The sequence below is a fragment of the Bacillus rossius genome, chromosome 12 (assembly GCF_032445375.1).
Source record: "Bacillus rossius redtenbacheri isolate Brsri chromosome 12, Brsri_v3, whole genome shotgun sequence".
Classification (NCBI taxonomy): Eukaryota; Metazoa; Arthropoda; class Insecta; order Phasmatodea; family Bacillidae; genus Bacillus; species Bacillus rossius.
Genome location: NC_086339.1, coordinates 38,487,156 through 38,597,756, shown reverse-complemented (window position 1 = coordinate 38,597,756; position 110,601 = coordinate 38,487,156). Strand labels below are relative to the sequence as shown.

The 110,601-nt window shown below is 37.6% G+C and overlaps 1 protein-coding gene across 2 annotated transcripts; it reads left to right on the top strand.

The window, feature by feature from the left end:
- Window positions 1-38,052: 38,052 nt before the first annotated feature.
- Window positions 38,053-97,364, top strand: LOC134537851 (diacylglycerol O-acyltransferase 1). 2 transcript variants are annotated; one of them, XM_063378729.1, is made up of 12 exons: window positions 38,053-38,421; window positions 59,429-59,557; window positions 61,875-61,969; window positions 71,489-71,541; window positions 74,859-74,967; window positions 76,337-76,486; window positions 78,353-78,509; window positions 84,479-84,587; window positions 84,673-84,717; window positions 87,175-87,353; window positions 88,376-88,526; window positions 96,306-97,364. In XM_063378729.1, exons 1-12 carry the CDS (start codon window positions 38,303-38,305, stop codon window positions 96,480-96,482), a joined length of 1,473 nt encoding a protein of 490 aa, XP_063234799.1. In that variant the 5' UTR covers window positions 38,053-38,302; the 3' UTR covers window positions 96,483-97,364. The 2 variants fall into 2 exon arrangements, with proteins under 2 accessions (XP_063234799.1, XP_063234798.1); XM_063378728.1 differs by having other exon boundaries at window positions 78,308-78,509.
- The last annotated feature ends 13,237 nt before the right edge of the window (window positions 97,365-110,601 follow it).

The window sequence follows — 110,601 nt, the reverse complement described above, 5'->3', positions numbered from 1 at the left end:
TTATTCTTCTTGTGACAGGTTCCATCCATATAACAGTGCTTAGCCGTTCATGCAACATGTATTCACCATCTCTCCCATTAAACCTTCGTCCATTCGTCAATAAGACTGGATGGGCCTTTTTACAATGTAAGTAATCTGCAAGCCAAGATGTATGCTGTACCGGGTAGTGCACTACCTAGGTTAAAGGGCATGCGAAAGGAAATATTTGAAATGTGTGGACATTGATCGCATTCCTACAACTAGCAAATAAGTATTACGGTATTTATTATGAGACTTGTTGATCCCCAAAGTGCACATTGTGAACATATCCTGTCTCACCTCCCACACTGTTGACAGTATACTATTTTTTTTTTCTTCCTTTATCTTTATAATTACGTGTGCTATGTCTGCGATAGATCGACCCTCGGGCTTTGAAAGGCAATCATCAATCAGAGGGTAGGCTGGATTATCCAGTTGTATGCTGTAAAGGTTGTCGAGATGATGTAAATCCTACACTTCCTGTAAGCAGTTACAGTATTGATTTAAACAACTCGTGCTAACAGACTCAAAAATTTCAAACTGTATGTAATGGTTATTCTTTAGCTACAAACTTAAAAACCAAGCTGGATGTTAAATATGATGTCATTTAATATTAAAATCCAATTGAGTTTCTACAGACTTCCAGCCATAAAAGATAATTACATTTATTTGAAACAATTATAATTCATTATCATCCAAAAAAAATTGTTTGATTGTGACCTATACAATACATGCCAAGATCAGTGTTAAAATATTGTCATAAAATTGGTACTACTGAATTACAGGCACAATTTCATTTCATAAAAGACCTTGTTACTTTTTTGCTTTTGCGAGGAGTAGAATTGTTTTGGCAGTTTATAATAATTACTGTACCGTATCATTTTAATTACTATATTGTGACAAATGTTTTATTGTTGTACAATGTCTTAAAGTGCTTGGCTTCTTGCATTTGTGTTCACGCTGCTTAAAGGTTTTAGGCTTTCACACATTCCTGATATGACTGTCAACTTAAGTAAATAATTTCTGTGAAATTTAAGGTCCTGAAACCAACTCTAAATACATTTCAGGGTAAAATTTATTTCCTGGGTGGACGAGTCCTATTATTATATTATATATACCTTTTCGGTTATTCTCTTGATATGTATCAACTGCTTTTGCTTAATTACATCACTTAATCTAGAAAAATTGCTGGTACTATGATGACAATGGATTCCTTTTTTTTTTTTTTTTTTTTTTTTTAATAATATTATATTTTATATGTGAGACATGACTTGCACAAGAAAAATGTAAGTCAAATAGTAGTACAATAAATTTATGACATCATTAAACCAACTGAATGAACATCTCAAAACTATAACAAAAGATTTCAATTTATATGAATTAAAACTCCTATTTATATCAATTATAAGTTGCTCTGTGTAATTTTAAATTGTTCTTTTATGTTCTATTGCACAATTATTTTTTTCTAATGTGGACTCTTTGACTATTACATTAAATTGTCTGTAACCGCCATTTCTTTACAAAAGATTGCATAATATAAATTATATCATAATTTAGTGTTCCTTATTGCTCAATATTTTTTTTTGTTTTGATTACATATTATCATGTGTTATAAGTATAACTGTTGATAGTTATGTTTCTTGTTTACGTTAACAAGATAGAAATTAATGTCATAAACATTTTTCTTTTATAAAACTTTTTAAACGTTATAACCTTTATATGTTAGTTTTCGTTGCCGCTGTGTAACACTTACAAAAGTGTAGCCAGCGCTAGTTGGCACCATTCATGTTTTTTTATGTTGCTTCCTGTATAGAGTGCGCACACGTAGTCGAATATCGATATCTCACCGATTGCATGCAACGCGCGCTCTCTGTCGAGTGCCGAGTTAACTACATTTGATCGCCCGCACTCGTTCGTGGTGTGTAACACAACTATAGTTATGCGTTCGTTCAGGTTCGTATTCGGATCACAGATTTTTTTTTTCTATTTAAAGTTGAAGAAAGATTTTTTGTTGCATGACTTATTAATTTTAATTGTTTGGCATACTCTTTTATACTTCAATTTTTAATTAAACGTACTTTCTATGAATGGGTTTTGTTTTTATGAATACGCGTAACTTTACCTAACAAAAAAAAAATTGCATAAATGTTGCACCCCTACTTTTCAAACTTGATTTTAGTATAAAATGTGCGATGATTATGCGTTAAAACACTGTATATGTTGTGTTACTAATATCTATCCTTTATTGATTATCCCAGCTTTTGCCATTACATGATTATTCACTGATTAACATGGCCTATAACCCCTACACTACAAGTGTCTCTTACAGAACATTTTTCTTTCCCTAATAATTTAATTCTAATTTATGAGGGGAGACCCAAAAAAAACCTATTTTTGTCATAAAAAAAAATATTTATTACCTTTTTTACAAAATTCCTTCAGTCACCTTCAAAGTAGTCTCCATTAGATTTGATGCACTTGTCAAGTCTTTTTTCCCATTGTTCGAAGATCTTTTTACTGCTTCCACATCATCGAAATGCTTCCCTTTTGGATTTTTATTCATTCTAAGGAACAGGAAAAAGTCGCATGGGGCTAGGTCTGGCGAATACGAAAGGTGGGAAACTACAAACCACCCCTGAGAGGCCAAATAGCTGTTCACTTGTAAGGCCGTGTGTGTCTTGATGAAGTTAACCAGTCACCTAATTGCCAAAGTTCCGGTGGTTTCCTGCGCACATCCTTTTGCAAACGTCTTAAAACTTCCAAATAAAAGTGCTGGTTAACATTCTGGCCAGGGGGACCAAATTCCCGGTGCACAATTCCACGAACATCAAAACAGACAATGATCATCGTCTTAACATTCGACCTCACTTGTCTCGCTTTATTTTTGGTCTGGGGGAGTTGGTTTCTTCCACTGGCTTTATGCTTGCTTGGTTTCTGGGTCATACCTATAACACCAACTCTCATCACCTGTAATGACTTTGGTCAAAAAGTTTGGATCATTTCAATCTCTTTCTTCAAGTCCTGGCTCAAATTCAATTGAATGGTTTTCGATCATGTTTGAGAAGGAGAGGAACAAATTTAACTGCAACACGTCTCATTTGCAAATTCTTAGTCAAAATCTGCTGACACAATCTCGAACTCACTCCTGTCTGTTCTGAAATGTCGTCGATTGTGAAACGACGATCCTCGTTGATTTTTTAATGTTTTAATTGTTTCAAGATGTTGAAGGGCGTCCAGAACGAGCGTGATTTTCAACACTCATCTCACTGCGTTTAAAGCACTGAAAACCACTCGAAAACTTGTGGCTTATAGCATCCTCCTTGAAAGCCTGTTGAAGCATTGATTAATCTTCCGTTGCCAATTTTTCGAGCAGGAAACAAAATTTCAAACACATTCTTTATTTTAAATCTTCCATAAACACTTTGTAGGCGGAACACGAGAACAGAAAGAGAAAAACAATACTTCATCAAACATTAACCTACTAACTGATGCAGTCTAGGCAGCTGTTTAGTGAAGGTATCTACTAACCTCATCTAGTGGAAGAACTCTCTACTACGTATATAAATGGCAGCACAGTCTCGGTCTTGGTTTTTTTTTTTTTTTTTTTTTTTTTTTTTTGGGTTCCCCATGTATAATAGAACCTCATTTTTATGTATCCGGGATTTAAGAATTCCTGTGATTTACATATTGTTTTTTCTTGCAGTCATTTACCCTATTGTATTAATGAATTACTATTCCACTTTATGCAAAAGAATTCCCCGCAGTTTACGTTGCAACAGCGCTGCATTTAATAGCAAACCATCAGATAAGTTACTATGGAACAAAGAAATTGAAAATGAATAGTGTGAATTTTTTTTTTATAAGTGTGTGTGTGTGGTTAAGGCAACTTTGTTTGCCATTGTAAACAACTACTTGTATTTTTATTGTGCCACGTCACACGATAAACCATACAGCCATAAACCAAAACTTTGGTGACAAGCGTGAAAATTAAGTTCATTTTGATAGCTGTTTCCCTTTAAACTTTAATGTATTATGCATGAAAATAAAGTTGTAAAAGCTGTTTTTACATAAACCAATAGTAGAGTACTGTGCCCTTAGTAAAATATGTTTTAAAACATTTAAAGTGCCTGTAAATATGGCATTTTCATGCATGTTTTTTGACATTCTTACTACCACATTAGAAATATTTTGGAAAGGCAGTTGGTAGCACTGAATTTTCAAACATTGAACTGAAATTTTTTTTAACTTTTTGTGTTTCCAAACTAAACAATCTTTCTGAAAAGTATTCTGTTTAATAGAATTATTTCCAGTAAAAATCGTAAATTAATTCAATGTTAACATGTGAATATACACAAAGTTAAAAAATTTATTGTGTAAGAAAATCTCTTCATAAAAAGTGGGCATTTTGAGATGCTACAACGTTCACATCTCGATGCTATAACTCCTTAGATCTGTGTGTGAAACAAGGTTGTACCACCTCCTCCAGCGCTGCTGGAAGAACCGGAATTGTAGATTGTGGTCTATGATTCATCAGCATCCCCGCTGGGCTGAAACCAGAATCCAAGGGTGTTGTCCGATATGACAAAGGGCCCACAGAGTTATCCTCATTCTTCTTCAGTAAACTCATAGCAATCTTCACAGCTGCCTCAGCATAGCTATTGGACTGAGGGTAATGTGGAGATGTAATCACTTGGAACTTGTAGGTCTTCGCAAAGCTTTGAAAAGTACTTGAAACAAATCGCATACCATTATCACACATTACTATTTCCGGTATGACAAAATGTACGAAAATTTCCTTTCATCCAAGTAGGACTGCTACATCTGTCAAACAAGACAAAGGGTATACATATTTCTAACTATTTAGAGTATTAGTCAGCTACCATATATCAAGTTTAAACAGATCTACTATTACAACTTGCCGTGGTTGACATGGTCTTTCTGCTTGGACAAATGGATGTCGGAGATTTTGTCTTTCATGCACAGAAATTGGGCAGTTGCTAATCAAGTTTTGCAGTTTCAACAATAATTGTAACCCCATATCGAGATTTTTTGCTCTTTTTCTACATCTCACTATGCCCAGGTGACCTGCATAAATAACATTCCAGGCAGTGGTGTTTAATGATGCTGCAATAACCAATCTAGTACTGTTATCTTTAAAAGATTTGTGCAATGGGAGTGCATGACTTGATGTAAGTTTTTGGACATACGCCATTGCTAAGAACTTTTTCTGTTGAAGAAAAACTAATAAATAAAATAAATAAATAAAAATACCCAAAAAAAGACAAAAAAAACACAAAATTAAGCAAACAATTGCTGTTGTCAACAAGGATATGAACACCACAAAATATTCCGAAACAGGAATATGGTCAACAAACAAAGAAAAACAAAGAAAAATGTACTAAGAGAATGAAGAAAAAAAACCCACAAATGATGACGCAACCTGTGTTTCCGTACCATGTGCGTCTCTGCCTGAGGACGGGAGCAGATAGCAGTTCCCGAAACGTCGCTTGTTTCTGTTTTGGTAAAACTATTGCGTTTGTTTGTCTTTTCGTTTTGTCGTGTTTTGTCTTTTCGTTTTGTCGTGTTTTTGTCTCGTTTCAACTGTTGTGCTGAATTATTTTGGGTTCAATATTTTTGTGTTGTCATCATTTGTGGTTTTTTTTTTTTTTTTTTTTCGTTCTCTTAGTACATTTTTCTTTGTTTTTCTTTGTTTGTTGACCATATTCCTGTTTCGGAATATTTTGTGATGTTCATATCCTTGTTGACAACAGCAATTGTTTGCTTAATTTTGTGTGTTTTTTGTCTTTTTTGGGTATTTTTATTTATTTATTAGTTTTTCTTCAACAGAAAAAGTTCTTAGCAATGGCATATGTCCAAAAACTTACATCAAGTCAATCTAGTACTTTTGAGCATAGGTTGTCATTTTTATATTGCCAATAACCAATAAGGGATCACGTACTCTGAGGAAATTTTTTTTTTTTTTTTTTTTTTTTTTTTTTAAACCGTGCATGTAACAGAACTACAGTTGTTAGTAAACTTTACCTTTCTCTTGCTCTGCCTAAATAGTAAACAAGAACTGATCACTGATGATTTGGTGTAAAAATGTGCCTACTTCTCTCTCCAGATCCATCTCTGTTCAGTCTTGGTTGTTGACTCCCAGACAGTGGCGGATCCAGAGGTTCACCTTGGAGGGGGGGCACTCTAGGATTTCAGAGTAGCCAGAGAAAAAATGTCTTAAAATTACTACATTTGTACTTAATCTACTCACACTACACATAACATCCAACCACCAGATTTTATGATTCTACAAGAAATTCATTAATTATATTAAAATATTTTATTGGTTTCAGAAACAATTTTTGTCGGCAATATTAATGTAGCAGACAACTGGTTTTTCGGGGGGGGAGGGGGGGGCACTTGCCCCTGGTGCCCCCCCCCCCCCCCTTGGATCCGCCACTGCTCCCAGAGGACCACTTGACAAACAATCTGCCACTGCAAGCTGTTTTCCTGGAACGTACCAAACTGTGCAAGAATATCTCATCAGCCTTAGATGGAATCTCTGCAAACAAGGTGTTACCATCTGTGTGTTTTGACTGCATGATTTGAAGGAGCGGTTCGTGGTCAGTTTTGAGCGTTACTGGTAGTTCCAAAATTTACTTCTTAAACCACATGAGAGCTACTACCTCTTTCTCCACGTGGGAATACCGCTGCTGTGTTTCAGAAAGTGTACATATCCAGCAACTTCTGGTTTCCCCTCTTGCCCTGCAGGAGGCACGCTCCTAAGCCTTTAGAGCCAGCATCTGCACTGACTATGATTGATGCTGTGGCATCCCCCATGCAAGTGCCGCGTCCTCCAGAAGAGCAAAAAAAGGCATAAGCAATCCCAACTGCGTGGAATTTGGAGGAATTATGTAAAAAAAAAATTATTTGTCATTTTGTTGGATTTTTCATGTCAATTTTATGAAAATTTTAATTAAACCATCTGTATTTATATTGATACAATTACAGATAACGTAATAATATTAATTCAGAATACAACTTCTCATTGTTTTTTATAACACAGGTGTTTAAGAAATGCCCGTTTATTAAAATAAAGTTTAATTACAATAAATTTTTACTCATATTTTAATATTGTGTAGCTTGCATTAAAAGAAGGACTATACTATGTCCTTTTCCGCATGTAATGTGTTCTCAAGCAGTTGCGTTCCCATAACGCTATCAAAAGTGATACTGTTATCATTTCTATCTCAAGCTTCTCTTGAATTGTTTTTTTTACTGACCTTGATTACATAACATCACTGAATACATTTAGGTTATTGCACTCACAGACTTCAAGGATAACCCAACAACAATCAAATAACAATAAATCGTTTACCATCATCATCCCAGGAGCTTGGGCTGTTTGCTTTTCTGACAGTATGTTATTCAGCACAGCAATGATATATGCTTATTCTTAGTTGGACCGCTTAGGTACCTTAAAATGGAACATCCCGTAAGAGTGTTTCAAATGACATACTTGTTTTAACATGAAACTACTTAATGAAGTACCCAGGTAAAAATAAAAGTGTCTGATTCTGCTGAATGGCTTTATGTTCAAGATATATTGCATTTGGTTAATGCTAATTGTGTAATTGAACGTCGTTAGTCATAGCTAAAATGAGCATTTTTAATCTGCTGTAACTTAAAACATTTCAATGGAATAACTAATGAACTGCCTGAATGATGTATATTAACAATAATTATAGTCATAATAACAATAAAAACAAAAACCTAGGTCAGTGAACAGTTCTTTATAGAACAAATAAAAGAAATAAGGAGTGGAGTTTTCTTCTATTCTGTCAATGAATATTTGTACGTATTGTAACCAGTAAATATGTGAATGTATTTTTTTTTAAATTTAGTATTCAGTGCATTTTTTTTTGCATGTGGCTACTACACTCACTATTATTTAGCATCTGTAGTTGTGAGAAAAATAGAAGAAATGTGTGGTTTTAAAAACATTTATTGCCATTTTATTGTTGTATTTTCATATAGCATGACTTTAATTATATTTGTGCAGACTTGTACAAACAAACAAAAAATTAATATCTAAATGAAACTAACAAAACTTAATTTCAGTTTAAGATTCTGCTAGTTTTAATTAAAATTAGTACTACAATCTGGCATACTTTATTTATCAACAAATATATTAATTTTTCACCTAATTTTATTAAATATATAGCAAATATTAATTACATCTGCTGTATAGGAAAAATGGTTGGGGAAGAGGGGAATCAGCAAAAGTGTTTATAATTTCTTAAATTCATGCCTGTTTGAGTTTGAAGTTTTCGAGGCTAACACTATAGATATTTATTTTTATGTAACAAGTGCCCAAAATGACAACACATTGTCTATGGTTTCTGCTCCGAAGCGTGTAAGTTTGTGATATCAAATACACACATTGATTTAGGCATTTATTTTATGAATAGCTCTAAACTTAGGAAGGGATAAATCATTTTTGCATGATGTTAGATATTTACCCCACATACCAAAACTATTTTCTACACATATATGACATGTGGATCAACAGATAAAGATTTTTTTTTTATGTGGAAGGTAAAATAATTTTGGTAAACAGAAACACTTTACAAAAAGTTACTAGAATCTATCGGAAAAAAAATTAAATTAAATTTTAAGTGTCTGGATGAGGGCACTCATTTATTTTTCATTTTAGTGCATGCTAGCAACTTCCCAACTTAAGGGGGGAGTTGGAGGTGAACTTCCCCTTCCTTCTTCCCCTCAAACATAGTTGCTGTGCCATTGTACACTCCAGATCGGCATTGCACATAGGAAGAAATTACTATGATTATGGCAGGTAGGTGTTGTTAAGAACTTGTCCTTGACATGACGAACAATTCGTGGAAACCTGCCAGTCCTCACTTCCACTTCCTGAAAATTTTTAGTTAAGCTCAACAATTCATAACACGCACGTGATATAAACGTACATACATGTTAGTACCTATATAAAAGAAAATATTATTGACGTGATAACGTCTAATAAATCGATGAATGCCGACTGCACGCACGAAAAAGTGTCCCGTTACGCACATTGTCCCGTTACACTGTGTCCCGTTAAGCTCATTGTACGCTTGCGCCGCATCTATCTCTCTTCCACTCGATTGGAACAACCATCGATTTGACTTTTTCGAGGCACATTAAACTTGAAACACTCCCATTCGTTTCCTACTTTTCCTATCATCGTCCTATCCTTAACAGAATAACACAGATTGGAAGAAGTTAAATAGCAAACATGTATAAAAGTTATAGTTAAAATAATCTCTTCGTTAAAGTAATAAACATATTTGAATTAATGAGAGCAAATAAAAGTAAATTTATCAATTAAATTGTAGATTTCATTTCACTTCTTTGTATCCATACAAAATAGTGATAATTCAATAAAAATGATTCAATTTTATTCATAAAAGTATGCAATCATTACACCAATGTTTTGTTATGACGTCACGTTAAGGGGCCCGCCTACCTGGGCACACATACGGTGTGCAGAGCTTCAGGAAAAACAACGCGATTTCAAAACTACTCAAGATATCCGAGTGGGGCCTATTTACGAATAGCATTTAAGAGTTCGCTGAGGACCGAAAAGTACTTTTAATTTCGGATTAAGTTTTTAAACTGTATTTTTAGAAGCGTTAAAATGCTTAAAACGCGTGTTTTCAGAGTAATTTTTAGGCATAAAACAATCAGTACAGATTCTTGAAAGCACTTAAGGGGCTTGCATAACACCTTTATCTTCATTTCCCCGCCATATAATGTTACGGTCACCGCTCAAATTTCACAGTTATCCTGTGACGACGAGACGAATGTGCGCCAGTTCAGAGACTTGCGCTTAGAGGCTATACCGCGCTGGAAGCATCGGCGAGCGTCGCGCTTATCATCCCGCCTCACTAACACACATACACCCCTGACGAGGCGGGCCCCTTAAGCTATCGTCCTTAAACCGACTTTACAGACAGCCAAATTTTTTTAAGTGTAGCCTGGTATTTCAGTTTTTTGCTAGAAATGTGTAACATTTAACCTCGTAAACGAGCAAATTCATGTGTTCTCATGTTGCAAATACACTTATAATATGAAACTTGGACTCGAGATTTAACTTAAAAAGAGTTCTAAAAAAAATGCTGAGTGTAATAAATATACTTAATTTGTGTTTTCAGCTAATTTTCTGGATGTGAATTACATGTAGTATCAGAACCCGCCATTAGTATTCCCGTTGGAGCAGTTACGTCGTCTATCGAATCATTCCATTTGCAGACCAAAATTTTAAATGGCTCTGATAAAAACAAAAAAAGACTTGAAAAAAATACTAAACCCTGGCTTTGGACTTGATTTTCAACAAGGAGTTTTGTTAAAATCAATAAACGGTCAATACTATAAAATTTTCCTGTGACTTTGTGAACTTTGGTTTGCACCATCCGCCACAGATGGCAGCACTGTGGTTACACATTTCCGTTGCATTCACGAAAAACTGTATACCAAGAGCTAAAATGTAACACTTAAAAAAAAAAAAAAAATAGAAAATATAACTTGAAGTTTACAGCATTTGCACCATCAGTAGATATATCAAGACATTATTTCATAATCAAAAATTAGAGTGTGTGGTCTGGGTTGGTTTTTGTGTGGAATTCCATCAGAGTTGTAAGGCATGTTACTTTGGTACACGATACATTTCAAACAAAGGAACTCGGTTCACACTTCATACAATACACACAGAGTAGTCAACTTTATTAACTACATTAGTGTATTTGCAGATATCATGGGGCTTGCTAACCCTTCATTTTGCCCCTCAAGGTTTGGTGTCTCCCAACTCGTCAAAACTGAGCACTTGCATCCAGGGCCATTGGTGGAAACTAAGGTCCCAGGGGTAGATAACTTTGTTGGGTCTCCTTACTATTATTTTAATGTAAAATTTTTCAAACACAGACACAAAAAAAAAAGACTAAATACTGAGTGATGCACATCTCTTAGGGTTTTCTACGGATTCTATTAGCACAGGACTTGTAATTTTCGAATTTCTATCAGGTTAAAAAAAAAAATATTTAAAAAATACTCAGTTGGGCCTACCTGGAATTTGCCACCCTTGCCATCTCCCCCCCCCCCCCCCTTCTCCCCAATAAATCTCATCTTCTCAGCCCTTTCTTGTCCTTTTTTTTTTAATGAAATACAACTCTCTCTTAATGTATAGTTATTAATAAGTAAAGGCTTATACTTACTGAACCTGAAAGGTTTCCTGGAGTAAAAAGGTACTCAAATAATTTTGTTTAGCCTATGTACTAGGTATTTATTATTAATGATATAATAATTATCTTTATGAAAGCTATTTGCGATAATTGGTCATATTTTCACCATAACACTAAACATTATTAAATTAATATTGTGACTGTACCTATTAAACTTAGGTAGGCATGTCATTTTATATTATTTTTTTGTTTATTGAAATTTGTTTGCCATAGTATTTAAGAACAAAAACCTCGGTTCACGTTTCCAAATGTTGGTACTGTATTAAAGTTGGCAAAACAAAGAACAGTTAGGCTCGTTCTACAACGGATCTCACGGGATGGAGAATCTTCTATGGCAGGAAGCGGACACGGTCCCGTGTGTCGGCTCGAAATAGCCCAGCTTTTGCTCAGAACAGCTGCTTAGCGCAGTCCCGCTGCTAGCTGCAGTTAGGCTATCCTCTCACATTAAAAAAAAGAAAAAAAAAACAGCAATGTTTGATTTTAGTCGTCTAGCTTTTTTGGGGCGAGGTGAACTGGAAATCCTCCACTGGCTTGGTTGTTGTTTCGTTTCAGGGTCGTAACCGCAGCACCATGATTCGTCACCTGCAGGGGTGTAGCCAGGGGGGGGGGGGGGTTAGGGGTTCAAACCCTCCCTCCCCCCCTTAGCACCAAATCTTTAATTAATTTCTTATTCATCACTCAAACAAATTTCATATTAAAATTAATAAAAAAATTTTACCATTACAATATTTAAATTTAAGTACCGAAAACTGCTAAAATAGCACTATTTTACACCTTAAAATCCAAATTTTCCCGGGGGAGGACCAATACGGGGGGGGGGGGGGGGGGGGGGACATGCTTCTTAACACCCCCCATACACAAATCCTGGCTACGCCACTGGTCACCTGTAATGACCTTGAAAAAAGTTAGGATCGTTTCTAAATTCTTCCAAAGCACAGCACGCTTCCACGCGACATTGTTTTTGCTGTGCAGTCAGCAGTCGAGGCACAAATTCGGCAGCCACCTCTCTCATCCCCAGATCTTCCGTTAAAATTCTCTGAACTCAAATTTTTTTTTTCAACATATTTGTCGGTTCGTTCCCCTTGGAAGGACGCCAATGGCTAGGTTTGTCATCAATTGGCATCTCACATCTTTTGAAACGTGGGAAACCACTCAAATCACTTAAGTTTCCCCAATGGCACCATCCTTGCAGGCCATTTTTAAAATTTCAAGAATTTCCGTGCCAGTCTTTCCGAGCAAGAAGCAAAACTTCACGGCCGCGCGTTGTTGAGCGACAATCAGCCATTGCAAAAACGACGAGCACACAAAACTACTGTCGCTAAAAAAAATTCACTTAAGTCAAACGGAACCTCTTTAGCGATGACATTTGGCTTATAGACTCGGGAATGGTAGCTGTAAACGCCCCTAGCGGTACGACACGGTACTACTAAAACTCCGCTTCGCACCACATAAGTTCGTTTTCTTTTTGGTTCCTCCTCGCGTGTTTGTGTGTGTATGTCGCTATACTTCGCAATATCTTTCTAGGTCTCTCTTTCTCTTCCCCCCTCCGCCAAAAACCCGGAAACACAATTCTGAGTACGCTTCTGCGCTGTATCTTTATTAAGCCCCGTCTACAATAGCAATGTCCTAAGCTGTGTCCGAAGGACACTCGTTGCTGATTGGTCCACGTGACCCTCTGACGTCATGCGTCAAGTGGGCGAAGGTCCGAACCTACCTGGTCCGAAGACATTCGTCAATTTGAACTTTTTGTCCCAACCTGTGTTCTTCGGACACAGAAAAAGAACAGAGCACTCACGATATTTGAATTTCCGGTTCCCGTTTGAAAACGTGGTGTTTGTTTTTGTTATTGAAGGAAATGGAAGGTGTAATTCAAGAAGAGCAAGACGACATTTAAATTAGTGCTGTTCGATTGCTGTCTTATGAGTTCATTTTTTAGCATTTACATTTGCCACTTTGCCTTACTGAATAAATATATAAAATTGAACTCCCACAACTTTCAAAAGTTCAATCTCAAACTACAAAGCATCAAAACAATAAACAAAAACATTTCGTTTGGCACATTTACTGCGCTCTGGTAGCGACTTTAGAAATCAATACATTCGGACATCGGACATCGAAATTGTGAACAGGGCAGTTTTCGGTGAGACAATGTGACGTCACTCACTTTCGGATAAGGACACGGACCACGCACAGGTTCGGACTATTGTAGACGGGCCTTTAAAGTGCCAATGGTCTGCACTGGAAATTTATGCACAAAGTGATTCGTGACAAAGTGTGTCTGTAATGGAAAAAAAAGGAGCTGATTGAAATTATTTTAATGATTTACCAGCCTTCACAGTTGGTTTTCGAACTCGCCACACGCCACCTTCTGGCGACGATGCGTTCCGCCGCACGCATGTGAGCTGCGCTCGTTGCAGGACAACCTGCAGGGGTGCCCACAACGGGGGGGTAACGACGCAGACTGCGTCATTAAAATTTCAGGCGGGGGGGGGGGGGGGTGTTTAAAAGACGAGAAAAATGTATATATTATTTACATAATTATAGCTTCTAATGTGAAAATACGATTCTGGTGCTTTGATAATTGAAAGGGATCTTGTAAATCAAATTGGCAACCCCGCACTTTCCTCAACAAAAGCAGTTTGGTATCTGTCGGTTCAGGATGGAAATATTACCTGATATGACCACAATTATTATTAGAAAATCAGTTTTAATTAATGCAAAATGTGATAAAATATAATACTAAAAAAGTATAATATTATAAAATAATTGAGTAAATCATTTAGAAAATGGCATAAAAAAATTGGGGGGGGGGGGCCGCCGCATCATTTGTTTAGGGGGGGGGCACCTCTGCAACCTGTGTGATGTCACTTCCGCGGACAAGTAAGTTACGTGTAAGCTGTTACTTCTGGTCGACTCGGAAACTACCTAACCAGTTGTTATCCCCCCCCCCCCCCCCCTTTTTAACCGTGCTACAATTTCCGTCACAGGTCCCGCGGTCTGTGAACTGGGAACAAAGCATTGCCTGTGTCGTATAACTTGTTTCAAATGTTACTATTCTCCAAAGTAGCACCATAATTGTCTACGTATCCTTCTGCCTCTGTTTTTCTGTCAACAGTTCGTGAGCACAATCACGTGGCTGTCGGTGTCCGTAAAATAATAATAATAATAATAATAATAATAATGAAAACATCGTTTAAAGTCAGGGACGGGTGAAGGAATTTTTTTCGCGGGGTAGAGTGGTAGTTTAAAAATATATATATTTAAAATTGAACACGTGTAGTGAAAAAAACTTACATGACTATTGACGCTGACACACTGACGTATGGGCCCCACAGAAGTAGCTGTAGGAGACATGGCTTCTCCCGCAGTTGGAACGCCCAAAATAACATTCTGTCTTAACAAGTATTTTGGGATGGATCCCCTTATCCCCCCCCCCCCCTTCCGAATCTTTCACTATGTAGCCGACCACTGGCCATGCCCCCCCCCCTTCCCCGGCCCAAGAGGCCCAAGAGGGGCCCATTTGCGCTTGCAAAATCGGAACTGTGAAATGGGCATGATACACATTATCCACTAGGAATCCTAAAGATTTTCGCCCATGCCACTGGCACTACTTTTGAAAACTGTCCAATTTGATGAAGTTACGTGACACATATACGGGCAACTCGAAGTATTTTCATGCCGAACTGAAACAGAATAGAAGGGAAGCCTTATTTTCACAGACGAGAGAGCCAAACGTCCGATCGTGCATCTTCTGTTTTTTTTTTGTTCATTGTAAAAGGTTAGGTTAGCTACACCAGGCGCAATATAACTCCGAGCTTGAGCTACGTCACACATGAGGAGTAGGGATTGCAACACGTGTGGGGGGTCGGGTGGATGAGGAGGGGGTACAAGCAGGTACGGCGACCTTTCACAGCAAGTAGAGAAAAGCAGAAAACATTGACCACTTACCACTGACGTTCCAAGCACTACCTCAGTTCTTCAACGCCACTGACTGTTCCATCCGAAGAGTCTGATGTGTAAACGTCACTGCTGTCACTGTTTGCATCACCTAACTGAACAATCACTTTATCAATTTCAATGTCAAAACACACATCCTTATCTCAGTATTTGTTCTCGAGTGTCTTGACGTGATTGCAAATCGGTATCCAATCTTCTGGACCCATTCGGTTAAATATCTCCTCCCAAAGTTTTTTTTACATTTGCCAAATTGCAAGTAACATTTCTTGAAGCGACTTCTCCTTTAACTTTAGCCCATATGCTTTCTATCGGATTGAAATCCGGATGATAAGGGGGCAGACGAAGTAATGTGTGGCCACTATTTACCAATAGTCTGTCTGCCGAGTACTGCACTTGCGAAGGTTTGTGCTTCTTTATGAGGTTATACAAGTTTGGTTTGAGCATGTCGCTAGTAAAGGAAATATTCTCCTTACTTAACCACTGCTGCATTTCCAATTTTGTCGAGCTGGAGGTAGGCGTTTTATTTATTTTTACATTGTGATATCACAACAACACTGTTTGGTGGAAGATTTTGTATTAATTGTTCGGTGAGCCATTTTTAATATTGTTTGTTCAGTCGTGTGAGACACACCCGTCGCATTAGCTGTTCTCAGCTGTGCTTTCTCTAGTGAAATGGAGGGTTCCTGCAATCGCGCTTCATTTTCCATAAACTGCAGAACGTTATAGACGATTTCCCGCGCCTGCGAGTGCAGTTTTTTACTCTTAACTTTTGACAACACTGGAGGCATTTTATGTATAAAGTTGTACTTTACTGAAGTACTGCAGTACATATGTAACACTGGCTCTGAACAAAAGTGATACACTACATGCATACAAACCTCAGATCCAAACTGTAAACGAAAACGTTTAGTAAGTACCAACGTATTCGTCGGATTTCACCGAAGGACTAAGTTTTCACTCTGTGTAGTAGCGTGTAGCCCCTGTTATCAAGTTACGCATTATCTCTCACTGCCGCGCCACGTCTGCCTTCTCCAATGTCGTGACTCACATACACACAACGACTTTATAACCGTCACCCAGGCTCGGAGTTATGTTGCGTCTAGTGTACATTATAAATACTTTTAAACATTGTGGACGGTTGATTTGGTTAGGATAGCTACATTAAGGGGCCCGCCTCGTCAGGGGTGTATGTGTGTTGGTGAGGCGGGATGATAAGCGCGACGCTCGCTGGTGCTTCCAGCGCAGTATAGCCTCTAAGCGCAAGTCTCTGAACTGGCGCGCATTCGTCTCGTCGTCACAGGATAACTGTGAAATTTGAGCGGTGACCGTAACATTATATGGCGGAGAAATGAAGATAAAGGTGTTATGCAAGCCCCTTAAGTGCTTTCAAGAATCTGTACTGATTGTTTTATGCCTAAAAATTGCTCTGAAAACAAGCGTTTTAGGCATTTTAACGCTTCTAAAAATACAGTTTAAAAACTTAATCCGAAATTGAAAGTACTTTTCGGTCCTCAGCGAACTCTTAAATGCTATTCGTAAATAGGCCCCACTCGGATATCTTGAGTAGTTATGAAATCGCGTTGTTTTTCCTGAAGCTCTGCACACCGTGTGTGTGCCCAGGTAGGCGGGCCCCTTAAAGATACTGTGAAATCATGTAAACGGTTTCCTAGCCCTGGATAGCTACATATTAAAAGGTTATTTGCTAAGCAACTATATAATGATTTTACAGTATTTTTAATTTAGCTATACTTAACTAATAAAACCAACCATCCACAATGTTTTAAAGTATTTATAATGTAGCTAACCTATCCTAATCGACCGCAAAATTTAAGGCCACACCGGTTAATACAATGAGATAGAACCTTGGGGGGGGGGGGGGGGAAGCGAGCATGAACTTCGGGGAACATCGGGTGTGGCTCTCTCGTCTGTGAAATGAAGGCTTCCCAGAGTAAAAACTGAAACGCTTGACGGGAGACTTCCCAAACACACATGAAGGTAGAAACGTCTGCTGTGCTTCACATCGGCTTACTTCCTTATCAGTTATAAAAAAAACATGACTGTGCTATCTATAGCGTGTTATCTATAACACTGACCGGATTATGTGAGACGTTTATTTATTATTCAGAAAGGAGGATGGGAAACCTTATCGTCTGCTTGTCTTGCTATTGATAAGACACTTTATTTTTTGTTTTGTCATTTTAGGAGTTGGTCACGCTGATGATAGACTCAATAGCTCTGGGGTCATCTTTGATGACGATAAAGTTGTAGCTGAATTCTTATCAGCAATATTTTAGTGTTCAAAAAATACATGGAGTAGCTTTTACAATAAACAACTTGAAAAAATAATAAACCGACTTCAAAAACACTGAAGTAATATAAGTTCACTAAAAAGCAAAAAAAAAAAAAAAGTACACCAAATTAATATTTAATTTTTTCATTTATTGTAATTAGGAAATTATTGATTGTTATGTAATTATTAATTGTTTAGAATAATAATTATATATCCAAATTTTATTAAGGGAAATAAATGATATTGGCATTCGCTAGTTCGAGGTTGGTCCTACTGTGCCCCAAATACTCATCTGGGTCTTTTCCTCTTTTCACAATTTATCTAGTGACAGTTGACCTCGACGAATGTTTTTGTGATAACTAAATAGTTTTGGTGGTGTAACACACAACCATTAAGTGTCCACAAACTTTCGTTACCTCTAACGAAAATGTTGTGTGTTAGCCATGAAATAAGTTTGATGACTGAGCAAGAAGGTTTGCTGCCAAACCTCAATTTTATTTTCAACTTAATTTTATTGCTGCAATTGCAATTTCAAGACGGCGTGACGCGAACACGGCGATGCGACAGCAAGATATCGCGTTGTTGTGAACATACTGTTTTACCAGCGCGACAACCAAGATTACACGATTGTGCATACAATTTCCATTGCTGTTACATACGTTACAATCATACGACAGCCATGTGTGCTTGCAGTTTTTTTTTTTTTTTTAATCGGTTCGTGTGAGAGAAAAATTTGTTTAATTTAAATTTAACTTTCAATTGTAAATATCACTATGCGTAAACCATTTCAGAGAGGTCTCAGGTAGATTTATTAAACAAATCACTTAAAAATCCAAGAATAATCCTAGAACTATCGATGCACCAGTTTAACCATCTTTCGAAAACAAAATAATTGTGACACGCATTTAAGTAACTCCCATAGGACCACCACTGACCCATAGTAAATCCCAATGACAGTTAAGGTATCCTAAGAAATAAAATTAAAATTAATCATAATGATATTAAGGAGATGTGTTTGATATTAAGTACGAAACCTGCGCACGGATGTACATTGTTAATAAATTTCACCTTCAATTTTCGAAAAATGCTGGTTACAAATTATCCAGAGATGTTAGAAAAATTTGCGGCTAGCTTCGTAAATTTACGAACGCTGAGTTCACTTGCTTGGAACATGAATCCAAAAGAATAATCTTGGTATATTAACAAAAAATAATATATATAAAAAGGTTAATTCTACAGCAAAAACACTCTTCTTTTGTCCACGTGTGTGTTCTAACTTTATTAAGAATGAAACACACACAACTCAGCGTAGTTTCCATGAAGATTCAGTTATTTGAAATTACGAAGAGATCTTCAGTCATTTCAGTTCAATTCTTCGTTGCAAAGTCCGACAGTTGTCGATGTGCGAAGAGGGTGGCGTGGAAGACGATATGCGGTGGTCTAATTTTGCCACAAGGAACTAAGTTTTTGACGTGACAACGTCTAATAAATCGACGAACGCCGGCTGCACGCACGAAAAAGTGTTCCGTTACGCTCATTGTACGCTTGCGCCGCTTATTACAACAATTCCGGCAGTAATTGTTAATTATTCTTGCATTTTAAAAATCTAAGTACTAGTTTAATTTCAAGTATTTATTATTTTATTATTAAAATAAAAATAATTCAATTTTATTCATAAAAGTATGCAATCATTTCATCAATGTTTTGTTATGACGTCACGTTTAAACTATCGTCCGTAAACCGACTTTAAAGACAAGCAATTTTTTTATGGTTCATGGCAGTTCGCGCTACACGTTTCTTGCTGTATTACGCATGCATTGTAAAATCGTATAGTTGTTCAACAATGTGGTTTCCAACAATGTACTGTACTAGCTGGAAGCTGGTTGGCGCCTGGGCGCAGCTCGCTGAACGCATACTTTGGACCACGCACGATTGCAACAACAGTGAAACACGCATTTCCTCGGTTGGCTGGATGAGTAGGCAGCGCGTCTCGTACACAGAAGGCCACTGACTCACGGTATCCAGCTGGGACCATGGTATTAGGAAAGAGAGACGACCAGCTCCAACAAAGCAAATACCAGTCACGCTGCTCGCTGTGGTGACACAGCCAAACACTATCTGGGAAACAACTTTCTTCCACTTACAGGAAAAGAAAATGATATAAAACTGCAACCAGACTAATGTTTTGAACATAGGCAATGTTTCATGTCGATTACAAATTGATGGTACATTTGTCAGGTAGTATTTTAAATCTGTATATGCTTGCTTTCGTGTGTTCCTATAAAAAAAACTGGATTCAATGACACAAAAACTTAGGTTTTTATTATTTGCAGTAACAACATGTTTATACATCAGTCTATTTAACAGCACATTTTTTTGTGAGACCTTTTGTACAGCTAGTAGAGTTAACATAATAGGGCAACGGAAGTGAGTGAGTAACGGAGTTAAACGCGTGTAACGTTTGTACCGAATATTGCTCAATGGCGCGGGGTTATAAAAAATATATATAATAATAAGTTTTGAATTAAAACATGTTTGCAGCCGGTTACAGACGGCAGCAGCAGCGTGCGATGTCTTATACTTCCAAATACTTTTGTGAACGTTTATATACTTCCTCATACTTTTGCATTCTTTCGCATCTCTAAACTCTCCACTCTGAGGTTGGATTCGGCGTTAGCGTTAGAATTGTGACAGTTTGTGTAGACATTTCCCATAGTTTTATGTATATTATTTTTAGCTATCATAAACCCATTAATTTACAGGCGTTACTTGGTTTCTGGATTGTAGCCGCGTCGAAGGCGAAGATTCCTTGATATCTTGGCCTTGAGCACGGCTTCAACTCAGAAGCCAGCCAACTCCAGACAATGGCCGCGAAAAGCCTGCGATCTTCACCATTAATTTATTCTTGGATTCCATTGAAGACATAGACGTACATGAGTAAATAAAGGTCTATTTTCAACGTTCGATTACGCGTGTTTCAAATATCTTGATTTCAACAGTTTTAAGGCCATACCAATTTTTTATAGTTACATTTTAATTATTTGTTTACGTTAAAGCATAGTATATAATTTAACGGTATGCCTGAAAATAGTGGTTTTTGATGCTACAAATAGCTTCTATTGTCAGTAATTGCCTTATTTCCTTATTTAACCGTTCATCAACACTTTGTCAGCTCCTAAGATATACTTCATTTTTTTGTGTGGTAATTATGTTGCGCTATAATAATTATAATATTACCATTGAATATATATATTCCATTATATTACTGTATAATTATTTTATAATAATTAATAACATTAAAATAAAATGTATTTATTTCACAGCCATAAAGTATGATATCCATTAGAATATAGGTACGGTACTCTTTAACCAACGCATTCAAGGTTTAATAAACGTCATGATCATTGAGGTATGAATTGTTCACTTTAGTGGACAAATAGACTGGAACGTCGCAAATGTTTTTTTCATCGGAAACCTGCTGTGTTCGTCTGTGTTGTCGTCGTTGTGTTATCCATGATATATGTTCATCTTCATCGTTGTGTTCGTGTTTGTTGCGTTGTCCACGTTTTGTTGTCTGTGCTGCATCTACTGTTATTGTTGAAACTGTCTCGTCGTTGTAAGTCCACCGTGTTTCGTCTGCGCTGTTATTATTTTTTCCACGACTAAACTCCTTCCACGGAATTCTTGTGCTGTCTGATATTTAAGTTTGAATGTGTTCGTCCGTGCTTGTCCATAATAGGTACCTGTTTAGGTTCATCGTTGGGTTTATTTGTTTGACATCAGCTTATTTAAGCGTGTTTTCTGAGGGTTTATGTTTTCATTTTTAATTCTTAACTTGCATTGTGAATTTTTCCCCAAGACAAAATAGTGCAAAACTGCAGTGGCGTTTGTCCAAGAAATCGTATTAAATCAAAATACATACCCCATTGCACGAATCATTTAAACAACATAGACTGGAAGGGATTACTCATTTTTGTGGATACTATAACTGTAATTCGTTGTGTGTAATATCTGCCTTAACGAAAGCAAATTTTCAATATTAAACAATAAACAAAATTTTACGTTGTGAAAACCGTTGAAACCAATATGGCGTTTTTCCGGTTCCCGTGGGCGAGTTTAATAGCTAAAAATCGGCACAGAATAAATTCACTCGCAATCACTAACTAATACAGTACTTAATTCAAATGACTAAACTGCTATCCCAGCATTGGCTAAACACGCCCCGAAAAGATGGCGACCGAAAAGTAAACAAACAATGAGCGAGTTCGGGTGTAAACCCACTTTGTCGCTTCTGTTACCAATTGTTTATTCTGTGACATCGGAAAGAAATGATTTGCGTGGTAGTGTGATTCAAATAGTCCAGCGAGTGTGAATGTACAGATGGCACGGAGCTTGTAAAAAAACCCACCTACTCGCACAAGTAGAGATATCGATTAGATATAACTAAAATGATATCAGTTTCGCCCTTAAAATGTTTTCGAGTCTCCAGCGACCGACAAACAGCGAAGGCATACGCTTCAACTGCAGTTCGTCTGTCAGTTTAGAATGCGCGCATGCCCTGATTTACAAGAGGGTCGGCAGGACATTTGCCCAGAGCGCCAATTGTTGAGGAGCAAAAGAATTTTAGGTGCGAAAAAAAAAAAAATAGGAAAAAAATTGAAGGATGGGAGAAAAAATTTTTGTTTTTTTTTAAATAAGATACGGTAATGCATTGATTTTCAAAAATACATGTCAATAGGAAATGTTGGTTTTTTTACTAGCTATTATTGTGCACTTAAAAATATTAGGCCTTAAAACCAAATACTAAGAATTAAATTTAAAACACTGATATTTATTACGCTAGTTATAACAGCCGTATAAAACTGTCAACAACCATTTATTAAATTTAAATAACAGAAAAAGACAAACCGCCTATGTCTTGGGGAAAAAAAAATCTTAATTACATAATGTGTTGTTTTAAAACTTATAACAAATTAGCTGGAATTTGTTAACATTCATGATGTTTGGGGGGTAACTGGAACAGGAAGGCTTAAGATGTTCTGCCCAGCGCGCTAGCTTGCTGGTATCGGTGTGCCTGCAGGCGTGACGTCATGTGGAATCTGTTAAGGCTTTCACAGTTTAAAAAAAAAAAACATAAGCGAGTGCATAGTAGGCCGAACACACGACTGTGCACGCGACCTGTGCGAAATCGGTTCACAGTTGAAGTATTACTGTTCGTTTCAGCCAATGAAATTTCGCTCTATATCCCACATCTGTTGGCAGTGTTAGTAAGTGACTATATATAACAACCACATGATTATCCTGTGACATCTGGCCATCTGGCCATCATTTGGTGAGCACCAATTTTCAACATATAAGTAAATAAGGGTTATATATAATTTTTAGTTAACCTTTCTAACCACGACACATTTTTTTTTTTAATTTACAATTTTTCTGATGTTCTAATATATTTTTCTCATTTTATATTTATTCTTTTTTAATTTTAAACCGTACTTTGATTTCCATGTACATTAACTACCAATTGTAAGGTTTAACATTTTATTTTTTTTTAAATCTGTAATCTGCAAGTTTTAAATTAATTTTTCTCACAATGTTTATTTTATCACTACAGCTATTTAATTTCCAAACTTCAATTTAATATATTAATACATTCGTACAATAACATGTATAAATACGTCTTGGAATACGTATGAAAAACACATTAAACCTCATTTAAGAAACAGCATTAAACAATTTTTTAAAGCAGGAATTACACCTGGTAATCTCTTTCCACAAAATGATTACTAAATATAAACAAGTTCTAACGTCCCGCCAAAATGTCTTCCTACTATGTTCTCATTGGTTGTTGCGCCATGCGTCAGCAACAGAAATAAAAAAAAAATATTCATTTCCCTCCCACGCATACGACAGGGGTGCCCACAAGGGGGGGGGGGGGGTAACGACGCAGCCTGCGTCATTAAAATTTCAGGGGAGGGGGAGGGGCGTTAAAAGACGAGAAAAATGTATATATTATTTACATAATTATAGCTTCTAATGTGAAAATACGTTTCTGGTGCTTTAATAATTGAAAGGGATCTTGTAAATCAAATTGGCAACCCCGCACTTTCCTCAACAAAAGCAGTTTGGCATCTGTCGGTTCAGGATGGAAATATTACCTGATATGACCAAAATTATTATTAGAAAATCAGTTTAAATTAATGCAAAATGTTATAAAATATAATACTAAAAAAGTATAATATTATAAAATAATTGAGTAAATCATTGAGAAAATGGCATAAAAAATTTGGGGGGGGGGGGGGTGCATCATTAGGTTGGGGGGGGGGGATGTGAGTCATAGTGTTTGGGGGGGGGGGGGAGAGGGTGGGCACCTCTGCATACGACCGTCCTATGCGCTGTTGTGAATCAGTAGGTTCGGAAACATGGCGGTCAAATCTTGTGCGCACCACCTACAGCTACTGTTGTGCGTCCAGTTTAACTGACGTAACTGCGCAGTTCTCTGCGACCGACGAAAACCCTGTTGACTGGCCTGGAACTAACGGTTCGAAAAAGTGGAGATTTGTAAAATATTAACTACAGATATATATATATATATATATATATATATATATATATATATATATATAAGAAAGTCGTGTTAGTTACACCATTTATAACTCAAGAACGGCTGAACCGATTTGGCTGAAAATTGGTAGGGAGGTAGCTTAGAACCAGGAGACGGGCATAGGATACTTTTTATCCTGTTCCCGGGGAAAAAAATTATATATGTAACGAAGTCGGGTTAGTTACACCATTTATAACTCAAGAACGACTGGATAGATTTTAATGTTTTATGATTTTTTGAATTCGTCTAAGCCCTGAATAGCAGAATAACTATTAAAATATTGATAGAATTAAAAAAATAAATAATTTTTAAATAAATTAGGTTTGGAACTCCGCCATATTCCGCAATTGACAGCTCATGTAACGCAGGTTGGCCACAGACATACAAAGTTACAGATGTACAAACTGTGAGTGTTATTTCTGTATGTCCTCTAAGCAATTGCCGCGAAGCTATTCTAACGAATAAAGTAGAGAGAGTAAGATAAACTAAAGCTCTATACCGTTTGTCGTCGCCATGTTTGGGACAAGTTAATTAAATTTATTGAAATTTCATGAAAGTGAAAGGAAATAATTTCATGGTCGACAACGGTTGGATTATTCCATATTCGCCACTTCTTTCCAAAACATTCAAGACACATTGCAACGTTGAGTATTGCAATTCGGTGAAGTTCATCAAATGCATAGCGAAAGGCAGCGTTATGGCGGTTTTTGGCAACCAAACATCCAATACCAACGATGAAATTACGCGTTATCAAGTTGGTCGATATGTGAACTGCAATGAGGCGATTTGGCGTAGATTTTCATTCTCTATTCACAAACGCCATCCCACTGTTGAACATTTGGCGGTGCATCTGGAGAATGGTCAACGAGTTTATTTCACCGCGTAGAATTTTGCTCAACATGCTGAATCACCTCCAGCGACAACATTGACAGTTTCTTTGCGATTTGCCAAAGCGATCCGTTTGCACGAACGTTGCTTTACTCGGAGATGCCACGTTATTACAATTGGAACGCTTCATCGAAGAAATTTCAACGTCGGAAGCAAGGTGATGCGATTCCTGTTCATTCGGGTGTGCGTTATACTGATGCTCTTGGTCGTATTTACACAGTTCATCCGAAGAATGACGAATGCTTCTATTTTCGGTTGTTGCTGGTGAATGTTCGTAGGCCAACGTCATTTTAATCAGTACGAACTGTTAATGGTATAGTATGCACAACATTTCGTGCTGCATGTCAAGAGCTCAATTTGATTGAAAACGATACTCATTGGGTCACAACAATCGCTAAGGCAATTGTTACAGCATCTGTAAGTCAGATACCCACATTATTTGCTATCATCATTTTGACATGCTTCACATCGAATCTACGTGACCTGTGGAACAAATACAAGGATAATATGTCAGATGATATTTTTCATCGAATTCGTGTAAGTTCAAGAAATGAGGCGAATGAGGAGTTGCATAACCAGGCTTTGCTCTTGATCAAAGACATGTGTTACCTCATGTGCGGCAGTTTGTTATTCATGTTCGGAATGCCAGCGCCAGATCGTGGAATGAATGACGCATTTAATCGAGAGTTGGAAAGTGAATGTAAAAATTATCGACATTAATTAGACCAATCAGTTCAAACAAATGTACCCCTGTTGAACCCCTAACAGAATAAAGTGTATGATACATTGACGAAGGCAATTTATGACGGAAATGGTGCTTATTTTTTCTGGATGTCCCCGGTGGAACTGGGAAGACATTCCTCATTACCTTGATTTTGACCATTGTTCGTGCGAGATCCGACATTGCGGTAGCAGTTGCTTTTTCTGGAATAGCGGCCACATTGTTAGAAGGATGCCGTACGGCTCATTCAGCGTTAAAATTGTCGTTAAACTTTCAAACTACTGAACAACTGACATGTAACTTTGCGAAACACTCCGCAATGACCAAAGTTTTAGTAGTATTTAAAATCATAATCTGTAACGAATGCACAATGGCACACAAACGCGCATTGGAAGCACTTGACCGAACATTGAAAGATCTGCGGAATGACTCGAGATGTTTTGGAGGCGCAATGATTTTACTGTCTGGCGATTTCCGCCAAACACTGCCAATCATTCCAAGATCGACATCTGCCGATGAAATAAACGATTGCCTCAAATCATCCAATCTGTGCCGCTATGTGAAGAAACTTCAGCTGGCAGCAAACATGAGAGTTACATTGCTGAAAGATCTATCTGTTGAAGATTTATCCAAGCAATTGCTGACTATCGATAATGACAGTGTTCCTGTCTACGAATCGAGCGGATTGATTTCATTGCCTCCGAATTTTTGCAATTTCGTCTCATCGAAAGACGAGCTCATAAACAAAGTGTTCCCGAACATCATTGCTAACCACAAAAATAACAACTGGTTGAGTGAGCGAGCAATTTTGGTGGCTAAGAACAAATATGTGGATGATTTAAACTTCTTAATTCAGAATCAAATCGTTGGTACTCTGCATTCATTCAAATCTATTGACTGTGTAACAAACGAAGACGCAGCCACCAACTAACCAACTGGCTCAGTATATGTGCTTAATGAAGCACCCCCTCAGCAGACTCTCGTCTGACTGATAAAGGGATAACATCATCGCCGATGAGGGCCGCGGGGCCCGAATGCCGCATCTTGGCATCGAACTCCGCGACCCTTTAGGAGTACCAGGTGGCTTACTGCCGACCCATAACCTCCTGTTTTGCCTAATGTGTTTTTGGTTTTGACTTTTTGTGTGACTGACTTTTAAATAAGCTGCGAAGCTGTGTTTTGTTGCAAGTGACCTGGTATAATCTACTTTAATTTCGTGTGGTGACTCTACTTTAAACTCGTGTGTTGTCCAGCCCTCCCTTTAAGTTTAAAATTTAAATTCAAAGGGGGGGAAGGGGGGGTGAATATTAATTTAATCTGAGCAGTTGGCCTTAGCTGCTCAGTTTGTTTTGATTTTTATTTACTTGCTTGAAGAGCGTGTTGATTTATTTATTTGCGTGTGGGCAAAGGCTGGACTGATTTACTGTGTTAGCTAGTGTGTTGTGTGTGTGGCGAGGTTCCTAGACCGTGGGCTGCTGACCCCCTCCCTTTAACGGGAAGAGGGGCTAGGCCGGCGGAGGGGACAAGTCCCCTCTGCCCACGGCTGGCTCGGTGTGTACCTAGCGCGGCTCAGCACCGCAGTTAACATTTCTGCCAACTGCAGCACTGCGCCGCGCGGAGTAGACTGCAGCTCGGTGCGGCCCCAGGCCCTGGGGAGCTGCGGTCTGTTGTGAGCTGGTTCAGCTGCGAGCTGTGCGCCCTTGGTGGCTAGGCCGGCCTCCAGGAGTCGAGTGGCTTCTTCAGGTGTTGCAAAAGCCACTCGGTGAAGGCCGGTGGGGCGCCCTGTTGCCTTGCTGCGTATGCGCCAACACTTGGTCGGTTTGTGGCCGGCCTCGTGCAGTGCAGACTCCACTTCTTCGGTCGGTACCCCAGCCCCTCCGCCGCCCCGCAGGACGACAAAGTGCCAGGGCACTCTCTTCAGTTGCGGAGGCCGCTGGCGATGTTCTGCAGCAGGCTGCAGTCTTGGTTCCCGCGCATCAGTGGCGGCCGCCTCCCTCTTCTTGGCTGGAGGGGCCGGCGTCACTGGGCGGTCTCGAGGCGTGCGCAGCTGTTGTTGACTTGGTGCTGGTGCTGTGGCTGCAGTGCTGGTACCTTTCTCTGCCGTAAAAACTGCGGTTTGGGTGCCAGAGTGTTTCCACTTGGCTGCGGCGGGCGTCTGACACGAGGTGTGTCGGAACCCTGCTGGTTTGTCCGTCTGTGTGCTGCAGTCCTGCAGCTCTGGAGTGAGCTCAGGCGTCTGGTATGAGCTGTCGTTGCTGTGGTTATTCTTGTTTTGCCTTGCTTGCTCCTCGCATTGCACCACATCCCAGTAGGTGCCCCATCCGAGGTAATCCGGCGGGTCTGATGCAATGCGGACGACCGCATTTGTTGTACGAATGCGGTACCTTGAGTCCCGCACTCTCTTGAGACGGTCTAGGCAGGCCGAATCACGCAGGTACACCAACGCCTCTGTGGTGCCTGCTGTGCTGCGTATCGGCACTACATCTACTTCTGGCTGGTACTCTTCATCGTCGTAGTCCTCCACGTATCCAGTGACCAGCTCGCTCAGCTTCCCCGGCTCAATGGCTGGATCCCACTTGATCGTGCAGCAGAAAGCCGGGCAGCCGATGCCAGCAGGCATGTGTTCCTCGTAGATCGTCTCGAAGAAGCCGATATATCGACCACTCTCAGAGCGCATCGGCGACAAGTCATTGTCGCAGTCTGCCTCTAGGCTAGGTTCGCACTGCTCGGTTTGCTTGTGGCCGCGGTGGTTTCCCCTCCTCTTTCGGTGCGGGTTTGGCATCTTGCTGCTAGTGAGGAGAGAGCTCGACCGACGACTAACCAACTGACTTTTTAAACTTCCTGCATGTGCCTGGCTTACTACCACACAATTCACAACTGAAGGTTGGCTCGGTAGTCATCATGCTTCGAAATATAAACCAACCAAAACTATGCAATTGAACGCGTTTAGTGATAAAACTGATGATCAATGTGATTCACGCAATGATACTCAAAGGAAAATTTAAAGGTGTGGAAGTTCTCATTCCGAGGATTCCGATGATCCCAACCGATATGCCCTTTGAGTTTAAACAAATTCAATTTCCGATTCATCTTGCATTCACCATGAGGATTAACAAATTACAAGGCCAATAATTAAGTTTATTGTGGTCTGAATCTAGAAAATTCATGTTTTTCTCATGGTACGGGGCATGTTCGCGTGTCGGCAAACCAGCCGCTTTATTTGTTCTTGCGCCTGATAACAAAACGAAAATTTTTGTATATCACAAAGTGCTTCACTGAAGAGAATCAACCCGCGTGCAACCCATGCAGCAAAATACATAGCTTCATTAAAGCAAACGTCTTGCTGACACGCTATTGAAATACTTGATATTTGTACTTTTATTGAATTTTTAGTATTAATTTTATTACATTAATAAAATCCTAAATTAAGTTTAGCCAAAAGTTAACACGACATTCATTGACTGTTAGGCGGTACGAAGTTCGCCGGGTCAGCTAGTATATATATAAAGCTCAAAAGGGCTGCTACCTACGGTGTACTCGTTGAAAGGTTAAAACTAAAAATAGTTAAACCACATTCTGATCGTTAACCGGTAATCAAAAAATTATAACTTCTTCGTTCACCTTCTCGGAGAACTGATACGATTGGAGAAAACGTTAATAATTCAATTTATTCTTACGATCATAATTAAAGTGAATAAATAGAGCGTGATTAAACTGAACAAGTTTTTTTTTTTTAATGTTTATCATTATCATCTCTCGGCGTACGGCATTTGGTAGGAGTAATTTCGGGAACGGAAGTCGGCTGGAACGGAAATGTGCAAACACGGTGCTGCTATCTTATCTGTGGAAGTATCAGAAATCTCGAAAAGATGGCGGAACCGCGTGACTCATCCGTATATAGTAACTTTCGCGAACATCGGGGGATGCACTGAGCATATTTCTGTGCCAAACTAAAATTTATAATAGCGCAACTAAGTTTTTAATACTTATGTTATAATTTAAAGTCATAAAAATAAATAATGCAACTTAAAAAAATATGCATCGCAATTTTGACAATCCTTAGCTAACATTGAAATGTAGAGATAGCACAGCGTTCACCATACTGTAGATACAAAAATTTTTCAGAGGTAACCTTTACTGTTGAATCTTAAATGTTGAATCAACTCAATAAGGTTAAGTTTTATTTGTAGGAAATATTTACAGACTGCTGTTGTTTAAGCAAAACCAAATATAAATGCATATACTTAGTTTCCCGCCCGCGCCCCTCCCGGCGGTAACACCGTGCCACGCCACTGGCCCGCGGCCAGAAGGACGCCTCGCCGACACGTGTGCACGTGGACTACAGTGTGTGGAAGAGGAAGGGAGGGGGAGGAAGGGGAAGGGGGTGAGAGCCGGCGATGTGTATCGACCGAGGCTCTGGTCGCACGAGGCAAGGTTAGGACGCCCGCCTTCACGGGCACACACGCGCGCTGCTCAGAGCTCAACCAGAAAGGTGAGCCTTAAGATATACATAAAGTTCTGTGCCTGCCCGAAAACGCCCGAATATTCACCTTCGGCCAATCTCGGGTTTATTTATATATATATATATATATATTTATTTATTTATTTATTTATTTATATTTCTCTGTTTATTTTGATGTAGCTATACTAACCTAACTAACCGTCCATAGTGTTTTAATGTAGCTAACCTAACCGACCACTTTTAACATTTGAATTCATTTTTCCTGCGCAAAAATAAAACAAATCCCGAGGTTTGCCGAAGGTGAATATTCGGGCGTGTTCGGGCAGGGACAGAACTTGATGGACATCTTAGGCTTCTCAACCAGAAACCAAGACGAACTGCTCTACATATGCGAGGAGCGTCTGTTTACGAAAAAAAAAAAAAAAAAAGTGTCGAAGACGGATGGACAGTTCTGTCACCGTATTTCATTTTTTTTTTGACGTGATAACGTCTTATAAATCGATGAACGCCGGCTGCACGATCGAAAAATTGTCACGTTCCGCCTGAGCCGAGCGTGCAAGAACCGGCCAATCACCGTGCCAGAAAATCTTCTATAATATCAAACAGGTTAAGGCGAGCTTTTTAACTAATTGTTCGTGATTATATTTAAACAAATTATTTAAATTAAATTTGCAAAAAACTGTAAATAATATTTGAAAATTAAAAAAAAGTATGCAGTTTTCCATCAATGTTTTCTTATGACGTCATATAAAATTATCGTCCGTAAACCAACTTTACAGACAACCCTAAGTGAAAAGTGCTAAAACCGCGTGTTTTCAGATTAATTTTCCATGCATGAAACGCCCCGTACAGTATCTTGACAGCACTGAAGGGCCTTGCATTACACATGTATCTTCATTTCTCCGCCACATAAGTAATGTAATGGTTGCCGCTCGAATATCAGGCTGGCTGGCAGCCTGGTGGGGAACGACTAAAGTCGCCCCCGAAACAACCAGTGCCACCCAAACCAATGCGCACAGCAATGTGCAAGCCCCCAACCACCCCGCATGGTAGACTCTTTTCTGCTCTGTCCAACTCTTCTTCCGGAACCATCCTTCCGTTTCCTGTAATCAACCTGCTTGCCAATAATGCATGAATTGTTTGCATCCCGCATGTAAGTGCCCAGGGTTTTCCCTGTGTCTATGCAGGTTTTACCTGGGCCCAAATTATCTAGTTTATAGTCTAGAATAGTCAGTGAGGGGAGTTAGTCATGGCGACAATCGCTGACATGGCTGGCCAATCCCCCTCCTAGCACATGATGCATGCTCCCTCTCCCGCATGGCTTAAACCCTGCATGCTTAGAGCGTATAGGCTTCGGCCTGAGACGCACTTAGAGTCTTTCCCTAACCCAGATCCCCTCCCAAACACACTTAGTTTTAATTTAGGTTAGGAAAAAAAATCGCTCGAATATCACAGTTGCCCCATGGAGGACGAGAAGATCGCGCGCCAGTTCAGAGCAGAGACCGCGTTGTAAGCACCGGCGGGCGTCGCTACTGTGATAGACCTCATGATGGCGTAGCGGGATGTGTGTGTGTGTGTATACCTTGTCATCCCGCCTCTATTACACAAATACACTCAACTCTTCAAGGGTGTATCCGTGTTAGTGAGGCGGGATGATAAGCGCGACGCTCGCTGGTGCTTCTAGCGCGGTATAGCCTCTAAGCTCAAGGCTGTGAACTGGCTCGCGGTCAGTTTCTAAGTTACGTGTTTCTTCGTTGTGTGTTTCTAAGTTATAATCTTTCGGTCTCATAACAGTTCTAAGTTATGTGGAATATATATTTTTTTTTTATAATTCTACTTTATGACTGTTCTAAGTTGTGTCTTTCTAAGCTAGGTGTGTATCCAGGGCCGGCGCGTCCATATAGGCGAACTAGGCAACCGCCTAGGGCGCCAAGTAGCTGGGGGCGGCGCAGCACGACACATTACAGCTCATATAATATGTTTAACGATTATTGAAACTAGATGAAAATGCATTTTTGTAACAGTTTGGAATGTTTATATTGATATAAGTAATTATTTAAAGTCCACGGTGACCTGTTTATGATTTGTAATAAGTAAAAAACTAAAGAAAAAAAACACAAGCCTGCTTACATTTGATTGTTGACAAAATCTTAGGCTTACGTGGTGTATTTTGAGGCAAGGAAATTTTTTTTTGGGGTGTCCGGCCGGGGAGGGGGGAATTAAGGTTTTTCGCCTAGGGCGCCAATTTACCTTGCACCGGCCCTGTGTGTATCCCAGCCTTGCCTCCAGTCAAAGTCGACCAAGGTCACATGTTACCTACTCCAGTGCTCCAGGAGTCAACCCCCTCCATCCTCCCCCTCCCCCTCCCCCTCCTCCAGGTTCCACGGAGCGCACGTGCGCAGCCGCGGCGCCACTCAGCAGTGGCGTGCACACGAATAACTTCACGGGGAGGGCTACAGTTCCCCCACCAAGTCCCGAAACGTTGTTTGCAAATAAAACTCCGATAAATTGTTCTTAGTAATGCTGGGATCACAACTGCGCGACTGGCGCGACGCGAATGACGCGATGTGAAATCAAAATATCGCGTTATTGCGAGTATGCGATCCTTATCCACGTGACAAACAAAACATATAAAATTTTTCTAGTCATTACGACAGCCGTTAAGGTAACCGTTCATTATTGCGTATCCAGTTTGTATCAAAGCTTTATCATGCATATCTTATACACACACACACCACACACACACACACACACACACACACACATATATATATATTGTAATCGTACATTTAAAAATCACAACACATTCAACTGCTTACTTTATTTTAATTTTTTTAAACTTTAAAATACAATTGGATATGTTACACAGAATGAGTGACCCCGGGAACCAAGTTCCTCAAAGTTTTATAAATATTTTCTAAACTATACATAATATTTATACATATTTTGGTAATTATACAGATTTTCATCACAAAACATCCCAATTATTTCTTTATTCTGTTATTTTATGTTGAAATACAACTGGATTCGCAATAAGGAACAATGACCAACACACAAATATAAACAATTGTTTTGCCAAACGTACGAGTCCAAACCATTTACAGACAACCAAACACGCGAATTGTGTCGTGCCCTCGAATTTCGTCGCACTGATGTCACATTTGTGTCGAACGTGATTGGTTGGAAAATTATTTCACTCACGTCTTGTCCGTCGCGGCTCGTTCGTCGCGCTGCGCTGTTGCACCGAAGGCTCGTCTACAATAGCAATGTCCTAAACTGTGTCCGGACACTCGTCGCTGATTGGTCCACGTGACCCTCTGACGTCATGCGTCAAGTGGGCGAAGGTCCAAATCTACCTGTTTCGAAGACATTCGTCAATTCGAACTTTTCGTCCCAACCTGTGTACTTCGGACACAGAAAAAGAACAGAACACTCACGAAATTTGAATTTCCGGTTTCCGTTTGAAAAAAAAACGCGGTGTTTGTTTTTGTTATTGAAGGAAATGGAAGGTGTTGTAAGTCAAGAAGAGCCACTTTGCCTTACTGAATAAATATATAATATTGAATTCCCACAACTTTCACAAGTTAAATTTCAAACTACAAAGCATCAAAACAATAAACAAAAACATTTGGTTTGGCACATTTACTGCGCTCTGTTTAAAACTTTATAAATCAATACATTCGGACATCGCAATTGTGGAATGCGCAGTTTTCGGTGGGACAATGTGACGTCACTCACATTCGGATAAGGACACGGACCACGCACAAGTTCGGACTATTGTAGACGGGCTCTGAAGCCCCGTTCTACAATGGAACGGAGTCGGACCACGCAAACTGAGACGGAGCTCACGTGACGGAGTATCTACAACGGCACGCATGCGTGAGAAACAGCTCGGCGGTGTCCAGCTTTTCCGTTTACGTTACTCCGCGCGACCAATAGAAGCCGAGTCTTTAGGCGCTACGGTAGCCATGTTGGCTTACATTTTGAATGCAATACACATGGTTCTTATTCAAAAAGATATAAAGTTTTACGTAATTAATTTGAGGTCGCATTTTTTATACATATGTAAATTCCGAATGTGCACTTGCTTATGTGATTTTTTTTTTGGTGTGAACCCAGCTTAACAGCTAAAATGATTCAAACGTTAGAAAACAGAAAAATTTCTACAGAAGTAAAGCAAGGAGGGGGGAGGGGGGAAGATACTTTCGGAATGTTTCGAACCTTTTGTGTTGCGAGCGAAAGGTTAGCTTCCACTTGCGAGCTGTTGCTTGTGCATCTGAGCTTTGCATGTTGTGTGCGTGATGTTGCGAATGTAGCTTGGGCTTTTGAGTGCCGCACGTAATGAGGTAACAAGAAAGGAGGATGAATGAGGAGGGGGAGGGTGGAGGCAGATACAGCTGTCTAGTTGCACAAGCATCAGGGCCTTGAGGGTCTACCACGGCCGCCGGGCAGTGACGAAACCAGCGGCCAGCGCGCAGCACGCCGACTCCCCTCCAGTGTTGCCACACGCACGGAGCCTCCCGTGCCTTTTTACCCCCAGGCAGCGTCCCGATTCGCCGGGAAGCCTTTTATTTCACAGACGAGAGAGCCACACCCGAAATTCTCTCGAAGGTTGCTTAGCCAGGGGTGCCCACAAGGGGGGGGGGGGGGGTAACGACGCAGACTGCGTCATTAAAATTTCGGGGGGGGGGGGGGGGGGGGGGTGGTTAAAAGACGAGAAAAATGTATATATTATTTACATAATTATAGCTTCTAATGTGAAAATACGTTTCTGGTGCTTTGATAATTGAAAGGGATCTTGTAAATCAAATTGGCAACCCCACACTTTCCTCAACAAAAGCAGTTTGGCATATGTCGGTTCAGGATGGAAATATTACCTGATATGACCAAAATTATTATTATTATTAGAAAATCAGTTTTAATTAATGCAAAATTTGATAAAATGTAATACTAAAAAAGTATAATATTATAATATAATTGAGTAAATCATTGAGAAAATGGCATAAAAATTTCAGGGGGGGGGGGCGCATCATTAGGTTGGGGGGGGGGGGGTGAGTCATAGTGTTTGGAGGGGGTGGGCACCTCTGGCTTAGCAAATAACTTTTTAATATGTAGCCATCCAGGGCTAGGAAACAGTTTACATGATTTCACAGTATCTTTAATGTAGCTATCCTAACCAAATCAACCGTCCACAATGTTTTAAAGTATTTGTAATGTAGCTAACCTAACCTAATTGACCATTAGTTATCACGAGTTGTCCAAAATAAAAAACAACCCGAAGATGCACGAACGGGCGATTGGCTCTCTCGTCTGTGAAAAGAAGGCTTCCCTGATTCGCCCGAGTGTGTGCACACACGCACTTGTCCCCGGGAATGGCTTCTCAGGGGCTGTCAGAGCTGGAAGCTGAAGTGTGCAAGTGTGCGAGTAAACTAATCTGTGTACTTCCCGAATACCCCGAGTTAAAGAAACGTTGCCATTTCGAAAAGAAAAAAAAATGTCGTAGGTTATATTTAATGTAACATTTAAGTAATTTTAAAGACTTGTAAAATCATTTGCACCTTAAATTTAACTGATATAAATAAATTTATAAAATAATTTAATCATTTTGCAAGTAAGTATTAACAAATACATGCACAAATACAGCTATCGCAAATACGAAATAAATCAAATTACAGTAAATTCAAGTGACACTAAAGTAGCGTCAAAAATTACTAATGTCAGTTAAACATTGTTTTTACAATAAAATGTAGTACTTGGAATAATGTAAACAACCTGTTCGGCTGGCTAATGCCGTTTGAAGAGGCCAAACGAATGAACCCGTTCGGATTCGTCAAGTACGTCTCAAGGGCAAGTTAAGTACACTAGGTCGCAAGTATACACAACTGCGTGCTTGATTTCGGACACGGCTTGAATTCGCTGCCGTTTCTAAACGACAAATTACGGGAATTGTAAGGAAATACTTTTGGGTAGGCCTATTTATTTTGACAAGTATGTATAAAGCAAATATTTGGTACGCGAATGAAATACAATAATAAGTACATATTTAAGTAAAATACGCCTACCACTGCAAATATATTTAGTTTGTATTATTTTATGATTTTTAATTTCACTAAAACAATTTAAAGTATTCGTCGAACACAGCGTTGCCAAATCTGAAAAAAATTGCCTTACTCTCCGCGGTGAGTAAACGACCATTTCTGTTTCTGTTTCCGAATACATGGTGGGGATGCAGCCTTACGGCCCGTTCCACAATGCCACAGAAAAGTAATAAAAAATACGGAAACGAAACCACTGAACCGCAAGATATTTACATTTTACTATCCTTCTGCCGCTTCCACGATGCACTAAAAAGGATCAAATGGGAATCGATGGGAGTGAATTTCGCGGTTATGAAAAACATGTGCGCGAGTCTTTCATTACTCGCCAGAGAAGTGTAACATCCAACCTCGGGGCAAATTCGTGTTTTCTCGTGTTGCGAATACACTTATAGTACGAAACTCGGTCACGAAATTTAACGTAGAATTGTTTAAAATAATGCCGAGCGTCTTAAATATGCAAAAAATTGTCAACTACATTTTTATTGACGCGAATCACACTTAGCTTCCACACCCGCCACTAGAATTCGCTGCCGAAACAGCTATATCAACTATAAAATCATTCGATTTGCATAGCTAAATTTGAAACGATATAATGAAACGGTTCCTATAAAAATGAAAAATACTTAAAAAAAAAAAACTAAACCCCGTTTTGAGAATGAATTTAATTAAAATACTGTACATCTGGTTAAAATTTATTAAACAGTAATACTATAAGTTTTCCTTTGTCTTTGTGAACTTTGGTTCGCGCCATCCACCACAGATGGCAGCACCATGGTTACACAACAACATCAGTACCAAATGCCGTGTACCGAGAGCTAAGATGCTGCACATAAAAAAAAGGTTTAGTATTCTTTCCAAACACCATCCAGCTGACGTAACGACGGCAGCGCAGCGAGGTAGATTTTTTGGGTAAATATGTAATTAAGCGATATTTGCTTTAAAAAAAAAAGAAATAAAAAAAATTAAAATTCCTAAAATAGTTTTATTCTAGGCTTTTTAACTTCCTCTTTTCATAAAATTCGGTGGAAATAAGAAATTACAAATACTTTAGGAGATATCGCCGTTCTTATTTTGTAATACAAGACCTGTGCAGTGCAATCATTCGACCGTCGAAATTTTTTATTATGCCGTGTGTTCGTGAATGCCTAATTAATTATAATGGTCGATTAGGTCAGGTCAGTTACATTATAAATACTTTCAAACTAAGCGGACATTAAAAATAATGTGAATTAATTTTAATGGTTGTTTAGTTTTAGAGTATTTATAATGTAGCTGACCTGACCTAACAAACCGGGACAAAGGATGAACAGTAGGAACTCACGTATTTTTTTTTTTTTTTACTTATTACTTGCGCAACAATATCCTAATAACAAAAATAAAACATTAAAATTTGAAACGTTAAAAACTCACATAAGTTCACGTGGCAACATTCTCCAATAAAAAAAAATGATACTCGTAAACAAGAAATAATGTTAAACGCCGCATGAATGTACAGGTATTGTTATGAAAATTAAAAAAATTCGATATCTCCTAAAGTATTTGGAATTTCTTATCTCGGCCGGGTTTTATGAAAAGAGGAAGTTAAAAAGCATAGAATAAAAGTATTTTCGGAATTTTAATTTTTTTTTTAAGCAAATATCGCTAAACACAAAATTTCCGTTTTTTGAATTGCCCGCCGCGCCGCGCCGCGCCGCCGCAGTCTCAGATGGCGCTGCAGTCGAGTTGATTAGTTCCGGCCGTTGGACGGGCGGACCGGCGCGCCTGCTGCCATGCACGTCTCCGGCGCTGGCGGCTGCTATCTGGAGAGGAGCGACCCGCGCCAGTCGCACGAAGGACGTCATGTCGCGGTGACCGGGGTGCGGAGGCGCGAGGTGTGTTGTCGCAGTGTCGCAACGACGTGCCGGCGCGGCGCCGCGTGCGAGCGGAGGAGGCAGTGAGGCAGTGAAAGCACCTGTGTGCACGCGACGAGACGAGACATGGGCACCGTGAGCGACGAGAACGGCACGCCGAGGTGCCGGCGGGCCAAGAGCGTGTCCCGAGCCGAGGACATTCAGAAGCAGGAGGCCAAAGTTCGCCGATCGCAGCCGGACAAACCGTGAGTTAGTCGACCGGCCGCCATCTTGCCCCAGTTTCGCCTTCTCCCGTCCCTCCCGTTTAGCGGAACAGCTGATTGCGAGGAGGCGAATGTCCGCTGGGGTTGTTTACCGACGTATATTTTAGACACTGGTTCTGCAGTTCGATAATAATTATTGTTAATTTGCCGATTATAGCAACAGACAACATAGCCCCACGTTAGTTTTTGTTTTCGCTTGTAAAAAATTTAAAAATAAATTATGTAATCTTGTGTAAAGTGACTATGATCAATCTCCCCCCCCCCCCCCCCCCAACTTCACGTGTTTCTTTATCAAGTTAAATTCTGAGTACGCTCGTATGTGTGTGTGACGTATTTTATTTTTCCTCCCAGGGCATTATACAAAAATTTACGTGAATGCAGCATTCTGTAATCCACGATCAAAATTTATAACATATTTGACAAGTTTCTTTTATAAATCACGGCGAAGCGAAAAAAAGGTTTAGGCTTAATTTTAGTAAATTAGGTTGAGTGTTACCTGGGTTGAATTCAAGGGCGCAACAACAAGGGGGGAGGGGCTAGGGTATTTTGCCCCCCCCCCCCTTCTGAAACCTTGAAGTGGGGGCAAAAGGGGGCAAAGAAAGTATTGTGTACCTAATCAATTTTTAGATAATAAAACTGCTTAAATAGCACCATTTTCCACCTTGAAATACAAATTTTCCCGGGGGAGGACCCCCCGGGCCCCCCGCTTCAATAAGGGGATCGATGATTCTTTATAAAAAGGTATATTGCCCCCCCCCCCCCCTGGAAATTTAGTTGCGCCCCTGGTTGAATTAGTTTCCAGGAAAATTATTACAATAGTAAAAAATAAGACAAGGACCGTGTTCGTAATTTTCATAATCTGTTTCGTTTTCATAATACGTGTAGTATAACCAAATTTAAAATAAATTTGAATAGTTAATTCAGATATTTTTGCATATAAATTCCTGGCCAATTTCTTTGAAAAATCTAATTGCAATAGACGCTGGAACTTTCGTTTTTCGTGTGATTTTTATGCAGTATTTGCATTGACTTAAAAAAAGTTTAATAAGGAGTTATTGCCGCAACCTAAGTGCATGCAAGGATGATTAAGTTTTAATGTATACTGTTAAGATCTGCTATTTATGAATCTCTGTTTACTGGCAATAAGCTAGCTTCGAATCCCCATTCGATAAACGTAGCCGTTACGTAGTTAACATGTCTGGATTCTTCTTGGTGCAAAAATAGCATAACACGTACATATATTTTAAATGTTTAAGGATATGATTAAATGAAATTATGTACCTTATAGAAGGGTACAGCATATCAGCTTAAAGGTTAAACAGTTTTAAGTTCATTTTTGAATACCTAATGATACACAAACCTTTGTAACCCTGAAACCTGATATGCTGCATTGTACTCGAGAACGTACTTTTTTACGTTTAGGTTCCCTACTTCAGGGTACAAGTTTCTGTAATTATTTTATAGCCCCTAATCCTTGTGGTATTACTCGAATTCCGTTAGTCCCAAGTTCATAAGCTTACCTGTATGCTGATTTAAGGTTTATACTTATTTTAAGGTTTTATACATGGTACATAATTAGATTTGTTCCATCCAAAGTTAAATTCGGCTTCTGAAGTGTTTTATTTGATTTTTGAATAAAACCATTATCAACTCTTAGCCGTGTTTCCAGTCACACGGTTCTATAATTACTATGGCAAGTGTTATGATCTGAAGCTGTGATTCGAAGCTGTGGCCAGTGTTTTTTCCCCCCGACATGACACAATTTCGTAGATTTATTACAAGTTAAGGAAGGAAATGTTATAATTGGCATTTGGTTAAAATAATATGCCGTGTAAGTTAGGATTATGTAATGTCAAGAATAAGATAAGTTTCAAAGGTCGATCGTTAGTATCGCATTAGAGTATAATGGTTCGAATGGTGTCCCAATATAAGTTTCCGGGCTGGAATCGTTACGTTAATGGCGTCGAAGCTGTTACAATAACAATTTGCCTCGAGCAATAAGCGATACAAAGGTAGGTAGGCACAGTGGCGAATCCAGAATAGAATTTTAACGAGGGCGGATGATAGGAGTGTCAAAGTTAAATGGAACAAAGTTAACGCATTTCTGATGTCTTGAGAAAAGTCCTTATCAAAACTTAAGTTTAACCTCATCTTGGAAAAAAGTGCAGGTGACGTCTGGAAAACATTTGGTTGTGTTTTTTTTTGTTTTAATTTTAAGAGAATAATAAAAGGGGGGGGGGGGGAAGGGGGGAGGGTGGCAACTTCCCAACGCCTTTCCCTTAGGACCGCTACTGTGTAGGCCCTACTGATGTGCATAATAAACTTAAGGTTCTTTGGGCTTCTGCTAACCAGCTGTAATATGCTGAATGCAGTAGCGGCCCTGTAGACCTTGCGGGTCTTATTTTGGAGGCCCTCCCCCGGAAAATTTACTTTCATTTTTAATCCAACCTGGATGATTTTACTAATCTAACCTAGGATATTTTGATATTCTTCCCTGAAAAATTATCCTTGGGGTAAGTTTTATAAATGTTAAAGATCAAATCTCTGGTACAATCACATTATATGTGGCAGTAAAAATCTTTGAAAATTTCTCTAATATTAAATCAGATCATTAAGTTAACAAGATAATACAAATCTGGTTTTCCTTTTCCCATTAACGTCCACATTTTTAACAGAACACTAGATAAACAGAACTAGATAACGATGAAAAGATCGGCGCGCGACCCTGTGTGACTTGACAGCCTGGCTTGCCTTGCCCTGTAGCTGACCCTGGCCCAGTGCAGTGACTCCAACTATAGACTGTTTCACTCTTAGATTGCAGGACACGGCATATGGTGCGCGCTGTTGCCAAATCTCTCGCATATTGCGAATTTCAGGAGATGGAGTTTCTTTTGAATTTTGATTGCACCGGAAACGTTTTAAGATCTCATATCGTAATTTATAATATTTTATACTATCACCACATTTTTTACTCTTACAACAATAAACCGTTCACACATACATTGGTACTAATTTGTACGAAATACTTAAGAAGAATGGGGTTGGGACCTGGAAAGACGGATGAATTTGAGGCCAAACTTATCAAAAACCTTTCCTCGTCTTCTGGAAGTTCGTTCCGGCTCTCCACAGATCTTCCAAGTTTTTCACCTTTTCTAAATAATTTTTGTAACTTTTGTTTGATAACGTGGTCATAACCTTGACAGTTGTCATGCAGTCATACGACCCATTTCACTCGGGCCAATACAATTTCAATAGGGTGGAGCTCGCAATATGGAGGCACAGTTCGTTCTACGCTTTTGGCTATTTCAAATTTTTTTTTTGTACCTATGCCCTTGCCGTCCTGTGTAGCAATTTCCGCTTAATCATACTGACATAAATGCTTATCTCCTTGAGCCACTGTCTTATATCCCCTGAACGCTAACGTGGCACGAGAATCGGTTCACACAACCTGCTATGCTATGACTCTAAAACAATAACACATCTCTCTGGAGTGTTTGGCAAAAGTTTTACGCCAACCCACTTTTCATACACATCTGCAGATATTACATAGTGAGCGTCAGCTGTTATTATTATTTTTTTTTTGCAAAAGAACATAAGGCCAGTGTTATGAACAAAACAAGTCACCATTACCTGCACTACACTAGTGTAAAACGCGCGCCACGTCCTGTAGGAGATTTATTTTATTTGGTAAATATTTACTTGGGCGGTATTTCCGAAAAAAATGTTAAAAATCCGAAAATACCTTTATTTAATGCTCTTCAACTTCCTCTCTTCATTAAAAGCGGCGGAGATTAGAAATTCCAAATACTTTAGGAGATATCGAATTTTTAAATTTCTTCATATGTAGTTGAGCGGTATTTGCGAAAAAAAATGTTAAAAATCCGAAAATACCTTCATTATATGCTCTTCAACTTCCTCTTTTCATTAAAAGCGGCGGAGATTAGAAATTCCAAATACTTTAGGAGATATCGAATTTTTAAATTTCAGCACAAAACCAGCGCATTCCTGTGGCGTGCGTGCACCATTGTTTCTTGTTTACGTACGAGTATCTGTTTTTTTATTGGATAATGATGTCACGTGATTGTTCGTGATAGGCCAGAATTCAAATGAACTAATACGTGATTATTTTGTTCAATTATTGTTTAAAACGGTGTTTAATTACCGCCTCCAACTTATGTGAGTTTTTAACGTTTCTAATTTTAAAGTCTTATTTGTTATTTTGATATTGTTGCGCAAGTAATAAGTAACAAAAAAATTTACGTGAGTTGTTACTGTACATCCTTTGTTACGGGTTTGTTAGGTAAGGTCAGTTACATTATAAATAATTTAAAACTAAAGAATAATTAAAATTAATTCACATTATTTTTAATATCACCTTAGTTTGAAAGTATTTATAATGTAACTGACCTGACCTAATCGACCATTTTAGTTTACTGTTCACCCTCTGTCCGGGCTTGTTTGGTCAGGTCAGTTACATTATAAATATTTTAAAACTAAACAGCCATTAAAATTAATTCACAAAATAATTTTTAATGTCGGCTTAGTTTGAAAGTATTAATAATGTAACTGACCTGACCTAATCAACCATTTTATTAATTACGCATTCACGATTCACGTATTCACGAACACACGGCAAATTAACAAAAATGGCGCCGCTCCAATGGTTCCACAGGTCTTGTATTGCAAAATTAAAAAATTCGATATCTCCTAAAGTATTTGGAATTTCTTATCTCCGCCGCTTTTAATGAAAAGAGGAAGTTGAAGAGCATATGATAAAGGTATTTTCGGATTTTTAACATTTTTCTTTTGCAAATACCGCTCAACTACATATGATGAAATTTAAAAATTCTATATCTCCTAAAGTATTTGGAATTTCTTACCTCCGCCACTTTTAATGAAAAGAGGAAGTTGAAGAGCATAAAATAAAGGTATTATCGGATTTTTAAAATTTTTTTCGGAAATACCGCCCAAGTAAATATTTACCTTTTATTTATTTGTTTGTTTATTTATCGTCTTTATTGATGGCGAAGTTAAGGCGGTACGCCTTTTCTTACACTTAACCACTTTTCTGCATTTACATCAAATAGTGAAATATTAAAAAATAAGCATGATATAAGCAGATGTTTACTATATATTAAGAGAACAAATTAAAATTTTAACTTAATGTTCAAATATTAGGTAAATATGTATTAAACGGATTAGCGCCAAAAAAAATCGTACAAATATGAAATAACTTTCATTATATGCTATCTTACGTACTCTCTTCATAACCGCCTGCGGAGATAAAAAATTCCAATTACTTTAGGAGATATCGAATTTTTTAATCTTCATTTTTTGGCGATTTTTTTTTAAAAAAAATTTAAAAATCCGAAAATACCTTTATTCTGTGCTCTTAAACTTTCTCTTTTCATTAAACCCGGCTGAGATAAGAAATTCCAAATACTTTTGGAGATATCGAATTTTTTAATTTTCATCCTGTGCACTCGTGCGGCGATAACGGTTGCTTGTTTACAAGTATCATTTTTTTTTTTGCGATGTTCCCGAACGGAGAAACCTAAGATGCACATAGAGTTCTGCCATTCCCGATTACACCCGAACAATTCACCTTCGGCCAACCTCGGGTTTATTTATTAATATTTCTCTGTTTATTTTAATGTAGCTATACTAACCTAACTAACCATCCAAATGGTTTTAAAGTGTTTTAATGTAGCTAACCTATCCGACCACTTTTAATATTTCAATTCATTTTTCCTGCGCAAAAATAAATAAATCCCGAGGTTGGCCGAAGGTGAATATTCGGGTGTAATCAGGAATGGCAGAACTTTATGTGGATCTTAAGGACTCTCACGTAAACGAATACATCATGTAAAAAGAAACTTACGTGAGTTTATTCTGTTCATCCTTTTTCCCGGTTTGTTAGGTCAGGTCAGCTACATTATAAATACTTTAAAACTAAACAACCAATAAAATTAATTTTATTATTTTTAATGTCTGTTCAGTTTCAAAGTATTTATAATGTAGCTGACCTGACCTAATCTACCTTTGTCCCATTTTGTTAGGTCAGGTCAGTTACATTATAAATACTTAAAACTATACAACATGTAAAATAAATTGATATTATTTTTAATTTCTGTTTATTTTGAAGTATTTATAATGTAACTAACCTTACCTAATGGAAAATTTATGTTATTTAGACATTCACGCGCACACGGCAAAATATAAAATGGCGACGGTCAAATTATTACACACGTCTGGTATAGCAAAATAAGAACGGCCATATCTCCAAAAGTATTTGGAATTTTTTATCTCCGCAGGCGGTTCTGAAAAGAGGACGTAAGATAGCATATAATGAAAGTTATTTCATATTTGTACGATTTTTTTTGGCGCTAATCCGTACAATACATATTTACCAAATATTAGCTATTACAAAAGATTCAACTATAACTAATTTAAAGTAATCAAAAATTAAGCATAGACATACATAAAAAGGAAAATGATTAAACATACAGAAAATAGTATAAAAAATAGGTGCTACTACATTAAAACCAGTCACTCGCACATTCACACACAGATTCAAGCAATAGGGTAGCGGCGAAGTGGTCATGGTAAGTAGTTGTTACAAAGATGTTTTTTCAGCCTGTACTTAAAGGAAGCTAGATTTTTTGCTTGCCTTGTCGCTTGGTCTAGTTTATTCCAGAGCCTGCTACTCACGGTTGCAAAAGATCCCGACAGACATTTGGATGAGTGCACTGGGATAGATAGCATTGGGTTGCGTGTGGATCGCGTATCATGGCTATGGTAGCTACAGGGGCGCAACAACAAGGGGGGGGGGGGGCAAGGGTATTTTGCCTCCCCCCCCTCTGAAACCTTGGTGGGGTCAAACGGGGGTAAAGAAAATGCTGTGTAATCAATTTTTAGATGATAAAACTGCTTAAATAGCACCATTTTCCACCTTGAAATACAAATTTTCCCGGGTGAGGACCCCCGGACCCCCCGCTTCAATAGGAGGGGATCGATGATTCTTTATAAAAAGGTATATTGCTCCCCCCCCCCCATTTGGAAATTTAGTTGTTGCGCCCCTGGGTAGCTATGTAGGTAATTAATACTGGCTGACATACAATGAGGTGATACCTGCTGTAGCACCTTATAAGCAAGGATAAGTATGTGCATTTTGCGTCTTTGTGCGAGAGTGAGCCATTTTAGCTGCTGATAGTATTGGGTTAGATGATCTCGTAATTTAAGGTTAAAAATGTATCTTACGCAGCAGTTTTGGAGCTTCTGTAGTCGCTTAGCTAGTTTATCAGTTAGATCAGGAAAGAGGACATCGCAATAATCAAAGTTAGGCATAATTAATGTTTGAACAAGCATGATTTTAATACGAAGTGGAAGCAAATTTTTTAACCGCCGTAAGCAGTGAAGGGAAAAATGTACCCTCTTGCATATTTGCATTATCTGCTTCCTCCAGGTTAAAGTTGTGTTTATGAGGACTCCCAGATTTCTTACGACGTTAGAGAACTGAATTTCAACTCCTTGAAGCGTTAAGTTACAGCATTTGTTAGTAATTAATTCAGAGAGCTTATGAGAAGAACCAATTAATATTGCTTGGGTTTTATTTGCATTCAGCCTGAGTTTATTAACTTTTGCCCACTTTGAGACAGAATCGAGATCATCATTGACAGAACAAATTGACTGATTGATATTGGTTGCTTTTGCGTGAATATATATTTTAGGTTTATCTGCAATGCCACTGCCTACTTAAAGAAATGGTTTGAATTTCTTTCAGAAAATATTAATTAATTTTACGTGGTATTTCAAAATTCTCAAATTTGTTAAGATTTTGATAGCCAAGAAACATGAAATGAGTTTTTGTAATAGAAATGCAAACCATATCATGAAGTAAACAGTGGCATTGCAGTTAAACCTAAAAAATTTCAGTTCTGCTATAAATTAAATTCTCATTTGTACAACCCAAAAACGTTAAAAATGTAACTTTGGCAGCTAATTATGCAAAAAGTATGCGCTGTATATATATTTTTTCATTTCGTGAAAGTTAAACAATTGAAAAAGTCTACAAGAGTATCTGTAATTACTGTAAATATAAAATCTTGACCTGAAATGGGAGCCACCCCCTTAAGGCATGAACTAAGGCCTTCAATGGCTGCCTGTCGATCGCTCTTCACTGCCTTCTTTTCATGCCTTTTCCACACTGAGCCCCACATTTACCCACGAATCACCTGTGTAGATAACTTGCTTTCCTAAATCCCTGAACCTTTTTACTTTCAAGTAGATAAGCCGCCACCGATTAATGTCACGTTCTATGAATACTGCCATGTCTACCCTTCTTAAATACTTGAACTCAGAACTCAATGCCGTGAAGAAATCTGTGAAGGTTGGTACGAGAGATCAGGCAGTGATTCGTGACTTTTTAGTTTTGCTAGAATATTTAAGTGTTGGGGGAGGATGCCAGCAAACAGTGTGCACGATCAGCTGTAAGTCACTCTATGCAATGCCGTCGTAATTTTTTTTACAGGATTCTTTTTTATTTGCCTTTACATTTCGGTTTTACTATACCAGGCGTACTTACTGTACCACGCCGCTGCGTTTCCGTCCTTAAGGACGTAAATGGTTCGTTCGGAACAGCCAGTTGGTGTGTAATCTTCCTTGTTTGCATTGTTCACGCTCGTAATGTTTTAAAATCTCTCGCTCCCTCCCCTCGTAGCCGACCAATGTAGTTTCTTTTTGGCGCTCCACCTTCCATAGTTCACATTTATGTAATCCACATCAATTACGTAGCCCGTGTGTATAAAATAACCCATCAAAAATTGTAACTGTGACGAGTCACCTGACACAACGCGTCGCATGGTGGCATGACACGGCATTGACTGGCAGGCTGGTGTTCAGAAATGCGTGTCGAAGAAAATAGCTGAACCAAGGAAACCTTGATCATTGAACTTGCTTGCAGGATAGAATATCACTTCTCCAAACACGGCCATGTTTCCTCTTACGAAGCAGTTTTAGAGCGCCTCTATTAACAGCGCGCTCTTGCTCTGATAAGGCACTTCTTCGCTGCTATCGTCACGAAAACCGTAGGAGCAGTTGAGATTGTGTTGCTTTCAAAAACAAATTCCATTAATTCTGAATATTTTTCATGCTTTCGGCCGCCATCTATCTTTAATAGCAGAAAATCTCTGTCGCATATTAACTTTTTGATGTCAGTTTTGAGGAAGTGCATTTTAGGATTTAAAAAAATAAGACATTCATTGAGAAGTTTCGTCATGAGGCCTAAAACATAAATGTACTAACAAAAAAAATCTTGAATGAATTTTGAAAAAAAAGGGCATTTTAGTAAAATTTATTTCCTAAAATCAGGACCAAAGCCGGGGTTTAGTATTTTGTCGTTTTCGCTTTTATCGGAGATGTTTTATTATATAGTTTAAAATTTCGGTCTGCTAATCAAATGATTCAATATTGGACGTATTTTAAGTAAAATATCTTGTCGGAGTTTCGTAATGTGAGTTTATTTGCAACATGAACACACAATTGTGCTCGTTACCGAGGTTAGACCTTGCTCATCTCTGGCGAGTACCTACTTAAAGACCGGCTAAACATTTTTTGACGTGACTTCGTCTAATAAATCGATGAACGCCGGTTGCACGCATGAAAGTGTCCCGTTACGCATATTGTCCCATTACTCTGTGTCCCGTTACGCTCATTGTACGCTTGCGCCGCATCTATCTCTCTTCCACTCGATTGGAACAACCATCTATTTGACTTTTTCGAGGCACATTAAACTTGAAACAATCCCATTCGTTTCCTACTTTTCCTATCATTGTCCTATCCTTAACAGAATAACACAGATTGGAAGAAGTTAAATAGCAAACATGTATAAAAGTTATAGTTAAAATAACTCTTCGTTAAAGTAATAAACATATTTGCATTAATGAGTGCAAATAAAAGTAAATTTATCAATTAAATTGTATATTTTATTCAATAAAAATGATTCAATTTTATTCATAAAAGTATGCAATCATTTCATCAATGTTTTGTTAAGACGTTGACACGTTAAACTATCGTCCGTAAACCGACTTTACAGACTACCAAATTTTTTTATCACTATCGACATAATATTACAATATCAGAGACTGCGAATGTAGCACCTGACTGCCTGATGACGGGTAATAAATATGAATCAAATTTTCCGTCGGTTTGGTCAGTTTAATGCAACACTTCTACACAAATGGACAGAGCGGCCGCACATGCAGTAATCCATGTACCAACGCTCCCATGACCGTGATTTGCAGAGCTGTTCTTATGGTGGTTAAGTGCACGCGAAGGAGTCTGTTGGTTGGTGTTTTTTTTATGGGGAAACGCCGAGTCACTTCTTAAACTCGATTCAAGTTCTAAATTAGGGTGATTGGGATGCTTTGAAGAAATGGGCAAAAAAAAAAATTGTCTGTAAAGTCTGTTTACGGACGATAGTTTAACGTGACAACGTCATAACAAAACATTGATGAAATGATTGCATACTTTATGAATAAAATTGAATCATTTTTATTGAATTATCACTATTTTGTATGGATACAAAGGAGTGAAATGAAATCTACAATTTAATTGATAAATTTACTTTTATTTGCACTCATAAATTCAAATTTGTTTATTACTTTAACGAAGAGATTATTTTAACTATAACTTTCATACATGTTTGCTATTTACCTTCTTCCAATCTGTGTTATTCTGTTAAGGATAGGACGATGATAGGATAAGTAGGAAACGAATGGGAGTGTTTCAAGTTTAATGTGCCTCGAAAAAGTCAAATCGATGGTGGTTCCAATTGAGTGGAAGCTTTGAATATATATACTGTATAGAAGTCGCCAGCCCAGGTTAAAATTTCTAATACGGTTTTGAGGTAGTTGGTTAATTCACCGCCGCAATCGCTACCATCTCTAGGGCATCGACTTGTGGTGGTCCCTAGCGGACAAGTCTCAAACTCTTCAAACACCCCTTTCCCCCTCCTGTTGAACGACGTTGAGCTGCAGTGAATGATGGATGAGGGGAGCGGGCGACAGCGCTGCGCTCTAACGTGTAAATAACAACTAAGACGATACAGGGCGTTACGGCAGTAGTGATGGGCAGAACGGTTCTTTTGACCGAACCGGTACTTTCGGATCAGTTCCGTGAAAGATTCGTTCAGAACGATTCGTTCATCTCGGTCATTTCGTTCTTTTCTGTGAATAGGATCTGGCTCTTTTATCAGGTGTCGTAACTCGTTCATCCTTTAGAGTATTGGCTACGTGTTTGCTTCCAGCCTCCCCTCGTTATCGCGTGACCCGATAACGAGAGGAGGCTGGATCGCGTGGGTGGTTATCTTTATCTACTCTGCATGGGTAAATGAAATTTCAAACGTCTAGTTGTATACTGACTGTTATAAAATTATTGACTGTTGATCGCTGCAAATGCTTCATGCAGTGATTCTATATAATACGGGAGCATTAAATCTAAGAATGTTAGGTACAAAAGTGATCTTTCTTAACTTTAATTTGTAATCGCACTATTATAGCTAGTACTTGAACATTGCTTTTCGTAGCCAGTGAATCACAGTTGCGTATATGAAACAAGATTATTTATATTGTATTACTTTTTAAGTTACAAATATTAATATACAGGCTATTTACACTCTAGAGAGAGTAAAGTATTTACATGTAGACCAACACATTTATAGAAAAAAAGACAAAAATTGAATACTACTACTGCGATTCAGTATGAAGAGAGAAAAATGAAGTAGGTACATTAATTAACACCTAAATGGTAAGTGTGAACATTTGTAGTTACTTTCCCTGTTATTTTTAATTCATGTTTTTTTTTTCCCCCCAAATTTGTGTATGTGAATGTGAAAACGCAATTTTAAACCACTACTTAACAGTTGACATTTTCAGGTATAGATACTTTTCATGTTACCCTATTTTATTTGATCAGTTATCGTTTGCTCTTATGAACATGCTCACGCTGTGATTACTAATTCTTCAGACTCCTGACGTCATGAATCATTTCACGAACGAATCAGACCGGGCGCGTGGCCGGTTCTCTCATCTCGTTCTCTCGTTCTCTCCGCGTTTTCGTTCTTCCGAATCTTTCAAGGTACCGGCTCTCAAAGAGCCGGTTCTCTCGTTCTCTCCGCATTTTCGTTCTACCGAATCTTTCAAGGTACCGGCTCTCAAAGAGCCGGTTCTTTACATCGCGAACGAATCGCAAGATTTCGTTCTCTCAAAGATTCGTTCTTTTTGAACGAATCGTTAACGAACGACCCATCACTATACGGCAGCGCACTGCAGCGGTGAAGTTCCCAAGCTGCTCATCATAAGCTTCTGAAAAACGTAGAGTAAATCCTATCCACTCGCGACTTCTATACAGTATATATATTCAAAGGTGGAAGAGAGAGAGATGTGGCGCAAGTGTACAATGAGTGTAACGGGACACTTTTTCGTGCGTGCAGCCGGTGTTCATCGATTTATTAGACGTCACGTAAAAAAAAAACAACTTTTTGAAAGGTTGTGATGTGATTTTCCGATTCCACTGGGTTGTCCACTTTCATCGATTCTACATTCGATGGGTTATCTGTGGGGTGGTCCGATGCAGACGTCTGCAGCGTTCGAGGTGTTGTACTTCTTTGTGTGCGTGTTCACCAACCACCCTGGGCCGATTCCGTGCCATTTTTCTGGGCTTTCTATCTTAATCGAGAAGAGCCGACGTCTCTCTGCATCGGGAAGTATAGGAGGCCGATCAGAAATGGGTTTCAACTCGTTGCTTCTTCGATTTCTTCCTTTCGGCTTGGGCATTCTCCCTTGCTACTTGCGTGAAAATAATATTGTGCACAAAATATGGAAGGGATTTTTTTTTTTACAAATGTGATTTACACTTAAACGTGAAGAATAAAATTTGTTCGGAGCAAAAAAGACAAAATTACTTTCGTTGGTAGCTGGCTGGCGACTGAACGTTAGCCGCGCCTACTACGTATCTTAGCGTTGGCTGCCGCGCGGTTACGTCATTGCGGGGGGAGCGTTGGCCCCTGTGTTTCCCGTCGCCGTCAAAGCGGGCTTTACGATGGTATAGTAGTTATTAGCCTCGAGTGTACAGTTTGGCCGTAGTGTGCGTTTCAAAGTAGTCTATTTTCGTGTTGCCAAGATTCTGTCATGGACACACACATTATCTTTGAAAGATTTTGTGCAATGGGAGTGCATGACTTGATGTAAGCTTTTGGAAATACGCCATTGCTAAGCAATGCTTAGAAATGGCGTATGTCCAAAAGCTTAACTCAAGTCATGGACACACACACCCCCTTCCCCCTCCTTCCCCCTCCTTCCCTAACGAAACATAAGACGTTCATCTAATTCTCGTCCAAAATGTTATTTTTTTCCGGGAGTGTTCTTTCATGTCTAAATGGCCATAACTTAAATGGAATTATGGTTAGGTTAGCGACGATTAAAATACTGTTATATCGTGAAATGTGTGAAATGTTTTTTTCCCCGAACCTGATTAGAACTAAGTGTATTTGTAGGAGGGTCCGGGTAAGGGAGGGACCTAGGTGCGTCTCATACCAAAATCTATTCTCAGTCATGCTGGGGGTAGAGGCCGCATGCATCGTGAGCTTCGTGCAGGGATTATTGGCCATCAATTAAAGCCATGAATAACTGCCCTTATTAAAAAAAATTGGTTGTCTGTAAAGTCGGTTTACGAACGATATTTTTAACGTGACAACATCATTACAAAACATTGACGAAATTATTGCATACTTTTATTAATAAAATTGAATAATTGTTGTTGAATTATCACTATTTTGTATGGATACAAAGGAGGAGTGAAATGAAACCTACAATTTAATTGATAAATTTACTTTTATTTTCACTCATTAATTCAAATATGTTTTTAACTTTAACGAACAGATTATTTTAACTGTAACGTTTATACATGTTTGCTATTTAACTTCTTCCAATCTGTGTTATTCTGTTAAGGATAGGACGATGATAGGAAAAGTAGGAAACGAATGGGAGTGTTTCAAATTTAATGTGCCTCAAAACAGTCAAATCGATGGTTGTTCCAATCGAGTGGAAGAGAGATAGATGCGGCGCAAGCGTACAATGAGCGTAACGGGACACAGCGTAATGAGACAATGTGCGTGACGGGACACTTTTTCCTGCGTGCAGCCGGCGTTCATCGATTTATTAGACGTCACGTCAATCATATTAAAAGTATGCCAAGATGGGCCCAAGCAAAACCTGCAAACACACACGGAATACCCTGGGCACATACTTGTGGGGTGTAATGTAGGAGGATACAGGTGACGAGAGGATGGATGGTCCGAATCAAGAGCATGATACCATTGAATATATATTGTTACGATTTACCGCGGGTTCGTAAAGTATAGCTCAATTAAAGATTTTTATCACACACACAGTTTTATTTATTACCACTACTTGTCACTTACAAATAATCTTCTAAATTGGCAAATAATAAATTACACTTAAAGAAATGTCAATTCCACAGTCACTCGTCCGCACACCTCGCTGGGCCGCACCTTTGGCGCAACTCTTGCCGTAGCACCCCTCGTGGGTCTCCGCCGCGGGACTCCGTCGCCACACTCTGCCGCTGCCGACGCACTTCCTCTTCGCCGAGGATCCGCTCGACTCCTCGCTCGCAACTTCACTCGGGACTCCGCCGCGCCCGCGACTCTATCGCCCGGAAACTCCACCGCGGGAAAACTCCCGACTCCACTGAACTCTCTCACTCCCTGCCCTGGAACCTTCGTCCAAGGACTTCGCCACTCTGCCGCACCCGCGGCACTATCGCCCGGAAACTCCGCTGCGGGAGAACTCCCCACTGAACTGAACTCGAGGGTCGGCCCAACCTCCTTATATAGCCCTTGGGTTCCCGTCCAGAACAATCGGGCATGTCTCCGAGATATTGCGCGACCTTCGCCGTCGAAATGCCCAGAAACGCGTCGTGAGTCCTCGAAGGACGCGGTGGCTGCTCAAAGAACGCCGATAAACGCAACAAGCATCGGGTTCCCACAAAACGCGTCGATAAACATGTCTGAGTCCTTTTATTCCGCAGTGCGGCCTCTTTAAGTAACTCGATCTGAGGCAGGTGCGCGCTGTGGTCAGGATGTCGCGAGATAGTATGACACGAGATACCAGGGAGAGGATGCGGGTGGAAGGGGGCGCAGACAGGCCGAACGAGCGCGGCGACGCCAAGCACTCACTGCAGCCAAGCGCGATCGTAACAATATTCAATGATACGGTGTTTCTAGTTCCGACCGCGAGTCGGCATGTTCGGGACTGATCGGCAGTCAGTGAATGGTAGGCTCGGCTGTTGTTTCTGTAACCGCGTCTCTCTGTGTAGGCTCGACCGGGAGAGCTTGTTACGTAACGTGGGTCTCCATGCCTCGAGGTACTCGTGCCTGCGCACTCGACGACGCTGAGAACTGTGTCGTCACTCTCTGCCACCGAGGTGATGCGGCGCATTTCTCACGTCTTCAAATGTCATCATCGAAACTAAGTTTAAAGTAACCTGATTTTTGAAAACGTGCGTGGGTTTTTAAAAAAAATATACATGATAGTGGCACTAAATATATAAAATTAATTAGATAAATCGTAACACTCAAGTCAGGTGACGTCTGGAAAACACTGTTTATACACTTGTTGTTTATACACTTGTTATTGTTTATACACTTGTTATTGTTTATACACTTGTTATTGTTTATACACTTGTTATTGTTTATACACTTGTCGTTGTTTATACACTTGTCGTTGTTTATACACTTGTCGTTGTTTATACACTTGTCGTTGTTTATACACTTGTCGTTGTTTATACACTTGTCGTTGTTTATACACTTGTCGTTGTTTATACACTTGTCGTTGTTTATACACTTGTCGTTGTTCATACCCTTGTCGTTGTTCATACCCTTGTCGTTGTTCATACCCTTGTCGTTGTTCATACCCTTGTCGTTGTTCATACCCTTGTTTATTCTAAGAGTAATTAGGGAGGTCGTCCCAAATGCTTTTCCCATAGGACAGCTAGCGTGTAGGCCCTACTGGTGCGCAAAATAAACTTAAGGAATCTGTGGCTGCTGCTCGTTAATTATGCGCATACGGATTCATTTGCTACCAAATAATGCTCAGTGCAATGAAGCTGACTAGCCAAACTCTGATGTGTTGCGAGTTTAATTTAGGTTCCCCCCCTTCCCCCGCTTTCTCGTTACTACATGCCCTTGCCAAGGGTCTTATCTTTTACTGCAAACAAGACTGTAATTAATTTGAGCATCTATTTATTGCCCACATCGTCACATTTATCGAAACTTTCGGAGCATAACTTGACATTTCTAGAAGTCAAATTCAATGGTGACAATTTAATAGACATGAGCAAAATAATTAATACTTTAGTTCCGAAACTTTTTCGGCAAGTTGGAAGCTTTTGGCGGATGTTTCCGTATGTTCGGGATGCTTTTTTCCCCCTCCATCTCATCTCAATCTATGCTACATTCACAACACAGCTCGTCAAGTCTAATTGAGCGTTGCCTCCCATCACCTATACTACGTGGATCTCGCTTGTTGAAGGTCATAGTGCAAAAGAGAGAGAGAGAGCATTGCTCCCATTTTGGTAAAAGTTCCATATTGGATCTTTTTTTTGGAGGGGGGGGGGTAGGGGGTTTGTGTGGTATCAACCTGTCAATAAAGATGGAGAAATTGCTTATTGCGTATATAGTTTATATTAAAGTTCACTAGCCGGATTACCCGCGCTTCGCTAAGGCAGTCTGCAGGTAGAACTCGGGAAGCGTAAGATGTCCATAAAGTTCTGTCCCTGCCCGAACACGCCCGAATATTCACCAACATCAACAATGCAAAAGCCCGTAGCCGTGCAAACAAAGAAAGCATCAGCAATGAAACGGAGAAATTTCATTTAACCTTGCTAATTTCTTTTTGTGGTATATTACATCTCCGCCCGCGTGGCATCTAGTGCAAGGGCCACTCATGACTCCTCCATATTTAATACGAATGAACTTGAAATGGGAGCTCACCTTATATTTGTTACACTGGTTGTGAAGAATTGTGCTTTTGTTCTTATCTCCGGCTCCCGTCATAGAAGCGAGTCAAAAGTAAATACCTACCATTTTTTAAGTTTAATCATAAGCTTTTGAATCCAAAAAGGTTTTCATCAAAATCGATCCAGTAGTTTTTGCGTCAACCTCGAACAAACTTACAAACTACCTACAGTTTCATAATTTATAAGTAGGTAATTCCAAAAATAAAATATATTTTGGTTATGGTAGAGTTTCGCATCACAATCACATTCAACTGCATACTTTGTTTTGAATACGTTACACGGAACAACTGCTCCCGGGAACAATGTTCCTGAACAGATTTTGAAAATGAAATATATTTTAAGAATACAGCTCTGCATTACGCATAAAATTCCTTTCTTTATTTTAACTTTTTATGTTAAAATGAAACGGGATACGCAATAATGCACAATCAGGATGTCCCAATTATAAATTTTAATAGGATAAACAATAAGCGTTCTAGTGTGTTGGTTCGTCACAATTAAAGAGCACTTTTCTCGTTTGAAGCGTCACGTACGCAAATTGGCGATTCCTCAGTGTAATAAGTGGAGGGTGAATATGTACTCTTTAATTGGCAACAGGACGGAGCCCCTCCCCATTTAAATCTCTTTGTACGAAAGTGGTTGAACGTGTTAGTCCCTGACCGTTTGATTAGTCGTAATGGTCGAGACAAGAGCTTTTATTCACTTGCCTCCACGTTCACCTGAGTGAGGGCTTTATAAAAGACTAGCTGCCCGACCCGGCTTCGCACGGCTATACTAATGGAAAAAAATTAAGCCACATCTCCCATTTACAGTAATTGTAAATAAAAAAAAATTCAGTGAAAATTTATTACAATGCTGTATAATGTACCGGAGAGAAAATGAATAGCACCGATGGTTTCCCGACTCGTGCACGCAACGTACAACTGATGTACCCGTACTTCGCTACGGCAGTCTACAGGCAGATCACTCTTGCGCCACTCATTATACATGCCCCTCCTTGTGGGTACGCCACTGCCGCGCGATGCCCGTTGCCATGGAGACGCAGAAGGCATGAACAATGCAAAAATCCTGTTCTCATGCAGACAAAGTACCCTTTGTTGCCTGGTGTGGTTTTTACCACCCATGGGATCTAATTTTTGGAAAATGTCATCCAGCGTAACATAAGGAACATTACTGTGAAGTTTCAAGTCTGTAAAATATATATACTTGAAAAAAAGGGCAATAAAAAACAAATTAAACACAGAGAGGAAAAAAAAATAGTTTAGGTTTGCGATTTAAAGTGATAAAAAGTATTTAAATACTAATTTAACTCTTATGAGGGTACTGATTGCTTCGTTAATATCACACGGGTGTTTTTTACTTGTATGGGAAAATTAAGAATGATAAGGCATCTAGTGCGTGGCAACAATGTTAATAGGTAATAGGAAATAAACTTATAGCGCCTGCGGCATTGTCAACACACACTTCGTACGTGTACTGCATGTTGTATCTAACCCCCTCCTACGCATTTGATTCTAAATTGGACTTTTAGTAACGATCCCTAATTTTATTGATAATATAATATAGCCTATAGCCTTCCTCGATAAATGTACTATCCAACACTGAAAGAATTTTTCAAATCGGACCAGTGGTTCCTGAGATTAGCGTGTTCAAACAAACAAACAAACTCTTCAGGTTTATAATATTAGTATAGATTGTGTCCACGTTCCACCGCTACCTAATGTTGTGCCAGAGTTAAGACATGACTCCGGACTGAACCAAAGGGAACAGACGAGAGCGTCTGTGTAGTCTCGTCATCCCGGACAGACCCTACGCCCGAAAAGTCCAGAAAGGCGGCGCTCATTCGTGCCACTCCGCGCGGCAGCCCGCGGAATTCCCAAGGCCGCTCAGCTATAAATAACAGCGCCGTGCAGGGCCGCCAGCCAGCTCCGAACCTGGCGCGTGTCGCTGTCCTGTGTGCGTTCGTAACACTATTAAATTAAAATATGTAATTATTTTAATAAGGGAGTTTCTACAAACCTAACGTACTTATTTACAATAAAAAAAGTATAAAAGAAAGTAAATTACCATAGTCGGGTTTTTATAAATATTATTTTCTTTCCTGACGACTTGACTAATACTATTAAGACCCTTTGTACAATGTCACTGAAGCTTAAGATCTATCCCGTAAGCGAAGACCGATCTTCCTGCTCGGAGTAATTACAGTGCACGCATGCGTACGCGGACCAGTACTGATTAGCTGGGCAATGGCAGTGATCCGTTTCCGTTTTTTTACTTTTCAGTTTCATTGTAGCTTGACCCTTATAGAGGAAAATACTTCCGAACTGCTCTAGTACACCACAAGGGAAACGAAGAACGCGTGGTCTTCAGTTCATAACTGTACTTGAATTAAGGCCGCTGCTGCTTCCACAATGCAGGAAACTAAAAAAAATTGCAATCATTGAGATTGCGTTTCAAGGCTACAAAATATTAATTGAATTAAAAATATTAATTATTATTAGGGAAGAATTTGTAGATAATCAAAATAAACCACAAAAGTAATTGATCACCAGATATTAATGTTCTTGAAAGAATATTTAAAGTATTTAGAACACACACTGTTACTACCACAGCCAAATACTCAAGCTTTTATTGTTGGTACGGAGCAACGTAAACGGAAGAGATCACCATTGCCGAGCTAATACGTACGGGTCCGTCTTCATCTGCGAGCATTGTAAATATTGTGTTCCGTGAAATCCATCTCCGTTTCAGTGTCATTGTATAACGGGCCTCAAAGGTAGAACCATAAGACAACTTCCAGGACATGTTGTCGAGAATCATCAGCAGTTCAGAACACTTATACAAAAATCTTGACATCACGAGCTTGGAAACAACGTCCCTCAACACACTATCAAAGTCACCAGTGATAGTTCGCCATTTACTTAGGTCCGTTCTACAATGGCACGGAGACTGATCTCTCGAAACATTTTCACTATTGCGTCTGCTGCTTCCACAATTAACTGAAACGCAATGAGTGACATCCAATGAAATTGCATTTCAAGTTTACGAAATAGTATTTAAATTTATTAAAATATGCTTAAGAGATTATAGCACAGATAGAATTTACATACATAATGAAAATAAACAACAAAGTAGGCCTAGTAATAAAACAATAGACATTCTTGTACTAACAATTTTTAATGAATTTAGGACATTAACAAACATGGCTACCACCGCAGCCAAGTACTCTGCTTCTATTGGTGGCATGGAGCAATTTATAGGGATGAGCTCAGCATTGCCGAGCTAATCCATACGGGTCCGTCTCCGTGCTATTGTAGAAAATCTTGTTCCGTGAGATTCGTCTCCGTTTACGTTACATTGTAGAACGTGCCTTAGAATTGTCAGGAGACGGCATACTGTGACGTATGAGTTGTTAACTTCCTTTTCCTTATTGCAACGCTCAAAACATTGCTGAAATGGTGCTTGACCACACATTGTGAAATTTTAAATCATCAAACATTCACTGCCAGGAAATATAGTTCCTTGAACCTGTTACCACCCTATATTTGGGGTGTCCTGCAAACGTGGCGCAGCCCATCAACTGGACAAACAGTAATGTATGCTAGGTTACCCCTTAATTTTGTAAACTCAAATTTTAAGAGTACCTACTTTTATTGTTTTGTGAACTTGACATGTTTTTTATTATCTCGGCATTACTACTGGTTCACATGTAGGAAATATTGGTGAATAATATTTGTGACACTAAAAAAAATGCGAAGTAGTTCATGTTAAATTGATATAAATACATGTAGCTCTTGTCAAGTAGTAATGACGAGAAAATGAAAAATGAACATGGTGTGTGCTACACCACCTTAAAAGATGATGGAGTTTGAACTGTTGTCTTGTTGTATTCCAGATGCCACAGGCCGAGAGACTCGCTGTTCTCGTGGTCGTCCGGGTTCGACAATTTCACTGGCTTCGTGAACTGGGCGTTCCTGATTCTCACCGTCGGAGGTATCAGGCTGCTCTTGGAGAATTTGATAAAGTGAGTGACGAAATTAGTATTATCTAAAAATGCTTAGTCTTGACAGCTGATATCATAGATTCGTGGTTTTGGTTTGCGAATACATTCATCGCATAAATAATTATGTAGATTTTTTAGTTGCAAATCATGAAAGCCGATAAAGGAAATTTAAAATTGTTGTTGAATCTTGAAGTACCGTACAAGCAAAGAACTTAATAGTACCGTAAGTTTAATATTAGTTAACAAAGAGTTCACCACATGTACAATTAGTTATGTACTGGTTTACTGAAGGTTCGGAAAATTTCAGGGCATAAATTTAATGGGTGGTAGGGGATGCCAAAACAAGCAATGAGCACTGCTCCTGCTATAATTTTTTTTTTACCAGCTTGTTCACTATTGAAATATCTGCCATCTCTGCAAATGTAAAGTTGGTCGTGCAGTTGCAGTATGTCAATTCTGTAATCTTAGCACTATGCTCACTAACAAGTCGACACTTCGCTTATTGCATAGAGCCATAAGTGTAAACCTATCACAACCAACCATCCAAGCTGCTGGTTGCTGGTTGGCATGGCTAACTCTAAAGGCCCATTCTACAATGGCACGGAAACGGAGACGGGTCTCCCAGAATATGCCATTATCGCGCCTGCTGCTCCAGTGCATGGAAAATTAACAAATGGCAACCAATGAGATTGCATTTCAAGGTTATGAAATATTATTTTAATTAAAATTTTTTTACATATATAATAAAAATAAAAAAGGAATAATAAATATTATTGTACTTTAAACAATTCTTAACGTACCTATTTAGAACATATACAAATATTAACTAGACCAAACTTATTCTCGACTATGCAAATATTGTGACAGCATTAAAAAGAGTTTGCTAAAGGAGAAAAAGAAAACCTAGAATTCTGACAAAATGGAGGTATGATGTATCTCAAGTAACAATATAAACAGAAATTTCTTGACAATTTTGACAGATGCAAAATTTTTTATTCCCCAAGTTCTCTTGTTCCTTTGCAACTGAAAATCAATATGAATGACCAGAATAAAAATCATATGGCAAAATCTGGTACCATCATCCATAAATTTCTGCAGGTCAATCAATATGCATACAATGTGTTCGTGAAATGAACCAAATTGATATTTTAATAAGAACATAAATATTGTTACACCTGATGGGGTTGTTCATACATAAAACATACTTTGGTACTTAACCAGTGGAACATGGGCGAAAATCTGTAGGATTCCCAGGGGGGCCCGGGGATGAAGTTTTATCATTCACATTTCATAGTTACGATTTTGCAAGCGCAAGTGGGCCCCCTCTCAGAGAGTTGATGCGCTGCAGCGCCATCTAGCAGAAAGTTACGAAAAATGGATAGCATAAAAACCTACTCCATGAAAAAACACTATACATATATAATATATATATATTATACATAATATATATATACATATATAATATATTATTTATATACATATATAATATATATATTATACATAATATATATATACATATATAATATATTATATATATATACATATATAATATATATATTATGCATAATATATATATTATGCATAATATATATATATACACATATATATATACATATATATACATATATATATATATATATATATATATATATATATATATAGGGTCTATATATATATATATATATATATATAGAGAGAGAGAGAGACTTCAAGATAATATCAAGCTTTCCAACCAGGTAGCCTACTGATACACAGGAATGCGAATCTGTTGATCAGTGGCGGCCCCAGGGCAGGGCAAGCCGGGAATTTCCCCGGGCCTGGCAGTTAGCGGGGCCCCGTGCTGGTGCTTTTAATTTTTATTTTACTTGTTTTGTCTAGTTTGCTGTTAAAAAAATTTTACATTGATGTGTAAAGTAATTATTAAAATTGTATTATGTAAATTAAAGTGCTGGTCAATACCAAATTTCAATTCATGATAGTGTAAAGAGTATTAGAGAAAAATTTTCAAATATTTTATTGCCACGTATAAGCACACGATTCCACCTGAAGTTTATCGTACACATTTATAAAACAGATCTGAGGCTAATTTGCTCAGATTGAAATTAAAATATTGTTATGCTAGATTAGCAAAAACCATTGTAGATATTTAAATTGGCTTAAAATTTTTCTTTGGAAGAATTAGTTTTTAAAATTTTCTGAGGGTAGGGCCTCCATTAAATTGGGCTGCCACTGCCGTTGATTTGTAAATGTTTAAAAATTGTATGTTATTGTTTGGAACATGAAACTGTGTAGTTTGCTAGTCTCAGGTTTTAGAGGTGTGTATGAAATGATGTTGAAGGTATGGCATCCGCGTGGACCCCCACCAGTGGCTCATCGTACTCACCGGCCAACAAGAGGGCGGGGCGGAGCACCCATCCATCGTGCTGCTCTTGTGTGAGTTTCCTCGTCTGGAGGGTCCGTTTCACTTGCTTGGGTTGTCTGTCCCGTGGTTGGCACAAGGTAGGAAGCCGCTGCCGGGAAGAGACGAGCAGTGAAGAGGCCTCTCTCTTCACAGGGATTTTTCCATTTATACGACACCCCTCGGCACTCCAGGCAGTGGTTCGCCCTCCCTTGTGTCCGGTGATTAAGCCCCACCATCTGGGATTTTTCCCATTTTATTTTGCTATTATTCAAATTTATGCTACTTAGCCCTGTTTTTGGCATGTCGAGGTGTAAAATCATATCTGCCAGACATTCTATACCTTGTTGTAACCTCCACAAAAAAAAGAAAAAAAATGGTTTTGTTCTAGAAAATCAAATTCCATGGTAACCCACAGTGAATAAGGAGCAGTTAATTACAAAAGCGGCCATATTCATTTAATAAACCGTCTTGAATGCCACATCATGGAATTGAGTAAACAGTTTTCCTTGATTTCTCGCAAAACTGTTCTGAGGGAGATGGCCAGTTTTGGAAATACACGACTCAACAGGATCTAGTCTGTAAGTGCTGCAAGGAAATAACTTATTATTTCATGCTGGCAACTAAAACTCACGATAACCACACCAGTTCACAAGTGTTGACCTAAACAAACAAACAAACAAACAAACAAAAAAATTAGCATGGAAGCTCTGTTGCACGCGGTATCAAAATATTTGAGATTGCTAGATGGAGATGCCTAATCCCCTTAAGCTTCTGTGGCATCCAAACTCTCGGGTACATTGATTAGAGCAATCATGGACTTCGCTTTCCTCAGTGAGGTGAAATTACGTGAAACTGTATTGGTTTCGGACATACGAAGAAAGACTTGGTGACAAATGATCCCTAATTTATTCTGGACCTAATTTATTCTGGAATGCTTGGTGCTAAACTTTTTGTCTACCTGATATGTAACTATAAAGGACAAGAATTTTTTTGGTTTTGATTTCAAGTCCAAATTGTTTTTTAAACAGGAGATTTTGGTGGTTTTTATTTTTAACACATTGTATTATTCATAAAAATGAAATTATTGTTCAACAAATGTGGAACTTAAATATTTCTTAATACAAATTTTACAAAACAAGTCCTATTTTGACTAATACATTATGCACTTATACACAGGGTGGCCACTCACCGGGAAAACCGGGATTTATCAGGGAAATCATGTTGATCAGGAATTATCAGGGAAATGTCAGGGAATTTTTTTAATAACCGGGAATTTTTTGTGTCGTGTATATTTCCGCAGAGCTGCCAACCATTACGGATTTTCCGTAATTATTACGGATTTAACACAGAATTACGGAATTACAGAACATCGCTGGTTTATTACGGAAACGAGGCTTTGTGCTGCTGGGTAACAGAAAAAAAATTCCGTTTCTGGTGTGCGTGTTTCGTGAACGCAGTTCGAATACATCACGTGGTTGTGCAGATAACGGAACTAATAAATGTGCGCATGTACTGTCGAAATAAGTAGATTAATTGTTGTGTTTTGTAATAGAAATGGTACGGTATTACGTCCATTGTACGATACAACTAGTAGAGGAGAAGGTGTTAATATGGAACCCCACTTTGTTTTTTGGTTATTGTGGCTCTGCAATAGGGTTAAAAAAGTAAATTATGGCTTTGATGGATCCCCAAACTATCAGTGCAAGTGTAATAGCTATAATTTCCCAATTATTAGATACACAATAATTACTATTGTTTAGTATGTGAAAAAAGGTAAAAGTGGGTGGTAATCATTATGTGATGGTAATATGGAACCCTACCCTCAGAATCAAAATAAAACACTTTATTCCTCACAAAAAAATGAGAAAGTGACAGAAAACAAACAAATATCTTAAGAATAATGTTATATCAATACAAAACATAACTTGTCTTGATTGAACGGTGTAGACATAACTACACAATGATCAGTTTAAATATCTTCACTTGCAATAATCACAAACATATTGTCGGTCGTCTGCACCGGCGCACTCACTGTGAGCCCAGTACCCGCAGACCATACACTGAACCCACAGCTCACCCAATCTGGAATCAGAGAACCGTTCATCGCAAAATACGCATATTGCATCCTTCTGTGCAGGATCTTCTTCCCCTACAGGCACATCCAAATCTGAGTCCCCCGATTTATCGCCTTTAAACTCTTCGTCAGATGATGTTGAGATGTAAGGTGATGCTTTCCTTTTTGTAGTTTTTGACTTAAAGTTTCTGGAGGTGCTTGGAATGTCTGCTGATGTTGATGGAGTAGCATTTGTCTTGTCTGTGTTTGTGTCATCTTTCTGAAGAGTTAGTGCTGCTCGTCCTTCTCTGTGCCCTCTTCCTTTTCCACGCTGTCGTTCTGTGCCTTGTCTAAGCTCTCAACCCTGCGTTTGGTTCTGTTCAATCCGACGCTTAGTCTCTTGTAGCTGTTGTTTGTAAGGTGAACTAGTCAAAACAGAACACTTCATAGGTTGGCTTCCCCGGCGTGAATTTCTCTTTTTTTCGGGCATAGGGTGAATGTGAAGAGGTGAAACGTGTGGTGCTTCAATGACATTTGCTGGAGTTATTTCTGTGTCACTTGTCTCATTGGCTGCTTCTGTAGAAAGTGCTGCATGTTCTGCTTCATGTTCACTGGCAAGAAATTCAGCATCTGAAAATTTACTTCTACAGAAAGGAAAAATACCTGTCCCTTCGAATCCCCTTATAGCTGTCGCAGCTGTGCAGCATTGATTGTAAGTATTTCACAGATGTCGTACGGCCCAGGAATTTTATCCTTGTGCATGATCCATTGCCTGACATTTTCGTTGTAGTAGGTCTTAAAAGGACCCATGAATGTGCGGTCCAGGGGCTGCAATTATGACTCGTGTGGGATGGCAGGCACACAATCGTTGTGTGATTTTCCCTCGCCAAATCAATTACGTCAACATTCCGGGTGTGGGAGTAGTGGTCGTAGAGTATGAGGTTGGTTTCACATAATCAAGGAAATGTTTGAAACATTGTGTAAATAAGTCCATTTGAATCCATCTGGAAGGGTGAGAGGGACCAATGGTTCTGGGAGGTGCCCCTCTCAAGAGTGTCCGTCATATTCTTGCGGGGAAAGATCATAATTGGGGGTACAAAGTTTCCTCCTGCACTCATACAACATACTACAGTCACTAGGGATCCACGTTCTGCTGCAGTTAATGCACACACCTGTCGTTTCCCTTAAAGAGCTATCACCTCGGCCATTTTAGATTGGACTATCGTCAAATCACTCTCATCCACATTATACATCATGTTAGCTTTAAAGTTTGTCTTTTCATATTCTGTGGATTGAACATCATAGAACCCATTAACTCTCTCTCTCGTGAAACCTGTCGCCCTGGCATATGATGTTCCGGTAGGTTTTTTCAAAGTCAATTGATTTTTGTGGTGTCTGAGAAAATGGTCCAGCCAAGCCCTTCCAGCTAATTGCTGTTTGAAAGGGTGACTAAGTTCGTTGGGCTTAGCAATTTGGAAGCCCATTCAACGAACATCCATTCACGTGAAGCCGTAGAATTTCGCCTCCATAAAATGAAGATAATGCACTAACTCTTTCTCCATTTTATCACTAAGCACAGGTGGTCGCCCAAGTTTCTTGTTAACTGCCTCGCCAGCAGGCATGTCTTCATCGTAAGCAAGGCGTCTAAGTGTGGTTTTTGGGACGCTGTAACACTTGGCAGCCTTTTTGAGGCCCATTTTCTTTTCGCGGATGGCTCCTATCGCCAGCTCCATATTGTGTTTGTTCCATACTTTTCTCTTCTTCGCCTCCTTACCACCTGCGAGCGCTCTCCTCGGCATTCTGCAACAAACAAATGAATAAATACTTAGCTATGAAGTCAAATAATGTAGACAGTTAAGTAAATTCTGCATTTTATTTGACTCGGAATTATACTGAAATATGTTGGTAATATGGAACCCTTTTGCATTTGGGGGTTCCATGTTATCAACATAACAATTTTGGAAAACATGTTGTTGTCATGGATCTCAAGGAAGATTTTCAATAATGGAATACCATGGAAGCGGTAGGAAAACTAGTACACACGTACACACTACGAAAATTCAGTTGCCTACACAACACAGTCAAAAATAACAGACTAAACATACCTCAAAAAACATTCGAAATCTCCGAAAATAAACTCGAGCGTCTTGTCTCTCAATAGCTGCACGCAAGCGACTGAAACATGGCGGGGGTTCGTTTCTCAAGGAGAAGGACTAGTTCCACCACCCACCAAGTGTGTACAGCACTTCCCGGCCGGAATATCGAGGGGTTCCATATAATCAGTGGGTTCCATATTACCACCTTCTCTACATATTCATTCTCGGACTTTTTGTTTGTTAGCTACTTACATCACGATAATTTTTGTACGGTACTTTGGCTAACCTGTCTTGTGTTATTTACTTTCTTGAAAGCCATTTTTTTCATCAAAGTGTTTTTGTCGTGTGTATAGACGTGAAACCTTTTTATGTTGTTCGATAGTGTTGTGTTCTTCAGTGCCGGTTGTAGAAATGAAGCGTGTGACAGAACAATGTGTATCTGGGGCAAAAAAAAAAGAACGTTATTCTTCAGAACCTTTGACCAAACTATATAAATGAATGGCCATGCTTGTCATCTTCAAATGTTTTGGAACGCCACACGTTTTGTAACGTATGCACGTGTGACTTTTCGATTGCGAACGGTGGAAGGGATGACTGAGGACGGCATATTGAATCAAAGAAACATGCAGAACATTTTAAAGCCGTGACTAGCAATAAATCTATATCGTCGTTTTTCGCTACATCTGAAGAAACGAAAGTAACAAACGCAGAGTTATTGTTTACACGTGTTTTGGTAGAACACAATTTACAGATAGCAGTAGCCGATCATTCGGGTAATTTGTATAGAGCTATGTTTCCGGACTCAAAAATTGCACAGAAATACAGCTGTGCAAGAACAAAAACATCTGCCTTAGTGGAGTATATGGCTGATGAAACTAAATTGAAACTGTTGAGTCTTTAGTAAGTGGACCATTTGCTTTAGCTACAGATGGGAGTACTGATTGTAATGCAGTGAAGATTTATCCATTAGTAGTTTCATTTTTAAATCAAACACAAAGTAAAATTTGCACTGTACTGTTATCCCTTTTTGAGAGTACTAAGACTAAGAATATTTCACAACTAGAAATGTTACACTTCAAAAATGAATGTAAGAACAGTTATCAAAAATTGTGTGAAAAAATGTTTGAGCGCTCGCCACTGAAATACCCCATTACTAGGGACAGGAAAAATTTGCGGGTTCAATGACCTGTAGGATGAACTCCATAGTTCTGCGTACTTTCGGTCAAATGAACCCACTCATTGGCTGCTGTCTTGTGAGACATCCCAATGTAGCAGCCTGTGATTTTATAAAGCTTTGGTCGGGTGTTTCTCATTGGCCCAGAGTCATCCAGGTGAGTAGTGAGCCAATAGCAGAGGCAGCACTGAGGTATAACTATTTGTATTTTAGCCTATCGCGAAATGAATTCGCGAATTTTTCCTGTCTCTAGACACAAAACAAAACATAGACAGCAGGTCATTGAAAGGGATGCTATAATGTAAAGTGACATAAGGTAATAGCACCAATTGTTGACATGCCACCTAAAGGTGACACATAATTCTATTTTTTAAATAATAAGATTTCAAATAACAATTGTGGGAAAATAACTTTCCTCCACTTAAGGTGGACTTACTATTATGAAACTGGTACTTTAGAACAAGGCCACATATTAATGACAGTGTAGTAATGATTGAAGTAAGGCGGTAGTGTTCAATAGTGAGTGATACTTCAAGTTTTGTTAATAAAATCATAAGGTAAGTAACCTGCCAAATAGTGAATAAAGTTTTAAAATGAAAGTTTTTATGTGTACATTTAATTATCACATGTTATTCAAAGTTTATTTTAACTGTATAAACAAAAAACCATAACCTTACATCACTCAATGGTGCTAGAGGGGGGTGTGTCAACTTTAGGTTCCAAATAAAAGCATGTTTCCAAAAGATGACAGTACTGTCAACTTTCGGTTACAAGCAAATTATTAACATATGAAGTGAATGAAACTTCTCAATGAATAATGTGAAGTTTCATTTAGGAAACAGTGGAAAATATGCATGGGAACTTTAAGGTGACATACCTGTTACCCTAAGGTCCTGATGTGTCAACTTTAGGCCACCTGTGCAAGCTAACAATGTAACAATAATATACCTTAGGGTTTTTTTCTTTCTTTGACCACATAGTAGGTATTTTATCATAAATTTTAAAGTCGATGAAGAATATGCAGTGATGTCCAGAGAAAAAATTAACCCAACAGTATTACAAACAAGCAAAGAATTGGAAAATCATGTGGCATAGTTAAGATCCATTATTAGTCATCACGAAGTTGAGTTATTAGAAAAGTGAGAAAACATTGATGGTTAAAAGCCTTCGTGAGCTGTCGTTGAAAGTAACGAAACTTACAATTCAACTAGTGGGTGGAGTGCTGGAAAGAGAGGCTACAAGAAATGTACGAGAATAGGAAGAAACTGTGGAGGAAAGAATAAAAGAATTTCAGCAAGAAAACCTGATACAGCGTCAAAATTATCCAGAAGAGTTACAAGTTGAGATGATGGGTGAAGAAACCGCTGTTGAGTTTAGAAGCTCAGTGTTGCCTGATGAGTCTAGGCTTAGAGATGAAAATATAGATAAACTTCAAGAGGTTGTCAATGCTTGTGCCACAAAAATTGAAACAGTAACAAAAGAAACTGTAAGTGATTATATAGTAGGAAAGACATGTTTGCAAGAAGTTACATCACCATTCAAGAGAGCTCTTTTCTGGCTAAGAGAAAAGAAAGTAACCACTTGTGTGAGACATTGGGAAAAAATTCCTAGTGTATTACTTCTGCACAGTGGCAAATTTATCAAGAAAAAAAGTATTCAGAAAAGAAGAGAAAAGAGGCTGAAAAACTTGCCAGAAAGGAGGCAAGAGTTAAAAAAACTCAATGTGATTAAATCCAAGCAATCTCTAACGGCCATATCTAAGAGATGAACAAATGTCTTCTTCAGATTGCTCAGACGTGATCTCACTTCATGAAAGTGAAGATAACTTCTCTGATATGTCTATTGAAGAGGAAGAACAGGAAAGCACTCTACTGCATCTCCAAGATTTTGCAGTGATTAAAGTATACGGGAAAAGTTCATTTCGACTTTATGTTGTACAAGTTAGAGAAAATGAAGAAAATTAACTTTACTTGGGGATTTTTTTAAAAAGAAATCCACAAAGTATGAGATTCTCAAAGACCGAAGAAGAAGCCTATTTCAGCCAAGAGGACGTAGTCCGCAAATTGTCCAAGTAGTTCTAGTTGTTTTAAGAATATGGTATCATTTTCTACTGATTTGAGTGACTAAACAATTTTCTAACTACATTATTGTATTAATAAGGACAAGATAGCTTGCTAGTACTGAATAATTAGTGTCTTTGAAAAGCATGAAGACAGATTGAGTTTTAGAAGAATATTTATTTTAATAATCCTAACAAATTATAAGTTATGTTATAATGTCAACTTATGGTACCCAAGATGTCAACCTAAGGTTCTGGCTGTGTTTTACATGTCAACTTTAGGTGCCAAGGTAAGACTCAAATAAAAAAGATAAAATAAATTATGACAAAGGTTTTTCGGGAAAATATATAGCAAATCAGTAAGTCAAAAAAATAGTGCTTCCAACAATAACAACATTTGACTAATATGTCTTGTAGTTTCGATAACAAGGAATAATTCGTTCAAAACCACCCCTTAACATGTCACCTATTGGTGCCATTACCTTACGTATTTTAAATGTATTATGTTATTTAACAAACTTCCGTATGTATATAATGAAGAAAATACAGCAGGGTGCTAAAATGTGAGTAATCTCTTTCTATAATATAATATTATTTCATCAAAAGTATGTTTTTTTGTAATTGTAAATATCAGGGAAATTTTGAATTTTTAATCAGGGAAATCAGGGAAAAATCAGGGAATATTTTTGGTGACTGTGAGTGGCCACCATGATACAGTAAAATCATTAGAAATCTTTTTCTTTCTCTCTCTCATACATGAAGACTATACAATTGTAAATTCAGAACCAGACAGGTAAAAACAGTCCAGGGGCTTTATTCACTATCTATAAAGAACACCTTATGGTGAATGTAGGAATACTTCTTAAAAGGAATTAAAAGTGGTTATTTAAATATCAGCAAACCTAATAAATGTACTGAAAATTACGAAAAAAACCTAATAAATGGTTGCTTAAACCATTTAATAAGTGAGGAGGGCATTAGCCTGGGTTAAATGTGCTTTGAGGTTTTTTTTTGGGTTTTTCGCAATTCACCATTATAATATTGTTCAGAGTAATGGTAGATTTATTTTAGTTATTTACTAGTGCAAAAGAAAATTAAAACTGGTGAAGATAAACAGATTTTGCATTTAATGAATTTCACCTAACATTTTCTGTTTATATTCCATGTTTGTATTTCACACATGATTTGCACAAAACATTCTTTCTATGATTACATTTATTGGTTTACAATAACATTTACTAATATTAAGACTTAGTGTTATTCATGGGTACCACTGAACTGTACAGCAAACAGTAACAATAATACATTCATTGTTTCCTCTTGATGGATGTGGTGAAGTACTTACGGAGGATTATAGGTATTTTTACAGAAAAAGTTCCACTTTTTGATAATGTTCCCCTTGAGTCAGGAACTACGTAACATGACTAAAAATGTTATAAATTTATAAAATGTCACCAATATAATTTTGGCTGAACATCAATTATTTAACCCTGCCTGATCTGACCCTGACCAGACAGCAATAGAATATCTTAAATTATTTTTGGCCAGTATCCTTTTAAAGAAGACTTACTATAGTCACTTTTGCTAACCATTTTGTAGACATCATAACATGTATTCTGGCCAGAAACTCTTTTTTCTAGCCCTGTTTAGTTCTGTGGCAAATTGTTGATAATATCATGAATTTTGATAACATATTTATCAATGCTAGACTAAAACACCAAACTATTGTCTTGCAATATTCAACATTTTAAATCCTATTTATTGTCTTTATTTCTCATATGATATTTATTTTTGCTGCTATGTTAGAACCTATTCAAATACACACACTTTACAGATTTTTGGCTATTTTACTATGCAATAAGTATCGCAACATTGTCTGCCAAGTAGGGAAACACAGGTAATGGCAGACAACAGCATTTTACAGATGTTTGGCGTTACCAATCATGTTTGACTGTTAGTTCGGCCAAACTTTTGTAATATAGCTATTAAGACGTAGATTTGAGTATGGAGTACTTAAAAAAAAAAACCTGTACAAAATTATAGGGTATTAGGTTTTTGAATTAAGACCTGGCTGCAATTTTACATTTGTTTTATATTAGGTACTTAAGATTTAAGAACATTCAATTTTGTGAAACATAAATGTTATGTCTTTAACTTTTTTCTTTCTAGATTCCATAGTTCCTGTAGTTCTCTGCCTTCTTATTGAAAAAGGAATGGCTGTGGTAAGTTTGTGGAACATCTTACTTAAAAAGTTATTAAGAAACAGATTTCCTTATACAGGTTTGTACAATTGATGCAATGAATAAAAATTTTTTACATGAAGCATTTATTGGTTTAGAGAAAAATTGTGACAGTAGTATGTGTTTTGTGGGTTAGTGTAGAAGTTAACAAATAGAAAGGAGGAATAACATTTTAACAATGAGGAAAATTTAAAATAATATTATTTACATGAGAATTGGATTCATCCAATGAAGCAATAGTATGTATTAACACAAAATATAGTTAATAAATAAAAAAATATCCATAAACTATCAAGTAGAAAAATCTTTCAGCCAAATTTTTTTATTTTTGTCCTGTTTTGAGGAAAGAACTTAATTTGGAAATTTTCCCCCAATTTCAAGTTTAAATTTTTGACTACAGTAGAACTTTGATAATTGAGCAAGGTCAGGACTTAGCAGGTGCAGTGTTACGGACATGCCTTATTATCAGGCATTATATCCCGCATTCACTAAACACTAAGTTATAGGGTAAATACATATGTAATATGATTTTTGGCAGCAAATATTGTCTAAGTTGAACATAAGATAAACCTTTCAACAAATACTGGCAAAAAATCAAAATTTGCTGTTGACTACCAAGTTCTTCCAAAGAACTTTTGCCAGTTAACTACCCTAGTCTTTAACTTTAATCTTCTCTTGGTAACGCTATGAATAACTGGGTATTTCCAAAGCAATGTTTACAAAATAAAAGGAAAGGTCAGAGAACTTGGCAACACAGTATTTTAGCATCCTTGACATAAAACATTTGTATCAAAACAGCTATAGGTATAAAACAAATTGTGAATAAGTCTTTCAGTTCTCACTTGAGATGTATAACATCTAACCTCAGTAACGAGCAAATTTATGTTTTCATGTTGCAAATTCACTTCTAATATAAAACTAACACAAAATGTAACGTGGAAATCTTAAAAATAATGCAGAGCATGATCAAATACATGCAAATTATGTTTTCAACTACTTTTCTTTATTTCAATCACACATAAGTTTCTGCACCTGCCATTAGAATTTGTTTCCAGAGCAGTTACGTCAACTATCGAATCATTAAATTTGCCGAGGTTAAGGTTAAATTATATAGTGAAACTGCTTCGATAAAAGCGAAAAAGACTTTGAAAAATGCTAAACCCTGGCTTTGGACATAATTTTTGACAAGGAATTCGATTAAAATACTGCCCATCTTGTTAAAATTCACTATACAGTTAATAATTAAAAAAAAAAAAATCTTAGGCTTCCAATATTTTGAAGCTTGGCAACAAATGCGAAGCTTCTCATAAGATGCAAATCTTTGCATCACATCCAGTTTGATGTAAAACAAATTGCATGTTTCCTGGCGAATTCAAATAGATAGATTGCTTAGTGGATGGCACAGGCCTAATAGACCCCCTGTTATCTAGTCTAAATGCATGACCCTGACCCCTCCTCTCACGCATCATGCAGGCGGGCATGATCAGTGGGTCTGCCCTTGTAGGCAGCAGTGACTTGACGCTATACCAGGTGCCTCTACGCCTGGTGGTCTCTTTCAAAAGATATGCTAAAAAAAATTTGATGTAATGCCAGCTACATTCAGGACCACCTATCTAGGCACATCGGTGTGCAGAGTTAGAAAAAAACCACTCAATTTGAAAACTGCTCAAGATGTCAGTGAGAGGTCTGTTCATTTAAGGAATCTGAGGGGATGGATGGTTTGTTTTGTATTCAGTTTTTAAGCTGTATTTATAGAAGAGTAAAAGTGACTAAAGTGTGTTGTGAGATCAATTTTTAGGCATTACAGCCGGTACAGATTCATGAAAGCACTTTAAGAACTTGCATTACACTTTTATATTCATTTCTCCACCATATAATGTTATGGTTACCAATGAAATCTGATAGTTGTCCTATGCATGATAAGACTGCATGCTAGTCCATAGACGTGCACTTACAGGCGATACCGCACTGCAATGCTTGCGAGCGCGGCAGTTATCATCCCACCTCAAAACACATTTATCCTGACTAGGCAGGCCCCTGAAGGGATCTTTAATCTAGCATGTTTGAGACCATGGCCATGCTGAATTTGAATTCTGCAGGTTTATCAAACAGGGATACCAAAGAAAAATAGTATTATTTAAAAATGTTAAAATAACCTGCTCTGTGGCAAGAAAAAATACATGTGATTGTTGCTGTTAAAAAAAAAAAAATCTACAATTCATGTTGCTTTTGTGGTTAAGAAATGCCTGAAACCAGAAAATGCATGTTGCCAGGATGTGCTGACACCAAGTATGCCAGCGAGAGGAATGCATAGTCATTAGATACCTACAGAAGATGGAAGACAGTTTAGGCAGTAACTGGAGAAAACTCTGAAATTTTCTGAAGCAAGTGTTGAAACACTGTTTTAGAGTTAAAATATTAAAAATCAATGTGACTCAGGTATACAGAATACCCTAACAGATTTTCTGAATCCGTTACAGAATTAGTGATTGGTCATTTCTGGTAGAGATGAATTAAGGGAGAATAAATTTATATTATGGCTACAGATCTGAGTAACTGCAGCTAAATATGATGGAGTTACAAAAATAGTCACTATATTTGCCTAGATTTTTTTGAAATTTGGTAAAAGCCAAGAATATTCTCCCACCATTTAGTAACTTTCTCTCATTTTCACGATGCATTTTTGTAGTGTTTAATCAGGGCAGTGTGAAGTCAACTCGGTAAGTTGTGCAGTAGATAGATACTTACTGCAGCAGTGTATTCTGGTTTTGTCAAAATGATCACTTAAATCTATATTGAGTGCAATGGTTTAATGGTTTCTTTAAACTAATCATATGGCCTACTTGTAAGGTGATAAAAGATGAAAAATTGAAGCTGTAATTGAACTGCACCACAGATTTCTTTTCACTCGGCTAAAGATAAACAGCATTACTGTGTCAAGAGAGATTATTATTTTACAAATAGTTTCATAACAAGTGACTCTGCTGTACTTGAAAACTTACTTTTTATTAGAAAAATTCTTCTCATCCTTATCAGGCTCCTTGGCCCTGATTACTAATGCATCACTTGGTGTTTACAGGTCACGTGTTTGATTCTAAGTCATAGCACGACTCAAATTCATAAGCTTTCGCGATTGTTGCAATTTGTCTTCTGTTCAGCCTAGATAGTTAACTGTTTAATTTTTGATTAGAAACATGAAAATAAAAATCTAGCATATAGAGAAGTCTAGTGATCTCTTACGATAAGTCTTAATGCTGAAAAAAAAAATGTAAAGCATTTATGTGTTATCTGTGTTCCAGGAGATCATAGCTCATGCGCCTGGCATGTTTGCTCACATTGTCAATCTCTTGGTGATGGTGCTGATTCCCATGGTGGTCATTCACCTCAAGAACACTGCATTCAGTTTGTGTGAGTAGCTTGCCGCTTCAGGCACCATAGCACAGGATTGAGCAATTGGGATACAAGTGCTTGCCTAGCAGATTTTGGAAGATATTCTCTTTATTTAATATTATGGTGCTTCTTGAATGTTTTCAACTAAGTTTTGCATGAATTATTTTGAGGTTAAAATTTTTTTTTTACACTTTTATGTTCGTTTTTTTTTTTTTTTAATCCTACTTAAATGCATAACCATTTTTCTGCTCTAAATTTATTTCCATAGAGTTTACCAAAATGTAGCACTGTTTGCTTTTAGTATATAAATTTATAAGCTAAATAATATAACATGAATACCGTAAGTAATTTAAGTAAATATAATTACATACAGAAATTGTGGACTTTGTGTATTCTTAAAGGATTTTAAATTATTAATAAAAGGATAATCATATAGTGTACATAACAAATTTTTCCATGTAAATAGGCCTATTATGTTTTAGTGTTTCAATAACATACTTTAGCACATGTAGATTCTATCCAAGAATTTTCCAGAGAACTTATCTAGTAACATAATTTCACATCACTGCTGTAGATCTCTGGGAACATTATCCATTGTAGAAAAACAAAGTTTAACATTTCTTTGATTAATAGGCAAGAATATATGGTGAATAATGATAAAAAATGAAATGGCAAAATTGAAGTCAGTACTCATCCAAACACACAAATGTACTAGAGTATCTAGTTTTTTCTATTAAAATATAAATATATTTTCATCTATCTTTAGTTTAAGCTTTTATTAAAATGTACAAAGTAAAACTATTTAGTATCTTTATGGTTTTTTTTAACTGTAAATAAAAGCAGTATACAGCTGATATCATACAGACATGGCTAAAGACCTATAGAGAAATATCACAAGAAAACTTTTAAGTATAATGCTTTTGGGATTTTAACATTGCATAATATTTTGATTCATATTAATAGTAAAAATACTTGGTGTTGACATTGCAGTTAAAAATAATGTTTATCTGTAGTTTTAATTTCATATTCATAATTTTCTCATGAACTAAGGAAATATTAAATGATTTAGTTGCAGTTTTTTGTTTAACTTTCATCAATAGTACTTAGAATTGCTTTACGTACACATTTTAAGAACTTAACCATGAAATGTTGAAGTGTAATTGTGCTTAATATACTTATTAGCCTATGTGTGTTTTAATATTTATTGGTGACAGACAAAATACACTATTTTTAATGATTAAATTTGCATTTTTATAACACCATAAAATCTTGGCTCTGCTGGTTAAATGAGGAAAGGGAATCTGTGGAGAGTTTGTTTTGTGGAGAGGGGGTAAACACGGCGGCGGAAGTGGCAGTTATGGGCTATCGTACTGTCATACTGTTGCAGTTGGTGCCTCAATGGTGTGCTTCACGTATTCGGTCATGTTTTTGAAGCTGTGGTCATACGTTCAAGTGAACTACTGGTGCCGTGGGAGCCGGCTGGAAGCGTCTTCGAGAACTCACGTGAGGAGACAGAGTTTGTCAAATCACAATCTCGGTGAGTGTTTTACTATTTTAAGCTGATATCTTGCAATTGGCAGCAATGTACTCTACAAACTTTTGTTTCAGTGTGTTTTTGAAAATTCTTTTCACTCTTAGAAGTTGAATTATTAGAATCAAAAAATTTATTGGTTTTCTTTGTCACTGTCAGTTACTCAGCATTGTACATTAAAAATATAAAACATTTTTGCCAAATGACTCTTTGCAAGTTGAAGTGCAGTTAGTACATTTAGTGATAATAAAATTTAATAAAAAAATTACATATTGTATGATTCGTAACAAACTGAATTGAGCCACGATTTTTCACTTCAGGTGTCCACCTGGTCAACTGTGTGTGTGTGTTAGTTGTGGTGGGGATAAGTGCAGCTCTAAAATATTGCTTTTCAGGAAACATAAATAAATCTGCTGCTTAAACTCCTGAAGAATTTCAAACACTTGGTAATCACTAGGTTTTGCCGCCCGCTGCTGGTTGAGAACTACTGCCACACAAATGTAGCAAAATTTAATGTTTGCAGTGCAAAATTTTTTTTGATGGAGTGACACGTAAACTGGAATATGTACAGATGAAGTAGGAAACTTTACAGTTCCTGTCTGTAAGGCAGCCTGTATCAGTTCTTGAAGCCGAGCACTTTCTACCTTCTTCGTTCCTCATCTCTGAAGTTTTGGCCAGGAATGTCCTTAAAAATACTTGGCCAGTGCTTGAAGTCGAAATAGGGTTCCTGCAGACAGCAAAAACTTTGGTAATAGAAAAGGTACCTTCAAACAATTCAAAACACAGGATAAATTGACTATCTCAAACTAAAATCTAATTTTTCATAGTATGTAGTACCCTGATAATGATCCATTAAATATAAGGGATAGGCTTACAAACCACTATACACTAATTTAGAGCATAATGAAATGTGTGTAATCTTTTGCTGATCACAATCATTGTATTGTTTGAAAGTTTGTTTTAAATTGTTAGACCGTGTTCCTTTAGACATTTCACCACTAAGTGAAAACATGGACATAGAGCACACTAGACAGCTGATAGTTATCCAAGAGCCCAACTGCCCTTGGTAGTGCCACCATCATAACAAAAATACACTATCCTACATCATTACATTGCTACTATTCGACAAATTCACTTTTTTTTTAAGATGTGGTGTTGCTTAAGTAGTGTTGATTAAATTATGACTGCGCAAGCAAACATTTTACAATTGATTATGCATGTTCTGCAAGTTAGATATGTGTGTTGAAATGTGTACTGTAATGTATCTGTTGTCTTGCCACAGGGATGTAGCCAGGAGGTTAGGTTAGTAGGTGTGGACTCCTCCCTTCCAGAATATGGGGAGGGAAAACAAAAAACCAAAATAAGAAGTAACTTCGCTACATAAAATTATAGAGGTTAATTTTGGAAGCATTATTGTAATCCTTAGTAGGCTACAATAATGATTACCTCTCCATTATAGCCCGACATGTCTCGAGCACAGAAGGAGCAGAAATTGTTTCCAAGTACATAGTCCATATTTTTAATGCCTGTAATGCCAAGTAGTGTATATTTAATTACATTAATATGTATGTATTTATGACTAGTTTTAAGTAAATCAGCAAAGAGTAGAGGAACAAATATAAAAATCAAGGACAAAATATTAAAATCAAGGACAAAATATTAAAAACAATGAAATAAAGACCAAAATATAACATTTAGTTTTTTTTTTCTCTCAAGCAAAATCAATACCTAAATTTCTGTGTGCAAGCGTTGGAGTTAAGGTCTACTGTCCCTGAGAATTCTTACAAAATTCAACTAAAAAAGAAAACTTATTCTAATGGTTGTAAGGGGGAACGCCCGGGGGACCGACTGGAGCGCGGGCGTTGCTTGCAGCGGGCACGGCCAACGGCTCGGCGAGCCGGGACGAGATGGAGACGAAGCTGGTGCAGTACCCGGACAACCTGAACCTCGCAGACGTGCTGTACTTCATGTGCGCGCCCACGCTCTGCTACGAGCTCAACTTCCCCAGGACCAACCGCATACGGAAGAGGTGGGCGCTGCTTCTTGTTCTAACACTCTTACACTTGTTTCAAGACTCTTAGACTTGTTTCAAGACTCTTAGACTTGTTTCAAGACTCTTAGACTTGTTTCAACACTCTTAGACTTGTTTCAAGACTCTTTGACTTGTTTCAAGACTCTTTGACTTGTTTCAAGACTCTTTGACTTGTTTCAAGACTCTTTGACTTGTTTCAAGACTCTTTGACTTGTTTCAAGACTCTTTGACTTGTTTCAACACTCTTTGACTTGTTTCAACACTCTTTGACTTGTTTCAACACTCTTTGACTTGTTTCAACACTCTTTGACTTGTTTCAACACTCTTTGACTTGTTTCAACACTCTTTGACTTGTTTCAACACTCTTTGACTTGTTTCAACACTCTTTGACTTGTTTCAACACTCTTTGACTTGTTTCAATGAAATCCAAACGTTTCACTTAACAAAATATAAAGTGTTTAGTTGTAAAAGTCCACTATTCACAGAGATTTTTATTTTACAATAAATTTTCCTTTAAAATTCAATTATAACAAAGCTTATAAAAATAAAATTTTACGGGTGTACTTAACACAATCCTGGCTATGGCCCTAACGTAATGATTAACTCAGGCAATTAATTGTGGAAGTGTTACATGCTTTTCAGTAGAATCGAGCCTTTCCTAAAAGATTTTTTTAAACAGTCCCTTGAAACGGTTTTGTGTTCGACTTTTCCTACAGAGTAGAAGCGGATAACAATTGTGTGATCTTTTGTATGTGGGAATAAATAAAGCACATTTCTGCCAGAAATTAAAGTTACAAATTTAGCATTTACAATTTAGTTTTGCTTTGTGAATGAATCTGCTGCATGATTCCACATATTTAAAGTTAGTTTTTAGGTAGGTATTCATTAAATTTGTTTAAAATTTTCTTTAGCATGAATAAACATTCAAAGTTGTTACATTCTACACAAAGATTAAATATAATTTTTGTTTGCCTTGGGGTTCCGTGGCTTCTTTCATCTGAAATGGAAACACTACTAGTCTTGTCTCCAGTGTAAGTTGGGGTTCACACTTTTAATAAATATAGTTTAAAAAACTAAAGAAACATGCTTTTAAAGATTATCAAACTAAAAAGTAAAATATAATATTAAAATTTAATTTATGATAATAGTATATAAGCAATACTAGTATAAATGAGAAAAAAGCTTGAGGCGCTTTGTGCCATATTTTTTGTATATTAAGCGCCACATGCTTTTTTCTCATTTATACTAGTATTGCTTATATACTATTGTCATAAATTAAATTTTAATATTATTTTTTACTTTTTAGTTTGATAATCTTTAAAAGCATGTTTCTTTAGTTTTTTAAACTATATTTATTTTTAACTTTTTAGTTTGATATTCTTTAAAAGCATGTTTTTTTAGTTTTTTAAACTATATTTATGTATAATTATCATAGGGAAATGAGCTACCGACACTACCTATTACCATCTGAGATAACTATTTGGAGTTGCAACGTCACAAAGAAATGGTAAAGTCTCTCCGAATCATTTACAGTTAGATGTATGAATATAATCTTAGAATTTACCGGAAAAAAAAAAAATTTTTCGGCGTGGCCGGGAGTAGAACCCACGATCGCTGAATCCGAAAGCTGACGTCACAGAAGTCGCGCACCTTAGACCGCTCGGCTAACGAACATAATAGAATTTGTGGGACATTTTACAGTGATGAGTCACTCACTCTGTCGAAAGAGTTACAGACGGACAGACAAACATACTGGTGAAGCTAATATAAAGCATGTAAAAAGATAAGTATAACACCTACTAAGATAAACTAATGTTATCTGGTGGTTTTGTTTGTTTGTTCATGAAACTTTAGGAAAATATTGGCTTCACAGTTTAGTTTGGATTATCTGCAGTGGTATAAAATCTTTGTAAGTTTTAAGCTATGCTACTTTCATTCAAAAGTCAAAAAACGAAACACTACTAATGTTGGTTTTACTAAAATACAAAGAATAACTATAGGATCAAAAATTAACATTTACTTTTAAAATAGACTAGTTTTTTAACTGCCAGTTAGATACATAAGTTCTACATCATGCATATTTGAGCTTTAATATTAAATACAGAGATAAATTAATGCTCCTAGCATTATATTTGCAAACAGCAGGCAGAGAGAAAAAAATTTGCATTCTTTGCAACCACAGAACTCGATAAATTTTATTTTAAATATCACATTTGAACTATGTCTTTGACTCTGTTATTTTCACAGTACAATATTCTGTTGTATCATTGTATTGTTTTTTTCTCTCTCAATAAAAGCTCATGGTGCATGTTAATAGACTTGGTGATTGCTAAAATCACCTGAGAAAACAATTTCTCTCTGTATAACCACCAATTATCAACAAAAGATCTGCTTAGGCCACTCTGCTGCTTGTGGTCAAATATTGTGTTTGAAAATAATACTAGAAAAATGTTACAGCACGTTCTGGACCACAGGGGGGAAATTCTCCTGAGGTGACATAAATATTTGGCTGGCCTCCACCAAAAACACGACCGTTCCCGTTGACTTCAAAGGACAGAACCATGGCTACAGATGTGTTTACCTCTGTCCCCCTGGAAGGAATTGAAATAATGGCCCAATCACTGATTGCCTTGAAGATTCTAACCAATAGCAACACACGTCACAACTTGGATAATTTCACAAGATTCTTTGTAGTTCCTATCCTACACTAACTGTTCAATGAGACATTAATAACGTTTTATTTTGAAAAATGAGTCTTTGAATTTTCTTTTGTTTATTATTTAAAAACAAATTCACGTTTCACCCACTTTACACAGTCTTCTGATGGACATTCGTTAATTGGAAAAGCTTTTCTTTTTTTCCAAAGTAAGAGTTCTTAAACTTGTCTGGTTACTTTATGATGAAACAATTTTACAATACATACCAATCACAGTTCTAGTTGATGTCTTAATATTAGGGATGGGCCGGTCGAATCCTCGAATCCTCGAATCCTCGAATCCTCGAATCCTCGAATCCTCGAATCCCACCGAATCTCTAGTATTCGAAAGATTCAAAATTCGAGGGAAAAGATTCGGGATTCGAGGAGAAATATAGATGTAAATGTAGTAGTACTTTAAAAACTTACTTAAATGCTTACAATTTACTTGGCCTGTTTACGTTTTCCTTGGAACACATCCTATTGAGGTACAGTAGAACCTCGTTAATACGTGATGGTCAGGACCGAGATAATCACGGATTACCGAATTTCACGGACTAGCGATTAAAAGCCCGGAAGGTCTTGTCAAGCTTCTCAGACACCGGCGTGCAGCTGGGTTAAGGCCGTTCACGGTAAAGGCCGGCCGTCTTCGAATTAGTGTCTCGGCTTAAAAAAATACAGCACTGCCTGGCCATTAGTTCACGGTCATTTACAACAGCCGAAGAGAGAAAGATAAGATCGTGCTGACCTTGCACCCTCCCACCTCCCCTTCGTACATCCGAATGCCAGCCAGACATGTCACTCGCCAGGCGCCTGCCGTGCCTTGGCGGGTGGAAACAAACAAAGGGAGACGGGAAGCAGAAGTCAGGACATCCCCCTCAAGTTTAAAGAGTGACAAATGTGACAGCTGAAGGGGGGGGGGGGGGGGGGGGCGACACAGAGGGTCGGTACAAACAGCGTTGCAGAGTTTTTTGCGACCCACGCGATGGCTTGCAGTGTTTGCCGGCAGCCGGCCCGCGTGACGTTAATTTTAAGCGCTGACAATTTTTACTTCTTTTTTTTCTTCTCTTTTAAATCGTCCCGGATTATCCGATTCCCGAATTAGCGCATCACGGATTAACGAGGTTCTACTGTATTGTACTTTTAATTTGTTATTATATAAAAAAAATTATGAAACATGTACTGAGTTGGGAAACTTACTTTATATTCATGAACATGGATGCATTTTCGCTACATTGGCATTAAATAAGGCATATATCACATATGTATTCTCAGAATATGCTAAAAAATAAAATAAAGCACATTTAGGATCTAGACTAAATATGAATTTTTATTTTTTTTAAAATAACTTTACTGAGAAATCTGTTACTTAGTAATACAACAATAATGCCGACTTTCATCACAGGTTACGGTCGCACATGTAGTAATAACAATGAAATAATGAATGACACAAATTAATACATAATACAATTATTATTTATATCGCAATTCAATTTTAAATATTCTGATACACGTTCTATTTATGAATTTTTTTAGGACCAAGTTTGGTTTGTGTAGACTACCAACGTTAAAATATGTATTATCTGAGAATTCCATGATGGCCAACCAATGAATTGGTTAGCCAATCATTTTGAGCAACATAAAAAATAACTAATATTAATATAAAAAATTTTAATGGGTAAACTAGAGAAAACACCCCGTCACTTTTAACTTTGGGCATATTAATCACTATGCTTTAGTGAGGCTTAATTTTAAAAGACGCACGACAATATTTCTTATGGCCTAAAACCATTGAAGCCAAGGTGGCGCCTTTCAGTTTCCATTAAATATTTCAGGAAAGCGTTTACCTTCATTTGGGACTTTAAACAAATGTCAAGTTGGTAACAACAAAATATTGTTCCGTCGGATGTTGAATTTTGTTTTCCGATTTCCGTGGATACATGAATCACTGTACTCACAGATAATGCCTGAATGCCTTAAATCCACCAAGTCGGATTCTACAGTAATTGATGAAGTGACCAGATTCTTAGGTGATACTACAGTTAACCCAGAAATAAACATTCTCGAATACTGGAAAACTCAGTCTGCGTGTTCACCCAGGCTACATAAACTGTCCAAAAAATATTTGTGTTCACCACCTGCGACAGTGTTCTCTGAACGTTTGTTCAGCACTGCAGGAAACATGTGACCAAAAATGGAATCGTCTTGATCCAGACCGTGTCAAAATCCTTGTTTTTTTAAATAAAAATTTAAAGGGTTAAATAATTCTGCATAATGTTGAATTTTTTCTCTTAACTTATAAATTATTTTATAATTAACCCTTGAGAACTTGATTCGGATTCGAGGGGTGGATTCGAGGTACTGTTTGGGATTCGGATTCGAGATTCGGATTCGAGAAAAATGGGATTCGAACCATCACTACTTAATATTGTCATGGAATTCTCATGAAAATTTCACAAGTTGCTGAAGACACTGCTGCACGGGGCGACAATCGAGTGACAACTGCCTTGTGCCCCGCAGTTACCTCCCTGTAAAAAAGAAACAAAGGGAGGCAACCCCGTGGTCACTCTTACCAATTACAGCACAGAACCAGAATCACAACCATATATAGAAGGTGTGTTGCTGAAAATTGTTCTATGAAAGTCACGAAATTCATGTCGCTCCACATGAATAGTCCTGATTGGCTGGTTGAAAAGCAACCAGTGAGCCTTTCGGGCTATTGCTGCAGTCATGCGCCTACGTGATGGGTTTTCCAGCGACGCATTTATTTAAATAACTTCAGGGTGCCAGTGTCTCCCATTGCTGTTATCCTTTCTTTTCAAACCTTCTGGAAAGTTTGTCCAAACGCAAGTGACATGTGTTAACAGCCCAAAACAAAACCATAGAATAAAATAATTTTAAAAATACTTCAAACTGTGTGTAAAACCTGACCAAAATTAATAATGATTAATTAATATTTATTGTAGCATGATCATAATACCTGAAATGTTTATGTAAAGTAAAAGAAACATGGCTACAAAGTTAATTATGAGCAATTAAATATTATATTTAAATTAGTTAACATATTATTAGCAGAGGGCAGAAGTTAGGCTGTCACATAATAAAAAGTATTTTAAAATGATAAAAAAATAAAAATAACGTAATAAAATTATGTTACTTAAGATTCTGGAATGTGAGTGCACAGTTATAAAACTTGGTAAATATTCAAACAAGAGATGATTATCTTCAGCAAGAGGAATAAATAACATGTAGTTGGTTTGATTCATTCCAGGTTTTTGATGAAGCGCCTTCTTGAAGTGGTTGTGGGATTCCAAGTTTTCATGTGTTTGTTTCAACAGTGGATCATTCCCTCCGTCAAGAATTCCCTCATTCCCTTCTCGGTGAGTTATCAGCCATTTTACGAATTATAATTTTTAGTGAAATTTGTATAACCTTGATGATTTTAACCTCTTTTGTTTGTTTCAGAACATGGACATTGCCAAAGTAACGGAGAGATTACTGAAACTAGCTGTAAGTATGGGTTGGAAATGATTTGGTTCTTAGAACTGTCTACATTGTGTTCCCTTGCAGCATTTAGCTTGGGATGTCGGTTTTATTCAATACTCCGGCTGGACTCTGATTTATAACCAGACATGATGGCACATCAAATTGGATCACACCATAACTTCAGAAGCAACACATAACATTATATAGGTGCTGGTGTTGAGTATCCGTACTGGTCTGTGTATAGGCCCACCTCTTAAATCACAACCTAGTGTCTGCCTGTAAAGCCAGACCCACACTGTACCTATTTACTTAGCAGTGTTCACTCCTATTTTCTGTTAGCATGCCTGCTCTTGTGTAGGTAACATTTCAGCACCCTTCCAATGGGTCTGGCCCTGGGTATAAAAGTTTTCATACCCGAAGTCTTAACCAAAACCGTAATAGAACGTGTTCTATTTTTTGTTATACCAATGAGCGTAAGTCAAGCGTAAGCGCGAGTCCTTTTTGTTAACATTAGGGATCATTACAAACGTAATATATGCTAAATGAAACTTCTCTGATCGTAAAACTCCTGGAATATATTTGGTAACTAAAATCGTGGAAAGAAGTTAAACGCAAGTGTTAAAATACATTATAAAAATTCATTACAGTATTAGTAACACGATCTCCACCTCAAAGTATGGAAGTCTCGGTAGCATAGTAGTATAGTATGTATGCGGTTGTGGCATACCACATAATCGTCGCACTCGCATAATCGTCGCACCTATATTTTAGGCCGTCATAATTGGGATAAAAAACTTCAGGTGTAAACGTTGCATGTTGTTTTTGGTCCGGCTATTATATGCCGAGCGCTTTGTGTAGGTATCTTTTCCATATAAAACGATGCATTTTAAAGTATAAATCTAATATTTCTTCGGACATTACCACTTACTTATTTAATTAAAGGAAATACGAAGTTGTCTGACGTGTAAATTTTCTTTTAAAGTTATTTTTAAACGTTATTTCCTTTATCTGACTGCCAGCGTCACCGCGATGTACCGCTTATGAACATGTAGCCAGCGCTAGTTGGCATCATTCGTGTTTGGTTATGTTGCTTCCCGTATAGAGTGCGCGCACGTAGTCGAATATCGTTATCTCGCCGAATGCATGCAATGTGCGCTCTGTCGAGTGCCGAGTTAACTACAATTGATAGCCCGCATTCTTTCGTGGCAAGCGTGTACTACGACGGTAGTTACGCGTTCATGTCACAGTTTCAAGCCGCTTGCAGTTGAAGAAAGGTTTTTGTTTAATGAATTATTAATATAAATTGTTTCGCGTGCTCTTGTATACTCCACCTTTTTTTAAATAAACGTACTTTCTGTGAAAAGGTTTTGTTTTTATGAATAAGTTTACCTAACAATTTTTTTTTACTTTTTTGAAGTTATATTACTTTAGGCGCGTTATGAAAAAAATGATCAGAGAGAAATTTTAAGATGCGCGCACATCACTGTAACATAAAATTAACAGGTTGAAGCTGCCCGCTAAACCGCTCATTAAGTCTCGAAAAGAAGCTACCAAAAAAATAGAAATAGAACCTCTATTAGTCGCACATATTGGCATGCTCGTCGCCTCTGATCACTGTTTTTATATTTATAATATTTATCCACATCTTTCTACTTTCTACATTCACAACACGTGTTTTAGTTTCATACAAGTGCTAATAAATTATATTCAGTAGTGATTTAAATTGAATATTTTGATTAATATTATTTAATACTGTTCGTAAATATTAGTAAAAAAAATTGTGCCTTTATACTTTTTCAAGTGCTCCAATATAATTGAGGTTAACTATCCGTATGTATTTAATGATATAAATTTAAATATTATTATTCAATATAATTAATACTAAATATTATTAAATTATTAATGTTAAATATTTATTATTCGTTATTTAATATTTACAAAATAAAAAAGAAATTTAATAAAACATTTAATTAAAAAAATTGTGATAAAAATTAAAATTGAACATCAAATGAAAACATTAATTTTTAATATTTATTATAAAATTGAATAAATAATAAATATTTATAAAAATAAATGAACAAATTTAATGAAAACTTTTTGATGAAAATGAAAAGTGAATATTAAATTAAGAAAATAATAAATATTTAAAAAATGAATAAACTTAAATTTTTGAATTTATTATTAAATTAATTAATTTTATTTTGAAATAATAAATAATAAATATTTATAATTAAGAATATAATAATATTTAGTACAAATTGTCATATATATATTTAATATTCTCTAAATTTTATATATTTAATTTTTCAAATTTAAACTGAACTTTATTGACTGTGTTGACTATCTTTTTCCAGCGCTTTTATTATTATATCGTAATTATTTGCATGCAATTAAAAACTATTTTTTAATGTTGCCAAAGATGTTTAACTTCTCACGCGTGTACATAAGTACACGCACCCATTTTATTTTTCTTCTTTTCAGATTCCTAACCATTTCATCTGGTTGATCTGGTTCTATCTGGTGTTCCATTCTTTCCTGAATCTTATTGGGGAATTGATGCACTTTGCCGATCGCAACTTTTACTGCGACTGGTGGAATGCGAATAACATTGATATCTTTTGGAGGTCGTGGAATATGCCAGTGCACAGATGGGCTGTCAGGTAAAAGTTTTTGGGCAAATTGTTTTTCTAAGTACAAATAAAACCTATGCAGTTGTATTTTATTGCTAATTATTTTATGAAGAATATCTTTAATTAGGTTTAGTAATTTTTTGCAATGAAAATTTGGTTATTAAATAAGGCCAAGAAAGTAATTACTGCCATGATATTAAGATTGTCAAAATTTTAATCACGAGAGAAACAGCCTGTGAACCATTCGCCTAACATTGTCCTTGCATCGTAATCAAAACCTGTTTTCTGGTCACTGATTAATGACCTTCATTGTGAATTGTCTTCACTTGCTACATTTAATAATGCTAGGAAATACTAAATGATCTGCTAATGGCTAGCCACGTGCGGCCATTTATTCTAGCTTCAAGTTAAAGGTTAATTTTTTGACTCAACATCCTTGCATGAGATGAGCGGAAGTTACCTGTTAGTACTAAATGTTGTTTATTTTTAGTGACTTATTAAGCAACAAATAGTCTATCTTAAACAAGGTGTGTCCGGAAAAATACCATTTGGTAATTAAAAATAATAAACTCTTGAAAAAAAAAATTACTGAACGTTTTAGTTTACTACATACCTACATCACATTTTCACACTGTCCTTAAAATACAGTGACACCCGTTTTATTTCACTGTCATCCGTAAGCAGATTCTCCGACCACATGAGGAATTTACATCTAGAAAAGTTTTCTTTTGTCTCTGTGCAGCCCTGGAAAGGTAGCTGCAACAGTTAGAGTTGGTTATTACTCCACGAAATTAGTAGAAGTTGGGTAAGCATTGTGGAAGGTATAGAATTTTTTGCAATGTTTATAATGCAGGGAATCTCAAGTTATTAAATATTATAGGCACACTTTTAGTAAATTAAATGCCAAATAAGCCACTCAAAAATTGATCTCTTTTGATTTTTACATTTTCAAACATTTTGTTTATCGGGTCTGCACCTGGTACATTGAACATAGTAGTCGTGTTTCCTTACTTGCTTGCAGCTGATTGAAGGTGTTGACTATTGCTCTGCAGGCACTTGTACATTCCGTTGGTGGGCCAGGGCTACAGCAAGACTCTAGCGAGCACGCTGGTGTTCTTCATCAGCGCGTTCTTCCACGAGTACCTGGTCAGCGTGCCGCTGCGCACCTTCAAGATATGGGCCTTCACGGGCATGATGGGTCAGGTGAGCATCCCCACGGTTGGGTTGCTGGGTGTGCTTTCGAGATGCAAGACAGATTTTTTTTTTCTTTTAAATTTTAACTTTGTCTAAACAATGAGTCCTTCAGATCATTGAAGTTGTGGTAAAGTTAACTTAACATAGGTATTTTTTCCGTACTACTTTTGCAGTCTGTCACCCTCGTGGCAGACAAATTTTTCACACGTTAATTTCAAACGCCCGTAAAAGGATTAATATATTAAGTCATCTTGCCTCCCAAGGCAGGTCTTGAAGATAGTTATTTAAGTGTTCAGAGCTGGGCGAACCTCGGTTCTCTGGTTTCGAACCGAACCAAATCGAACCATAGCAAAAAAATTTCGAACAGAGCCGAACCGAACCTCGTACAGAAATAATTGTTTTGAATTAAAATGAACCGATGACCAGCATTTTGGTCTTTAACTGAATGGTGAGAAAGAAAGGTTCTCCAGCAATATGTAAAATTAAAACATATAGCTTAGCTTTATTAAAACATTGCAAAACATTTTATAAGTTAATATTATGCAATAAATAATGAAGGAAAGAAAACAGTTTAGAGAAAATCATTTTGCATTTAATTTCTTTATATATATATAGAAATTCCATCTAAATTTCAAAAATACTATCTTCCTTTTTCAGTGTACACTAAACTTCATTAAAAAAAATATATTATAAAGATGACTAACATTCAGCATGAGGGCACATAACATATTTTTGTGGTAGACATAACCTAACATTTTTAATAAGTAAAAATTTTTAATAGGACATTAAAATAAAGTTGAATGTGAATTAAGTTACCTATCTACCGTATTTACTCATGTATAGCACGCCCTCGTGTATAGCGCGCACCACGATTTTTGCAACAAATTCCAAAGAAAAAAAAATGAAATTTTTTTTTCCCCCATAAATAAATTTTACTAACATTTTGTGGTACCTGATTATTTAAATTTATGTGTGGTGATGCGTCAGGAAAATACTTAAACTCTGCTGTGTAGACGGAAGATAATGAAGCGCTGTATCGTCACAACTGGTACATGGGAGGGCGGGAGGGAGGGAGGCATGCCGGCATGCTGCGCTAAGTTGCTAAGCTGGCGCGGAGAACTAGATGACTCACCGGTCGCTCTGGGGCGAGGAATGGAGGAAGCGAAGAAAGTGTGGAGGGGGGGGGGGGGAACTGGTGACAACATTCTCTCTCTCTCTTTTTTTAGTAGCTTCTGAGCTGGTTTTCTGTAAAGGGGGAGGTCTAAAAATAAACAAGAGACCATGAGGTGCGAGCTTGCGCGCGCGCGCACACGTGTGTGTGCGTGTGTGTGCGTGTGCGTGTGCGTGTGTGTGTGCTGTGAGCGTGTGTGTATGCGAGAGAACAGGTTGTGAGTCTGTCTGTGTGTGTGTGTGAAAGAGAGGCCTTGTTGCTTGTGCGTATGTGTGGGGGCTGGCCAGAAACGTCACCCGTCACCCGTCAGTTAACGACTACCACTACTCCTCCCCCCCCTCCAAACTTTTTTTTCCCGTGTATAGCGTGCATCCTTATTTTTTTCCTTTACTTGAGGGGAAAAAAGGGCGCGCTATACACGAGTATATACGGTACATTACAAAACCCGCTGACTGCAGTTGCTGTTTTCTTGGAAGAATGCTGCTCGTCAGAAGAAACTTTAGTTATAGAAATTTGCGTCGGAAAAAAGAAAACACAAGCAATAATGATGGCTGCCGCGACTACGCTAGTCAACTTAGTACCGTACTTTAAAATTTACTGGACCAGTACTTTTAATACTCAAGATTAAATTAATATTTTCAGCACCTGACTTATAACCAAAAAGGCCAAAGAAAATAAATACATCCCAGTAATTGAAAATATGTAATTTACGTAATCATTTCCTACCGCATTTGTCTTGTGTTAACTTGATCATGTCAGTTTTGCCCAAATACGAGAGTTCTCGTACATGCGCTTTAGTTTAACGTATGGGGTACGCAATCTTTGGTGATTTTACAACATTTCTCGTACACGCACTATAGTTAAAGGTATAATATACCAGACCTTTGGCATTTGTACGATAGTTTATATTACGTAGTACGAGAAACTCGTACAAAATTCTCTACAGTAAACAAAAAACAAAGTGCGCCTATATGAAAATACGATGCTATTTATGCGATGATTAATAAGAATTTTTTTTTTATTCTGTCTGCGCTTGAAACTGTTGATGCTACGATTATGCGATAAAAGTCGGAATATTACAAGTAATGGAATTTTGTTGTGCTGTTTTATAGATGGTCTCAAATGGGGGTTAGAAAATTAGAAAAACCTAATTTTTTTAAATGAACGTTCGGTTTTTAGAATATATTTTAAGGTTTCGAACTTCTCCCAGCACTAAAAGTGTTTTACAAATTGTTGAATTAAGTCAATAGAATTGGTCAGTGATGCAAGATGAAGTCCTTGCGGTGCGGATGCTTTCTACCTTGGGCAGTAATGTCTTGACACTGGGCCAGACATAGGAAATGGCCCCTTACCAGGGCCCTTCCCATGTCGCTGATCATTAGGAGGTATTGTAGCTATGCTGCTCACGTTAAACTCTTATGTAAAATCTCTTCACATAATTGAAACAAATTTCTTAAACCCTTAACGAGGACTTTATTAAAATAAAGGTTGGAAATAGTATTGCCGCTCAGGGGTGCATACCTGCCAACTTTTACGGATTGTCCGTAAGTTTTACGGTTTTACGGACGTCTTTAATATCTTACGGATTTATTTTTGTGTGGTGGTTTATTACTGTTCACTGTACTGGCCATGTATACCTGCCAACTTTTACTGTACCGGCCATGTTACCGATGCACTGACGGAAGGCAGAATGAAAACAAAACAAGATATAGTTAGTTATTTGTATATGGTTTGGACTGGACGGTCTACGTTTGTTTTCCACTTACCGCAACGAAAACGTGCTTCCTTAAACAGAGGAACGGACCACAATTGTGACGTCAGCCCTACCTCTTTGGTCTGTTCCTTGTTCCTTATATTAAGTCCAAAATAGCTGACTATTGTTCGTAGTTCCAATGTAGTGCTGCGCAACCGGTTTTTTTCCGTGTGTATTTACATGATGGGAACCATGAGTAAGCTGGCCAACAAGAAATATATTCAGACTTACCGTGCTGCGTATAACAACTAATTCTCGTGTATTCGGAAATCGCAAAAAGGAGAAACTTATGTGGTTTGCACAGTGTGCTGGTGCGATTTTAGTATTGCTCATGGAGGTAGGTCTGACATAACTACACACGTTAAGTGTCCTAAGCATAGGGAAAACGTGCTTTCTGAGGAAGTAAATAAGATTGATAGCTTTTTCACCACTACTGTACACACGGGGTTGGAAGTGACGAAAGCAGGCACTGTTGATGTCTAGTGGGCTGAATTATCAAGGGTTCGTGGAGTAGATGGCTTCCTGAAGTATGAGTCTGTCAAAGATAATGCTTCCAATTCTGTCAATCCCCCACAGTAATTCAGAATGTAAGTGCATTTTCAGTATGGTCAAAAAAAAAAAAAAACAGAACCCAATTTAGGTCCTCCATGTCATCTGAAACTGTGCAGTCTATTTCTGTGTTGAAATCAAGGCATTGTGTTTGTTATGAACAAAGGTTTACCTCAGATTTATTAGGTAAAGCAAAGAAGGCAACTGCTGCACATTCTAAGTCTTAAAATTGCATCAAGGATGATAATCAGGAGATGACTGAAATATGTAACAAACATGTGATATAGCAAGGTATGTCTTTAAGTAATCTTGTTTAGTGAATACTATTGATTTTGTTTTGTACTTGATCATTTTGCTTTTCATATGCATGCTGTGTGTAAATTGGCACATTCTGGATAGGTTTAGTTTCCCAGTACATTTACAATATTGACAGTATGAGGTTTTCATTATAGGCCATCGATATGCCCTTCATGTCATTAGTAAATTAGCAGAAACCAAATGGAATAGAAAAATAGAAAATAATTGCACATAAAGCATGTAAAAAATTGCTGCATTTGATTTACGATACATGTTTCCAATTTAAAAGTTTTCTTGATGACCAAACTAAAAAGTTGGCAGGTATGGGGGTGTGTTCAGATATGGTTTGAGTCGGTCTGGAGACGGTAAAAACATTACAAGTTATTTATGAATGGTATATGAGCATAGCTGAAAAGAACATGACCATTAGGGAATAAAATAAAGCAACTTACAATGTTATACTTTAATGTTTAAGGTTATGTTGCACTTCATCTAACTGCACTCACTCGCACCTTCTTTCGGGCCAGTGGTGCTCTATTCAAGTGCCGGAGCACCCGTGGCAAACGTCACGTGGCACATGTAGATAAAAGCCTTTGGGGCTTAAGGTGGTAGCACATCAAGCTTGAATGGGCCCAGCCCTGGTCGATGTCAAAGTAAAGTTAACATATTCAGGTGTACTAGTATTTATTTTTGCATTGCAGGGACATGAAAACCCCTGACCGTGGGATTGGTTTTGTTTCAAAAATGAAAAATTTAACTAATATTTTGCATTGTTGCATAGAGGTAAGGTTTTTTTAATAGTTTTTTTGTAAATCTTATGTTAAATAATTTGTTGCTTTGCTAGTTTTAGAGAAAATATTTTTTTTTGACGTGACAATGTCTAATAAATCGATGAACGCCGGCTGCACGCACGAAAAAGTGTCCCACTACGGATGTCCCACTACGCATGTGTTCTGTTTGCTCATTGTACGCATGCGTGGCATCTCTCTTCATGCTCATTGTACGCATGCGTGGCATCTCTCTTCCACTCGATTGGAACAACCATCGATTTGACTTTTCAATCATATTTTCGTCGTTTGAATTATTAATATTATGTAATTTAACGATCGTCCACCGATTTTCAGTACAATCGGTACGGTTATTTAAAAGTAATGTTGAAAATTCAAATACGTTTTGAACCAACAATGGTTTTTTACAGTTACACATAATAATTCAAATTACACCCGGGATCTTTTGCACAATGTTTTAAAAAATATTGTAAAACATTATAAATAAGTTTGGTGTATTTGAGATGCGTACTTGTTATAAAATCGTGTTAATATTATACCCCTACCGTGAACAAAGTTTTTATACGTTAGCGTACCTAACTCATAAACTAAAGGTTGTCGGTTCGAAACCCAGCAACTGCGAAATGTTTTTTTGTACTTGTAAAAATAAATATGGCGCACGCAACATTTCAAAAGTAATAAATATATTTGAATTAATGAATGCAAATAAAAGTAAATTTTTTAATTCAATTGCACATTTCATTTCACTCCTTTGTATCCATACAAAATAATGATAATTCAATAAAAATGATTCAATTGTATTCATAAAAGTATGCAGAGGTAGATTTTATCATGCAAAAGATTGAAAAATTTAAAAAAAATTCTTCCTCAAAGAATATAATATTTTTAATGCCTAAATGCAGGGTGGCCACCAAACCGGGAAAACGGGAAAAACCGGGAATATGTCGGGAATTTGAAAGGGCCCGGGTAAAACCGGGAAACTGTCTGGAATTTTATTTCTTTCCTGGGCAAATGCTGCGGTGTAAATGCGCACAACTTATATAAGACGTACATCGCGGCGTCTGATAATCACGCGGCAAATCTGTACAGTGTCATGTTGGCAGCGACTGTAGTGTTCCCAGGCGTGTCATGTTTCTTCTTTCCTCATAGACGCAATACGTCACTAAGAGGCGGAGGGGGAGAGGGAATATGAACCGCACTACGGCGTGCAACACGGGGTGGTGTTCTAATTTGTTCTGTTCAGTACAAGTCTTCGAGCGGTTTTAGTCTTACGCTGTGCAGTTTGTTAGGAAGCTATTTCGGCAATGTCTACTAGGTATTCCTGTCGTTATGAGTCTTGAGGTTCCATGGGCTACTGAGGATGCGAAAGACAGAACTTGTGCGAGATGCAAGATATGCAATAAAAGTTTCAAGATCGATACGATGGGTAGGGGAGCATTTACAAGCCATGCCAAATCTAAGAATTACAATAGAGTTATAAATAAGTTAACCAATCAATAAACCTGCAAGTTACAGAATTTTGTTTCCACTCAACCTGCTCAGGATGAAGCCCACACTTCCTGTAACAAAGTTTTATTAGTACTTTAATTTATACTAGTAGCTTCCAACGGTTTAGCGGTGTTATAAACTACGACGTCTTGTAATCCATCGCTTATCAATAAACTGTCAAATATGTCCAGTAACTAACGACACAACACGTTTTTTTATAAATATTCTCAGCGTGTTGAGGCCGGCCGATAAACCTTCCGCATTAACTTACCTTTAACGTCGGTAATGCTATGTTCACTTACAATTTGTAAAATAATAATACTAAACATATAATTATTATGTACACCAGAACCCTGATTTCACGAACACCGGATTTAACGAAGCAGTGATTTTACGAGTACATTCTCGGGAACCATAAAAAAATTGGAAATTTTGACCAAAATGTGAAAAACAGAAAAAAATATTTAAAAAAAAACGCAATGAAAGATCATATATACCGAATAAAAGCATGTTGGACCTCCTGCGGTCACCAGCAAAGCATAAACACGACCCAATGCGTGGTGCAACTGCTACATCGCTTCGTTATTGCTCGCGCGAGAGGCGGGACGTGGAATGTTAGAAGAAATGAAGGGGGAAATGCGGGGGATGACAGACAGCAGCCAGTGTGTTTCCTGCGTGGGGAATAAGTAGCGTAGCTCCTTTTTTTATGCTGTGTGAAGCGAACTTTTTCTATCAACTCACGGGAAAAGATAATTGCTTGAGCTGTCAAAATAAACATCGCTGCGACAGTTAAAACAAGACGCGGGCGAGCATCCGGTAGGTCGATGTGTATATCTACTCGAAAAACATATCTCAATTCATGACACTAATAAGATTCCTTATAACTTACACGTATAGCTTGATGTTTTCAGCTTGATCCATGCAAGTTCTTTAGCCACGTTTTGAATGAAAACAACCACCAGCCGGCCAGTGTTGTGCCCTGTTTAATACGCACAAAATATACCAAATATATTTGGTTCAAAAAAAAAACAGAAAAGAACCAAGGCAAAAAAAGTCAAAATAATGAGTGATGCCTTAAAACAGACCGCTCTCATAGACGAAGAAATTTTAAACACAAAAAAGGTTAAAGTTATGTGGCAAATATATATTTAGTAAACTGCCACCTGTTTTTTTAGTTGGGTATGTATCACATTTTGTGCATTTTTGTTTTATATTTAGTACTATACAGTTCCGTGTTTTAAAATGTGTGCTTTGTATAATGTATTACATAAATAAAAACATGTCATTTTGTATATATATATATATTGCAAAACCTGGAAAATCTTGAAAATACCTGGAAAAACCTGGAAAAAACCTGGAATTTTTTATCACAAATATAGTGGCCACCCTGTAAATGGTTTGGTTGTAAAAACCTATTACGGCTCAGTCTCAGGCCGAATATGATATTTACTTTTCTTCTGGATCAATCATTTCATCAATGTTTTGTTATGACGTCACGTTAAACTATCGTCCGTAAACCGACTTTACAGACAACCAGTTTTTTTTTTTATTCATCATTTGCAATATTTAAAAAGTATAGCACTGTTTTTTTCACTCTCTCCACTGTTCATCCTCACTAGTACATGCTCGAACACCTGAATTGTATTAACCTTAATGTTGCTGCTTGTTGAAAAAAATTTTTTTGCATGTGTGTGTGTTGGTGTGCGGTGCGACATTAGTGACAGATCCGCATGTAATTTCAGATCCCTCTCTCGTACGTTAGTCGCATGATGGAGAAAAAATTCGGGCCTAGGTGGGGCAACATCGTGGTGTGGTCGTCTCTGATCATTGGCCAGCCGCTGTGCATCATGATGTACTACCACGACTACGTCATGATGCACATGGGAGAGGAGCTGCTGGAGATCTACGGCCGGACGTGATGTTCGCGACAGCTCCGCAAGCGCTCCGAGCCACGACCGGGGTTGGAGGTTGCCGCGAAGTCTCACCACCCACGGAACTGAATCTTCTGATGATTGCGGCATTCACGTTTAGGGTAACAAGTGGAGTGTAATTGCAGCGTCTGTCTATAATTGGGCGAAAATAGGGAAATTAATATGATTGTAGTTGTATCAGCAAATTTGTTGCACATTGATGATGTCTGAATGTTAGCTAGTCTGTCTTGAATGCTATACATATTTATTGCCTAAAAATGAATGCAGTGACTGTTCTGGGGCAAGTTAGGTATTGCCATTCATTTTGAAAATCCTGTTCCTTAACTGAAAAATTACCAGCGGTAATGCTAAGAGTTTGATTTTTTTTTTTTTTCATTTACAGTGCGTTTATTTGGTGGTTTATATATTTTATAGTTCGAAGATTATAATAATGCATTTACTCAATTTTTGTGATAATTTTTCCATAGTGCATTTTGTATTTATGGATCGTACCATATTTGAAGCAAATATTTTTATATGTGATTTTGTGAATTAATGAGTTGAAATTTGCTTTTGTAAATTTATTATGACTTAGGTTTAAAATTTACATTAAGTTTTTGTACTATCTATGTAGCATTGAGAATTAATATTGTTTGTTGTCTTTTGTTTTGTCATTATACAAAATTACTAGATGCCAACTCTATAGGTAGGTAGTAACTTAGATTACAAAATTGTTTTTGATATAGATTATATTTTATTAAATAATTAAATACATTTGATTGCCTAGTATTGCAATATTGGTAATGCAGGCTGAATGATTTGAGATAGCAAATGCATTTGATATAAAATGTTGAAATGTAGTTTTGTAGAATATATATCTTTTTACATAAACATTTTGTTTTGCATCTCTCTCTCTCATCAGAACTATTCCTTCAGGAACACATGGAAAATGTTTAAGCATGGAAGGACATCATATCTTAAAAATTAAATCAAGAACTAAAAGTAAATTTAAGTTAGCTTTTGGAAACCGTACTGAATGTTATTTAGAGCATAATTTAAAAAATATTTTAGCTTCCCATAACCCTAGTTCATGAACAGCCATTTATGTACTGGTACATAAGTCAAGAGAATATCTGTGCAATGGTCAATGATTTTGTGTTCTCATTTTCACATTCAAAAAAGTTTTTGATATTTCTTTTAAGGGTGCTCAGAGTTTTCTTGCTTTTTAGCTAATTCCGGGTGTTCAGTTTTCTTGCTTTTTAGCTAATTGCGGATAAGTCACGTAAGTGTTCATAATTAAAGATAAATTTTCTGACCTTTTAAAGCTATAAAATAACATTTAATATCAGGCAAGAAAATTCGTTGGCCAAACAAAAATTGGTTAGTTGCACTATGAATAATTTTACAGGAATAACCCTAAAAAAATAGCAGTTAAAGTAAATTGAAATGACCAACTCAGTGTACGACAGCCTTAAGGGCCTATGTACCTGGCTGCCTATCCATGCATCATACTTAATTCCTTTGGAAATTCCCAATCCAGTAAAAAAATTTAAATAGTTAATTTTGGTGTAACGTTCCTCTGTTAATTGATAATGGGTTAATAGTATCTTGGATGAGAGCCAGAGTTCTAAGACAGGTTGATGGACCAGTTACAAATGTAATTTAATTAAGTGGATTGGAGTCATTATAATGACCAGGAAAAAAGCTGCAAAAATAAAAACATAACTACATGAACTATACTCACTATTCTTGCACGTAAAAAATCCTCTTCTGTGATTGTTTTTTCGGCGAAGAAGAATGGCCCAATTATTTGGGTGCTCATTAGCCCTCACCACACGTGAACTTTTGGGCTATCGCGCACAAGTGCTCTGGAGGCATGTGGGTTCTCAGATCCCCATATCCTCATATTGTGCCTGTTTAGTAGACATGACACATGAAAGTGCGTTCAAGAAAATCTTCCTCCACGTCCATTCGAGCCAGCATATCTGTAGCGAAAGCCTTGCGGCGTAGTCCATCCGATGGCTGAAGAGCTTGTAACAACTGCACTTGTAAGAGTATAGTCTCAGGTTTTTGTGAAGAACTTTGTGAACAGTCGAATGAGGTAACTCCAATTGTCTTGCGGCGATAGAAATCGACTTACCGGGGCTCCGGACAAAGGCCTCACGAACACGTTCAATGTCTCCCGCACTTGTGCTTGGTGGACCACTGCCTTTTTGCTGCAGAACATTCCCTGTCTCCATAATTTTTTTGTGCTACTCACGAATTGTGGGTCGTGAAGGTGGTTCTCTCGCACATTTGGTCCTAAAGTTCCGTTGCACCAGCGTATCTGATTTTGTTTTAATGAATCGGGATACACATTGCGCTTTCTGTTATGTTTAGATGTCAGTTACCATTCACAACTGCAACAACAGAAAAAAAATTCACATAAAAAATTTGAGAGATTCTGATCACAATGCCACCAACCCCAACCAGATACCTGGTCAAATAATTTTTTTATTTAGGTTTGAAGTTGTAAAGGTCTTATGTGGACACTCTGTATATATTAATGAACATAGATCAGACAAACATTATACAAAACTGCATTGAAACACAAAAGTATTGAATTTTTCAATGCAGTTAATGTTATCTTAGTAACTTAGAAGCATCCCTTCAAACCAGTAGAACCTGGAAACAGTCGATGGAGACACATCCTCTGCACCGACGATGGGAAGGTGCAGTTAATCATCGGAAGCAAATAGACCGGAGAGTTGTGTTGAACCATGAGGAAACTGGGACTCACTGCTCAAAATAATTAAGTGTAGTAGTATAATTAACATAAAAATTTTCTATACAAAAGTGATGCAAGGTCATAGGAAAACATGTTCCCCTTACCAATTAGATGGGTACAAAGAATGCCCTTACGATGTCGGGGGAGGAGCTGGAATGGCAGAGAATCCATTAACCAGTTGCGTGGTACACACTCAAGATGGAAATGAGGTGAAAGATCACAGTAAATACTGCATAATGAGGAGAAAATCTTTGGGAAACTTTTTCAAACGTAGGCGACAACATGCTGGTGAAGATGTCGGCACTTAAAACCCTGGAAGAAAAAAAAGACAGAAACAAGGAGCTCATGTCTAGACACCATGATGGTCCGTATATTTCTTGCGCCAAGACGTTGACGTCGCCCAAGGGCTCCCCTCATTACCGTAGCCCGTTGTCACCTCGACACCTCTCTGGAGGGTAGGCAACACGACTAACACCAGCCCGCACGGGCGACAATCAACTGTGACGTCACGAAGCTACAGCGATGTTTGGCAGTGGATCACCAGCGCTTGACACGGGAAGTTGTGTGCACGCAGCGCGGAGTACACAACCCGGGTTTTAGCAGTGTGTGTGCGTTGCGGGATCCGCACCCTTTTCCCCTCAGCCTGTAACCTTCAGAGAGCTAGGGACCATTCCTGCCGTCTGCTGCAGCCACGCAGCGACATCACGCCCTGAAACGAGCGCATGAGCTCGCTGCCTGAATGAGCTGTTCTGCCGGGCCCAGACAAGCGGGGAGGGAGTCTAAGCATTCGTGAATGGAAAGCTGCATGTCTACAGACACCTAACGCCCTGCGGTCGGATACAGGAAGTGTTGCCGAACATTGTGGAACTCTTGGCATCCGAATTACGGCCATTCGTCCGCAGTGCAGTGGGGCAGGGACTGGATGCCTTACTCGCCCTTGCAAATGACGTAGAACAGGATCCAGAGCATCACGACACTTTGTCAATCCACACCGGCGACCGCAGCATCAGAGCCGGAGGACACCCTAGCCATTGTGCCATACGTAAACTACCCACTGAGGGATGACAACCCCACCTTCCAACCCACCGGGAGAAGGGGGAGGACCATCGCGCCCTAACCAGGGCGACCACCGCAGCGGCCCAGCCGACTGGCATGACTTTTGCCCACATCGCTGGGTAAGCCTACAACTCACGTAGTTTCGTTTCCCTACCACATTCGTGCAACTTCGGATTTCTCTCAAAAATAGAAATTAAAAAAATCGAAGGGTTAGGTTAGGTTAGTCACAACATGCTTGTTTTCATTGGAAACTTCTGATTTAGCGGCTGAAGTGGCGTTAATACCAAAACGCAAAACTTCGGAAATCTTCGGAAATTCTTGCAGGGAACCGAAACTATGCGAGTTGTAGGCTTCCCGCCTCGCTGCCAGCACTACCCGATGCTAGAGCACCACTGGCACAGGGTATGTCCGATCAGAGAAGCACTGTGGCTGGCGCCGAGAGGGCGTTCCGTGCCGTCGGGAAACTGCAACTAGGGGGTGGCGACGCAGCTGGCCACAACCCCCCGACCACCCGCCTGGCTACGTGACATCCCACCCCCAGCACCCAGTGGGGGCGACTCACCACGCCCGATGACTGACAGCACCAGGTCGTTGGCGAGTGGCCCTGCCCCCCAGTCAGTGATGGTGACCTCGCCCGAGCCAGCACCACCCCACCTGGAGCAACTGGGTCAGTCTCGCTGCACGGGAGGTCGATGGAGGCACTAGTGGACACCACGGTGAGCTACACTTACCTTGTCCCAGAGGCAGACCCGACACCTGAGGCCGGTGCGGTTCAGCTGGCAAAGGGATCCAACACGCCCATGACTGCACGTGCGATGGTAAGTATTGCCATAAGAGACTATGTAACCAGTAGGTGTGACCTCCGGGATGGACTTATCCTGGGGATGTCTTGGCTGGCCCAGGGTTAATTCATCATGCCTAAACTCACCTTAATTGGATTAAAAATTTTGTACCTAAGTAATATAAGATCCAAACTAATTTAAAAAAATATAAAACTCTTCAAAAAAATAAGTTTTATAAAATTTGTTTACTATATATTTAAGTCAATTTTCACCTAGTCACCATTCAGTACCAAGCACTTTTTCGAACGCTCTACCAGTTTATTTGACCACTCTGCACAGAAGTTTCCCGCCTGGGAACGAAACGGATGCCTTGGCCATAGGCATCATGGACTTGGTATGCAATGCATGTGGCCCAAGTACAGACGCTTAGTTAACATCTTCGGTAAAGGTTTTAAGCAAACTCCATACTTGGATTGCAAAATAATTACAGCTTTTTGGGATGAGAAGGACTTAATTTTTTGTTGATTTAAAATGAAATGAGTCAACAATTACAGCAAAATGTACAAAATTAAGATTGCCAACTGGTTTTAGTTCCAGGTGGAAAAATTCAATGCAGAGGGGTTAAATAAACTAGCAGAATATTGCAAAAAAGTGCTTGGAACTGAATGGTGAACAATGTGAATGTGATTTAGATATGTAGTAAACTGAAACTTCCAATATCTTTTTTTTAAATTACTAAATGGTACCTACTTTCCACCTCATTAGATTATTTTTTGCTTAATAATAGTGGCTAAAAATAAACATTAGTACTAACAGGTGACAAAAATAACCTTTAACTTGAAGCTAGAATAAATGGCCTCATGTGGCTAGTTATTAGCAAAGCATGATTCATTATTTCCTAGCATTGTTCGATGTAGCATGATAATTCAAAATGCAGGTCATTAATCAGCGAAGAGAAAACGTGGGCTTTGATTACGATGCAAGGAAGGTTCACAGGCTGTTGCTGCTACAGCAACTTAGCTACCCATAAGATCCTAGAGATTATTTTAGGATGATTTGTTATCCATAGTGGGCTACAGCAATGTATTTCTTTTCCATTATAGCCAGACATGCCTCATACACACAACCAGGAGAAATTTGTTTCCAAGTAGTTTGCACAGGTCTTGCTGAAACATGCATTTCATGTGTGGTACATCTATTTGATAACATTCATCTATATATGTTTGACTTGTTTCAATTAATAAAATGATCAACTAATTGTCTTGAGAACAAGGTATTAACAACAATTAAATAAAACCAAAATATATTATGTTAATTTCTTCTCAAGAATTTTTTGGTGTAAATATTGGAGTTCCAAAAGTCTTCAATTCTTAGAGATATTAGTGTGTAGAACAAAGATTTTTTAATTCAATTATAAAGAAAAAATGTTCTTAAAAAAATGATATAATGGTAATACTGGACACACTCCATCACATAATCCTGGCTATGACCCTTCACTAGTATAGTAATTAATTAAAATACTTTTTCAGCTATTCATTGGTTCGTCTTAAATAAAAATGTAGTGGTTTGAACTGTGCGCGCCGCATCGGCCTCCTGCACTTCGCTCCCCTCCTCCTTCTCCCTCCTTCCCCCCCCCCCCCCTCATAGTGGTTGTTCTATGTCTACTTGTTCACCCCCTCCCTCCTTGATTGGCGCATGCGCGCGCTGCGGCGTGATGTTATAAAAGGAGCTGCAAATTGGTCAGGAGCCTCTTTCTTTCTTGATTTTAGTCAGGCTCGGTTGTCAGCTGTTGTAATCTACGAGCATGTAGTCGGTTAGGTTCAGTTTTGAACTACGTGGGTGTGCGACCTCAGGGAAAAATGTAAGTTGGTTTGAGTTGTGTGTGAGGCGGTGGCCCTTACCTTAATGTAGAGTCATTTATTCTTAAATTGGTTTGTCTAAATTCCTTTTCGGCCGCCACCTTGAAAATTGTTTAGTTTGAATTAACGCATTAATGTAACTTCACTGTCAACTTGGTTTTTATTGGTAACTGTCTCCCCCTGAGACGTCTCACGTATTTGATTAATTCTCATTAATGTAAATTCCCTCTGTAATTGTAACTGCACTTTGCAGTAGTTCTGACAAACGTAAAAATGTAAAGTATTTCCTTAATCGTAACTGCACTTCGCAGTAGTTTTGTACAACGTAATGAATATAACATCTTTCTGTTTTTTTTAATTGTAACTGCACCTTGCAGCAGTTTGAAAAATGTAAAAATGTTTGATTTTAACTGCATACTTGGCACTGCCTTTGCTTCGCGTCAACTATGTATAATGGGATCGCTTACGGTGTAGCCAGCTTACCTTCGAAGCATGTTATTACAAGCCCGTTTTGTCTATAATCATTGTTTTTGGTTTTTGTATTTAGCCTTGCCTAAATTGTATTAACGTAACTTCATCAGTAACCTAATGTTATGATTTGATGTTTGAATAAAATGTCTGTGTACCTGATACCATTTACCTTGCTTACCTAAACTGCTCCATTCACGTAAACCCCAGTCCATGTCAGGTTCTGGCCAACTATCCCAATGTCCGAAGCTTGACAAGCTTTACAAAAATATTGACGATGTAATACTGCTTGGTGACATTTGGTCAGTATCAGGCATACCATGAACTCAATTTGGGTTACTAATGCGAAACTAAATGAAGCTTGTAAGGTGCAGAAACCTTATATATTGTAAATGTTAATGTGTGTACATATTATCTATATTATTTTAATAATCAGTTGTTAAATTTCCAGTTCTCCGTGTGAAGGATTTAATGTTATTTTTAAGTGACATAAAAATAAAAATAAGTAGTGATTGGGGCAATGTGAAAACTGCTGTTAAGGCCCGTCCTACAGTAGCACGTAAACGGAGACTGATCTCCCAGAACATTTCACTATCGCATTTGCTGCTTCCACAATGCATGGAAATGTAACAAATGGCAATGCATTAACTTAATTAAAAACTTAATGCTTTGAAACCATATCACGGGCAGAGTTTACCTAAATAGTAAAAAAAAAACTACAAAGTAATAGAACGGTAGATATTCTTGTACTTGAAACAATTGTTAACGTATTTAGAACACAAAAAATTAAATGGCTACTACCGCCGCCAAGAACTCTGATTCTATTGGTCGTACGGTGAAACGTAAATGTAAGAGCTCAGCATTGCTGAGCTAATTAGTACGGTGTCGTCTACATCTGCGTGCTATTGTAGAAACTCTGCTCTGTGTGATCCATCTGTGTTTCCATGTCATTGCAGAACAGGTTTTACCAGAGTGAAGATAAAGTTAGCAGAAGGCCGTTTTTGGTTGGTAGTCGTGGCGGGGGGTGAGCTGTTTGAATGTATTTAATTGACGTAAAGAATGTATTATTATATTGTAAAATAAAAAAAGTAATGTTTCTTATAATAAAATGCACAGTAGATAATTACTTGCTAGAATTTTCTTAAATGTTTATTTTATTCAAAATATCACCTGATTAAGTAATTTAACTGTTTAAACATATATAATTTCTATAATTAAAATATTAATTTTGTGACATAATGAAATGAAAACGTGAAGGAAAAAAACCCAACGGGTATCAAACCCGAGGCCTCAGGTATTCAGCCCATACATTTTACCAGTACACTATGCCACTAATTTAACAAAGATAAAATATTGGATAAAAAGTATCTTTAACAAGTGCAACAAATTTACAACATATTACTATGTATTCAAACACTACTAAGCTTCCAAATAAATTAAAAACACTAAATATGACCTGGCATTTAAAAAAAAACAGTTGTTTTAAAAAATATACATACTTTTTATATTAACCCTCCATTTAATCCAATGTTAATAACGGGGACACATACTACTAGTGCCGTAAGTTAGCAGGCCGCTGCGAGCTCCAATGAGCAGACGAGACGCGCCAAGGCAAAGGATAGGAAGTAGGCAGACCTATCTATATGACTGTGATGTAGATCTTGGCTTTAATTGAGAGCTTTATACAAGATATAGAATAATGTAAATCTACCTGCCTGCATCTGCCTTCGCCTGCACGTTGTGACCGTGTGTATTTGGTCACCAGACGTTTGATGTTTATTTTTTGCATTTAAAAACATTTAATTACACGAGAGAACTTTAATCTAACCTTACCTGTTAACTTTGCCGTGGGTATTATCCTGTATAATAGATAAAGGTTAGTATAGATCGGGATCTCCCATACTAAAGTCGTTGACAGCGAAGGCAGTGCTCCCGGTGCCTGGGAAAATGAACTAATTCAATATGGCAGCAAACTATGATGTCACATTCTTTGCAACAGGTTGCTATGCTACCATATGTATACTTACTTTTACCCTAGTGACCACTTGTTTACATGGTTACCATGCAACACATTCTGTCAGTACCTTGTGTTTACAAACACACACCACCAGATTTCAAGGATGTGATTCCATGTGGGTGTATCTTGGGCTTCCCATCTACGTAGATAAAAACCTTCAGTGATGCATACAGTAGCAAGTACATTTTAAAAATCTGAATAGCTTCATATTTTGACTAGGATTGTTTCAGCATTTTTCAGTGATAAAGTAACGAGCCATAACTTAGTTTGCCACGTTTTTGCAGTGCATATCTTTTAACTATAATTCTAGTTGTTAGCCTCTAATAGCAAATATGAACCTTCCAACCACTGTTTGTGTCAATTGTCCAGTGCTAATAATATGATTAAATTGTTTGTGAATAGATGTTAATGCACATTCTATCTGTAGCATGCTTATGTTGCGAACGCAATTTAATTGAGCATCTTCATACGAATCGCACTGCCAAAATGGTTGCCATCCTGTTGTGTATTAAATTGAATCCACAGCAAGGGAGATTACTGAATAACCAGAGACAATTAACATGCAGTGTAAAAACAAATAAAAACAATTTGATTAAATATTTCATGTAAATTAAATTAGTGTTTGTTATAGTCATCATTTTTCAATGGGCACCTTACAACTAACTAGTATTGATTTTTTTTCGTTGTTGCAGAGCGGCCTTTGCATCGGAACGGGTGCGTGCCAATCATCGGCTAACTGTGTCAAGCCAGTGTTTCAGAAAATGCAGTGTTCAGTGAAGAGAGTATAATGTTTTTATCTATAACTGACTGGTCTCAAGCAAGTTATGAGCTGTTCTTCCATTGATAGGACAAGTAGTTGTGTACTACTAGGGGCAAGATAATATGGTGAATAGTGATTAACACAAAATGCAATGAAATAAAAACAATACGTAATTGATACCACACAAATGTAGGCGAAAGTTCATCCAGATCCGTTCATCCGTTCAGCCGTTCTGGCGTGATTAACAAACATCCAGCCATCCAAACTTTCACATTTATAATAGTGGGATTGTGATAAAATGTAAAATTTAAATTTGACATTGTCCAATGTTAATTTGTTAGCTCCAATAACAAAGTTACTTTTTTTCCCGTAAATGAAATGTTATATGTAATAATTTGAGTTATTTTATATATTAATGCACATTACTAGTGACATATGTACAATATTCATATAAATCGAAATGACAAAGACAAATAACAATAAATATGAAGCCTAATATCTTGCCTCTATATTACTGATGAAACTGAATAATATACCCATGTGTATGTTTGTAAGTAGTAATGGCCAGGCCTATAACTGACTTAATGTTGCATGTGACAAGATGAAACATGTGATAGTGTTAACCTATGTTCTGGCTGTTTTTTAAGCCCAAGTCTTACACGTCAACTTCATTATTTCATGTTGTCATTCTTGTTGATTAATTCAGATCTTTTGCATTTCTTGACGGGCTACAAATTTTCTCACCAGATACTTTAAAGAAATTTTTTCTAACTGTAAAATGTCATGCTATTTAACACACTAAAACCCTGTTACAAGTCTTTTGAAGGGAGTACAAGGTAAAAACATAAGTAGGGAATAAGTCAGGAACTTAAATAATATGGTGGAAGAAGGAAAAATAAGCAGGAATATTGTAACAGGGTGCTACTGTAATTATACACTTGTGTCATGTTTTACAGCTTTGTGATAACATGTGATTTTCCTGATAAAGTAGTTTACAAGGACATTAATTTGGAAATCCTAACAAATTTTTACTTAATGTGCAAAACTTTCACACGTTAATTGGTAATAAAAAAAATGTGAAAGTTTTGAGCTTGAAGTAAAAATTTGTTAGGAGTACCAACTTAATGTCCTTGGAAAACTGGTTAATGCTAATAAATGCTGTTCTCAAGTAAGATGTTAAGTGTTATTTACTGCCAATAAAGAAATATGATTTTGTATTTTTCTGGTGCAAATAAACTGTTATGTATTGGACATGTCAGATTTTTTATTACCATGTTTGTATAAAATTTCAATATAAAACTAGAAAACAATTTTTTTGATGTTGGACTTAGGGTGATTTTTTTTAAAGCATTTTTTTGGGGAAATATGTGTACATTTTGTGCTGTTTTTAGTATTTTTGTTCAAATTGTGCTGCTATATTTGTCTTATTTAGCATTTTTTGGGTTAGTTTTAATATTTTAAGTATTATTTCAATTAATTTAATTTTGTTCAATTTGAATTTTGAAACCCACATGATTACTACCTTACTTTTAATTTATTTTGTTGCCACTAGGCAATGTGCTGGTTTGAATTATATTATGAAAAATTGATTCACAATTAAACTCCTGTTGAAGAAATTCACATCAAGATGAACAAAAATTATAAAATTTACCAAAATGTCTCCAAATTTTTCTTAAATTGTACAGAAATTCAATAAAAAGATTCCTTAAATTCCACCAAAATATTGCCCTAAGTCCAACATCAAAAATTTTCATTCCTAGGTTTATACAATAGTTTTCTTAACCAGGGTATTAATAAGATAAAACAACTTTCCTGTTCAAAACAAAATTTATATTTATTTATACTACACAAGTGAACATAAATTAATAACAAGGAATTAGTTACAGATTAAAAAAGCAATGATTTCTGTAAACATGTTCATTATCAAATAAGTATTAAAGACTTAATTCATCACCTACACACAGGACACACCACACATGTTAGAAATGTACCATTACTCTTTACCATAATATTCACAGATTTTATATTAACATCTCAATTGAAAAGTTTTTTATAATATAACATTGCTTGGATAGCATGTTTAATTAAAAAGCAAATCATGCAACACACCCCTATTTAGTTCAACTTTAAATAGAGAGGAAAAAAAACACCCTAACATGAGCCGGAAAGCATAACTAAATATAAATTTTAAAGACATTTATATGGGAAAGAAAACATATTGGGCAACATTATACACAGTTAAAGTAACATTTTGAGCAAAGGGCAAGACTAGAAACATTGACCATATCAGAAATTCATATTGTGCCAGTTCATTTTAATTGTAATACTATATTTTTCCATTTTAACTACCAAACTGCCCAACAGCAACTTGAAAACTGAATGCTGTTGAACGGTGCTTTATCCTGTCTTGTATACAACCTGGACCAAGAATCTAACAGCAGGACCATAAACATCATGCAACGTTTATGTGAGAATATTTTTTTCTTCAAATTTTGACATCCTAAAATAACTATGATAAAACACTGTAATCAATTTAAACAACAAAATAAACAATTCAAACATAATTTCAAAATAAAACCAAATATGAAAAACTAACAAACAATAATTTAAACAATATGTAATACTCTGTAACATTCTAGACATGCGAGACAGTCTGAATGATTTTCCAGCAGGCTATACATACACAGAATGCAGTTAACTACTATGAATTTTAAATTTTGTACATTTCAATTTAATAAACCACTTTACTCAAAAATAAGTACACAAGAGTACTTCAGTTAAACCCCATTACCTTAATACAAAACTCATTAATACAAAATGTTTTCACAGCCCCTAGAAATTACATGAGTGATAGTGCTAAGCAGATTTAGTACAAAATATTTTTCTTATCATGTAAAAAAAAGTTTTTTTGCCCCCTGGAAAAAACATTAAATGTTTGTACAAATATCACAAAATTATAAGTCACTATTTCTTTTTCAACTAAAATAATACTTATGCCATATTCTAGTTCAATGTACGATGAAGAAACATCTTAGAAAGTAAATAGTAATTCAAAATAAAGATATGTTACCTTGTAGGTAATTTCAACTTACATATATGTTGTAACAGTAGTACAGTACAAAAATTACATATTTTATTATTGCTTAAAATTATCTTCTGATTGCGTATAATATTTATAACTTTAATTTGATTGTCTTTACAAATTATTAAAATTTGTTAATCACAAAGTTAAAATCATAATAAGAAAGTGCCATATTTACGGACCCTTTATTTTGGTATTAGATTTGTCTGTATACTGAAAAACACACTATTATGCCTGGCAGATATCTTGGCGTCTGAGCTCCATAGTCCTGTCTGAGGAGAAGGGAGGGCGAAGAGGAAGCGATACCCTATTGTCAAGGTCAGCGGCCAGGTTTGTACTAGCAGAACAGAATATGTTCGGCGCGTGACTTCCTACACTACGTAAGTCTGTATCCACGTTCGTGGGGGCCCCAGGGCGGTAAGGCCTTTTGGCTGAGAGTGCTGGGTTACCAAACCAAAAGTGAGAAATCCTATGAATTGTACTTTTATTACATAAGTGTAACATTGTGTAAATTGCAGTGGTTGTGCTTGAATATTTGTACTCATCTGTCAGGAAAAGTAACAAACTATTATCTAAAACTGCAACGTTTTACTTTGTCCCATTAAATATACTTACGGTGTCTGCTAATTATTATGCTAACCAAAATTAATTGAAATGTTAACTCAGTAACTAGTGAAAACCAGACACGATTTATTTTGGAAAACTAGGTCACTTAGTATGTAAAATAAATTTAAAACTATGCTTCTCAATTCAATGTGTTCTCAAAGTTAATTAAAACAAAAGTCTTACAAGAAAAAGCAAACGACCAAAACATTACGCAATTGTAGCTCTCCGCACGAAAGCTATCTCACAGTTGATGACGCAGGAGCCAGTCTCGCCCTTATCGTTCTCCGGTTTCCGTACCTATAACGTGCCATTTAGCGCTGGATGTACATTTAAGTAAACATGGAGCTTGTTATGTTATACTTGCTGCTTTAACTTCATGTTAGTCGTTTAGGAAACACCTGACTACCAACGTTAATGCCATTTAAAAAATGCTTGTGTATGTATGGCTTTATATTTTAATGCACCTATAATCGATTATTTATTATAAATGTAAATACAATTTGCATTGTACTGCCACTTTAGAATGCATATTATAACCTTCAAAACCACATATATATTACTAGCTGCCCGACCCGGCTTCGCACGGCTTTACTAATGGAAAAAAATTAGGCCACGTCTCCCATTTACAGTAATGGCAAATAAAAAAAATTCAGTGAAAAATTATTACAATGCTGTAGGCCTATAATGTACCGGAGAGAAAATGAATAGCACCGATGGTTTCCCGACTCGTG

What these genes read in the sequence shown, in the direction of transcription:
- LOC134537851 (XM_063378728.1), top strand. Translation starts at nt 38,303, where the DNA reads ATGGGCACCGTGAGCGACGAGAACGGCACGCCGAGGTGCCGGCGGGCC. An exon ending in TTGAAAAAGGAATGGCTGTG is followed by an intron (nt 71,542 to 74,858) that starts GTAAGTTTGTGG and finishes TCTGTGTTCCAG; the next exon opens with GAGATCATAGCTCATGCGCC. An exon ending in TCACGGGCATGATGGGTCAG is followed by an intron (nt 88,527 to 96,305) that starts GTGAGCATCCCC and finishes ATGTAATTTCAG; the next exon opens with ATCCCTCTCTCGTACGTTAG.